This window comes from Cyrtonyx montezumae, unplaced genomic scaffold, assembly GCF_038088225.1.
Source record: "Cyrtonyx montezumae isolate F1298 unplaced genomic scaffold, pur_monq_1.0 scaffold_8, whole genome shotgun sequence".
NCBI classification, from domain to species: domain Eukaryota; kingdom Metazoa; phylum Chordata; class Aves; order Galliformes; family Odontophoridae; genus Cyrtonyx; species Cyrtonyx montezumae.
Window position 1 is genome coordinate 98,680,518 of NW_027072089.1, and position 144,179 is coordinate 98,824,696.

Below are 144,179 nucleotides of genomic sequence, written 5' to 3' on the forward strand. Positions count from 1 at the left end.
TCTAGAACTGAAAGATCAGTTCTTTTGGCAGCCTCGGTTGGGAGAAGCTTAAGATGAACATAACATTACTATATTAACTCGTAAAAAGCACTATATTAACTACATAGAATTATGATGAGTTAATGAGAGTAAATTGAAGAATAAAAATATATATGAAATTATACACAGTTGCTCTTACTGTAGGACTGGACTGCAGGGAAAAATAATTGCTTTGTACTTTTCTTTTGCAGCAAATATTAGGGATGTTTTAACTTAATTTTGACTGTGATTATGAGAGAATAAAAAAGCCCCAATTTGATTTTTCCCTGTAAGTTAAATACCTCCCAAGAATGGACAAGGTTTATATTCTGAGGTTCCAATGCCTTTCTGTAGCAGAGGATTTAGCTCTTGATGGATATCTGAGCCTTGGCCCAAGAGCTCTCTAATCAGCTCTGGAAGCCAACATCACATTGCTAAACTTCCTAGAATAAAATTTAAATATATATATATCAAAACAAAGGAAGAGCTATATCATGCTCTCTCATCCCCAGTCAGTGACCTGCATGCTGTAAAATTTAGAAATCCTATCTAAGTACTTCTGTAACTGTGTTCAATTACTAGGAAGGGCCCAGGGAATTTTTATCACCTCTGTTCTCAGGGTATTTTAATTTTTGTGATGGAAATTAAGATTAGCAACAGCACCATGGACTCCAACTAGCTGGTTTATCTACAGTGATGTACTCTGTGCATGGTGGGTTGCAAAAGGCAGATTTGGTGGAGAGACCAGGAAGGGGGAAGAGAAGAAGAAGGGGAAAACCATAAGAAGTAAAAAGAGGCTTTTATGTTAGCAGAGGGCAAACGGGCTTCTGAAACTGCCCAGTTTTCACTTTTGAGTTTCACTTTTGCAGACCCTTTGCTCCAAATGACAAATGGAAACACAAACAAAAAACTCTACGGTAAATAACTGTGTGCACTATCAGAGGGAGCCCACGTGCTGCAGACGTGGCTATTTTTCAGAGGATTCATGTGATCAGAGGAGCACAGTGACCAGGGCATGAGCAAAGTTGCAGAAAATTTGCATCACATTTTGGAGAGACTCATGGGGATTTTAAGTAATAATGTTCTCAGAATGTAATTCAGAGCTTGTTGCCTGCCTGCACTATGATTAAATAGGTTTATAAGCATGGGAGCATTAAAAGTACTCTGGAAAACTTGTTGAGACGTTTGAATATGTAGTACTCAGGCATTAGATTAAAGTGATCCCCATCATTTTTCAAGGTAATCAGAGTGTATCCAACTTCTATTAACGTCAGTAACTATACAAGCAAGACATGGCTTTTTGCAGGATAAGGCTATTCCCAGGACAAACTGAAAACCAATCTGCTTTTCATCACTTCCTTCTTCAATTTACGTGAGTGAGAGAGGGCTGAGTATCTCTATAAGGAGTAAGAAGGAGAAATAGTGCCAGCAACCACAGATCTCAGCAAAGGTCTGAAGAAGCAGCAGCAGTCAGAGAAAGCAGCCTGCACGGATGGAGCTGAAGCTGGGGTCCTGGTGGCTGGATGCTTGCTGTTCTGCAGCAGTGGCCATGCCAGCCACACTGCACCCCTGGGGTGGAGGGGTCATGCTGGCTCTGTGGGATAACGCTGGAGGAAAGGTGGCAGAAGATGTCCTTCTTCAGCCACAGGTGGTAATCGGTGTCACGGGTTGAACCACTTAAGTGAAGGAGAAATTTGGGAAAGTTTGTTTGCTTCTCCGCACCGTCATGACCGTGCCCACTGTTGGCAGCAAAAACAAACACTGGCCCCTTAAAAGTTGGCACGTTCTCATTACAAAAGCAAACAAAGACATTCCTGCCAATCTTTTCTGGATTGCAGCCAGGAGAGTGTTGGTTCTTAGAACACAGTTGAAGTAGCAGTTCTGGTCAGCCTGAGCCGTTTCCCTTTGCACAAATATCTCTTGGTCTTTGGGCATCTCTCCTGAGAGCATTCCTCTTCATCTCTATCACCCAGGCTCTGTTTCACGATTGGCTTCATGCAATCTCGGGTATCTTGGCTGCAAAAAAGGACTTTTTGCGTTCCCATACACACCATCTGTAGGGCTGCACCTTGTTATAACATAGTGGCACGGAAGCACAGGGATGCAGATATAAAATTATTGGTTCAGAACTACTAAAAATAGAACTGGGGCAAGTTTATGGATTTACTTCAAAACAACACAGAAGCGTGTAGCTTTGTATTGTTTCACACAGTGTGATTCATCTGTGAGGACAAGCCCCGTGTTTTTGTTTGTTCTTGTTGCATCAGACAGGTGGTTGCCCTTTCTCCACATTCCTTCAGCTGCTGAGCACCTCACTGGTGCCAGCCTGTGCCAGCAAGCTCAGAGAATGCCTTTCCCCAACGTTTTCAGTTGTCCACTTTTCTATCTTGCATTCTTTGCTCGTGTTCCCCTTGCTCACCCTCTCTGCCCCCACAACAAATGGACTGAGAGGACGGGTACAGAAGGAGCACACTTCTTTACCCTAGTCACCGCAATTCCTCCTGCCCCCTTGCTGTTCCTTGTTTGTGTCAGTTCCTCTTTAGTCTCACACCGGAGAAAGAAGATAACTATTTGTGTGATACTAAATGAGTTTCATTTCCTTCTGCTACAGTTTTATTGCTGATATCAATAGCTAGGCTGAAGTCCAGCTGAGGTGCATCCCTGGTCTTTTCATGCACAGCACAACACAACAGTGTTACAGATTATATTGCTTTCCTAGCTGGATACACAGTGCTGGCTGCCACAGGGCTCCGGTCCCAGCTCAGCATGTATTGTGCCACTGCTGTTTGACATGTATGAAGAATAACACTGAAAAGCAGCTGTGGTGGTGGCAAACACAAGGGGGGACAAAAAACTTTGTCTTGCAAAAAGCACCAAGGATTGTGTGTGCATCACAGACAACTGCTTGCACAGTAACACGGAGCAGGAGGCCTTGGTGCATTTGCAGGCTTTCAGATGGTTTGCAAAAAGACACAGGCAGGATTAAGCAGCCAAGCTTTTAGGAAATAGAGTAGCAGGAAAGGATAATAGGCAAGAAGGATTATACTGAAGATATGGGAAGGGATTTTTCAGCAGTAGGCCAAGTAGAAGCAAAATGATGAAATAGGTAGGTGTTTGCCTCTGGTTGTGTTGCATTATCCTCTACTGAATACACACTTAAGATTCCACTGCAAGTTCTTTTAGAGCTATCACTCTGAAGTAATACTCATTTCTCTGGGACAAGTTTTTGGTCTTAGAGATGAACTAGGGTGCACATGGGTTCAGCAGGAGCATTGCTACATCAGTTTGGAGATGCCCTGTTAGAGTCAAACAAGAATCCTAGGTAGTCACACTACAGAAGCCCCAGTGTGGATGCCTTTATGAAACCATGCTCACACTGAAAACTTTCACCCTCAATGCTGCAATACCTGCAGGAATCACTTATGACCAGTGTCCTTTCACTAACAGAAGTGCAGGTATGCCTGGAGATGCATGTGTTTCTAGGGATGGTGTCAAGGATGATGTGAGATAGGATACTCTGATGTGCAGAGCGATATGTGGAGCGATCTGTTTCTCACTTTCCCATCTGAAAGAAATGTTTCCCCTTGGAAACATTCCCGTACCAATGCTTCTACTCTGCATATGTGACAGAATTGGGTAGAAAGTCTTTATGCATCGTGATATGCTGCCTTGGTGGATGTTATGAGCACCTCCGCCCAGTACTCCTGTGCTGAAGCATCTGTATCATCCCACATGCCTGGTGGCTGCCCTGCCCTCTGGGCACGTAGATATGCAAAGCTGCCTCCCAGAATAGGTCCACGCTCTCCAGTTTCTATTCCTCACACACCTGCTCATCATCAGGAAATGCCATAATTTGCAGACTCAGACACTCATAGGCAATGTGTATGTGGCAGGGACACAGCCTTGGGACATCATCCGCACAGGAGGAAAACACCCCATGAGGAATATTTGCAAGCTGCCAAGTTTCATTTGAAGAAATCCAAGTTTCATTTTCTGTTTTGCGATGAGTTTGGCAAACAAATCAATGGCTAGCAGATAGATACAGATGAGGCTTACTCATAAGGTTACTTATGGGTGTTTGGGTCAGAGTCCCCTCTGCAGCAGAACCAGCAGGGTTCCCGAAGTGACGCATCCCATCATTGACATCCCGAGGGAACTTATGGTTCAGTGGAATGCCAGGTGCTCCAGTCCCAGTCAGCCAATCCTTCCTCCTGGCGTTTCTATCCCACTGACCCTGTTTAAGAACAAGTGCTTCTGCTGCATAAGAACTGATAAATCCCACCTGCAGACTTTGATTTAGGCCTGTTAGTAAACAAGTGCACGCAGGGGAGTGTGCAGTTCTCCCACCGGGTATCCATGCTGCTCCAAAACAGCCTTATAGGCTGTAGTGTTGAGCACTTCTTCCAACAGTGGCTTTTCCCATTATTTTGAGCATTCAGTGTGGAGCGCATGGAGACCAATGCCCATGCCAAGGTTGGCATTGCACCTGTTCCCTATCCACTGCATGGGCAGCTGACAGATGCTTGGTCAGAAATTAGTGTTCCAGCTGTGGCCCTTGGTGACATAGACCTGTGTAATTGTTGTAAGGAGAGTGAGTTATTGAGTCATCTTTGGTGAGGCTGCACCTTGAGCACTGCGTCCAGTTTTGGGCCCCTCACTGCTAAGAAGGGGTTGAGTCCCTGGAATGTGTTCAGAACACCAGATCTGATGGAGTGGAAAACAAGACCTGTGAGGGGCAACTGAGGGATCTGGGGCTGCTCAGTCTGGAGTAGAGGAGGCTCATCACGCTCTACCTGATGGGAGGTGGGTACCAATCTCTTTTCTAAGGTGACAATACAGGATGGGAGGCAACGGCCTCAAGCTGTGTCAGGGGATGTTTAGATTGGATACAGGAACGATTTCTTTACAGAATACGCTGCCCAGGGAGGTGGTGTGCCCCCATCCCTGGAGGTGGTTCAGAGACGGCTGGACGCGGGGTTTAGGGACGTGCTTTAGTGGCAGGCTTGGCAGTATTACGCGTTTTGGACGTGGTGATCTGGAAGTTATTTTCCGACCTTCGTGATCCTATGAAGCATTAATCACGTGTTTCTTGATTTCTTTGCCCACCTCGGGGCCGCCCCCGGGCACACCGCCAGCGGCCGCGGGGCTCGCGAAGCCCGCGAAGCCGGCAGCTCCCGGTTTCGATTCCCGCGGGCGGCCCCGGGTGACGCGCGGCGCGGGGAGGGGCGTGGGGCGGGACCGCGGCACCGCTGTGTTTTGGGGCGGCAGCGGGCGTGCGGCCGGAGGGCTTCGGCTCTCGGCGGCGGGCGGGTAAGTGCCCACGGTCCGCGCCTGCAGCGGCGGGGCGTCACCTGCCCCGCGCGGGGCTGCGGCGGTGGTCGAGGCGGGCGCTGCGCGGCCCTGCGTGTATTGTGCGGGCCCTACGCGGCCCTGCGCGCGTCTCGGGGGGAGAGGCGTCCTAGGAGGGGGCATCGCGCCGTGCCGGGGCCGCCTGAACTCGGCGTGAACCCGCTGGGGGGCGGCCGTAGTTCCCGGATGAGGGGCGGCCGTGCGGGGTGGAAGGCAGCCAGGCGGTGCGTGGGGCGGCCGGAGGGGAGGCAGGCGCGTTCCCGCTCCTCCTGCCCTGCAGCTGGATGTGCCTCCGGGCTTCCCGCAGCTGTCCTGGAGGAGGGAGAGGAGGGAGATGCCCGATCCACAGAAAATTAGCTTCAGGTTGATAACGCGGGTTTAGCGCGAGTGGGAACGGGCTTTACGTTGTCAAGAAAACGTGCAAAAGCGAGTGTTTCTTGCCAGAGCTTCTACGTACGTCCAATTAAACACGCCAGGTGTGAGCTGCAAACTGCACGGGCTTGAAGACCTTGCCGTTAGGGTCCTCCTGGTTTGTTTTTGTTTGCTTTCAGTTTTTATTCTGCGTTCCAGATGTCTTACCATCTTGAGCTGATCTAGAGCCCATTTGTTACCATTGCTTTCTTACTGTTTGATGACAGGAGCGTGGTCAGGCTGAGTAAACAAGGGCAGCAGTGTAAACACCTCCCTCTTGGATGGGGTTAGGTCTGGTGTGGCTGAGCTGGATGGCGGATTTCAGGGTTGTTTCAGACTATAGGAAGTGGGTTAACCGTTTCCATTGTTCCGTGAGTTTTTGTTGTTGTTGTAAAACAGTAATGCCACCTTCTAGATAGGGTATTGAATGTGTCTTCTGCGTGAATATAGAAAATGGGAGCAGCAAGTCCTTTATTAGTTTGTTAAATTAGTGCTTCTTTGTAAATATATCTATGCATACAGTGTTCTTCCGGAAGACACTACTCTGCCTTAGCCTCATTAACCACCTTTTCTCTGAGATATATTTTGTTCCTGATAGGTTACAGAGAGGTGAGGATCGTTTGAAACGGAAAGAAAAATTCTGTTTCCTTTTGCTTAGCAAAACAAGGTTTGCTGGGGAGCAAAGCCAAGCCTGTCGTCACCCCTGCCAAATTGCAAAGCAGCTTTCAAAGAAGGGTAGTCCCCATGTGCTTGGCGTGAGTTCAGGCTGCAAGGGAAAGAGGAAGAGTGCTAGGAGATAGCACCCTAGATGTGGGATTGGTGGGGAGTGGCTGTGTGCGAAGACCTTTGTTGCCAAATTGATCAGTACCCGCAAGCTGCGAGATGCAGTTCTTCATCTGTCAGTGGTGGTAGTTTTCCTTGTTTTTTTCCAGGGGCCTTCCCAAAATGAGACACAGTCTCAGTGACATGAAGATACCATATGGGATAAAGGATGGACCCAGGAAGTTTGGGACTATAGAGAGCCAGTCTGCCAGGACTGTGTAGTGCAGCTAATGGATGTAAAGCTCTGATTTTACAGGGAGCAGGTGCAGAAATGCTGTCCTGGTGTGTGGGTGCCTGTCTTGTATCCTGGGATGGGAATTGGAAAATGTCGTCTTGTTCTAGTAGCATGCTTTTGATTCCTGTTGCCTTGCCATGTTAAAATCATAGAATCCTTAGAGTTGGAAGGGACCTCTGAAGGCCATCTTTCCCGACTCCCCTGCAATGAACAGGGGCACTACAGCTAGATCGGATTGTCCAGGGCCTTATCAAGCCTTGTCTTGGAGGTCTTCAGGGGTGGGTCATCAACCACATCACTGGGCAGCCTGTTCCAGTGCCTCACCACCCTCACTGTAAAAGATTTTTTTTTTCTTTATGTCTAACCTAAATCTACCCTCTTTGAGCTTGACTATTGCTTCCTGATCTTTCCTTCATGTGAGTCAGCCACAAATCCAGCTTCAGCCTTATATTTAGTTTTTGCTTCGGTTGCTGCAAGGCAGCAGACTGACCCAGCACTTGGGATGGGCTTGGTGCTTTTTTTGTGGTTCTGCTGCAGGTTGTACTTCTGAAGAGAGCTGAGCTGTAAGCAGGGCTGGGTACATGCACTTGGTGTGTGAAGAGCAGGAGGTATCAGTCAGCTGGCTTAGTTATGAGTAATAATTGTTTTATAATAGTGTGCGTAAATAGAAACCAGTGCTCAACATTATCTGGAGAAGGAAGATTTCAGGAGGTTATTGGTTCCAGTCCTGCCCAGAGCAGGGCCCTGGAGCTGAGCGTGAGTCTGCCTGTGTTTGTCTTCCACTGGCTCCCCCATTTTACCCAGGCCTTGCACACATCTTCTGCTTATCTGCTTTGTACACAGCATTTGAGATAGTCATGGAACATCGAGACATCTGTGCTAATCGTATCCCAGTACGTGTGGTGTGTGTGCCACAGGTCAGTGAGGTTGTCTAGCTTCTCACGGTGTCTGTGCCCTGCAGTCAGCAGTTTGCTCCAGAACCAAGAGAAAGCTCAGTGCAGGCTGGACAGTGATCAGGAATATTTCATCTATCTCAGGCACCAGCAACTGCTTAATATCTTGGAAGCAAAGCCATAGAGGTGAAAAGTCTCCCAGCTGACTTTCCAGATGCAGGCATAGCGCTTGTGTGTGTGACATGGTGCTAAACGTGATACAAGCCTGCGGGTTTGGTGTGCTCATCAAATCACAGAATGGTTTGGTTTGGAAGGGACTTTAAAGCCGACTCGGTTCTAGCCCCATGCCATAGGCAGGGTTGCCACCCTCCAGACCAGGCTGTCCATCCAACCTGGCCCTGAGTGCCTGCAGGGATGGGGACAGCTTCTCTGGGCAGCCTGTGCTGGAACCTCACCACTCTTACAGTGAAGAATTTCCTCTAAGACTGCTGGGTTTGGCTGGATATTTGGTGCAAATCTAGAAAGGCAAGGGTTGGAAACAGCTTGTATAAGGTAATGCCAGAAAAACAGATTAAAATGTTTCGATATCCATAAATACCACTATGACCTTTTCCGGTCCTGAGAATGGCTGTGCCAAAATCTCAACTCTTCTTCCACGTGTGTTCACGTGTTCTCTTGATATGTCCACTTACGACATTGACATGGCAGCCCATCATCAGTGGCACCATTCTCTTGTGGCCAACCTGCTTTTGTTGGAGAGTGCTGATGTGAGGAAGACAAACTCCCTGAATGCTGGTGAAATGTGCATTATGGAAAGCAATTGTGCCTCGAGAATAAAAACATTGTTTTTACCTCAGGATAATGCTGTAGGATTGAGACTTGGAGGCTTGACCTCCAGTACCAACAGTAATTAAAAGCTTGGCTGTGTAGAAACTTCCACTTTTCCTCTGTGAACAAGCAGTTGCTGCACTCGGTATGGCTGGGATGGAGTTAATTGTAGCACTGTGCCAGCTGCTGTGTTTTAGGTCTGTGACCAAAGCAATGCTTATAGCACACCAGTGTTTTAGCTGTTGCTGAGCAGTGTTTGCATAGCATCAGGGCTTTCTCTAGTCCTCAGTTTGTCCTACAGTGAATAGATTTGGGGGTGCATCAGAGTTTGGGAGGGGACACAAACAGGCAGATGAACCCAAGGAGATACTTCAGGCCATGCCACGAGAGGAGAGGTTTAGGAGGTTTTATCTCTTCAAGCATGTAAACTGGGTGCTGGTGGAGCAAGTAAGATGCTCAGGTTCGCTTTCAGCTTCATGAAATTTTCAGAAAGCATAAGATGGCTTCTTGGGAGCAGTGGGTGGTGTAAGGACCACCACATTTTTCAAGGATGAAAACTGGGTTTTGTGGGCAGCCTGTTCAGGTTTTCAAGTTTATCTGCAAGAAACAATAGCAATTCTGCTTAGCGTTGTAAACCCAGAACAGTCCTGATTGTGAGGACAGTCTGATTGAAGCAGTTCAGTGGGACATGGAGTACTGGGAGTGCGGAGTAAGTGGGCATTTTGCCCACTGGCAGCATGCTGGGTTTAACCTGGCAGGCAGCTGAATGTCACACGGCTCACCCCTCCCTCAGGGGATTGGGGGAGAGAATTGAGAAGTGCAAGAACTTGTGGTCAGAGATAAGGATAGTTAATAAGCTGAAAAGAAAGAAAGGGGAAAAAAACAACAACACAAATGAAAACTGTAATGAAATATACAAAGGAAGTGATGCACAACACAGTGCTCACCACCCGCTGATCAATGCCCAGCCAGCAGCCCCATGGCCAGCTCCCCCAGTTTGATTGCTTAGCATAAGGACATAAGGCACAGAAGATGCCTTTTGGCTAGACTGGGTTATGTGTCCCAGTCCTGACCCCCAGCCCCTCACTGTCAGGACAATATGAAGAGCTGGAATGCCCTTGGCCTTGTGCAGCACTGCTCAGCAACAGCTGCAACATTGCTGTGTTATCAACATTGTTTTTCTTTTGCATCCAAATCACAGTATCATACCAGATGCTGTGAAGAAAATGAACCCTGTCCCAGCAAAAATCAAGACAGCACTAAAAGTTGGAGCTGAATGTTCCTGACTTAACTGCGTAATCTCGTGTTGTGGTTCTTCAAGTCTAAGTGGATATGGTTCATTTTGCTGCCACAGTCATTGTGGTGGTCTCAGGAGCCATAAGAATGGATCATCTTGTATAGCTCTTTTTTTTCCCCCTTTTCTTTGCTTGGAGGACGAGGGCTCAGCGTTTCCCTGACCACAAGTCTCTTGGACCTGAGAGTTTTCCCGAACAATGTTGTGGTTTATGGAAAAACCCTCACTTTTGGAAGGGAACCTGTCTCACCAAGACAAAGTCTTTTTATTGGTGTCATGGTTTTATGTTTTTTGTTATATTATTGATGTTCCACATCACAACATCATGTAGTGTTAAAGAGTTAATGCTCCAGCTCCATGGATCATTGATAGTTCCAGGTATACCTGTCTCAGAGGAGAAGAACTCCATTCCCCAGAGGACTTTGCGATGCTTTGTGTTTTTACGTGTTTCCGCCCAGAGGGAAAGATAAAAACTGTCTGCGGTCACGGGACTGTCCCTCTTCCCTTCGAGGTCGAGCTCAGCAGTGGGTGTTTGTTGCAGCCGTCCGCCTTCAGCGTTAGCGTAAGGCCTTCGGTTTATCGGACACTCTCTCTTGCTCATTTTATTTGATTCATTAGCTTTAATTCCAATTATATTGTATTATATTGTGTTATTTTGCTTTCTGATATCTTATTTAGTAAATTAGCTTTCCTCCTCAGATTGTTGCCGCTGTTTTGTTCCCAGGCCCATCTCCCTTTTCCCTTTCCCCCTTCCTCTTCTCTGGGGCGTGGGCCCCTGGGTCCCCTGCCTCAGTCGTCGCAGTGCCGGGTCAAACCGGCCTGCAGACTGCTGACATTTTTGATGCCCAGCGTGGGGCTCGAGGGGCTGTTAGCTGCCTTACTTAGCTGCCTTACTTTTGGAGTGAATCTCTCTGCTCTCAGAGACCTTCGTTAGGAAGCTTATCAGTACTGCAGGAGCTGTACTCAAAAACACGGCCTTGAAGTCCAGGCATACTGCCAGTTCTTCTGGGATATTTGTAAACTTTCTTGGGTGCTGCCAGCTTGTTTTAGTAGAGAGAAAAAAAAAATTCTTTCTGTTTCTGTTAAAACTGCCCTTATAGGGATTGTATTTCATCGCTTTTTCCCTTTTAATGCCCAAGTACTGGAACTTAATTAAGCTTGCCAGTCTGATCTATGGAGCCTGGTCCCTATATGATAAACTAAGAATAGTGATGGAGACGCCTGCCAGATACCTAGGCACCCTGGCTAATGTAACAAACAATATGATGTTACCAAATGATATGATGTTAACAAACCATACGATATTTGAATGGGTGTCCAGGTTCCTTTCTCAGTTCCTTATGAATTTTCAAGATTACAGCTTAGGGATTGTGTTAATGATTGGGATATTAGTCCTCGTGAATGTATCCCTTATAATAGCACTTTACATCATGTGGAGGAAGCTTTTCACAGAAACAGAGAATGTTGAATGGCAGGGAAAGTGGAGAGTTTTAGGGAGGAAATTAGAAGCATGGGGACCCCCGGTGCCATGGGATTTTACTCCTGAACTCTTGCAGGATCCTGAGGAGCTAGGCCTGTATCTGAGTAAGGGGTGTTGCGGCTCAAAAAGATCTGAGGTGGAACAGCTTGTTTGGGGCTTGGCTTATGCTTACCAAGGTTTATATACTGTTCTGGAGAGAAAGAGTGTCCAAACTGAGGCCCAAACCGAAAAGGAAAACCTCCTGGTCAAACCTGATCAGCCACAGGAAGCACCGATATAGATGTCGGTTGCTGTGAAAGAAGAGGAAGATACAGGAGAGGGGCCCTCCTCAACCCCACCGCCACTGAGAAAGGCAGCAAAGAAAAGTGAGAGACATGGAGGAGATAGTGATGATGAGGATGATGAGGGAGTCGCTGTTGCCGTGTTTCGTCAACCCGTGAGAATGGCTGAGATTCAAGGCTCAAGAAAGGAGTTTATTCGGCATCCAGATGAGAGTATTGTCACTTGGCTGCTTCGGTGTTGGGACAACGGGGCCAACAGCGTGTCCCTCGATTGTAACGAAGCTTGCCAACTAGGAAACATTGCCCGAGATCCAGCTGTCGACAGAGGGATCAGCAGGTATATGACTGGAATTGCCAGCCTCTGGCAACGAATGTTAGTAGCTGTGAGGGAAAGATATCCCTGCAAGAGTGACCTGGAACCTAAGGTGAAAAGGTGTAAAACTATTGAGGAAGGCATCCAGTATTTGAGAGAAACGGCTGTGGTGGAAATGCTGTATGATCCCACGTTTGATCCTGGTGATTGGTACCATGATCCAGAGAAATTAAGGAGCACACCTGAAATATGTCAGGAGCTTTCAAAAACAGCACCAGAAAGGTACGCCGGTACACTAGTGACAATGTTCAATAGATATGAGGACCAAGACAATTAGTTAGTTAGATTCAGATGCACTTGAGATCCAGGTGTTTCATCTTTCCTTGTGCCAGTGGAAGGCAGAGGAGTGGGTGACAGTTGTGTTTAATGCTAGGCATGCTCTTTATGCAGTAGGTGTCAGTCTACTGGTTTTTGAGTTAAAACTGCTTATGCTGCAGGAAGATGTTAAGCAATAGCAAGACCCGCTGTGCTAGTCAGTACAGTGATTCTTGTGGGTAATTTACTTGCATGTCAGATTTGCGTGCCTGTGCATCTCTTGGGTATATTTGCTAAAGCCTTCAGCAGGCATCCCAGTGATTTAAACGACCTATGGTTTGGGGTTTTGGCTGGCAAACTGCAGTGCTGGAAAAGCATGGGAATTTGTGTTCTGCTGGAGATCTGCTCTGACTGGGGGAGGGCTGAAACAGGGAGCTCAGTTCTGAAATTTCTCATCACATGGCTCATTTCAAAAAGCTTTTGAAATCTGTCTTGAAACTGGAGGGCTTTTGCTTTATTCTGGGGAAAGGAACCCTTCAAAATTCTTCTGGGTAACCTTCATTGTTATTCATTCACCACAGGTGAGTGTCTATTACTGCACAACGAAACCCTTTGTGGTTGAATTGTTTTGGTATCGTTCTTGGTGAAAATCACTTATTTAACCTTTTGATGGTTTAAAAAAATAGTTCCATTTCATATTTTTCTATTCTATCTTTCAACATTTGCTGTTTATTCTCCCCTTTAATTTCTCCCCTTTAAATAATGCTCATACCATGCAGTGTCCAAAAGACCCACGTAAGCTATGAGTACCCTTGGCTTTGTCTCATATGGAGTGTTTTGAAACTCAATACTGTATGCACATGGTTTGGTGAAGTGATGATTCAGTTTGCATAGCATAATTGTCATAATTACTTCTCCAGTACAGCCTTGTCATCATACCTCCCCAACCTTGCGTAGATGGAATCTCTTATTAGTCAGTTTATAGTCTGTTTAGTTTGTGTCCAGGAATTTTGTTAGTTCTTCCTGGGAAGTTTACATTGCAGGCATCATCGCGGAGCATTATTTGCTTAAATAAATAAGGCCTAACTTCTGAGTGACCTTTGTGCAGCCAACAGGAAGCAGCTTTGCTCTGAGCTTTGCAGTAGCACCTGGTTCCCCTGTTGATGCCTTTGCAGAGGCGTGCACTGCTTCTGCTGCTGGTTCACTGCCTTTCACCCTATGGAGCTTCTCCATGCAGACGAGGCACAGTGCCACTCCCAGCATGCCTCTTAATCCTCCGTGTTAACAGCACAGCAGTTTGGGGTTTGCCTTAAAAACCTACAGAGAAAATGTTGGTATTGTTTTGTGCTTTGTCTGTGGGCTCCTATGCTTAAAAATACCTCATTTGATCTGCCGTGAAGAGCTTTTGCATATTCTGTTAACAGGCGGCGATGTTGTGGGTTGTCGTTGGTTCTGTTCCATGCTGGTTTATACCAGGATAATAAGTAAACCCGTGGGTTCCTTCTGGGGTTATTGATCTTATTTGCTAATACTGAGATTTGTGAGGTTAATAGAGGCTTTCACAGGTAATGGAAATGGCTTTTAATCGTAAAATCCAGTTGTGAAGAATGATTCTGCTCAAGACTTCCTGACTGTCTCATCTGAGATCTTGATGTGCTGTTTCTCAATGTACGTGTGGCTATTTTTTCCCTCATAATTATTTACCTTATTTAAATTGTGATTATTTTTATGTAAGGAGATTTTTTTTTACAGTCTTAATTATGAAATGTTTTTTCAGCTGTTTGCAGTTGACACCTGTTTCAACCTTTGATTTCTCCAAGTGCCAGATATATTTATATTAATAATGCTTTTAAATTTGTTTTAAAGTCTTCATGCACTACTAATATATTTAATGTTGCAGCAGTTTTATAGGGGAAACTTGACTGTTGGTGACAGGTGAGCCTTTCCTAATTCAACAGGCATAAGCCATACTAAAATATACCATCCACCTTCATTATTTTGTGTGGGTGCTATTCTTTTCGGGTATTCACCCTACATGTTTCATGCAGTGATCAAGTTTCAAAGCAGTTTTGTGTGTATTGGATTATTAAATGTCTAGCTGGACAAAGGAAAAGTCATAAATAAAAATCAAATGAATGGGTTTTGTTTTTAACTAATTGAAATGTATACCTTCATGTACTTCTTAACTGTGTGGACTCTTGTCTCAGATTCATCTTCTCCTGCTTTTAGTGAGCGTGCATGCATGTAAATAATTTAGAATCTCAATTTTAGGAAAGAAAGTTCAAGACTTGAAGGAGAAAATGAGAAAAATGTGATTAAGAAATAGCTGGAAAGTTGAGGTATCAAAAGCAAAGGTGAGGTTAGTACCTGAGTGACATTTTACTATTCCATCTACGACATAACAAAGAGATGCACTGTTTTGTCCTACTTTTCAAAGATGCAAAACCTAAAATGAATGTTGAAGTGCATTTTGGGGAATGAAGTGTCTCATAAATCCTTTTTTTTTTCCTTCCTTTTTTTTTCCTCTCTCAATTAGCATGGATGCCATGGAGTATGCACAGTTTATGAAACAAGATGGGAATCAGGATTTTAAAAATGGAAATTACACGTTGGCCATCAGGAAGTACGATCAAGCTCTGTATATGCTCGTTCAGTTGAGGCAATGGGGCCTGTAAGTATTCTTTAGATACAAGATGTGAACTGTGGGACAGTTTGAAATTTGTGCAGTTCTATGGTTAACTCAGAACTGTATTTCTTACCCTGACACACGATTTTTCTTGTGTCTCATGTCACACTCTTTGGTGTATCTGTTTTATAATTAAGGAGAACTTGCTGTCTTGAATGTATTGTGTGGGGGATAAGTTAGCAACTTTGATCAGAATATTTTTCTATAAGCATTAATAATAACTGTAATTGAAGTCCAAATTAGTTTTCCCTGAATCATGTTGGTTTGTGTTAAATTACTTCTGCTTTGGAGCTGAGACGTTGTGGATTAATGTTGCTGTGGTTCTGCCAGGTACTGGTCATGTTGCTCTCTGTTGTTGCATGGATCATTGATTATTTTGAAAACAGGTCATGCAGGTTACTTTGTTCTTGGCATCTGAACTTTCCTAGCCTTCTAAAATCTGTTCAAAGCTAACTTCAGCCAAAGAGTTCTGTGGATACTTCTTTCCACAAGCCAAGTGCTTGTTGTCTTCAGTTAACACCGATGGCTAAAGTTGGGTATTATGTTAACTTTAAATATTCATTACTACCATGTATTCACAATGCTATCGACCTTATTTAACTCCAGCCATTAATTTAGTTTGACTGCTTGCCATTAGATGAAGGATGGTAAAATGCAGTGTGGAGCTCTGCTGGGAGCAGGACCAAGAAGGCACTTAAGACTCCAGCAGCCTGTTTCTGCCCTTTGCAGAGAGTGGGGCTTCCTCTTCCTACTGGTCTCTTCTCCTGAGCATTCCCTTTCCCCTTGCTGTAGGTTGCCTTGGCATGATTTGCTTGCAGGAGGGTGCTCTCAGCGTGTTCAGTGTAGTTGAAACAACTTTCCTGAGTGTAAATTACTCAGATAGGAATAAGATGGAAGATGCAGCAGCATGCTACAAGATATTTGTTTGAGCACAGACAAGACAGACTTCTCAGGTTCCCCACTACCCTGTGTAGTGCTGTAAGCTTTGGGAAGCTTTTTCCAGAAACTCTTAACATCCAGATGCATGCATTTCAGTATATTCTGTTCTCTGAAATATGTTTATTTTTTCAGCTGACATAAATGTAGGTGATTCTAATAATGTCATCAACTGATGATACAGTAAAAACACTTTCTGATTGTATTTTGGTGACTATAGTCTGTCTAGCATTTGTTGCACCTTTCCTGTGTCCATTCTCTCCCTGACTTTCTCTGAATATCTGGATGTCTCTATGTTTTCTGAACTCTCTAAAGTCGTATAGAAGCGTTGAATATACTGAACTGGGAGGGACCCACAGAGTATCATGGAGTCCAAAGTGTACTGCAGAACTGCAGTGGGTTGACCTTCTGCTTCAGAAGGGGACAGAGTATCACCAAGATATCATTGGGGATGTCACTTTTTATAGCTGATATTCAAATTGTATTCACTTTCTACAGCTCTGTTTTTCCCTGAGTTTGTTAGGTGGGTGATGCGTGCACTTTTTTCTTGTTGCTGTGGAGTAGCTTCCATACTTTTTTTTTAATTGAATAAGGAGTTATGGTGGTAATTTTTTTTTCAGGTGTTCTGGGGACATAGCTGTGTTATACTGCAACAGATCAACTTGCTTGTACAATCTTGGTAAATGGAGGGAAGCAATGATTTCAGCCTTTGAGAGCTTACGCTGGGATCCAGAGTATGTTAAGGTACTCACATGTTTAGGCTGGCAATTTTTTGCCTGCATTGCGTTTTAAACCAAGTGTCAATACCTGCTTTTTGTTGTAAGATGTACTATAGCATAAAAATTACAGACAGTATCTGGCTGTGCACATGAACAGCAAAGTTACTACTGTAATATTACCTCTAATAAAATTAAGCAACTCTCTTTTGCTTGCTGGTTCTTCCCGTTCCCAACAGGAACGGTGTTAATACTTTCAAGAAAATAACTGTTCTTTTAATACTGCAGACAAGGTGATAGCAAATAATAAAATCTTATGTGCTCTTCTGATGCTGGGGATTCAGGGTGATGCAAGATTGTCCAGGATATGTCTTGAACAAACAGTAATAAGACTCTGTGAGTCTGAGGTAGCAAAACCTAGTTTAGTGGTGAACATAAATGTGATCAGGTGCTACTGGCTAAAGAACAAAAGCATTGTTTTAAATACTGCAGAATGCTGCTGAATGGTGGTATAATGACGAAGATGTATATTCTGGACGTTGTGACAAGAAAAATTTCTGTCTAGGACAGGTGCTAGCAGTATGTCTTCTCATCATTTAGTTATTTTACAGTATATTTTCTACTGCTTTATCTATGTTTTTTGTTGTGTGTATTTATATCTATTTATTGCTCATTAATAGTATGCAGCATAATGATATCAGTAGCACAGCGTGAAGTACAAGGGGTTTTGGCTTTTTTTATGTGTGTGAGAAGCTTTGATAATAGCACTGTGTAGCACTATGTGCTTTTTTTTTTAACCATACTTAGTGAATTTGAGAGAAAAAGAGAAAATGATAACTTTTTGTTAACTTTTCTGGCAAAGGCTGCCCAGAGAGGTTGTGGAGTCTCCTTCTCTGGAGATATTCAGAACGTGCCTGGATGCCTACCTGTGCAACCTGCTGCATGGAGCTGCTTTAGCAGGCAGCTGGACTAGATGATCTCCAGAGATTCCTTCCAACCCCTGAGATTCTGTGATTTTCGTAGCTAAGATCTGAGTGTTTTCCCAACAATGATCTTTTTGTTTGTTCTTCTTTTTTCATAGGCTTATTACAGAGCTGGCCACTCGCTGATCATGTTATCAAACACTTACAATGCAATCTCTATGTTCCATAGAGGTTTGACTCTTTTAAATGCTTCTGTAGATCAAACTCAAGTTGCTGATTTTATAGCAGGAATCTTCACAAGTGTCAATGGTAAGCTCAAATTAAAAGCCTAATTATTTTAAGAACCCTTCAGCAGTGATGGACGTAACACAAGAGACTTTTGTAGGATGTCCTTCCCAGAAGCAGCACAGATTATTTAGCAGCACAGATCTGCTTGAGGATTATGAATGTGTTGAGTAGCCACATTAAAAGAATGGGCTGAACTTGGTATAGTTTGTATACAGCAGATACCAGTGAGCTGAAAACAATGTGCAGGGGAGTATGTTGTTTCACACGGAAGATAGCAGTTGTAGAGCAGTTGGAAAAGGTTGAAACTCAGACTGACAGCCATGGCTGGGGATTTGGAGCTCCACACATACATCTAAGGCTTTAGTGTCTTTCCTACAAACCACTCTGATATCCTTCTAACTAGGCAGATTTGAAAATGGTTAGAAGATACTAAGCTTAAACTTCTCAGTTCTTGTGGGGGGGCTGTCCCTCAACTAAAATTGGTCAGCAATGAAAAGATGGAATTTGGCCTTTTTGTGCCATTGTTCACTTGTTTTCCAAGTAACATATGCACTGTGTCTTCCTTCCTTCTTAAACTTCTCTCCTTGTCTGTTTTACCCTACTTTTTTTTTTTTTTTTTTTCTGGTTTGCAAGCATTATCTGATGGGGCCTGCAGGTGTGGCAAAAGTTTTTTGTGTTGTGCCTATTTGGTGTTCAGGTGAACTTATAGCCCCATGTCAAGGATGTGAATTATCTCAGCAGTATCTATTGGTTTACCAAGAAGTCACAAATACACCATAATGTTTTTGGGATTAGAGATGTTTCTTTAGGTCAGGGATTCATTTTTTGTTTTTTTTCCCATGATACCATTTCAGTTTGCTGACCATGGGTTGTAATGCTGAAGAAGTCAGATGTTTGCTCCCTGTTGGCATCCTCTTGACTATCAATATTAAAGCTGTCCCTCTGCAGTGAAGTAGTTTAGTTGGAGACCGCAACTTTAGAAGTGTTGCATATAGTGCATACTTTTCCTAACTGCTTTCTCTTGCAGATGAACGAGTCTTGCCAGCAACTTTCTACCCTGCTTATGATTATATTTTCAGTGCAAGGTTTGATGCTCTGATTTGGCAAGCAGTGATGGAAAAGTTGGCTCAGAAAGGGAAGTGGCAGGTAAGTCTGATCCTGTGAAGTGCAAACAAATGTTACATACTTGCTTCTTGCCCTTTTGGGTAAGATCAAGTGTAGTGTAATACTGATGCACCAACAGACAGTCAGTGGTACCTGTTATGGTAAACTTGCATTACCTCTGAGATAGAAACCAATTAATGTTTATTGTTCCTTGGTTCAGTGATCTTGACCTTCAGACTTGAAAAATATTCTTAGTTCAAAATAATTTCCAAAATTAATTTCTGAAGGGGATACAACAAACTGAAGGTCCCACTTGTCTCTTGCTGTCATCTCTGTTTTAGTTCCGTCTAGGGGCTCCGTTATTTATTTATAGTGTCTTTTTCTTTTGGATAAAAGATCCACTCAGTGGAAGTACACTGTTGTTCCATAAAGCCAGATTATTTTATAAAACTGGAAGGAGAATCACCTAAAGTTGTTTTAACCCTCTTTTCGAATAGTGACTGTATGAAAACTGGTTCATTGTCACAGTTACAGTGTGTTGGTGGCAAGGTGCTGGCAGGGGACTGCGGGACTGCTGTGTGTGGTGAGGCTGAGTCTGCCCCATGCTGGACACAGCATTTCCAACCAACTCCAACAGCCCCACTGCAGGGCATGGCTGGGCACAGCAGGAGCCTCAAGGAAACTTAGCTAGGAAAAGGCAAAATGCTGCATGGCAGATCAAGGGAAAAGTGCATTGTCTTTCATATGTTTTTTTAGTAACTCCCAGAATTATCTATTCCTTAATTTTATCAGGCACAAAAGTGGAACTTACAGGCCTGTAATTACATAGATCATTTTTCTTATCGTCCTTGAAAAAGGGTCACTACAAAAGGTGTACTGGAGAGAACTTTTTTTTACCTGACCACTTCCATGTGGTTTCTACTTCTGATGAGATTTTAATTGGTCGTGGCTTCCTGCAGTCCACTGTAAATACAGATACTCAATGATAAATGGACGTTCAGTGATGTATTACAATCTTTAAAAAAAATCTGAAATGTTGTTAGCCCTTGTTTTGCTCTTCTACAAAGTCTAGTAAAGCAGAAAGTTCCTAAGTGCACTTATCACAATGTTTTTTTTTTCCCTAGTCTTTTCTGTTGTTGTTGTCCAAGAAGAAAGAATTGCCCACCAATCTCAGAGTTAACCAGTTACCACTGAAAAATCTCTTTGAGGTAGAGTAACAAACTTCTTAAGTTTTGTGTCTATTTCTTTTCTTTCTGTTCTCTTCAGTGGGAGATATTCCATCATGTGGGCAAGATTAAAACAGATGAGAAAAAAATAAAAAGAAAAATAATATATGGTTATGTTAAACAATATTATATTAAATCATCTATTTTGACCCTTTTCATCTGATGATTAAAAAAATCCGTAGTTTATATAGTTGTTGTATGGAATTTAGCATTTCCTTTAATTGGTCATGAAAAGACATGTTCCTCACAAGTACAGCAAGCTATTCATGTCAGACCTGGAACCTGACACCAGTTTTAACGTAGAAAAACGTTTGACATCTGTTAAGTTGGATGTGTTTTCCAATCAGGGTAACTTGCAACGTTCCTGGGATAGGGTGGTATTATGTTCTGCTGGCCTGCTTCATGGTACTGGGTCTGATTATGAAAAATGGAGCTTAGTGCTGTGTTGGAATTTTTCTTTACTCAGTGCCCCACATTTTTGATACGATGCTTTAGACACAGGCTGCTAAACTGATTCCCTGAAGGCTTCCAGATAATGCAGAAGGTTTTGGCAGGTTGGATTCATATAGACCAAGTAACCACAATTCTAATGCCTCTCACTGAGATGGTGATATATGTGCCCACCTTGTGCATGTGAAGGAGCAGCTGGTGTCTGCAGTAGTATCATGCCAAGTTTCTGAAGGCGGTACACAGTGTATGTATCTGTTATTATGCAATGGATGCTCATCCTGTTTCAATAGCAGCTGATGTGAAGCATTTCTTGTGAACCATTAAAAAGCAGATGTGTTTGCACAAGCACGCTGTGGTTAGCTAGCATTGGACAAGTTTGCTGTGGTAATACCAGTCAAGATGATTAAATGGGACTTCATGCTACCCTCCATCATCATGCATTCAATCCACTTTTTGCAAGGAGAGAGGTGGCCCTGAAACAACAACAAGCACTGCTTCTCTTCTGCAAAAATTAGAGGAAAATGCTGCTTTCTGACAGCTGGAACTTCCCCTGCTGCCACCATATATTCCCTATAGTTTGTTGTATTTTATTTTTGTAACTGCACACAAACAGTAATACTTGCCAGTCAAAATTTGGCATGAGGTGTTAGGAAGGTTTATTTGTGGAAGGCTGTGCAAAGCCTGCTATTTAAAAAATGACTGGCACAAATGAAGAAATTGTCTAAGCTCTGTTTTTGAGCACTCCCTCATGATCAGATCCTCTTTGCATACTGTCTCAGTTTCCCTCTGAGCTTCCTCTGCTCACCTCCAGAGTTCCTGTGTCAATGTCCCTGTTGCTTATAGGCTGTGCTTGATGCTCATTAAGTCCCTGCTAAAACATCCTTTTTTGGTTCAGACTTTTTCTGCTCAGACTGTGCGCTTTCAGTCTTGGTGTGTAAAATCCATACTTAGAAGCTTTTCTTTGCGTGTACAGTTATATTATCATTGCTCTTAATAATGTCAGATGCTTCCTGGGCTGCATGAGAGAATGAGGTGTTGTCCTTCTTTCCATTGATGGGATTCCTGAGCTGTTTGAGGAGATGTTACCTCCTTCCCTCAGTCAGTGACTCCTGTTTTCCAATTTCAAACATTTCTTCAGTCTTTTCTTGCTTTAGGATAACTGCGTGCAGAAGCTGCCTCATCTGAGCTTAGAAATTACAATACCTAGTTACAGCAACATGTGAATTGGAATGCACTAACATTTAATAGACTTGCAAGGCAGAGTGTTGCCATTGGTTCCAGGGAAGGAATACATAAATATGCATTGCAAAGTAGGCTTCAAACTCAGTGCTTTTCAGAGCAGGGAAAGTCTTTCAAAATTCATGAACATCTCACTGGAGAAATGTATTTGCTTTGAACTCCTACTGGAACTGTTACCTGCATAGTAAATGTTTCATTTTACAGTGAATATGGCTTGGTTATTGCTGTTATGTTCCATCAATTCCTGTCATTAAAAGTGGAAAGGTGATTTTGAAAGAATGTCTTTGAACGTAAAATAATGTGTTGCAATTCTTTTCTTTGTTATCAGACTTATGAGTTGTATGGATGTGATGAGACAATGCAAAATGTAGCAGAATTAGTCAAATGGCTGATTTCCATTGGGGCAAAAGTTGAATCCATTGGAGTTTATCCCCTTCATGCTGTTATCAGATTGTGTATCAAAGCAAGTAAGTGACATCTACTGCTGAAATAAACCAAGTGTTGTCTTCTTCAGAGAAAAAATAAATATAATTAGGTCGGGTCATGTAGGCATGACTTCACATGTATCAGTAAAACAGGAAAGTTGTGGAGCTTTTGGAGAGGATTCAGAGAAGGTCCACAAAGATATTCAAGGGCTAGAGCACCTCTCCAATGAAGATTGGCTGAAAACTGGGCTTGTTCAGCCTGGAAAACAGAAGGCTGCAAGGAGACCTCATTGCAGTCTTCCAATATTTAAAAGGAGTTTATAAACATGAGGGAAATCATGCTTTTACAAGGGTAGATAATGATAGGATAAGGGGAATGGTTTTAAACTAAAGGAGAGGAGATTTAGATTAGATGTCAGAGGGAAGTTTTTTATAGAGTGGTGTGGTGCTGGCACAGGTTGCCCAGAGAGGCTGTGAATGCCCCATCCCTGGAGGTGTTTGAGGCCAGGCTGGATGGGGCCCCGGGCAATCTGATCTAGTATTTGATCTAGCAGTTGGCAGCCCTGCCTGTGGCAGGGGGGTTGGAATTTAATGATCCTGGAGGTCCTTTCCAACCCAAGCCATTGTATGATCCTGTGATTTTTAATATATTTTTTAAAACTTTTTCATTATCTGTGCTTGTTAGCAATAAAAGCCTAATATGGATATTTTCTTGGAGCTATCTATAGTTTTGGAGCTATAGTGTGATTGATATGGGTCTTTCATATCCTAGGTGTGCCAACTCTGACAAAAAATAAAATATTTCTTCCTGCCACTTCAGTGTGGAACAGCATTTTCTGTATGTGCTAAAGATTGATGAGTCAGCTAAATAATGCATGCTGAGTGAGGGTCAGTGAGACTGTAGTGTCATGTCTCTAGCAATGCAGCTGGCTCATGCCATCATTTCTCTTGCTTATTTTTTTTACTTCCCTTACTCCCCATGTGTGACCAAAGCTTTCATACAGTCTTTACATTCCATAGGGGGGACAAGCAGTATCAATTTCTACTGCATCTATTTACTATTTATGACAAGTGTTTTCTTTTATCATTTCAGAAAAGAACCATATTTTCAGATGGTTGCTGTCTCAGAGGCCAGACTTGAAGGATAGAATTAACCAGCAAGACAGAGATGGGTGCACTCTCCTGCACATTGTGGCATCTTCCAGTGACTATTCCCGGAAACGCAGTAAATGCAGTTCTTTTCTTTCATTCCTACTCGTGTGGTGTTTTGTTTTCATATGGAAAAATGAAAAATGGAAGAAAATTTCAGGCCTTGGTGTTTATTACTACATACAAGGAAGAAAACAAGAGAGCCCTGTTATCTGAGTATTTTAACTGATATTTAAGCATTTCAGTAATTCCCTTGTAAGTCTGTATACTTGATTTGGTGACAGTTTTTTTTTGCTTCTTGATTTGATTGGTTATGACTTTCCAGTAAGTACTGCAGTTTCTACTTACCTTTCAGATCTAAATGTGCTATGATCTATTCTGTTTCTCTGTTGTTTTGTTTGTTTGTTTTAATGAGGTGAAGCTTTAAAACCTAAGTAGCAATGTACCTTGTCAGAGTTGAAGAATGAAATGCTTTCCTTCAAGCTTTATGTGATGTTTCTTTTACATCAACTTATCCTGGATTTCTTCCTTGTATTAGGCTGCTCACTGGGCAGCCTCAGGAAAGAAGCACCAACATAACTCCATTCTTTGAGGTCATTGAATGCAGTGACATTCTGCTGACTCTCTTTATTAGTATGAATGAGGTGCTGGCACTCTATATCTAACTAATTTCATTTCCTGCAAAGAAGTCCCACTTCTTTTGCAGCATTTTTTACTGCAAACAAAGGACTCTTGTGTTTTCAGAATAATCATAAAAACTGTGGCAAGTCACTGTTGGATTTATTGTCTTTGTTCTGTAACTCTCTGTAGTGTTTAAAAACAAAGTGACTTCTCTTGAAAGCAGTGATGCTTACTATTTCTTCTCCTAAAAACAGGAGAATGGGATTGGGGCATAATAAAGGAGGGGCTTTTGGCATACTGCTTCTGACTGGTGGGATGCCCTTGAGGCAGGCCCTGTCACTTGGTGTTTCAGTGCTCCCGTTTCTCAACAATAACAAAGATGGAGTTGATAATGATTTTTTTTAACAGTTCTTTGAGTTTCTTTTGGAGGTAATATGTAACAGTTCTCAAGACACTGGAGAAAATTATATATATTTATATATATATAAAAATTATGCTATAAACTGTGAAATGTGAAAACAAGCAAACAAAACAACCCCTGAACAGTGAGAATTGTTCCCCCTCTAATACTTTTTCATGTGATGCTGTAGGTCAAACAGAAGATGTGCTCATGCTTCTGAATTCTGGGGTTGATCCTACCATTCTGGATGCACGGTCAAGGAACGTCATAGATATTTTGAAAAAGAACAAAAACTTCGATGCTGTCAAAGCAGTCAGCAGTCACATTGAGAAACACACTTCTTCCTCTGCAGAACTGGAAGGTGCTGTATAGAGTTCTGTGCTTTTTCTGTTTCTAAATTATATCCTTTAGATGCAAAATTACTTTATTTGTAATTGGCGGTAGTAGGTGGATTTTATGTAACTTTCTGTGCGAGTTGTCACCCTGGTGAGTCAGTGTTGAACATTCTGTCCTTGCCTGAAGGTGTCTGCTGTCCAGCTAATGTTCTTATTGTATCATGCAATAAGTAATTACAGATTGCTTCAAGGCTCCCCTCCCACCATAGAAACTGCATCTTTTTGATGCTTTTATCAGTTTTGATCATTTACCTTCACCTTAGTGTTTGGCAAATGAAACGTTTGGTAAAAACATCTGTGACATATTTAAAATGCTTGAAATAAAGAAAAAAATATTGACCAAAAATAAAAGCCCTGAGATGATGAATATATATGTGAAAAGATGCTGACCTATTTTGGAAACAAAATAATGTTCTAGTGAGGGATCCTCCGTGTTCAGAGAATTTTAGTTGTCCTTGATCCACGTGGATGTTGTGCAGCTGGAATTCCCATATTGCATGGAAACTTTAAATCTCTTCATGTGATAAGGGACAAGAGCAGCAGGGCACACTATTGTAGATCCTCTCATAACCAAAGTGGAGGACCTAAAATTGAGTTACACTCTTGGAGTAAGAGCAAACTGCAATTTGTTTTAAAAATTATTACTGTTATTTCTGGTCAGTTTGAGGAAGACCAGCTGCCTTACAGGAAGTTGTTGATCTGACATGGATTTTCATGAATTGAAATGTTAAACTGGTTTTCAGTCTACTCTTACAACTGCCCATCAGTTCTGGAAAGGATAAGCTCTATTCTTTTAACTTCCTGTCTGGAAACTGGTATGTGAAATGTGATTGCCCAAATATCAGGGAATTCTACTTTGACATCAGTAAATCAGAATGAGAAAGCATACGAACTGTACATTAAAACCTCAGGGTCAAACTGTCAATACTGACTAACCCTTACATAATTTCCTCTCTTACTTAACAAATGGGATAAGCCTGAGCTGCCCGTATTGCAGTGCAGTCAGAGCAATGCTGGTTAGGACAAGAAATGGGGAACTGTCTACCCACAGGACTGAAGGATATTTGCAGAGGATGCTATCTTTGCAGCATGGCAGCTTGGTTGATACTTGTTTTCTAGCTCTGAAGGAGACTGCAAGGGGGTCACAGACACTTCAGCAGAGAAACCTGTTGTAGGAGGCTGTTTGGATCTGAGAAGTCCTGCAGCTTCCCTTTCCCAAGTGATAGTACTACTGTTTAAAAGAAGGTTAATAAGCCCCAAACATGGGTTTTGCTCTTCTCAGTACCATTTCTTCAGTAGAGTCTAAGATGATTTGGTGCCTGATGATGTTTTCCTTGTCACTAGCTAGCCTAGGTAACATCTGTATTAGCTGTGTTACCATATTAGCTCAAAGCATACCCTTTGCAAACCATTACTTATTTGTGTTATGCAGATCTCAGGGCACAGATGGAGCAAAAGACTTACACGGGCAGATCAAACTTAGGAAAAAGAAGCAAAATTTATTGACTACCTTGATGGTTTCATGTGTATATTACATGAAAGTGTACTGGAAATCTTTGTATTTCATTGCAGTTGCATCTTTGGGCTCTTGGCAAGCAAATTCACGTAGTTCTTTCTTTACTGAAGAGATCTTCTGCTCTTTTCCTGGAGAGGGTCTTAGTGCAATGGTTCTCAGTTAAGTTTACACCACTGCCCTTACAGAGGTAACTGCTTTGGTATTTCAGGGAGCTTTGCTTGTCTTTTGGAGTCAATTTATCTTTTGCAATGTGCAGCCCCCAAGAGTTTTCTAGGCTTAATGCAAAGCACGAGGCTGGAGAACAAGGCAGTGCTTTACACCTGGGGTAAATCCTGATTGCTAAAATGGTGACTAACCTCGTCTGTTGCTTTGTCCTTTTGTGTGATCTTTGATATACTTAAATTCTCTGAAACTTTCATGAAATTCGTGCCAAGTCTTCTGGTTTTCATTTAAAAACAGTTAATAGGACACGATTTAAAATCAGCAGTTGTCTGTTACCCAAGTATCTTAAACCTGTGGGTGTCTGTAAACCTGCCTGTAAACCACTGATAGAAGCACAGTGTATTACAATCCTGCCCTGAAAACATGACTGGATTTTCAATTTCTATGATGTTTTGCAGATGAAGATAGAAGAAGAGCTACAGTTGATTCTTTCCTGGATGCCCTCAATCAGTTTATCAAGTTCTGCAGTTTTGAAAATGGGCTACATCATAAAAATGTATTGAAGGAAGATGTGTTTCAGAGATTTCTGAAACTGCTTTCTTCTGTGAAAGGTACAGTGAATTCCCATTTCTCCTCTTTGCTGTTGTGAAAAATGTTTTATACTAACATACAGTTTTTGCTCTTTTACTCATCCTTCATTTCCATGTCTATGCAATTTATATTACTGGGACAGTGCTTTTACTTCTTTTTACTGCTGCTTTTTGCAGTGAAAACCTGTCGCAATACACACAAAAATTCAACAGAATGAAAGTTTTCAAACTGCTTTGTCTGTCAGCATAAAGACAAAAGGATACAAATGTAGGATTTTGCTGTTCTGTGCTTTGAGTTTAACGAGCCCATTATTCTGAGATGTGTTTACATTGAGATGGATCTTACTGTCTGTTTCTGAGTTATTTTGTCCTGCTTGTCTTGCAGAAATTCCAGAAGGGGTGGTTTGCAATGTCTCCCAAGCCTGTGCTAACAGCATTGTAAAGCTGTTGTTGAAGAAGCAAATGTGGCATGAAGTTTTGCTGTTGCTGACAGGGAAGGCCAATGGGGAAAACTCATCAGATGGAGGACTCTTCAAAACCTGCAATCTTTCAGATGTTGACATTGGCAGTATTATCCAGCAGTGTGACAGATTGGATGAGCATATCCACCTCATAAGATGTTTGGTAGAAAGAGGAGGTAAAAAGTTAGAATGTTACTTCCTATAAAAGATGGGATACTTTATTTTGCATGTTTGGAGCACCACAGTTTCAGAAAGATGAAAGCACAGGTTTTTTTTGTGGTTCTTTATAAGTGCTGCAGCTTGTTGAGTTGCAGTACATTTGCTGTGCCTGCTACACTTGAAACCTGTTAGGGCTGTGTAGGATGGAAGATGTTTTTCAAATGAACTTTGTCTGTCAGAGTTGGATTAGGAGGTAAAAGACCAAAGATTCTTGTTCCTTTGCTTATAGTTTTCTTGGGCTTTAATTCCCCTGTCTTGAGCCACTGTTGTCCTGATAGAAAATATGATTCAGTCTTGGGATTCAGTCTCTTGTCATGTCACAAGTAATTGGCTACTTCAGTGAATTCAAGGACATGACTGAGTATCTTTCTTCTTTCAGTCACTGTGAGTGTGGTTGTTTTTCTTGTTTTGGATAAGCTTGATTCCTAGAATGGCTGTTGTTTTTCACTTCATCTTATAACTTGATGCTAGCTATAAATTAGGGACGTGTAGGCCTGTTGCAGCCTTGTGAGTGTCTGGGGTTGCAAGGAAGTTTCTTGTTTCATTCAGTGAATGACTTGAAGAAGATATGTCTTGGCCTGTCTGTCCTCGTTTTGCAACAGGAGGACTGGCTGCTTAGATTATTTGGAGATCAGAGGAAATTCTGAAGATTTTATTTCTCCAAAACTCTTTTTGCCTGCTCAGCAGTCAGTTTGTACGTTTCTCTGATGAGCATTTTCTGTAGTTTGCATATCTGATTTATCACATTTAACCCCATGTCACTAGCTCTGCCAGACGGGATTGGAGCCACATCTGAAGTACCACTGCAAATCTGTCTGAAAAAGAATTATTTTGAACTGGTGTATTTGCTGCTGACCAAAGGTGCAGATCCTCGAAATATCTCCATTGCACAAGGAGATACTCCTTTGCATGCTGCAGTCCACATCTGTTTGGATAAAAGAGGTAAGGTTTTTGTGTGCTTAAGTCTTGGGGACTCAAACATCTCTAGCAGGAAGGTGTCACTCATTTTCACAGCGACTGTTGAAAATATCTAAAGGACATAAAACTACTAGAAAGTCTCCAAAGGAGGACTACAAAGATGGTGAAGGACCTAGAGGGGAAGATGTATGAGGGGTGTCTGAAGTCCCTTGGTTTGTTCAGCCCAGAGAAGAAGAGACCGAGGGAAGACGTGATGGTGGTCTACAGCTTCCTCACAGGGGGAGTGGAGGGGCAGGTGTTCATCTGTGCTCTCTGGTGACAGTAACAGGACTCGTGGGAATGGCATGAAGATGTGTCAGGGAAAGTTCATATTGGAAAACATTCTTCACCAGAGGGTGATCAGGCCCTGGAATGTGCTCCTCAGGACTGTGGTCTTGATGCCAAACTTTCCAGAGTTCAAGAAATATCTGGACAGCGCTCTCAGATATACAGTTTGATTTTTGATTGGTCCTTTGCGGAGCCTAGAGTTGGACTTGTTAATTTTTATGAGTCTCTTCAGATTTGAGATATTCTGGGATACTATGATTCATGATCTCATTTCTTACCTGTCCATCTCACTACCACTTTCTCTGTTGTCTTTTTCATGTGATAGCAGAGGCAGCAGAGCAGGATGTTTGATCGTATCTCAGTCCCCAGATTTTGTAGGCCAGAGGATGTGGACAAACCTTTATTAAGCTAATATTTTCTGCTTTTAATTTGCAGTGCCTGGGGCTGTGAAGAGAGTTAATGGTTGGTCAAGTGATTGATGAGATAGAGGCAGCTGTAACATCTCCATCACTTTCTATTTTTTTGTGACTGTTATTGTTTAATCAAGCTGATTTAAAGAGCAAAGCTCCTCTCTGAAAACCCATAACATTTGTACTAGATAGAAATGATATAAATATGAAGTATCTTAAGAAGAAACAAAGACAAAGGCGGGGCAATAACAGCAGATATTGCAGGAAAGGCAGAGGATTTTGAAGGGCTTCAGGGCCGTTGGTTGAGGGAGCAGCATCACAACTGATATTTACTTCTATCCCTTCTGGGGCAGCGAGGGACACAGAGCAAGCTAGGAAAACCCAGGTAATGATTAAGTGGCTGATAGGCTGGTGTCACAACAGGAGCTTTGGGTTTTTCAACCACGGAGCGATTTACTTGGCAACTGCTCTAATGGCTGCAGATGGGGGTGTCACTTGACTCAAAGAGGGAAATGGATCCTAGCCCAGCAGCTAGCAGGGCTCATGAGAGTGCTTTAAACTAGGTAGGAAGGGGATGCAATGAGGCTTGCTAGGACAGAGCGAGTAGTCCAGGGTTTTATACTAGATCCAGTGGGGGGAAGAGAGTTGAGTGCGTTGTGACAGAGGAAGGCTTAGGCTTACTGTCACACCAGGAGATTGCAAGGAAAAACCCTCCAAACTGTCCTGTAGGATCTCCTGGGTGCTCCTCAGAGGAGATAATGTTTCAAATGAGGGGTTGGCAACCTTCTTGTGTCCCTCTAGGAAGCAGTGAGGGGAAACTTCAGATTTCTTTTAGAGGTTTGAGGAAGGGCCCCTCTGGAAGGGTGGTGTGACAGGAAGCCCAGTTGAAGTGCCTTTGTGCTAATGCATGCAGCATGGGAAATAAACAGGGAGAGCTTGGAAAATTATGATCTGCTTGCTATCACAGAAACGTGGTGAGATGAATCTCATGACTTGCATACTATGATTTGAGGGCTGCAGGCTGTTCAGAAAGGGATAGACAGGGTAGGAAAGGAGGGGGAGTTGCCCTCTATGTTTGGAAGAGGATGGATTGCAGAGAGCTGTGTCTGAGTAACAGCCATGACCAGGTTGAGAGCTTATGGGTTAAAATCAGGGATTGGTCTAGTAATGGACATCTAATGGTTGGGATCAACTACAGGCTGCCTGATATGGGGGAGCCTGTTGACAAGGCCTTCTTTCTTCAACTGCAGAAGGTATTGTGCTTGCAGGCTCTTGTCCTTATGAGGGATTTCAAGCACCCAGATATCTGCTGGGATATCGATATGGCAGGTGGAAGACAATTCAGGAGATTACTGGAGTCTGTTGAGGATAACTTCCTGATCTAGGTACTTGATGGACTGACTTGAGGTCTGCCTTACTGGACCTCGTGCCCATCAAAACAGAGGAGAGCATTAGAGAGGTTTAAGACTGGAGGCAGCCTGGGCTGTAGTGGAGTTTGTAATGTGGAGGAATGCAGAATGCAGGCCTGGCAATAAGTAGAGTCAGGACCCTGATCTTCAGGAGAGCAAACTTCAGGCTGCTCCAGAAACTTCTGGGTGTGGTCTCCTGGAAAACTGTCCTTAAGGGCACAGGAGCAGAACAGAGTTGGCAGCTCTTTAAGGACACCTTTCTGCAAGCACAAAAGCTCTGCGTCTCCCAGCAGAAGAAAATGAGCAGAGGAGGTGTGTGACTGGCCTGGCTGAGCAAGGACCTGCAGCTTAAACTGAGGGAAAAAGAGAGAGATACAGGAAGTGGAAGCAGGGTGATATAGCTTGGGAAGAATACAGGGATGTTGTTTGTGTGAGTAGAGATAAGATCAGGAAAGGCAAGGCACAAGTGGAACTGCACTTAGCAAGGGATGAGAAAAATAAGAAGGGTATGTAGGCAGGAGGAGACAGACCAAGGAGAGCATTCCCCCTCTGATAAATGAGGACGGATAACTGGCTTCCTCAGACATGGAAAAAGCTGAGGTGTTCAATAAATGCTTTGCCTTGGTTTTCACTGGCTCCTCATGTCTGCCAGGACCCTGAACCTCTAGGTGTGGGGGAGAGGAGCAGATTCCATCCCCCTGAAACAGTGGAACAAGTCTGAGACCTCCTGAAACTGATTGTATGCAAGTCCATGGGTCCGGATGATTTGCATCCCAGGGTTCTGAGAGAGATGTCTGAAGTGGTCGCTGAGACATTGTTCATCATACTTGAAAAATCATGGCTGTCAGGTGAAATCCCTGGTGACTGGAAGAAGGGAAACATGACTCCCATTTTTAAGAAAGGGAAAAAGGATGACTCGGGGAACTACAGGCCAGTGAGCCTCACCTCTGTGCCTGGGAAGGTCATGGAGCAGATCCTCCTGGTTACCATGCACATATGAAATGAAGAGGTGATCCGAGACAGCCAGCGTGGCTTCACCAAGGGCAGATCTTGTCTGACCAATCTGGTGGCCTTCCATGGTGGAGTGATGTCAGGGGAAGGGTGATGGATGTCATCTGCCTGGACTTCTGCACAGCCTTTGACATAGTCCCTTGCCACATCCTTCTCTCTAAATTGGAGAGGTATGGATTTGAAGGATGGACTGTTTGGTGGATTAAGAACTGGTTGGCTGGTCCAACTGTGATCAACAGTTCTATGTCAGGGTGGAGGCCAGTCACAAGTGATGTCCCTCAAGAGTCAGTCTTGGGACCGGAGCTCTTTAACATCTTCATCAGTGACACAGTTGATGGAATCAAGTGCACCCTCAGCAAGTTTGTGGATGACACCAAGCTGAGCAGTGCAGTCAATACACTGGAGGGAAGCCATCCAGAGGGACCTGGACAGACTGGAGAAGTGGGCCCATGTGAACCTAATGAGGTTCAACAAGGCCAAGTGCAAGATATTGCTCTTGGGCTGGGGCAATCCCAAAACTAGCTGCTGCAGATTTCTTCTGGATGGTGTAATAAAGTGAGCCCGATGACCCTACCAGAGCTGCTGCTTTTCTGGATGACTAGAGTCACCATCATCTATTTGGTAGCTGTCAGGGCTGATAGTGGAAGATGACTTGGAGGCTAAAAAAGGAGGGAAATAGGCTGATACTCCATAAGCAGTTGCAGAACTAGAGATTTTTAAAGCTTTGCTGCCATCGTATTATTTCTTCTGAGTATGAGGAAAAGCTGTTTTGAGCTATTTCAAACAAGCTTGTTTTAAAAACATGAAATGTAAAAAATAATCTTTTGAAAGGAAATCGATTTTGCAGGAAAAAAGTATTTAAAACCTGTTGGCCTACCATGCATCATTATAAGCAGCTAATTTCTTTTCTTTTTCTTCTTGCTTTCAGATGGCACTGGCATAAACATCCTGAATTATCTGCTTGATCTCTTTGCTTCAAGACATTCTGACTTTCCGTATCTTAATCCAAACATACAAGATGATAATGGAAATACAGTGATGCATGTTATTTTTCAGAGAGGATTTTCGAAGCAGGCAAAGAGAATAATGGATTCATTGGCCAAATTTGATGTTAACTTTAATATAAAGAACAAATTAGGAAGAGATGTGAGGCACAGAATTAAGAAAAATGACCCACTGCTAGTTGCCTGGAATACTGCTGTGTCAGAGAAGAAGAAGTACCGTCAGGATATAGCAGGGCAGTTGGTTAAAACACCTAAGCCTACTCCAGCTTCTGACGTGTCACAGACAAAGAATGCAGGACGCTCTTCTTCTGGGTCCTTATTGAAAGTACCATCTGGCAACACAGCACGTAATGATGTAAAAACCCTGTCTTCTGTAAAGACAAAAAATGATCAGTTAGCAAAGCAGGAAATGGAAAAGACAAACAACCCCTTAACTCTGCAGGAAAGCCTAGTGCAGGAAATTGCAACTCTAATTCAGCAATTGAAATGGGGTGACACCCTGAGGAAGGATAATTCTGTGGTACCAAAACAATCTTCAGGCCAGACAAATTTGGAAGAGGGAAAAAGTGCATCTTTACAGCTTTGTGGAAGCATAGTTTATCCTGAAGGAAAAGGAGATGACAGGGAGAAAAAGAAGGGAGTGCAGGAATTTACTGTCGGCATGTCTAATGGAGAGAAGGAAGAACCAGAGGAAGAGAAGATTCTGGATATGGAGGCATATGTGCAGGAATTTGATAGCATGACTTGGGAAATAGAGTGCACTCCTGAAGCGCTGAAGACTTTGGGCAGCAAAGATGTACCTCATTATCTGAAAACCAAAACTATAATGACAATTAAGCAGCTTGGTAATGGGGAATGGACTAGGGGTCTTCAAAAGCCACTGAAACATTTAAAAGCCGATATACAACTTTACGAAGCCAAGCTGGGCAAAGGTGCAAGAATGCTATGGGAACTTGCAATTGACTTTTCTCCTCGTTGCAGTGAGAGTGCGGAAAAGATTATGGAAACTGAACAGACAAAAAGTCTTCCAGAAAAATCTGGAAGAGTTTACACAGAAATAATCAGAATTTGGGCCATTGTTCTTGATCACTGCAAGCTGAACCGTGTTTTAGACAATATATGCCTGTCCTACAATCGTGGCTTATCTTGCATCTTAAGGAAAAAGCTCAAAGGCATAAATGAAGGACATCAGAACTACAGCGTGACAGCACATAAGCGTGTTCCGCGTTGTTATGTTGAAGACCTGGAGAAAGAAAAATCAAAAGAACATACTATCCCTGAGTATTTCCCTCCAGCCAGTGCAGCAGAAATGGAATACAATATAATGAAATTTCACAGCTTCAGTACTAACATGGCACTCAACATTATAAATGATGTGCATTCTGCAGTGGAGTACCCTTTCCGAGTTGGAGAATTAGAGTATGCAGTAATTGACCTCAATCCAAAGCCCATGGAACCAATCATTTTAATTGGGCGAAGTGGGACAGGGAAGACAACTTGCTGCTTGTATAGGCTGTGGAAGAAATTTTATTCATACTGGGAGAAGTCCACCATGGCAAATGGTCCTCTGCTGGAGAGACAAACTTGGCGACAGAGACAGTACAGTGATGTTGAAAAAGATGGATTAGAGAATGAAGAATGTGAAGAAAAACAGGACAGTGATGATTCAAGCGAGGAGCAGGCAAGTGAGGAGCAAGACCAGGACAGCGAGGATGAAGAGGTTGCTACGAGCACAACTGATACAGAAACAAATCCGTGTGATGACCATGAAGAAGACCAAATAGGTAATTTAGAAGAACCAAACAGGTTGGAGCATCTGCACCAGATCTTTGTAACAAAAAATCCTGTTTTGTGCCAAGAAGTTCAGAAGAATTTCATTGAACTTAGCAAGTCTTCCAAGGTAACCAGTCATTTCAAGCCTCTGGAGCCAAATGTTCACAGGCTACAAGATGTTAAAGATGAAAATTTCCCTCTGTTCATCACCTCCAAGCAGTTGTTGCTGTTACTGGATGCATCCATGCCCGACCCATTTTTTCCGAGGAATGAAGATGGGAGCCTTAAGAGAACCATTGTGGGTTGGAGTCCCCAGGAGGAGTTGGTGATACCAAATTGGCAAGATGAGGATGAAGAAGGCAATGCTGAAGCAGAAGATGGTGATGAAGAAAGAACTGCTGATGTATACTCTAGGGAGAGTGACCCTCGGATTTTTGTGACTTACGATTTATTTGCAAATGAAATTTGGCCAAAAATGATAAAGGGTAAAAGCTTATACAATCCTGCGCTTGTTTGGAAAGAAATAAAGTCTTTTCTGAAAGGCTCTTTTGAGGCACTGAGTTGCTTTGGGGGTAAACTTACTGAGGAGCAGTACAAAAAACTAGGCCGGAAGAGGTCGCCAAACTTCACGGAAGACAGAAGTGAAATCTATCACCTCTTTTGTCTGTATCAACAGATAAGGTCTCAGAGAGGCTACTTTGATGAAGAAGACTTGCTATATAACTTATCTCAGAGACTCTCAAAACTTGGAGAGCTGCCATGGTCCATCCATGAGTTTTATGGCGATGAGATTCAGGATTTCACCCAGGCTGAACTAGCGCTGCTAATGAAATGCATCAATGACCCTAACTCCATGTTTCTAACCGGTGACACTGCCCAGAGCATAATGAAAGGAGTTGCTTTTCGTTTTAGTGATCTGAGGTCGCTGTTTCATTATGCAAGCAAAAACACCGTGGACAAGAAGCAGCGTGTTAGGAAACCGAAAAGAATATATCAGCTGTACCAAAACTACAGGTCCCATTCAGGTAGAGTATGAAATCTATTATCTGTTTGTGCTCATCAGATGTCACTAACAGTTGAGGTTTGCTATTGGCCAATTCAAAGCACCTTCAGCTAGCTGTTGGGTTGTTGTTTTTTTTTTTTTTTTTTTTTTGGAGAGATAAAGTGATCAGCTTTTTCTGTGTTTTGATATGATGACTGGAAAAACACAAATGAACCTCACTGAAATTGTAATTTTTTGAACAGTCACGCTTAATGTATATTTTATCTGTTTGATATGAAGGCAACTTCTCAAAAAGTAATTCAATGAACTCATACGCACCTTCTTTCCTCAAATTGCAAGATTTTGCAGGACTGATGCACTACTTCTACTTTTCATATTAGTTTTGTGTTTGACCTTCATTTTATGAGGAGGGCGCTGCTAAGTCTTTGTAGCACACTTTCAGATCTTTATAGGCCCAAGAATGGCATCCACTCAAACGTCAGAAACAGGAAGTAGGCCTTACAGCTTCTTTCTTCTGTTTGTTTTTGTATTGTTACTTCTTGAGGTCAAAATTTTAATAAAAACTTTTAAAAGTGTTTTTGCAAGAGTGGATGAGACAGTCTGATGGAACTTTAAAGTCTATATTCTGCTTATTGTAGGTATTCTCAGTCTTGCATCTGGAGTGGTTGATTTGCTTCAGTACTATTTCCCAGAATCTTTTGATCGGCTTCCGAAGGACTGTGGTCTCTTTGATGGACCCAAACCTACAGTCTTGGAGTCCTGCAGTTTTAGTGACCTCGCAATTCTGCTGAGGGGCAACAAAAGGAAAACACAGCCTATTGAATTTGGAGCACATCAGGTTTGCTTTTCTTAGGTATACGGCTTTTTGCAGATTGTTCCAGCTGTGCTACTAAATAATTGCTTTATACGGACTGCCCACAGCTTTTTTTTTTTTTTTTAACTCCTTGCATTTTACTGACAAATTATGCCTTTGGAAATCTGAAACAGTTGTTTGGTTTCTGTTTCTTTCTTCTTCATGTGTTTCTGGCTCTTTCTGCTCTTCATTGAATCAGATGATTCTTGTCCCATTCTTTTCTAACTCCAAATTTTCTCACACCAGATCTGCAACTGTCCCCTCATACCACACATTTGACAGTCTTCTATGGGCAGCTTTATGTAGTGTGCTGGAATGCCTCTGTTAAGTGCTGTTTGGTTTTGGGAAACCTCTTGCATCATCTCCACGCATTTGTATGTCTTCTGTCTGTGACTTCTTAACGTGTTATAAAAAACTTTTTTATTAATATGCTTTGTTATAGGTAGTATTAGTTGCAAATGAAACAGCAAAGGAGAAGATACCTGAGGAACTCAGTTTAGCACTTGTACTAACAGTTTATGAAGCAAAGGGCTTGGAATTTGATGATGTACTCCTTTACAACTTTTTCACAGACTCAGAGGTACTTTTTATCTCTTTTTCTGCCTTTTTTCTTAATGTATTCATATTACACGTGATCTCCTTGGCTTTCCAGCTGGGGAAGGATTCACACTTTCCTCTGAAGATGGGTGGTTTCTTCACAGTAGAAAATAGACTCAGAGTTTTATGAAGTGAGCTTGTGTTCCCCTAGTTCTGCATTTTTCTTCATTGCATTTTTCTCTCCAGGAAGCTCAGAACCTGTCCAGGTTTTCTCCAGTGGCTCCAGGCCTAGTGGAGGTCACAGAATCATAGAATATCCTGAGGTGGAAGGGACCCATAAGGATCAAGTCCAACTCCTGACTCCACATAGCACCACCAAAAGTCAAACCATGTGTCTGAGAAAGTTGTCATTCAGGGGGATGCAACTTTAGGAGCACCCCATAGAGAGTTGTTGACCACAGAAGCCTCACTTGGTGCTGAAGCATCACTGAACCTCTGTGGCCAGGCAGTAGCCAATATCTTTACTGAGGGTGCCTGCAAGCTTGTAATCACCCATGACTGAGTTACCATGCAATTAAATATTCTGTGTAAATGTCTCTCTTGCAGATGCCCTCTGGGCTTGACCCCTCAAAACAGTGTTTCAGACATGACTTACAGCAACTGAAAACCACAGATTTATAAAGTAAAACAGAGGGCAGCTTGCTGGTGGTTTTTCATGAATTAAGCACTATGTGGTGAGGGTGAAAAGTGGGAACTTGAGGTAAACGTCTTGAATATGGCTTACTGAGATTCAGGGACACTGTAATACTACTGGCTGTATTTCTCAAATTTGATATGTTTTGAGTGATGTGGGACGAATTTAGAACAAGAACTAATAGCAGAACCCAGAGTTTTAAGTGTTGGGCATTTTAATTTAGTTAGACTAATCTGTGTCAGATGAGGAAAACTATTTTCATATAAATATTCAGTTTTCCTGCGAGCCATGAGTATTTGGGGTTGATTTGAGTAGTTAAACAAGCAGGGAAGAAATGTTCATACTGAGGTTTCCTGGTTTGCAAAGGTGAATCTCTGAACTGTTGTGAAGGCAGCAAACGTGGCTGTGTGCAGTTTGTCATTCATAATATTGGTTTTTATGGGATTTGAAAGTGAGATTTAGAATGAGTGCTGTTTCGAGATGCTGATTTAAATGAAGAATGTAAAAGTAAAAAGCTGCTAAACCTTTAAAACCCAAATTTTATACCATTATTTGGCTGTCATTTTATAATCTGTAGCAGGCTTAGGAATGGTTTGATTGGTGATATATCATAACCAGAATTTCAAAACGGGTTTAGCAAGTGTTCTGCTTTTTTGCCAGGTTGTTTAGGGCTCTGGGCTGCTAAAGACAAAGCTGTTTTAGCCATATAAGAGTATTTTTAAGTTTGTGGCACAAATGTAGGGTTTTGTGGTCAGTTTTCCTTTAAACACCAAAAAAGGATAAAATTAACATGACATTTTAGAATATGTTTTTCTGTTTTGTGGGGGGTCTGCTGCAGTGTTGGGGTTTGTAGAAGAGTCTGTGGCCGTAGGGACCAGAGCTTGAGACCTGTCCACGGTGAAGGTGAGCTGATGTTTTTGATGAGCCACCCATTGTAGGGGTGTATCTGCAGCTTTAGCTGCAAACTCATAGTATGTCCAGGGAGGATTTAATGTTTAATATCAGATGACGATGATTGATGTATGTGGTGCTATGTGTGATTTGAATTCAGAAGACTGTTTCAGTGGTATACTGAAATCACAAGAGAAGCGTAGTACAGCAGTGACAGTACAGAGAAGTCACAATATGGGCACGATTCCTATGTGTTCCCAAACAGTTCCTGTATGCTGTGCTGTCACAGCCTTGACATGCTCAATTGCTGGAAAGGAGAACGTGGTTTGAAGCCATTTCAAGCCAATTACTGTCTTTCAGGTTTGCTTTGTTGCTCTGTTTCTTTATTCCGTGTTCAGCTGAGTTGCTTACCTCCCCTGCGTTGGGATGACAAGCTCAGGGAGACATTGCTTTGTACTAGCTATTTCAGAGAAGCTGTACTTTCAGCCTGATGATGATCTGATACAGACGTATCTCAGAGGTTACTCTCTAATCTCCCACGCGTTGAGATGAAGTTCCACTTTCTTGGTTGTCTTTAGGTTTTTCCTTGAGATTTTTTTGGTCTGATCCCCATGAAGTTGTTTTCAGTTGTGGGAGTGTGTTGATTGATCACAACATATGACCTTATCTTTTGCATATTTGGGCAGTAGTAATTGCTGTATACGTGTAACTTCATTTTTCTGTTGGCTTTTTTTGACGTTTTAGGCTAGCAAAGAATGGAAGATCATTTCTTCTTACACTCCTGATTCAGATATGCAAGTAGGGAGCAAATTGTTAATCGAAATGCCTTTAGAGGATGCTGCTGCTATGCAAAAGCGACCTACTGCTTTTAATGTAGAAATGTACAAGGTGAGTTTTTCATAACATTGGGAATAGCAAGGTTACATTAAGCTCTTAAATCTTAAGAGTAGGGAGATATCTTCAAGAATAACATCAATCTTTTAGTTACATGTTTATTGAGGTTATTTTATCTTTTTTTTTTAGTTCCTACTTGTATAAGATAAACATGATTTTGCAAGTTTTTTTAATGCAGTTTAAGAACCAAAAAATAGACTTTTATACATACATGTATATATGCATGCAGTGGTTAAAACAAATAGCAAAACATCTTGCCAATGTTTATTATTACTTTAATACGGTTTCAGATCATTGTTATTACTTCAAAATTAAGAAAATGTTACTTAAACTCAGTCAAGTCAGATATTTTCAGAATTGAAGTGGGGAAGAAAAAGACAAGTAGTTGCATGTGCAAGTGATTAGAAACAAGATGGACTGTCACACCTGCAGCTACTAGATTTGTTGTACTATTAGTTGCTTATGTATTAGTTGAAGAGTTGCTTACGTAGATAAAAAATTATGTATTTCATACTTAGATTTGCTTGGTTAGAGGTTCTTTTTTTGTCATTCGCTGTACCTAGTCCTTGTTTTCTTAAAACTGCAGTGTGTCACTTAGTAACAAATCAGATAATCTAGTATTTGTTGCATTATTACTTTTTCTTGTGTTGTTGTTCTGCTTCAGATGCTGAACGGAGAACTGAAGCAGTTGTATACTGCCATTACAAGAGCCAGGGTCAATCTTTGGATCTTTGATGAAAACAGTGATAAACGAGCACCAGCTTTTAAGTATTTCATCAAAAGAGGATTCGTTCAAGTTGTCAAAACAGATGAGAATAAAAGTAAAGTTAAATTAAAGCTTCCTTAAAAGACTGAAACAAGACAGCCTACTGAGTGCTTTCTTGCTTTCAGGCTGTGTTATAGAGAATGTTAATTTCTTTGGTCCCTCTAATAGTTTGCACTGATTTTGCCCTTGCAAAGCTTAACTGATTTCAGTAGGTCTTACTTGTATGGGCTCTAATGATCACTTCTATGTGTTAATAGATAATATAATAGTTAGCTATAGCTATAGTAGCTAATAATAGCTAAATTATACCTATAATAGGTATAATTTATTCCTACATGGTAATGAACGTGGTTCGTGGAATACCATGCTGGCTGAAAGAGATTTATCAAATCAGAGAATTTGGTTTCTATAAAGGCAGTGGATTTATTTAGTGTGGTCCAAGAAAAAGCGTATATATATATTTTTTTTTAGTCTGACCTTACCTGTTTATTTCCTGGGCTGATTGGGAGAGGTTAAATTTATCTAACTCACAGTTGCCATTACTGATGTGAGCACAAAACACAGAGTTTGGAACATTACAAAGTGTTCATGCTTAGCTTTTGTACGTGACAAATGATTTCTGCTATTCATCTCTTCTAACAACATTATTTCCCATCATGTTCTAGATTTGGATGATAGCATGTTTGCTAAAACTTCATCCCCAGAAGAATGGATTGCACAGGGAGACTACTATGCTAAACATCAGTTCTGGGAGGTAGGAGCATGTGATAGCATGTGCTGAAGTAAGGATGCTTGCCTGTTCTGAAACCTTATTTTCTTTACATCTGTAGAATTATCTGTAGGCCTTTAGTGGCTCTGTAGCAGTGCTTTTCTTATTTGTTGGTTTTTAATTCTGTAGATGTCTACATATGACTATAGAGAGCAGCCTGTTGGCAGTGAATTACAGACAGAAATGTGCAGGTCGGAGAGGGGTTAAGGGTTTTAATATGCACAAATCAAAGGTGATTGGGAATAATAGTTGTTAGCAGCAACATGAAATAACTGGAACTTGTGCATCTAAACCACGTGGTTGGCACTGTCATTACACGTTAATTCCTGTAGGCATTTATTTGAAGTACGTTGATTTGGGTGATGACCTCAATGCTCTTTGATGGTGTTGTTGTTTTTGTTTTTAATAGTAATTAGGGATGGATGCAAAAGAATATTAAGGAGCAGCGTGTAAGAACTAAGGGAATTTGCTCTACCAAGAAGTCTGGAAAAAGTGCAGCAAAACTATGGTTTCATTGCTTTAGTATTTAGAGAATATGGAGATTTTACACATTTATTTGCTGAATTATTGGTTTACCCAGTTCAGATGTGGCATGACAGCTAATGGAGTGGAGGTAAATGTGGTTTTGGATTAGGAAAGCAGTAGGAAAGCATCCACTTTTTGATGATAGCAGCATAGTTTTTTCAATGGAAAAGAGATACTTGTAAGGCAAAAATTAAAATAATAAGCTGCCTCTATACAGATGGCATTCCTCTCCCTTTGAGAGGAAAAATGGCCGTTTTCTACACAGACAGAAAGCTGTTCAAATAAAAACAAACAGAAACCACAGTTGAAAGAAATTAATTTGGAAATCTGAAATATCCATATTATCTGCTGTTCTGTTTTCCTCATAACCCTGATCTTTGTCTGTCGCTGCTACATAGAAGGAAAGTATCTGGGCAATTCTGTTGCTAAGAGTGGCATGCGGTGTGAAATTCCCAAACAGAATTAAACACAAAATTAATGGTTGGAATAAAGTACGATGTGAGAAGATGAGAAAGGTGATAGAAAAGCCAACCTCATTAGGTGCAGAGTTATCTCTTGATGATGGCTTTTAACTTAGCACACAAGGGCACTAGTGAGGTAAAAACACGAGTAAACTTCCCACACTCTCTGATTGAACTTTGCACAAATTGTTTTCCTTATCTTTTATAAGTATAATTAATGTGGCAGATGCCTAATGATTTACCAATTAATGATTTTGGATCATCATTCAAAATCACGTGTGTCATTTTTGCCATCAGCTTCTCAGGAATTTTGATTTTATTGCTTCCATGTAAATTTTGTAAAATGCTTTAATTAAAATTCTAATTGTGATACAGTCAAATGTAGACTGATTTTAGAGCTTTTCTTTTTGTCCTGTGAATATTCTGCTATCTTTCACCTTTTCCTTTTTCCATGCACCTGGGTGGGGTCTTTTTGTTTTCCATTACAGCTACTGTAAAATTAAGAGTTGCTGTTATGTGATGAGCCACGAGTTGGATGTACGTGGGTAAACACTGTGTGTGATCTCACCCCAGGTGGCAGCCAAATGTTACCAAAAGGGAGGAGCAGCTGAGAAGTCAAAGCTGGCTCTGGCACACGATGCTGTTCTCAAAGTGCACTTGAAGAAAAGCAGCCCCAGGTAAATACAACATGAGTAGGCATCATTCTGGGGTGCCAGACTTTGTGAGTATGTGCTGGGGAGGATGCCCACCACAGCTGTGAGACCAAACTGGAGACATGGAGTAGGCACGTAGGTGAGGTGTCTGTTACAACTTTTTGGGTGGTGAAAGAAATTGAAGAAACTGGAAAGTTCAGTGCAGCTGCTGAATTGCCATCTCTTTTGTGAAGCAGTGAAGGCAGTTGTAAACTGTAGGCTGTCTAAACCAAATGTGACCGTTGCAGAGTTCCATGAGAGAAAGCAGCAGAATTTGCATTACCTGAAGGGACTTTTTTCTCAGATATAGATAGGAAAGTGTATTATGTCAGCAGTTCACTTTCAATTAATCCTGCTACTTTCCCAAGAAGAAGGGACAGTGTTTTACATCTGGGGAGGAAAGCTGCTAACAAAGAGTGAGCATTGAAGAAAACTCAGTGCTTGATCCAGTCTAAATTTAAACAACTTGAACTAGATCTGAACCAGAGAGCAGTTTATAAAGGGCACAGATTTGGAGATGAATCATTTATTTATGCTGTCAGCTGTGCAGAATTGCTCCAGGGCTGGACTGGGGAGAAAGTTTGCAGGCCTCTGAAGTCAAAAGCTGAAAAACCGTGTGAGATCTGACATGTGCACGACAGGGAAGAAAATGAGTAGTGATAGCAGAATGTGACTGGAGCAGAGGGAGGCAGCACTGAAGGGAGAAGAAGGAAAGTCTGGAAAAATGTTATGACTGGATTTAATTAAGGATTACCTTTTTTAAAAGGCTCGTTTTATATTTTATATTAATAGCATTAACAGGGAGTACAAGCATAGTCATAAAATGTTGTGATCACATGGAATTTGTTGAGGAGACTGAAATTTTTAGTTGGCTGTAAGCTGGACTGCTTGTCACGTGGGTAGCATTTGAGAAGTTAGGATTACTTGTAAATTAAATAGACCTAGGATAGGATAACATACAAGATGATACAAGGAAAGTTGATGTAGAACAAAGTGTGTTTACAAAACATAAATAATAATGAAGTGGCTTTTTAAAATTAAAAATATTAATGCTCTTGGACACAGCACAGTAAGATTCCTGTGTGCTCTATTCTTTGTGCAGTTCTGATTCTCTTGGCTCAAGAATGGTGAATTCAAACTAGTTCTGGGAAGAAGATAGCACAGCCTTCCTTCTTGGTGTCCCTGGCTTAGTCATACAAAACAAAGACTGAGAACAGATTTGATTATTGTCTTTAATGACATAGGGGCTAAATAACCTGTTCTTTCCCCCTTCCTGATAAGCTCAAGATGACTAATCAAAACTATACTGGCCTTTAGTATACTTGGCTGTGTTATATCAGTGTTGGTTGGATTCAGTTACAGATCTTGTGACTTTAAACTTCATTTAATTTGAGTAATTTTCTTACTTTCTACAGGGAAAAACAGATGGAATATATGACATTGGCTAAAACTTACTTGGAGTGTGGAGAACCAAAACTATCATTAAAATGTCTGTTTCAGTCAAAGGAGTTCCGGCTTTGTGCAGAACTGTGTAAGAAGTTAGGAAAGGTATTCATTACATCCTTACCCTATACTCGCCTCTTTCATTTCCCTACAGCTTTTTTTCCCCTCTGATTTGGTTCTTGTGTGTCTTTATGGAATTTTTAAAGGTGATCTCTTTCAGAACTCACAAGGTAATGGTATTTTTCTGTGACATGGTAGTAGCTGAACTAAAACAGCCCCTTATGCTAGGCCATTCAAGAGGAGAACATTCACAAGGAAGCATTTGTCACAGAATCGCTTTAAGAGAAATGAGGAGGACAGTGCATTTATAGAGTCTAGATTTATTCTTTTAGCTTTCCCCAAATGTTAACATCAGTCATTTCTGCTTTGCAGTTGAAAGATAATTATTGACTGATTTCATTAAATTTAAGCTGTTCTTTTTCTCTTATTTTACTGCAATGATACTGCAGCTTCACTGATTACAGGTATCAAAATGGAACTCTGAAATCTGCATGGGTTAAGAAATGTACTGAGAATAATTTTCTAGGCTTGTGAAGGTTTTTCTTTTTTTTAATCTGCAGTACATTTCGACCAAAATATCTTGAAGTGATTGTTCCCAAATGTTTAAAGTTTAGGATGCAAGATTGAGGTTCTTATTCTGAGCTAGGACTGTTCTAATTTAATTTAGCCCTGTTGATTTTGTGAAGTGTGGAAGTCAACAAAAGTATATGTGGTGTTTTTTTTAATAACAGGCAGAGAATGGCAAGTACTTGGTAAATCCTTCAATTTTACATGCTAATTTTTCCAATGCAAGTATTTTGAATGTTTTTTAATTTAAAAAGATGTTCAGTTTTATTGATGACTACTTAGTAAGCACTTGATTACATTAAAAAACTGATTGCATTTTATTAGAGTGTGCTTGTGTGTGAAACACCTACGTGATAGAGTTACTGATTTTATTCTATTCATGTAGTTTTGTCTGTTTAGAGCACTTTGATTTCATTATTGTCTTCTGCATTGCAGATGAAAGATGCTGCAGTGTACTATCAGAAAAACCAGTGCTACAAAGAAGCATCTGAATGTTACGAACAAATTGAGGAGTTTGATCTAGCAATTAAGATGTATTGTCAAGAGGAGCTCTATGAAGAAGCAGCAAAGGCAGTTGAAAGGTATCTTTCAGTGTTGTGTTGGGAAATATTTCTCTTTTCCATCTCCAACCTCAGCATAATACAGCTGGCTCTCCATACAGTTTTAATGAGAATTTTGGCTGGTGACTTTGTTTTATATGAAGTTAAATTTGTCAGAATTCTCACCGGGATCATGATAATGTGCAAAGCATTCTACTGCATTCACAGCTTGACCAGCAACTAGTTTGACTTTCCTAGGATTCTTTCCCAGTCCTGTATTATTAGTCATGTAAATTCTTCTTTGACCAGTCCTCTGAACTATATATCTATGGTAAATATAACAAATACGTCTAATAATAGTAATAAATACTTCCCTTCTGAAGATGAATAGTCAGGGATTTAGCCACTTCGACGCTGACTTCTGTAGGAGTGCAGCCATTAGATGTGTGGTATGTAATGCAGAAGTCATTGTGGCAGTTTTGTCTCTCAAAATCATTTAACTTGGAGTGGAGAACAGTAAATAACTAACTTACATTGCTTCTTGGACAGAGTCCCAGTTCCAGTCTCTGGGATGATCTGCACCACACCATCTCCCACGTGGTGTCTCAGGGCAATTAAGAACCATCTTACACTGTTCTGGATAAACTAATTTTGTTAGTATCTTTTTGACTGAGCTTTGCATCTTGCACTATCCTTGTGACTTCATTAGATCACTCTTGTGAAAACAGATTATTTATTGGCCACACTCTTCATTACACCTAGCTTGATGACTTTTCAAGAATATGCACATCAGTTAGACTTCCAGCAAGGCCTACAACACACGCCTGCTCTGAAATCCTTCATGATGTACCTTTGGTAATTCTTATGCCATTATAGCTGTTTTTTAAAGGACTAAAGCTGGTTTAATATGTAGAGAGAGTTTGTTCCAGAACTTCAGGCTTTAAAGTCACCTTACTAACTAATGATTTTTTTTTTAAACTAGCCTCCCCAAATCATTCATTTAAATTCATTAGGAAAAGTACAGAAATCTGCACTCCCATATTTATCACACGCACACAGGAAAGTAACACAGTAATGAAAAGCTAATGACAGTTTACTCATTGTAAGAGACTTGTGCAGAACATTCTTGTCTCAAAGTTTGTTCAGCGTCACCCATCCGAGATATATTCTACCTTTGTGTTCAACAGCTACTGGTACGGTTGAGCAACCAGAAAGAACCATTTTTGGCTACTGTCTACTGAGTTCTCAGGGCAGGTCAGGCTGACTTAAAGGGGGCATCTTGGAAAAGACAGCCACCACGCAGTCAGTGTGCATACCAACAACCTGCTGTGGCAGGCATGTGATAGCTGCGTGATGCAACATGAAAAGCAGGTAGTGCAACTAGAGTGAAACACTGACTGGTCAGGATGTTACTCGTTCTCAGCTTGTGACTGAGAATCCTTTTGCAAGACTGGCTTATAGAGTACCTTAATAAATTGACATCAGCCACAAGAAATTAATAACTGAGTGTTTTAAAGTATGTGTTTTGACAGATGCAGCCAGGTACTCTGCTCAGGTGCTCAGTCAGCAGCAAAGACCATGTATGGCAGAGTTGAAGCAGTTCTTTAAACTGACGGTTTTGCAGAATGCTATCTATATTGACCTAATGGAGAACTGATTTATTTTCTAATTTCGTGGAATCATTGGAAAAGACCTCCAAGATCATCATCTCCAACTGTCAACCCATCCCCACCATGCCCACTAACCATGTCCCTCAGTGCTGTATCTTCACGTTTCTTGAACGCTTCCAGGGACGGTGACTCCACCGCTTCCCTGGGCAGCCTGTGCCAGTGCCTTACCACTCTGAAAAGTGTGTTTCTAATATCCAACCTGAACTTCCCTTGGCAAAACTTGAGGCCATTACCTCTCATCTTATTGCTAGTTACCTCAGAGATGAGGCTGACTTCCACCTTGCCACAACTTCCTTTCAGGGAGTTGTAGAGAGCAGTAAGTCTCCCCTGAGCTTCTTCTCCTCCAGACTAACCAAACCCTGATCTGTCTGATCTGTCAGCTGTTCTTCATAGGACAGTTTCCACTCTGCTCCCTGTTCGTGTAAATAACCACTCTGCATTGAGGCTTGCTCTAACAAACAGAAGAATATCACTGGTAAAATGTGATTGAAGTAATTTGACAGCATGAGAAAGATTAATTAATGCTGTAAACCTTGTGATCTTGTTCTTACCAGAAGTTCTAATGTTCTTGTTTCAGACAACCTTCTGTTGTTTATAACTAAATTCCTTTTGTAGATCTTTTGGGATTACATGGTTGTTTTTTGGATTATAAACAATAACTGTAGTTGAAATAGTTGTCCTTTTTCATGGAAGATCTTCTTGGGATAGAAGAATGTTTCTATTCGTTTCTTGCTGGGGGAATTCCTAAAAAAATGCAGTGATTTTGTGTCTAGGTTGATCATCCATAGTAGCAAATTGCCATGTTTTATTTCAGATATGAAGAGATGCTAAATGCAAGAGGACAAATGGTATCCAAACTCTCATGTACAGCAAACCAGTTGTACTTGGAAGCAGCTGCAAAGTACCTAAGTGTGAACAGAATTGAGGAAATGATGCAGGTCCTCTCAAAACTTGACATAGAGGATCAGCTTGAGTTTCTGAAGTCTCGTGGATGCTTGCACCAAACTGCAGACTTATTGAAAAGAGAAGGTCGACAAGAAGAAGCTGCAAAGCTAATGAAACAGCATGGGTTTGCTCTGGAAGCAGCCAATCTCACAGCAGTAAAGGAGTTTCGTGCATCTTGTTTGCTTGCAGCAGTTCGTGCTGGTACAACTCATTGTTCAGAGTTGGACCTGATGGACAGAGAGATCATGCTAAGAGAAGCCCTGGAGCTTTGTGAACAAACTAATCACAATTCTGGCATTGCTGAGGCTTTGTTTTTGCAGGGAGCTCTGAAGGGAGACTTTGCAAAGCTGAGCGACGCATACTGTCAGTTTCTTTCTTTGAATCATTCTGCTGGTGCCGTTGAAGTTCTCTTTCTGCTGTCTCACTGCAGCACACCAAGCCCGGACATCCTCTGTAAGGCAACGCGTGGCTTAATGGCTCTTCTGAGTCTGGTTAAAAGTTTGAAGAAAGCAACCACCAATGTAGAGAAAGATATGGTGAAGTCATGCTTTGCCTATTTTGGGATTGTCCCAACGGGTGACAGTTGTTGCCAGGTATCTCAAAATGAAGCTGAACCCATCCTCAAGTTTTTGTTAGACAAGGCAAGTCTAAGAGAGAGGAAAACAAGAGGTAATTTCTCAGTAAGCACAGAGGAGGTAAAATCAGCTTTGAAGCAGCACTTGCTGAGCAGGTTGTGCTCTATCACCCATGAGTTACTGAGCAAGCATTACCCTGGTATTTGTACAAAGTTCATTGTTGGCTTGAACTGTGAGGGTAAAAACTGTGAGGACTTCCATAGGCCCTTGATGCGTCATGAAGCAAAGATGGTATTCCAGTGTAAAACGCATCTAGCAGCAATAAATGGACTGCTCTTAGAAGCCACACGAACTTTCCCTAAAGAGCTACTGAGTCAGTGCAAAAGCTTTGATAGTCTTTTGACTTCTGATAAATATATGTCATGTAAAGCCCTTGTAGAAATGTTTTTTCCTAGTCATTTCCATCTGAGAATACTGTCAGAGAACCCGAAGGCATGCAAAGAAATACTGGGATTTAGTAACATTACTTCCAAACCCTGTCGGTCAATGTTGAATGAGTACATCTCATTTAAGTTTAAAAAAGAAGATGCTAGGGCCAGAAGAGAATCGAGTGACCTGTGGCTAAGTGCCATGAAAGTTTTTCTTTTATCTTCTGGATATCCTGAAGAATTTGAGAAACTTCTTTTTAAGGAAGAGGACGATTATAACAGAGAGCTAAACCTTGCTTTGGCAAAGGTAAAAAACTCCCCAAGGAGCAAAAGCCAAGGAGGAAAGATCAAAGGTATAGATGGCAGGCATGGCATGTTGCAGCCTGACAAAAACACTGAAAATGCAGGAAGAACGCACTTGTGCTTCATTCGACTCCTCGAAAGTTCATTTGAGCAATTCTATGTTCATAAGAACCCTGAAAGCTGTAAAAGGCTGTTTTTCCGTTTTATGAACGTCCTGGTCAAGAAATGCACAAGGTACCTGATTCCAAGCATAGGAAATACAGTGATGTTGTTGGAATTCCAGTATATTATCTGTTGTGCTGTCCTGATGCGACTCAACAAGAACGTGACTCTGTGCCTTCCGAAGAGTTACATTGCTCTCGTTCATTATTGGGATTTTTTGTTCAGGAGCAAAGGCTATAGCAAAGAATTTACAGAGACGTTTTCCATTATACAGGAGTACAGGCCGAAGGATGTGCATGTAGCCGAACAGAAGTTCAGATTTCATCTCTGTTACCTGGCAAAAATTTTGTGCGGTGTTCATGAGAACTTCAGCGTCCTACTGGATGCTTTTGAGGATCCTGATTGTATAACTTCAGGAGAGGCTGAGCGAACTGTCGTGCTGAGCTTAGTGATGATACTGAATGCTGACCAGGTGCAGAATTCTGTGTGCAAATATCTCCTAAGCCAGCTTTTTCACGAAATAAAGGCGATGCTGAAATCACTGAGAAAAGACTCTCCCTCAAAAGTGCCGGTAAGATTACTGAAGGTAGCAGAGCAAGTGGCTGATGCTTCAAGTGTAAGAGAAGTCGCTGTGAGCCTGCAAGAGCTCCTGATAGAGCGAGATGAGGAGTACTTATTTGACTGCCGATGGAGGTGGGACCCTGTGTATACTCAAGGCTATGCACCCATACGGGGTATCCTGTATGAAAATGTCAATTTTGACAGGTTTGTAACCTCTCTGGATAAGACAGAATATGCTGACGAGATAGAGAAGGAACTTGAAAGCGATCAGTGCTTAGAGGACCAGAAGGATCCCCTGGAAGTGATTGCACTCAACAAGCAACAGAAGCAGGAGCAGAAAGCATCTGCTCTACGCCAGCTGTATCGCATCTTCCATCTCGTTTCTGTGTGCATGAAGTGGAGAAGGAAGGCCTGCTGCAAAGTGGAGCCTGTAGCAGTGAAGGGAGAGGAATTTTTATCAGATATCTTCAAAAAAGCTGACATTGACCAGACCCAGTGTGACCTCTGTGGAGTCAGATTTATCCAGGGCTCTGAGAACTATTTCAGCCAGACAGAAAGCGTGGAGGCGGACGCCTCCGAAGCTGTTACGCCAACAGAAGAAAAGATGCAAATGGAAGGAAATGCGATTATTGCGTCCAGTGAGGCTTACATTGGGCACAGAAACACAGAGGAACACAGGAATAATAGTGTCGCCTACAAAAACTATGCTGACTTTTTCAGAAGAAAGGTAGATCCAAAAATACGTGACGGACTGGATGTAGTGGAGGCCATTACAGAGAAGACTTACACTCCAGACCATTTAGCCTATAAAGAGGGTTCCAACTTGTGCCAGAGAAAAATCAAAGAGAATATTAAGAAGATTTCAGATGCAGTAGAGGAAATCTATGAGCGAAAAGCCTGGGCTGAGGGTAAGACTTCTTGTTTTTCTTTTAAACAATGTAAATATGTCGTTTGTGGCCTAACTTCTTGACACGACAAAGCTCCATTTGAAAATCTTATCGAGGTCAAAAGAAATTAAAAAATACTATGTATTTCATTATAGAGGTTGATAATGATACGTAGGAGATGTGTTTTGATGTAGGATTTCTTTCTCGTTGCTTAAAGCATAATTCTGTGATGATTTTTGCAAGCAAAATCAAATCACTGAATGAGTAGCCTAGCAGCAAAATTGTTTGGGGGTACTTGCTGTGGGGAAATTGACATTTTACATCAAAATATTGTTACTGGCTTTAGTGTAGAAATCCAGCAACCCTGTCAGATTGTCACTGTGATGGCTGACAGTAATGAAAAACTGTAGTGTTGTATGTGTTCATCAGCTCTCACCAGTACAATACGTTAATTTGTAACTAAATGTTAGGTTATGGTCTTCACTTTACTGTGCCAGCTGTATCTGCACTCCTAACTGAAACCTTTTCAATATGGATAAAATGTCTAAATCTTGGTTGTCAGTTAGGTCTCTGCTCAGTGAACCATGACAGTGGGTCCTTGTTTGTTTGACATGTAGAATATCAGAGGGATAACGAAAGCCAGAAATTTTAGTCCCCCAAAATAGGTAAAGCTGAGTGCATTCAAGAGTTTCAAGTACACCTTCAAATGGATGCACAGGGATGGAGAGGTGGTCTTCTCCTCTCATCGTGCTAGCAGTGTTGGTTGGCTTGGGGTGTGAAATACATACAACTTCATCCCCAGTAGTGAATTCAGTCTGTATGTGAAGTCACTGGTGACAAAGGTTTTGCATCGTTGCCATACACATTCACTCAGCTGGTGTTCTTACAGAATGCTAATTGTGCTCTGTTTCAGCCGAAGAAATAATAACTGAGCACGCCAACAAACTGTTTGCTGTCACTGATGAGGCGCATAAGTGGCTGAAGAAAATGGATTTACAGAGGATAAAGGAAGAAGGTATGTTTTGAAATGACACGGATTTCTCTGCCCCCTCGTGGTCACCGTTTGGTAATGGTCTCTTTGTTACTCACTTCACACTCTGCATCAGCAGCGCTATGTTAGGCATCGAGAAACAGACACCTCCACAGAAGGCTTGGGGTAGTGCGAGTTATTCGGCTTTCCCTCACAGCTGGCTGCAGGGTGACTCAGATAGAGCAAGGCCCCTCTCCAGGCACTCAGTGGGGTCCCAGCCTGCATGGAGCATGTGTGTACGCACACAGGCAGTACTTCTTAAACATGACAACATGTGTACGACGATATTTTGCTAACATATAAAGTCCTAGAGGCAGATCTTGTCATGCTATTAAGAGAAAAAAAGATGTTGTCTTTCCATTTTTCATTAATTTCTTGTCTTTTTTTTTTATACAGACTCTGTTCATGATATAGACTTAGAAAATGAAGTGGAAGATGAAAGCATGGCTTTTGAAGAACTTGCCTATAAAAAACCATCAAGAAAGAAAGGAAGATGTGGGAAATGGTAATTAGAAAAAATATGTAGCTATTCCATCCTCTGGTAATCTAATTTTAGGATAAAATATTCACAGAATCACAGAATTGTAGAGGTTGGAAGGGACTTCTAAAGATCATCTAATCCGACCCCCCAGTATTAACATTATTAAAAAGAAGAATAGTGTGTTGGGGTCAGAAATTGGAAGAATATAAAGAAAAAGCAACTTAGGCTATTGTTAATGCTTCTGTCAGAATAATGATTTGTGATGATGACATAATTGATAAAACCTGTGGCAGGGCGAATTTCCTTCCAGACCTATGTTGTTTCTTGAAAGCGACCAAAAGCCAAAGAAACCAGCAAGTAGGAAGAAGCAGTCGTGTTTTGGCTCTATCTCAGGGGTGTTTTTCTATCAAGTCTTCATTTTCTTCTTCCTTGTTAATTGACATAATCATTCTTCTGAGCTGGAATACTCAGAAAAAAGATAGCTTCTCTGATTTTAAGAGGTTTTAATTTCTGGTTTTAGATTACCGTTGTAAACTTACTGTCTCTTGAGTCTTATGTTTGGAAATGTTGAAGTCTTCAGGTGAGGTACTGGGGTATCTCTTTTCTATTTTTATAGACAAGAATAATCATTCCTTAGCTCGTTTGTCTTTTTTTGACAATGTACATATACTTCTAATTAGAAAAGTAAGAAAATTATGAATTTCCTTCTGTTTCATAAGGCTTTGATAAACTGCAACCTGTACGTATCGAAATATAATCTCTCTTTAAAGAGTATTACACAGTTGTTTGTTTTTATAAATTTCAAAGAACGCCTTTTTGTAATGTTCAGTAACATTTTATAAAGTTTTTAAGATGGTTAAAACCGTGTCTCTTTGTCTCATTTTTGAATGCTTTGGGGAAGCCACAGGTGTGGGAGCAACTGTGTGAGTAGGGCCCACAGAGTATCAGTTCACCATGACACTGTTTCACTTCTGGCACTTCAGCGTCTCCAACGTGCTCTAATCTCGTCTTAGATGGATGCATTTGTGTGTTAAATATGTATAGCAGTGTTATTTAGTTGAAATAATTTATCGTGAAAACTGAGCTGCTTTGTGTACATAACAAATTGTTTTAATAATTGCCATTTGCCAAAAGCTTAGGAACTTGCTGTTGTGCCCAGTGTTTTCCAAGTGGGACAATTTCCATGGATAAAAATGAAATGCTACTGTAGAATGGAGCAGCGTGAGCAGCAGTGATGGTTTTCTACTGTATTGTAATTGCTGTTGTCTGCCAGAAGACTCTTTACTAGGTGCTGCTTATTAAAGAAGCCTTTTGCTGAAGCACCTAGAAAGCAGTTTAAAAATACTCATGAATGAAATGTAGTGCAACTCACTTGCACTACAGAAATCAAGGTTTTGGAAAGCTAGGGCATTAAGGTAATGTCACTGGCTTTATTTTCTATATTTGTGTGAATTTTGCTTTCAAAATTACTGCTAGAAATTTTGCTGATTAGTTTCTCGACTTGAGTATTTGAGTACTTACACGTTTGTGGCAGTAAATGTTACCTAAACTTTTTAAGGTAGTTACAATTTAAAACTCCTCAGTGTTCATTTCAAAGATCCAGCAATCGTATTTTTTCTTTCCCTTTATGGGAAAAGTGAAGCATTAAGAATACCACTGTAAAACACCAAGCAAAAAGAGAACACAGAAGGAGAAGTAAGAACAGAACGCTGTTGGCAATAACTTCGTTTGGGATACATTTCTTTAGTGCAAAGACCTGTGATCCTTGGTCACTGATAGCCAAAATTACAGGCCATTTAAACTTCAAACTCACAGTTTTAGAGCAAGATTGGAGCAATATTCCAGCTGATGTGGGAAATCTAGTTGGATTTCCAGTCCAGTGGTGGTGCTTACAGTATTTTTTTCTCCTGTGGCATTGCATTAGAATAAACACAAACCTCTCTTTTCCACGTCAGTCTACTACAATGGTATATTGCCTGTGTGCATTAATCCTATTTGAGTGTTTAATTTGCAAAAAGGGATATACCCTCAACTTTTCACTCATTTAAAAATCCTTCTTGCCCCTAGTGGAAGCCACAGTGTTCTAGCACCACCTAACAGCTTTGACTCAGAGAGGCTTAAGAGCTGTGACAGATGCTTTGGTACATGCAAGATGCACGTTGCACTGAAACCCTTGGAGCTGAGTAGTGGATGCAGGCTGTCAAGCTGATCCACCCACTTCTGCCTGTCTAAAACCTTACTGAACTGAAAAGAATTCAGAGAAAGCTTTGGAAGTGCAGGAACTGGTGGCTTAAAGGCTCTCTCCCTGGCGATACAAAAGCTACATGGAAAAAGAAGGAAGAGCCACTGACAGTAGTTGGAAGGTGGCTTTGGGTCTGCAATGTGGCAATTCTTGAAGTTCCCAATTCCTCAAGAAGAAAAAGATCTCATTTATTTGAACCTCATATTAATACAGAGCTGTGTGTGTTAAGTGATGGGCACTTTCCACCTTTGTCCTGTACACCTTCGTAAAAGCACTGTAGTGTAACAGTGCATGTAATTTTATCTTCAAAATGCTCCCCTAGTAATTATCTGTTGCAAACTCCAACTCAGCAAGGCATTTAAACACTTGTCATGTTTTCAGTATTTGCTTTCATTCTCAAGGGAAACCTATTGCCTTTATGCTCAGAGAAATCTTTGGGAAGGAGGAAATGGTCTTATAGTGTAAATAAAATAAGAACTTTTCCTGCCAGCAAACCCTGTGAAGTTATTTGCTCCAAATTGATTGTGAATCCCCCTTTCTTACAGTATTGGTTATCTGCATGGAAAGAAGTAAAAAACAAAACAAAAAAACAACCCACAATCTTTTATAAGAGAGGTGAGGTAGTGATGTGGGAATTTCTCGTGGTTTGCTTGGGTCATGGGAGAGTTTAAATGTTTTATCTTTTCGTTTTGATGTTTGTGTTTTAAGGTTTCTGAATGCACAAATACTGAAAGTCAGTGTGAAACAGAATCGGATGCTGAAAAGTCAAACGCCAGCCAAAGCAGCTGGGTTTTCAGCTTAGCAGCCATCACAAACAAGTACTGTGCATCTGTGAAAATGAGACCCCTTATTTCAGTTCTTGTCCTGTGGATTTCTGATGCTGGTTTTAGTCCACCCTCTGGAACGTGTTCTGTATATTTAAGTAATATCAATTTTCCAGACGTTCACAAATTACTTTGTATAGTTTTCTTTAAATCTTGTAGCAGTTAGAGCCTGCAATTCACTTTTGCAAAGGGATGAGCTCAACTTCACTGAAGCTGTCACTCGAATTTAGTGCTATGTGCCTCACTGCAAGTTGTCAGCTGTAACATTTGCTTGTCCTGTGCTAGAAATGCATTATGAAATCACGGGATGAAGGGTTTGGTTTGGTTGGTCAAAGTCACTGTCTATATAGTTTGGGGAACTTTGCAGGCTCTATATAGCCTTTCTCTCAGGAAGTTTTACATTTCTGGTTGTCTTAGGCAGGGTCCCTAAAAAGGGAGGAGCCCTTGAACATAGAGTTCCCTAAAAATGGGCATAGAAGTAGAAGTAGGTGAGGTCCCTTTTTCCCGTTGAGAAAGTTGAGTACCTCAGTACAAGATAGAGAGCAGAACGGCACTAAGATGAGAGCTGCTGGCAATCCGAGATGGTGCGTGCCTGAAAAAGACATGTAGAAAGGAAGATACTGAGTAGGGTGAGTTTCAGGCCCCCTCCCTATCTTTGGAACTTAGAATGGGGCAGTTGGGGTGCCTGTAGTGCGCAGCCTAGAAGCTTGCGTTAGCCTTTCCTTCAAAAGGACAGATCATAGTTAATTAATTTCATTTGGAGGCAGCCAAATGAGGGTTAGAGGAAGAAATGATGATGAGTGCTTCTCTAGGTTTCTCAGTCAGGTTTTAAACTGGCCTCTCCCAGGAGGATGCTGAGCTGTGTGCTCATAAGTCTACAGGAGCACTCACTACAGCTACTGCTGAAGATGAGTTAACGTGGGTTATTTTTGGCCAAAGGGAAAGTGAGGAGGGACCTGTTTAGTGAAGAAGGATGTCCATTCTAGTTGCAGGTGTCAACACTAGTAGTCCTACATTTAAAACAAACAACAAACTGGACCTTGAAAGGAGCTCTGCAGCTCCTGTGTCAGTAGTTTGTGTTTTTGAGGGCAAGGTTGAGCCCCTGTTCAAGGGGCATCAGTTCTTGGAACTGAGGTGGTTTAGGACAACTGATACTTTGCAATCTTTTATTTTTTCCTTTAGAAGTGGTGCAGTAGCTTATCAGTGCTGTTGTATTCATCTGAACCACAACTGTCAGGCAGGTAAAAAGCAATTAAATCTTTGTTCGAACGAATCATGCAGAACTGTTTTCCACAGCTCATAGATATAACCATGCTCAGGTTTCCTTAAAGATGCACTTTGTGCAGTTATCGGGGAGGTATCGGGTAGTATCGGGGAGCTGTTGACTGGAGACCTGCATAGAGAGCAGAGGAATCAAGCTGAAGTGAATGAGGAAGCAATGAAAAAGCTGTAAGCTTCCAGTAGCTCAGCTTGTCTTGGTAAATAATGTGCCTGGGCAGCTCCCACTGCTTCTTGACCCTGTCACTTCGAATGTGTTTGCTATTCAGTCTAATGCCGTTCAAATGAGATTAAACACCAGCTAATAGGAAGGACTTTCCCAATATGTTACGTTCACAGTTTCTCACCACTCTATTTTGGCTAGAGGAGTTACTGATGCTTAAAAAATGAATATATGTGTAGTACGGTGCACTGTACCTGTGAGCCAGGGTATTCCTAGCTCTGCAGCAGTCTAGTTTGCAGTGGGGAGGAGGCTTTGTAGTGCTGAGTATTTTTGTGATGGGACTTCAGACTTGCTCTCTATTTCAGTGCTGAGAACATGGGTGAAGAGAAAGAAGAATACCACCTCTTCCCACTTCTTGGTTGTTTTTTTTTTTCAGTTCTTAATTCTTTCTTGTCACCTATTTTTGCTGGGGCACATTTGTGGCTTCTGAATTGTCAAGGTAATGAATGCTGAAACTTCACTTTGGGTGACCTGGGCCAGGAGAAGCTGTGACTTCAGCAGTGGTCAGAAATGACTCAAGCTTGTCCAAAGCTGGGATCACCAGTCCTTTGAAATAAAGGAAAAATGCCACTTCTCGTCTGACATTTATCTTCCAGCTGTCTCTGTTTTGTACTCATTCTGCTAAGGCTACTATAAAATGAAGAAAATATGGGATAAGATCTGTCTAGATTGATAGACCATTATATGTGCTTAAGAAGGATCACTCATTTGGCTAATCACTCTCATAAAAGTCCCAAATTGTACTTGAGCACTGCTTTCTTTCAAAGAAAGAGGAAACATTTAATTCCAGGAGACGGTTATTAAAGAGGAGTACCAGTACGTCGTGAGACTGGGGGTTAAAGCTCAACATTGGAAATAGCGAGGCGTATGACTGAAATGGACTGTGACAGGGAAAAGAGAAAGTAAAATAATCTTAATTGTCGGATATCCTCTGCTCCTTTCTGTTCCCAAGAGGTAGGGTGGAGATAATCAGCGAACAGCACGTGGGATGTTAAAGCGACTTTTTAGTCAGCACCTAATAGAACGTCTCTAGAAGTCTCTTCCACTGGGTGTTAGCAAGGAAGCAATGTCATACTTCAAAACGGAGCACTTGAGCAGTGGGTGTGCGTGGAGGAGAGAGTGAGATCATGCTGTAGAAAGTGCTCACATTTTTAGCCAGACAGTACTCCTGCAGCAAATAAAATCTCTCTCTCCGGCAGATGGAGGAGAGGTGAGTGGGAGGGAAGTTTGGAAGCGCACTTTGTCATTTCTGTTCACTCATCACTTTGGCTGCAGGGGAGGGTGCAGGAAATACCAGGCGATAAAAGGGTGGATTAAAAAGTGCAACGGCATCGAGGAGATATGTAATTATGGAGCAGATTTCACCTGGGGCTGTCAAAATGCTTTGCGAACATTAGGCAGCTGAGCCTGATGGTATCCCAGTAGGCATGTATTGATCATTCCCATTTAGAAATGGAGAAACTTGGGAACAGTGAGTATGTGATGAACTGTAGGTGCACAAGGACATTGATTGCAGGGCTGTACCTCACCTGATTGGCTCGTTCAGCTCTCTGCTCTCAGTACAGGACCTCGCTCTTGATACACACCGTTCAGACTCAGACAAGCTGCCTGGCATTAACACAGGCAATTCCATGTGTGCCTGACCCAGCCTTCCCCTAGAATGTGCTGTCACTTATTTTCACTGATCAAGCTTAATTTACCTGTCACTTTCATTAGACCTGGTGACTTTAAAGCTTTCCTAGAAAATGAGTTTTCTTCTCTGAGAATGGCAGAGAAAAAAATCACTATGTGAGAATATCTGTGCTGTTACCACCTGCAAAATCTTATCTTTCCTCCTCAGCATTTATTTAAATGGGAGGATGAGGGAAAGGGTGGAAGAAGTATCTCTGATAACTTGTTGTGATATAAATCCATCAGATTTCCACAGATAGAGCATTAGGAAATAGTTGTCAGGGCAGTAGTCACAGCCTCAAGTGCCGGAGTTCAAAAGGCATCTGGACAGTGCTCTCATATACAGGGTTTGAATTTTGGATGGCCTTGTGCGGAGCCAGGAGTTGGACTTGATGATCCTCGTGGGTCCCCACCAACTTGGGTTGCTGTTCCAAAGATGAAAGGTCAATACCCACGATTATGTGGAGATGCATTTGGGTGAAATGTTTAAATGTGGGTTCAGAAGGATCTACGAGTTCTGTTGCTCATGTGTGCTTCTGAGAAAGCAGAGTAAATCCGATAGATGAATTTCACCAGTACAAAAGGAAAGCAAGCAAAAGCTGGGTCAGATTCTCCAGGGGTTCATGCAGGGCAGTCAGGTCCCAGTGTTCAAACTGAGATGGACTTTCTGAACTGCTCTAATTTACTCATTCAGTCAGCAATGGAAAAGAGATGTTCTCTTGGCATTTTGACTGACGATGATAGTACAGAACTGCTGGTGAAGGCCGTAGGGCAAGGAACCTCTGGCTTTCTCAGTGAGCTTCTAGAAGGCGTTGATCACTGTGATTTGGAGAATGGGTCTCTCTATACAGTAATTTCTTAAGCTGAGTTCCCAAAACATGAGATTTGTATGTTTTTCTATGGGAGGTGTTTACTTCTGTCTCACGAGGGCTTGGTGTTCTGATTGTTTGATCAGATATCCAAAGTGGAAACAGCTCCTGGGTTGGTGCTTTCTAATGCTTATCTCCAAAACATCAGTCCTCTTTGTTCCAGCTTTGCTCAACTGGGCTACCAAAATACATTCTCCAAGTGTCTGGCATTCATCATCTCACTATTTTTATAATGGCAAACTATTTGCGTCTCAAATGCTGACTCATAAAGCGAGGTATTTCGCTGAAGCTGAAAGGGAAACGACCCTGCATCCTCTCCAACTTGTTTGTCATTTCATTTTTTTCATCCCTCTTCGGGGATCTCTGCCCTACTTTCTGTCACGCATATTAGTGTCAGCTGATTGATATGAAGAGATACAGAGCCTTGAGCCAAAACAGTTTTACAAACATAGATTTTTGCTTCATTTATAAGAAAAAAAGATGAAGAAGTATTAACTGACTCATGTCCAGGCTGACCTGGGAGTAGATTAACAAAGGAACTAAAATTTAAGTTCAATGGTTTATTTTTCTGCTTCAGTGAGAAAAGGTAGACTGAAAAATAGGTGGCTGCAAAAAGACGTGCAATGAATGTTTTCTACTACAATATGTTTACAGCCTATGACATACAACAAAGCTTAGAAAATGAGTGGTTAACCTCCTCTGCTTCTGGGTATCTTGAAGGGCACATGGTCAGAAAGAATACCTAATTCAAATAGTATTAACTTCACAATATCATCCAATCAATATTTTGTATTCGTAATATCTCATGTAATTATAGTTAGGTGATTAAAGCATATTGAGCTTTTGCCTTTTATGTGATTGGAATTTCCACCCAAATTACCTTAAATAACGAATAAAAAGCAATCCCCTTAGAAATGAGAAGCATTATGTACTTTTTTTTCTAACAGAAATTGAGATACCTAATTATACATTCTTCTAGTTATCAAAGAAGATGTACCAGATTTAGTAAAAACAGCTCTCTTACTTTCACAAAAGCATGTCTTAATAATTACTAAAAATGAGAGTCGATCTTCAGAAAAAATAAGTATAACAAATATGAGCTAAGAATAAAGCCACATTTTTAATCAGGATATGTTCTTTGCCGAACTAAATAATGTTAAAATTAGCTTCTGCAGCCTTACCCATATGTTACCTTTCTATTTGAGCTCCTGTAGGCTTTGTGTGGATTTGATGATAGCTGCATTGTTGAATTTAATTTTTTTAGGTTTCCTCTCTGATATCAGTTGAGTAATGAAGAATTAACAGCTGGTCTCAAATGATGTGGTGACCTAAAACCTGCTGCTTTCTGTTTTCCATGTAATGAAAGCACACTACAGATAATGTTTCTAGCAAATGTGTCAGGCACTTAAATGCTAAGTGCGTGGCTCTGCAGCGGAATCTATAATCCTCAGTTCAGAAATGCATGCAATTCCAATATGGTGTAAGATGCTTACGGATGTGATCCAGTGCAGCATGGAGAACAACATGGAAATGGCAGGAATATTTGGACAGAAAATGGGAGTACAGTCAAACTCTTCCTTGCCCAATATATTCAAAACAACATCTTCCATCACCGTGACAGAGAGCCAAGATGAAAGCAAGGTTCCCACTTGGCTCTTTCATACAAAGAGTCACTAAAAGATTTACTAGGAGAGCAAGGGAGGGGACACATGGAGCAGGACTAGCACTGAGGTTGCTTCATGACAACGTCTGCACACACTTCTTGATGATTCTGAATCATACACTAAATGGCTACTGGACAGAAAGCAGGTGCTGAGAGTATTTACACGTGGCTAAGGGGATGAGCTGATGCTCAAGAACATAATTTTGGTCTGGTGAATTAAGCCTTACCTCTGCACCTTCCAGTTCTTGCTTATATCTAGCTCTTGGTCACTCCTCTGAGAGCCTGGGAGTAAAGGAACCAGCACAGGTTTGTTTCTCAGGAGATGGCTGCTAATTGTTTCCCTTCGGAGTTAGGCCATAATTATTTGAAAAAGTACTCAGTAAACACAGCTTTAAGTCATGTGCAAACTTCCCTATCCTACAGCAGTTGCTAACAGTACCCACTTGTTAATTCTGTAACAGAGAGGTTCAGCTTTCCAATAGACTCTCACCTCAGCAAGTGGCTGCAGGAAAACCCAGCCTCAGACAGACTTTATTCTGAAAGAATTCTGATTGAAAACCTTCAGCATTTACCACTGTGTTATTATCTCTAAATGGACTTCCACTGGAGTACTCACCGAATATCCCAAGCTGCCCAGGGGGGAATGTTGTCTCCAGATATCTCCTATGCTCTCACAGTGTAGGTGCAATTAATACTGTAATGTTGGAATTTAAATGAAACATTATTTTTTTTAATATCTAAAACGAATGAATACCCATTCTTGCTTTTAAAACAATGTTGAAAATGTAAACCAAGAATTTGTTCACATGGTGATGTTCTTTGCCTCATTAGTGCTCTGGAGAGGCAGTTTTTTCTTAGAGGCTTGACTTTCAAATGCAGTTCATACTCATCGTGATAAATGGAACACCAAGTAAAGTGAAATAATGGCTGTAGCCTCCTTAAATCTTCCCATGAAAGGGCAGAGGAACAGCTTGCCTAGACTGTATTCAGAACATAATGCTAAAGGCAGTTCTGCCTAGACTTCATTTATTTCCTCAGCACTGACTCTTGGGAACTTGTCACACACTGTATGGTATTGGCATATGGCCAAAGTGTGCATTCTTACATGTACAGCCTATGCACTTTATACAGACAGAATTTAAAAATACCTGAGACTCCAGATAGTCTTCATCGTGTACTTGAAGTGGGAAGAATGTGTACAGGGAATGCTCATTTTCTTTTTGGGGAGCAGCATCTCTAGGTTTGTCCCTATAAAGAGCAAAGTTATCCATAAGTTATCCATACAGGCATCTCATTCAGATTCAACAAGCAGACTAGGAGTTTTCATGTCCGTACTTGCTCTTTTGTTCATCTCTAATGGTGAGCTCAAACAGATCATTATAATTGCACCCTTATGCAAAGATCGTGTTTTGAATTAAACCTTCAGTTTCACTAGAAGGTGTAAGGTTTGCCACATTTCAGCACTGGCTTCATGTAAGGGAACTGCATCCTTTCATAGCCTCATGATGATCTTCAGCACAGACATGAGAGGATAAAGCACTGTCTAACCACTCTGCTCATGTTTTCATTCTAAACTTCTCTACTTTCTGCATAAAAGCCATCAAACAGACACTGCATTCGTATTTTGTTAAATATGTCATATGTTAAATAAAAGACAGCTGGTGAGATGCAGGATTTTTCATTCAAATCAGTTTGCAGATTCTGTCCTTCGGGCTTTACTGATGATGTGAATAAGTTGCCTGGGTAGCAAAATCCAGTCCCCAGGCTCCCAGGGAATGAGCAAATACTCCACTGCGGGCCCATTCTTAACAAGTGTAGAGGGATTAGAAACCAGTTGCTTACTTTGACCTGTTTCTCTTCTGCTTCCTTATTTGAGCGAGATTTGCCAACTGTTTAAGGGAAGGAAAAATGTTATTTGTTGCAGACCAAAATTTTGAAGTGAATTCAAGTTTTTGATTGGCCTAGCATGTTTTCCAAGCAAACTACAGCTTGATAAGAGGAAGGGACACAAGCTCCACTGCTTTGTGGTGATGGTGTGAGAAGTGAGGCACTGCATGTGGTCTCTGAAGTGGTCTGCAACGGATTTACACTGGCTTTGAAGACAGTTGCTTTCTCAGAGGGAATAAAACTGCCACCTGTTTTTCCTTCTTCACCTTCTCGCCATTGAAATGTCAAGTCTGGTTTTCCATGGCATAGATGGAGACTGTGAGGAATGCTGGCAAATGAGAAAAGTATAAATAAAAGGTTGTAGCCATCTGTAGCTGTAACAATAAATAGCGTAGTCTGTAGACTTAGTACTTCCTCCATGTCTTCTGTCTGAGGAGACTGAAAAAAGCATTCACATCAATGCACCGTTCCTCATTATTCACCATATAAATAAAAATTGCATCCCTTTCAGGAGGAGCAAACTTAGTTTAATCTTAGTGCTCTTCATTCAAAGTAGTGTAAAAGCTTATTCTTGGCATTTAGCAATGCAATTTATGTGCATTTATCCCTGTAACAGATCATCTCTGCAATGATGCTCCTATGGTAACCATTTGAGTTACAGTCTCAGGTGAAAGCAGGACCTGACAAGTAGCATAGGGTTGAGAACTCAAAAAGAGGCTGTAAACACAAATTCATGCCCAGGAATGAGTGACAGGAAACTTCTTAACCAGAGCATAAGACAACAACTCTGAAATAGGGTTAGCTCTGGTCTGACTGAGATGGGAAGGGGAAAAGAGGTTTGTACATCTGGAACATCTGTGGGTAGGAGCAGGGAAATGAGATAATTTCCCTTTCCCCCCATGGGTTCTATTAGTGTATTTGAAAGACACACAGCACAGGAAAAGCTGTACTAGGTATAGTCTTCTTTTCTGGATGGCCTTGGTTTAGAAGACCCCTCAACCTTTTTTTTCCTCCACTTTCTTTCACTGTACTACAGGGACAAGGGCAAAAAATCAGAGAAAAATTGGCATGCTGCCGTGTGGCTGTGCTCTGAAACACCACCTCCCTCAAGATTCAAGTAAAACACGTAACAGCCTGTTCTGGCCTCTCAAGTCTTTCCTATGCTTGGCTCCAGATAACTTTGCCAGCTGTAGAGAAGCACATGCAGTACTTCAGCTCTGCCCTCTGGGATTGAGCAAAGTTCAGTAGGGCCAGTGGAAAACCTCATACTTTCTCATGATATTTCACCTCATCGACATGCATTTCTTGCACTTTTGTTTTCCAAGGCTAAATCAGGAAGGCGAATAAAATGACTGCATGAAGGGCTCGAAAGCTTGTAAATAATGTAACACTGAATACTGACACAGGAAGCAAAGGGAAGTGCTACCCATAAAGGTGGCATGGCTTCTAAAGTGCTTCTCTGTGGTGTCGAAGTTAATGCCATGTGCATTGTACTGTGTTTGGTCTTCTAAAATAGGAAGAGGATCTGGGCTGTGGGGCGGCCCCTATATTAGAACCAGTGAGCAAGCTTTGATTTGAACAGTCAGCAGTTTCCCTATGAATTGTTCTTTGCCTCCAGTTAAGCTTTGCTTCGATTTGAGTAATGCCAGTCTCTACTGTGAGCTGTTAATGCAGCAGCTGTTGGTGCCAGCCCTAAAAAACAGGGACAGTGCTTCTGTAAAGCTACCCAGGAGTTATATGTGCTCACCCAGCAATCGGTTGGCAGCCATAAGTGAGGAGCAGCTACATCCTGGCTACTTTTCCCTCATGAGAGTAAGTAATTTGGTTTATTGTGTACTATCCTGCTTTCTGTTTTCACAAAATAGTTACATTCCAAATGTCTCCCTTCTTGTTAAATTTTGGTTAGAAGAGGGAAAATTCAAAATAAGTCAGGTGGAGAAAATCACAGCCAGGGATGTCTTTCTTCCTTGGGAAGTCAGGCTTGGAACCGTTAATGCCTGTATTGTATATCTGTCTACTCATTCTTCGATCTCCAGGATTCTTATTTTAGAGGTACACTTATTCATATAACCATAGCTGAGGCTTCAAAAAATCATTGTTATAGTCTGAGATTCGTTTTCAAAAAAGTGCTGCCAGAAGAGGTTCTCCTGATTAGAAAAACTTGTGATGATTTGATGTCTTGCCCATTAGAGTCCAGAATAAATAGCTGTTTTTAACTAGAGCTTCCAAAGGATACGGAATGGTACCAGTCGTCCTAAGCATGTAGAAAAGCAACAGCTGGTGACTGATTTTAGACATCTTCCCCTAAATACTGAAGGGTGCTTTGTAATGTAATATTTTGATCTATAATTGGGTAATGCCAAGAAGTCCTAGCTGAAAGTGGAGTTTGAAGATATATTTTTTCTGTATCTATGTGCCGTGGGAGATAATCCTTTCCCCAGTTCCCCTCTATCCCTTTCCCCTGAAATATCATAATTGCTAATTAGGCAAAGAGTGGAAGAGGAAAGACAGGCGCCAAAGCGGATCAGTGTCTGAGCTGAGAATAGAGCTCAGTCTCCTGCACCTCCATCAGATTCTCTTCTGTGGACTCCTGTGCCACCCAACAAGGTCCCCAGAAAATGCTGCGTTTTGAATATGGTTTTACAAAACTGAGAAGTTTAGGAAACGTAAATACTTAAAAGGCTGCGTGAAATGCTTGAAATACACTGTGTCCTATCATACGGCTCTGCGGCACTCGTTATCTCCTGTGCAGAGTTGTTATAATCTTTGTTAAGGGAAGAGAAAAAGAAAGGAAAAAGAAAAAAGATATAAGTTGACTTCAAGGGTTCAGCTAGCTCTCATGCTTTTCAAGCATGTCATGCTGCTGTGACATTTCCTGAGAATAGTAGTCCTGTTAAGTTCATACATTAGCATAAATGCATGAACACTCCATGCACTCGCCATGCGCAGGCTTGTCTTGTCTCTTGGCCTTGTCAAAGGGATACAATTGCTTTCCCATCACACTGTTTTCTTAATAAGCTTTCCTTTCTTGTAGCACTTTTCTTTCTTTGTTATTGACTTGCATTGCAAATGATCTTTATTTCTCTATTCTTCTGAACTAAATAGCTAAATGCAAGTTCCTATGGATATGAAAGAAGTTATGAGTCATAAAAACAAATATCTTAACTTCTCCTTGTGTAGGCTGTAATCCATTAAAAACATTCTTACTCCACGTAGTTTAACCTTGTACTTCTTTCCTATCTGAACTGATGAACTATAATGAACTGAAGTGTAATTTTGGTCCAGCTTATCACACTATTAGATCTGTATGTCTCAATGCATTCGTAATTTGATGTACAAAGATATTCCAGTTTACATCACCACCTCTCAGTATTGTACTATGATGATAAAGAATGGAATAATTAGGATTGCAGGGCAATCTTTTGGGGGTAATAGGGTAGTGCAAGTAAAGGAAAGTTTCATGCTCTGAACTCTCCTCCCCACTGGTTGCCAAAGAACAGACTGCCACTTGTTGCAGGGACTTTCTATTCCTGCGTGGAGTTCTGGCCTTTTTAAGCTCTAATGAGGATATAGTAAGAGCAGGCTGGTCTTAAACTGTCTTCCTTCATGGTTTGTCCAGCCTGGAGTGTTTGCTGAGGGGTCTTCCTAAGGTCTGTGCCTGAGACATCACCACCTGTGTAGGCTTATCCCATGAAATCTCCTTGGGAAGAGGTGGCAAAGTGCTGAATCAGTTTGCTTGCCTCAGCTCCTTCTGTCAGTTCTGCTTCTTTTGCAGAGGTTGAGAAGGCCACCAAGAACTCCCCCATGGAGTTGCAAAAGCATGAGGAAGCAACAGTTCCTGTCCTGGAGAAGAAATATGAAAGGCATGTCTCAAACGAGCAGAAACAAATGGTGACGGTGCCTCACTTGCTGTCTGAATTTTAGGTGTGGTGGCTGTATTCAAGAGTGAGGAGGAAAATATGGATTGCTTATCCATCTTTCCTAAGAATCATAAGCATTATCTGTTAGACCGGACCTTACTCAAAAGATACTTAAGGCACGGGAAATAACGTGTTTCTTATGATGATGCAGAAGCTCATATTTCTTCCCTTATTTCATATTATTTGGAAAAAATTTTTTCAGATCAGATCTGGAGTTTTCAAATTCTTGCTTTTCCCACCAAACATGAGTCACGACAAGTCCTTGTTTTAAAAGGTGAGTGTTAATTTGAGCAAGAATTACTTCAGGACGAGCCTACAGCTGTGTTACACAGAAGACAAACTGCAGCATCCTGGTGCATGCCTTTCTTATACGTTTAGGAAGATGACAGGCAGTGGCCACATTTCTAAGATGCAACAGAGGCTAGGTGGTTTGAGTCCAATCCACCTGATACCGAAAACAGAAGTATTTTTTGTTCCAGCCTTTTCATTTTATAAGGAAGTAAGGAGTTGAATTTCCCATCAAGAAGAGCATATACCGCCCATCAAGGTTCCTGAAGAAGTGCCCAGAAAATCAGTGATGCCTCTCATGCTCTGTAAGTAGCAGCTGTTTAGCTTTGGCAGTGCTCAGAAGTCAGACATCCTCATCAGTACTGATCCATGCGAGATTAAATGACCTTGAGGTGAAACACTGTGTCATGCCAGCACTTATAGTTTACTGATCTGTTTTTCCCATCTCCCATTTTCCTCACAGTATTCAATTTCTACAGTAAGAATATAAACATGATTAAAAACTACACACTAGCTGCTTCCAAAAGCTATAAATGGTGTGATTTACGAATGTATCAGTGCAAACACTACCTCACGCTGTCTGCAGTTAAATTCTCTGTTGCCTGAGCCATTAGTGGCAATGAAAATCAATATCTCCTATAAGCTAAGGTTCCTCTTCGATTAACATGAGGGCATGAGATAAACAGATATGTAGCAAGTAGAGATATTCATAGCAGGAAGAATGTTCACAACTTCTGAGCAAGGAAGGGAGAATATTTTTAAAGCTATGTTGTCAACCAGGGAATTTGGCTTTTTAAGAATTCACAAGGAGATATATGTGTATGTAGGTGTCTAAGTACCTTTGAGAATCTAGGGTGCTTTCAAAAAAGGAATCCAATATCAAATATCTGTAACAACAATGATAAATACTGAGGCACAGAAAGTCAGGCAGTCTGAGTTCTCTATCTGCATGTGACTTGCGATGTGACCCCCATCAGGTCTCCTTGTGCCTCAGGCTTCTCTCTCCTAACTTTCATTCAAAATTAAAAAAAGGCCTAAAGAAAGTTCATTAATCTTAACTGCTTTGCTCTGCCTCCAAATTATGAAGATCCTATATGTATTACATCATTGTGTGAGATTTCAGTGTTGATAAGCTTCAAGAGCTTTGAGTGAAATACATTTATTAAGTATACAGAATGTCTCCTGTAAGAAGTGCCTTAATGAGGACTGTGCCACCCTGCAAGTCTTTCTAGAGGGCAGGACATAATCAAGCATCTCTTCATTTAGCACAGGAATTGCACAAATTCAGAGTGCCAGGGAACATCAGTCAGTCACAGTATCTACTAATTTGATACCGTTGAGTCTGTCTTACAATAACATATTAAATGTTTTTGAAAGCGATCTACTGAGAACTATCCCACCTCACTATTGCCTAAATGGCACCTGTTATCAACACTCCTGTCCACTGCAGCTTCTAATTACCTGCACTTGATGCTGATATTAACAATGACTAAGTCAATGTTAGATAACACAGCTTACTTTGTGAAACTACAATGCCTAATATGTGCTTTAAACAAAAAGTGAATTCTCAAAAGAAGTACAGTGTTATGTAAGTTGTGGTTATACCTGGTTATGCTGTAGTAAGTTGCTAAAGTTGGGGTTTTGCTTTGAGTCTGGTCTACTGTCTGTGAACAAAGGAGTTTTGGATATCTTGATCTTGTGATTTTTTTTCAGTGCTCTTGTGCAAGACTGCAATGTCACCGTTTTGGCAAAACGATGCATTTTTTTTCTTCTGTTCAGGTATGAGGACTCAGTTTCTATTGGGAGATATTTTCTTCATTACATTTGGCATACGTCTAAGGAATAGCACGGTAGTAAACTCTTAGGTTTGGGTTTTTTTTTTTGTAATTTTTGAGGATGGAGGGTAAAATCCATCTCGTTCCATACAGTTAGGCATGAGTTTATTGCACTTTAGATAATGCCTTCCAGTTTCACTTTTTTACTGATATTTTATTATTTCTTCTTGTGAATGTCAGAAAATGTTGCCTCGCAAGTTCTAACAGAATCCGACTTTCATTTGCCACTGTCACCTTTATCCATGTTAATTCCTTCCTCTATTGCCCCTTGTATTTCATATATTAAAGCCATAAAACAGGAGATAGAAACATGGTTCAGAGAGAAGTCAGATAAGATATATTTTATTTTTAATAAGATATATCTTATTTTTAGCCTTCTCTGAAGGTCAAGTTTTTTGCCTTTATTTTTATATTAAATGCATTGGGTTCTTTTTTTAAAGACAGACATGCTCACTGCTGCCTTATTTAAAAGACAGACATTTTGCAAATATGAAATCATCTCTGTAGTTCTGCCAATAGCAGCTGTGTCGGGATGCCTGTCACAGATGCCTGCATTTCAAGTTCTGTGTTGGCTGGAGCCATATGATGGGACAAAACTTAAAATGCCCAAGGCACACTGGCTCTTGAGTGTTTGCAATACCTCTGTGCTACAGTGCTGAGATTCATCTGCAAAGGATACACAAACTTTTCTTTATAGACTAAGGGCAGCTTACGTTATAGCACTGGGTCTCAAGATGTTGAGCTTAATTTGCCTCTTCAAGGACTGTTAGCAAGCTGGAAAGCCATTGTGTGCAAATGACTTTCTCACACAAATGATAAGCTAACATTTTTATTACTGAAAATGTATGATGAAACTGCTACTTTACTGCTGATTCATTCAATATTCTAGATCAGATGTCCAGACATTAGGAAAACAGCTCCCATCAGACACTGAAGAATGAAGAAATAAAGCTTAAAAGTAGTTTTGTGTGGATGTTTTTCTTTTTTCTTTTCTTTTTTTTTGGCTCTGGCAATTGTAATGTTTTAAAATTTACATAGAAAATAGAGGCAAATAAATATACATAGTCCATTTGTCCCTCAGCTCTTGCTATTTTCTCCACACTTGATATGTGTAGGGGTGAACTAACATTCTCAAAATTGTATGTTGTGATATCAGAAAGAATTGTCATATCTAAGGTACAAATTAGCAGACCCATTATGAAAAAGATGTGGGTTTTAATTTAATTAAATTCTCCTAAGAACATGATGAGAAACACGCAAATGCAATGCCAGAGCATGAACGTTTAGAGAGAATAATTCCTCAACAGGATCAGCAGGATCTTTTCCTTTAGAGATCTCCTTTAATTTAAATACAATCCTTGAAACAGAACAGGTGCCAGCAACAGACTGGGTCTCAAGGGACAGGAAGGGGACAGGGAAAGAACAGGTGATTTCTAAGACAGAAGGAAGTCACTGAATTTAAGACAAGGTCAAAACAAACCAGATTTCTTACTAAAAGGGCTTGACCGTGTTTTTTGGTTTTTTTTTTTTTTTTTGAGGTTACATCCTATTTATTTTATTCTGAATCTTGCATTGTAAGTCATAGGCATGCATAGGTACTGTGTATGACCTGGGCCTGCAACACACAGAGACATATATTTGACAACTTTTTGGGAATGGGGCCATCAGCCTGTAACTTCGTTTTATGAACAAAGGCATTAAGTGTTTTCAAAAATTAAAAGACTCAGCAAGAAACAAATCTTGTGGTCTCATTTTTGCTTAAGTTGAAGATGATTCAGTAGAGGAATGGGATAGCTGAGATACTGGCTAGTTGAAAAGCAAATTAAAGAAAACTGGCTTCATTGTCACAGAATCACAGAATTGTGGGGGTTGGAAGGGACCTCCAGAGATCATGGAGTCCAACCCCCTGCCAAAGCAGCTCCCTAGCCCAGGTTGCACAGGTAGGCGTCCAGGTGGGTCTTGAATGTCTCCAGAGAAGACTCCATAACTTCTCTGGGCAGCTGCTCTGTGCCAGTGCTCCGTCACTGCACTGTGAAGAAGTTACCACACACATTTGTGCATAACTTCCTATGCTTCAGTTTGTGGCCATTTCCCCTCGTCCTATCACCACACGCTGCTGAGAAGAGTCCAGCCTTGTCCCTTTGCCTCCTGCTCCTTAGATATTTATAGACGTGGTCAGATCCCCTCTGAGTCTTCTTTTTCAAGGTTGAACACACCCAGGTCTTTCAGCCTTTCCTCATAAGGGAGGTGTTCCAGGCAAACTGAACGGAGATGAACAGAAGATGAACTGAACAGAGGTGTAACAATTTTCCAGAAGCTTGTAGGAATGTGATGTCTTCATTCTTTCTTTACCTCTTTTTATTCTGCCATAAGAAATGTGCATGTTGTTGAAGAACACTGACTTCTGAGTGCAGCGATGTTACATTCTTAGTTTGGAAACCAGCTGTAGGGAGTAAAACCAGATAATTAGGATTGATACGTAGATCTACTAAGGATTTTGCATCTACAGCAAATCTCTTAACTGCTGTAATTATCAACATTTTACAGGTGGAAAAGGTCACTTACAAATCTGGAGTAACTTGATGGTAGCGTTTAGAAAGCCAGGAATAGATCACAGTCCCTGAATTCACAAGACAGTGATGTATTCCTGCTCTCTACTTTTTTGGACATAGGCATGCTCTTAATAAAGCACATGAAAGTTGAGAAAGACGGATTATCTCATTTAGAATTTATATACATTTGTATTTTGTCTGCATTTGGTTTACAGAGTTGGAAGGATGGGATATTTTATTTTACCACTAAGGAAATACTTCTGCTACTGTGACCATTATTAAAATATAATGGTGACAGAAATATGCCCTGATTTCCAACAGCGTCACATTCGTTTCATCCAGAAGGCACTGAGATGCCAAGAACTGCAGAAATTGCTTAAAGAACCAAAAGAAAGATGAGGAATATAAGAAGACAACTTCCACTGACTTTATTGGAGTCCAGACTCTGACAGGCTGTTCTAATCCTGAAGGCCTATTACTTAAATATACCTTTGATACTCGAGGCAAAGAAAAGATGACTGTAGGATTAACAAGCTCTAGGCATTGGGGTAAGGGAAATATATATTTAAAAAGTATAGAATTAGAAATTACTTGAAATACAGGTTTTAAATACTAGTGTAAATATGCTAAACTTTTAGTTAGCAACTTGCTTGGTATTATGATGCAGGTTTGGGGAGGACAGTCCACTTTTTCACTAGCTTATGTGATAGATTTTGTCTGAGCTTTTGCTTTGCATGGTTTCTTTTACCAGACTGTCTATCAAAATGTAAACACTTTTTCAAAGTGCTGGAGCAAGTATTTGAGCTTTCTGTCCAGGGCTCCCCGGTCAATTCTTTAAAAGTACAGTAAGCTACATTTCAGGATAGATATTGATGAAAACTAAAACAGATGTGTGTGTCAGGTTGTACTGATGAAGTACTTGGGAAGTAAAATCATAGGAGACAAATCAGTTAAAATGGATAGCAGGACAAATCTTCCAGAAAATAAGAGTATAAGGGCTATGTTTCGCAAGCTCTGCTTTGTCCTGCTTACATAATTTGAGGCCAGGATGATGGAGTATTAAGTTTTCTAATCTGGCCTACTGTATATCCACTAAATTTTATCCAGTTATCCCTGTGGTAAGTCTGATTACCTCTACTGGCATCAAGTATATTTTCCAGAGACATTTTGTTTTATTTGAAGAATTTAGAAGCGGAAGAAAACACGTCTTCCTTCTGTAATTTGTGCCAATGATTATTCACTCTCATTGATAAAATTTGTAATTTGAATTTGAGTGACTTCAGCTTCCGGACATTGACTCTCTTTATTCTTTTCCTCTACAAGATTAAAAGGCCTTTTAGCTCATGGTATTTTCCCCTACAAAGGGGATGTACACACAATTATAAAATTGCATCTCCTTCATCTCAAGAAGATAAGCACCCTGACTTATTTTTATGCAATCTTTAAATTAGCTAGTGTGTTACTTCACTCTCACCAATTTTTCAAGCTTGCTACATGTGCCAGATTCTCAGTCAGTGTCTCAGGGCCAGGCAGGATGCTGGTGGGATTAAAATTAGCCCCCTGCTCCTCCTTGTTGTCTTCCCCTATACTCCAAGACCCCTTGCAACATTGGAGGGCTGCCTGAGGAGCTCTGAGCTTGCCTTTCTCCATCATGCTCTATGCTCTTCTACAGAGGCGTATCCAAGAAGCAAGGAATCATTCAAGGGCATCATAGAATCATTAAGGTTAGAAAAGATTACTGAGGTCACCAAGTCCAACAATTGACCCATGACCAGCGTGCCCAGTAAACCATGTTCTTCAGTACCACATCTACACTTACCTTGAACACATCCAGGGATGGTGACTCCACTACTCCTCCCCAAGCAACCTATTCCAATGACCTGCTTACCACTTTAAAAGAATAAATCTTTCCTAATATCCAACCTGAACTTTCCCTTGCACAACTTGAGGCTGTTCCCTCTCATCCTACCACTGTTACGTGGGAGAAGAGGCTGGCCCCAACCACAACCTCCTTTCAGGGAGTTGTAGAAAGCGATAAAGTCATCCCTGAGCCTCTTCTTCTCCAGACTAAACAATCCCAGCTCCTTCAGCTGCCCCTCATGAGACTTGTGCTCCAGACCCCTCACCAGGTTTGTTACCCTTCTCTGGACACACTCCATGGTCTCAGGGTCTTTCTTGTAGTGAGGAGCCCACAGTTGGGCACATCCCCGTTCTTGAGTGCATCCCCTTCCATATGTCATGTACTAATTACACACATGCTTTCTTGGTTTGTAAATATTTGTGAATGCTAATATTTAAATGATGTGGCTAATAGAATGTCATATATCCGTGAAAAAACCTCACATTCAGTTTAAAGTGCATGGTTCCCAATTCAGTGGAAGAAAATCAGAGTACTTATTCCCAGTGTTTCATTCTTTCTGTGGGCCAGATCACCCAAAGCAAAGAACTAGACCAAATGCATCTAGTACAGTATAATTGGTATTGAAGCTAATAAATCAAATAAAATGAGCAAGAGAGTGTCCAATAAACCGAAGGCCTTATGCTAAACGCTGAAGGCGAGATGGCAGCAAGCACCCACTGCTGAGTCGATCCCAAAGGAAAAAGAGAGGGTCCCACGACTGCAGACAGTTTTCATCTTTCCCTCTGAGCGGAAACAAGTAAAAATGCAAAGCATTGCACAGTCCTCTGGGGAATGTAGTTCTTCTCTTGAGACAGGTATACCCAGATCTATCAATGATCCACAGAGCTGGAGCATTAACTCTCTAACTCTTAATGCATTACATGATGTTATGATGTGGAATACCAATACCAAAATCATAAAAACATGACACAGCCACAGAAGGCTATGAGGACAGAGGAGTGCTGGCTCACAGACCTTTGCAGGGCCCCATCTCCTCGCTGAAGGACAATCACATCCTTCTACTGGCCACTGGTCATCTCACGATGACATTAAATTTGCTCCTAAATAACAGATAAAGAACGTCTTCATGAGTTTACTGAATGCTTTGCTTCTCCGGCTTGATGTTAAGCAACTGGTAGATCGCGCGTTCAATACACGCTTTGTTTACACAGTTGAGTGCTCCCCTTCTTAATCCAACCCAACTTAAGCCTAGGTGGCATTTAAGCGGCTTTTACAAAAGCCCCCTAGTTCTGCTGCTCGAGGAGGAACACTGGTGAAGCCACGCAGGACACCACAGCATCCTCTCCGGTGCCTTGTGACTGCCTGGAGGCTGCGGGGACACCCTGGTGGCACGGCAGGAGGGCAGCCTCAGGAGACGGCGGAGGGAAACTTGGGTGTCAGGGGACGAGGAGGGGCGGCAAAAGGGAGCGACCGAGGGGGTCCGAGGAGGGCGGGAGGCCGCGGCAGGGCACCGCGAGCCGCCTCGGGGAGGCGGAGGGGTGTGACCGCCGGTGTGACCGCTGCAAGGCACCGCCTCCCTCCGCCTCCCCTCCCATTCCCTGCCCTCGCAGGCGTCAGGCACGGTTTGGCACGGTGAGACCGCGATCCGAAGCTCCGCGCCATGCCGGCCGCCGCGCCGCCCCCGCTGCACCCCGCGGCGGGATGCTGCTGCTCCTACGGCCACTGCGCGGGTGAGTGCCCTTCCCGCCTCGCCTCAGCCCACGAAGGTCGTGTGGGGAGGCGGGGGGGCGCCGCAGCCGGGCTGCAGGGTGGTGGCGGTGGGGCTTGGAGGTCTCCCTTGTGGGCTCCGTGTGGGCTCGCAGGGTGTGGAGGGTTGGGGCGATGCGGCGTGAGGCAGCCCAACCGCCTCGGGAGAACGGACGCCGGCTGCGTCCCCTCGCGTAGCGGGATCGGTTGCGTTCTCTCCTCTTTAATAACGGTGCTTACAGGAAAGCTGCCCCTCAACTTTCCGCAGCCTTAATTTCTGCCTTTCTCGGGGGACGTGCGGTAAGCGTCGTCCTCGAGTCCGTCCGGGCTGCTGGTTTGTGCCGGTTTTCCTGTCGTGAGATGCTGAGCTTGGAATCACCCCATAGATAGAAACTTCTGCGCTGTGTACTGAAAAGTTGATTAAAAGACAAAAGCCGGAGACAGAAGACAAACCTGACAGTAGCGTAACCAAACTCTAGCTTCTTCCTCTGAGCGTTTTAGAGTTTATTTTGTGAGGGAGCAATCGAAGACTTCATCGCCGAATCTGGTAGTACATCTTGCACGCTTTTGCTTTATGTGGAAACAAAAGCACATGCATGTGCACAGTTGCGTGCAGGTTTTTATTTTATTTTATTTTTTTGTTTGCACTTCCTATTTATTTATTTATTTATTTATTTATTTATTTATATTCAGCTCCCCTTTTCCCTCTCGACGTTTTTTTTCTTTTATATATATATACTTGAGATGAAGTTTGACTCTGAAACGTTGAGAACCAGCAGAGAGCCACAGAACAGCAAGTGCAACGAAGCTTTACAGAACGTGTTAGAGCTGCTTTATGTGGTGCAAGTGTAGTTATTACAGCAACTTTGTCACGGTCTTCTGAAGAGGCAGCTGTATTTTACAGCTAAGGAAGCTATCCTGCAGCTCTTCGGGTAGAGCTCATCCCACAGAGTTTCCTTCTTGCAGTGCAGTGGGTGTGGATCTACTGAAATGGCACAATACTTGCCATGAAGATGTTTGTAGGGTGCTAGGACATCTTCACCGAGAGCTAGCTTCTGGTAAATCTCCATCTGTGGTTCATTAACCTGAATTGGTTAATTGGGCTTAAACTGTCAGTGAAGATAACTGGGTTTGAATTCAACGTATTGACAACTGTTCAAGACACTGAATTTGAGCTTTGCAGAAGTTACTTTGTATTGTTGTTAGTTGTATTTCAAGTTAATTTTCTTAGGCATGGTAAACTACGTTTTGAATATATCTTTAGCAGTGACCCTATTTGTAATGTCTGCGTTGCTGCTTTTTCTAGTCATGTTTTTCAGAGCTTCACTTTTTTGGCATCTGTGGGGCTTTCAGCACGTGGTGACTAAGGGAAGTTGTGTGGGATTTATTTCCCCATTTCTCAGATCACTGAGTTCGGTGTATTTTCTACAGAAACACATACAGTTCTGTAAGAATCAAGGAAGCTGGTGGTCCTTCCTTCTTTCCCAGCAGTTCCAGTATTAATTGACTTGGTTTCTGTTGCTGCTTTTGCCCTTTTGCTTTGACTTGATTCCTAAACGTTTAAAAACATTTCAAGTTGGTGTATAGATTTTCTTGTACACGCAATTAGCATGAGAACATTATGGTGACTAGCAGTCTCACTTAGCTCTGTTCCTGCTCTTGCTGAAGATAATGTGGATCTTTTAATTAGCTGCAGTGTAACTTGGATCAGAGCTGAGAACGTGGCAGTTGAAAGAGGTGAATGTGACGTTTCTCATAAAGGCACACTGTTTTTCTAGGCTTTTCTTGTTCTCAGAGTATGTGCCCTATCCTTCTTGAGAATGTCCACCAGAGATACTGGAAATGCTAACCAGATGACAGGAGAGCTTCTGCCTCAATTGGTTCTAATGTCAATTTGAGGCTTTGGTAATATTTGCAAATGGTTTGTCTTATCTGGCAGCAATTTCCCATCATTGCAAATGAACATCAGGTGTATTTACCAGCTTTCCTCTGTTACTAGTGCAATTTACTTGTCTAATTGTTTTAAGGAGTGCAAAACAATTGCCAGTGTCATATATTCTTAGAAGAAGCTCTCAATAATCATTCTGAAAGTGCTATCTCCTATTCTATCAGTATTATTAGCTTTCACATAAACTCAGATTTTTTTTTCTTAAAGTTTTCTTGTCACCTCAAATGATATCGTAAATAGAAATGCTGAGAAATACCCAGTGACGTGAAAATCCTGATCTTTCTGCTTGTCATCATGTTTGTAAGTATAATTAATGCAGGCCTGAGAGTTTTGCCTGAGAAACCCATTTTCTTCTAGAAGTATTGCAAAACCATTTGTTTTGCAATATTTACTTCAGTATATGACTTTCCTCTGAAAACGTGGTTCTATAATAATGAGGTAGGGAATTCTACATTTATATGTGAGTTAACTTCTCCTAAATGTGCTGAATTTTCAAGGAAAATAATTGGGTAAATCACCCTTTTGTAAACCAGATGGAGAATCAGACTCTGGCAGGTCTTTCCTTTAGTTATGCAACAAAGTTATGGGTAACAAAGGATCTAGAAGCCTAATTAAACCCTCAGTGACATCTCTGCAAGCTCTTTTTTTCCACTGGGTTTGCTCAGTTGCAACTGATTAGTCATCAAGCTGAGATTTAGGGAAGCAATGGAAGTAAAATCCTACACTAAAAGAAACAGATTCCTGCTCCTTCGACTGAGGCAGTGTTGGCTAACAGGATTAAAAAAGCAATGAAAGCTTACCTGTGATGAAACAGCAGCAATTAGTTAGAAATACGAGTGCTGCTCTGAAAGTAATGCTTCCCATTTTATTATGTTGGCCTGTAGAGTCACAGGTGGATGTCGGTGGTCTGGCAGTAGGGGTTGAACCTTCCTATTACATTTTGTATTCTATTCCTATCCTATTACATTTTGTTGTGATCTGAAAGATGGCAGCAGGGGAGCAGTCTGACCAAGGGTTGTTTGACTTGGAAGCACGTAAGAAGCAAAGGTGTGTCACTGAATTCCTCCATGTGGAAAAGTATGGCACCCGCTGACATTCACTGCCATTTGCTGAATGCTTATGGAGACCAAACAGTGGATGTAAGCACAGTGAAGGAGGCAGTGGGTGGTGTGTTTTACAGGTGATGACAACAACAGTGGGTCATCTCTGCTGGTGCAGACGTTGAAAAGCACGGCACGCAGGCTCTCGTTCATTGCTGGTGAAAATGCATAGCTGTTGGTGGTGACGGTGTTGAAAAGTGGTGTTTTGTAGCTGAGAATTTGCTTTATCAAGTCGTGTTGTTGTGCTCTTTGTGTCTGTTGTAGTTTCCGTGGAAATAAATAAGAGGCATTACTTTCGGAGCAGCCTAGATATATGGCAATTAGAGGTCAAGAGCATCAGCATGGAAGTGAAACTGCCTGTGCATTGAGCCTTCAGAAACAGATGGAAAATTTTGCCAGATGGATCGTGGCAAACCTTGCAGTTGTGTAAGATGCTTTTGTTTCCCTCCATCAGTTCTGTCCTCTAGTGCTAAAAGGTCCCAGACTGCAGAGCTTGCTTCCCTGGTTACTGGGGCAGACCACCCCAAACCTGTCAAACTCCAGAAAGCAGGCAAGACTGTTCCCAGTAAAATATACTGCCTGTCATCTTCGGAGAAAAAAAAAAAAGAAAAAAAAAATTAACAGTTTCATAATATTCTTTTTTTGGTATAATGCGGGGTTATAAGTTAAAGTGAGCTTCATGTATCTGAAAGCATTGATTCATTTCACATGTAGTGCACTTAGTCTTTACAGATTATGCATTTGTGTACTTCTTTAAAGGACTTTCTTTATGCTCACTTTTTTAATTTTCTACCCTTAAAATGTCAGGAGGAATAGATAATGAAAGTGGAGTTCTACTCTAAAAAAAACCCCATAAAAATGATGGCACTTGTGACTCATTACCAGACTACATGTAATCTTTACCTTCATCTGCTGATCTGGGTGATTCAGCTCAGTTTAACACTAACATGGCAATAGCCATCTGTGTTTGCTGTAAATATTTTATTTTTTTTTTAAATTACAAATGGCTCGGTTTAGAAAATCTCGAGCAGTGTGATGGGGTTGCTGTGGGCCTGCAGGGGGAGCAGATGAGCGGCCAGGAGGGTAACTTTTGCCCGAGCATAGTAGGCAGATGGGGAAAGGGAGTGTAAAACCATCAGGGCGGATCTGGCTGCCCCGCAGCGGTCTGTCTCTGGGAGGGAGCCAGAAGGGAGAGGAGCAGGGCGGGCTACGAATTGACTCTGGACATTTAGCAGAAGTGCGGGGAAAATAAAAAGAGGGAAGGAAAACTCTCGAGTTGATCTTCTTTGAGGAGGGAGAAGGAAGGATGGCTGTTAAATGTCATTTATCCCTCATGATTCCCAAATACGGTAAATACGGTCACATGCTTCTGCATGCTGAGCCTCCTACATGTGTTCCACTGCAGGTTGGCACCCACGCTGGGCTGTGGGTGACACAGAGGCAGCATCAGTCCTCAGAGTGGAAGAATCCAGTGCTCACGTAGCTACAGCGAAAGATCCAGGGTGGGTATCCCTCAGGCTTCCTCCCTTGGCTGTAGCACAACTGGCTGCAAGATTCTTCATCCAGGATGTCCCCACAGACAATCCTTCCCATGTTATGGGTGCCCTCACTACATATGCCTGCCTTTTGGGTGCTGTGGTACAATGTCTGAAAACTGATAGTGGAAAGAGAGAGGGAGCAGAGTAAATGTGAAAGAATGGAAATGGACATTTTGGGAGCAGAATGATTTGGAGATCTCAAGCTTCTGTTTTGCATGGCATAATGTTTATTCCATTCTTAAAACTGAAACCTTGCTTGGTGCCTGCTTAGGGCTTATGCGATCAGGGTGTGGGCACAAAGGTGTTTGTCTCTCACTCTTTTGTACTCCAGGATCAGTACTAAGGATGCTTTCTTTCCTCACAGCTGACACTTTAGCAATCACTTAATGGGACCAGACATAATTTGCCCAGGAGAAACTTTAGTTCCGTTGGTGATGTGTGGAGAAGGAGGAGCCCAATGTGATGCACAGCTGAGTTTGCAGGGCTGACAGTTAAAGAAAATATAATACTGCATGCAAAGTTAAGCATGCTTGATGTGAACTCATGAAATATGATGAACTTGGAAGCCCATCATACTAATTTTATGGGATCTTTTAGGGCTAAAACTGTATATTTATGAGACAGATATATTATTCTGGGTTGTTTGTCCTTTTTGTAGATAAGCTCAGATTTGTTTTTCTTCAGTGAACTCAGATTGCTGCCTGAGCTGCTGTGGAATTTTAGTTTTCTCCAGATTGGGTTAGACTGGGTCAGCAGTTATCTCTGTTATGCTACTACAAACTGAACACGAATGTGCTGGTTTGAGTATGATTGGAAATGCCCACTAGGATAGTAGAGGTGATGTTATAGAAATTAAACCAAATTCCTTTTTAGATAGTGGTAGTATTACAACTGTTCCTGAAGGTGTCCAGCTGGTAAAGGAGTATTTGGAAGATTGAATGTGTTTTTGTTTTCCTGCTGCACTGATAGCTAATGCGGGTTGGAATACATGCAAACAGCGTGATGGATTAATTTCTGTTGTCATCTGATCAAATTTTGTCTAAAATACTTTCAGTACTTGCAGGGAGCATATATAAACAGGAGGGGGAATGACTGTTTACACAGGTTGATAGTGACAGAACAAGGGGGAATGGTTTTAAAGTAAGACAAGAGATTTAGGTTAGATGTTAGGAAGTTTTTCACTCAGAGGGTGGTGATGCACTGGAACAGGTCGCCCAGAGAGGTTGTGGATGCCCCATCCCTGGAGGCATTCAAGGCAAGGCTGGATGTGGCTCTGGGAAGCCTGGTCTAGAGGTTGGCGGCTGCCCATGGCATGGGGGTTGGAACTAGATGATCTTTGAGGTCCTTTTTGATCCAGACTGTTCTATGATTCTATGAAAAATATTTAGATTGTGCTTATTTTATTTGTTTTTGTAGATCATGTTTATTATCCAGTATGGTTTACAGTCATGTTTTATCACAGAGTATGTTTTAGAATTGTCCTGCCATCAAAGATGTTCCAAATACGTATTGTTGCTCAATATACTTCTACCAGGCCAGGTACTTAGAATCTAACATTATTCAGGTTACAAAGCCAAGCCTTTATGACTATTGATGAGTGGGGCTGCCACCTACTCCTGTTCCTGTGCATTACGATATAACCATTAATTATATTATCAGATGCTGCTTTTTTCCCCAGGGTCTCTTCATCTATCAGTGTATAGGATGGACAAAGCTTAAATAATGAGCATCTGCTTGCAGTTTACCCTGGCTGTTCATGCCTTTCACTGCATGCTTTTTGAACCCTACTCTTAGAACTGGCTTATTAACTTGTAACATTTTCTGTTATGGTTTTTGTTACAGCAGCAAATGTGGGTTAATGTCTCGGTGAAAACTCTTAAAGGGAGGACATTCACTGTATTTTGTTCAGTGGGAGTCAAGATTCAAAAATATGAAGCGAAAAATTCTTTAACATGGGCAGAAATGTCCTTTGAGTTGCCCAGACACATACAGCTTTCAGCAAATTCCCTTACTATGGGCACTGAGCAGTTCTGCAGATCAGATCTCAGGATGTTGTTTTAGTCACTGGAATGTAAACCACTCTGAAAAATCTAGATTAAGTTCTTTGCTTTGAAACTCTGTGGAATTGCTTGAGGTACTGCCCTGCTCTCCGGGCCTCTGCTCCCTTAGGCAGCATAACTCTTCTTCCTATATTCTTCACTTCTTTTCAACTCTTCACGTTGCAGAGTTTGTTTCTATAGAGAATTCTTTTTGACCGTGCGGTCTTGATTCCAGGTGCACTATATATGAGTGAAATGACAACAGAATGAGGTAGATATCCAGAACTGCAGAGAAACTGGCCAGGGGGTTGACAGTGGTTCTGTTACAGCTCCCCATCCTGTCCTTTTGCTGAAATTGAGCACCCAGCCTGACTTCCCAGCCTGCTCATATCCTCGCTCTCACGTTTTATTGCATTTTAATTACAATCTCCATCTGCTTTCACTGAGTCAGCAAAGTTCCCAGAAATTGCTGTTAGCCTGTATCTAACTATGGGCCTATTAGCCACCTTCTCTGCAGCTTATCCCAGTCCTCACATGTGACTTCTTGGTTTTTTCTTTTCCTTTATCCTCTCATCCCAAATCTCCGCTAGGTTTCCTTTTTCAGCTACGCGCAGACTGGCTTTTGAATGGTGATATCAGAAGAGCAAGGCCCCATTCAGGTCCTTTTCCTATTCCCAGTCTTCTTGTTCCCTCCCTACAAGCTCTGTGTCCCATTGCCTTTTATTTTCTTTTTTCTGCATTTCTCCCCAGTCAACTTCCATTTTTAACCCAGTCTCTATCCCATGTTTCACGTGCAATTCCTGCTCCTGCTAGGGCTGAAGCATACTTCAGTCCTAAAGGCCCTCCATAGCTCTGAGCCATAGATTAAAGCTTACTTAGGAGCCAGCTGGGATTGTCCTGCAATCTTTAACACTATCTTCGTCCACACCTTGTGAATTTTGACTTCCTTTTTCTGCATAGGATGTTATTTGGTCAAAATTTGATGCAGAGTGACCGCCTTTCATTGTTGCTGACTCAAACAAAATCTCTTCCTCAAAATGCTGTGAAGCCTGACAGAGAGGCACTGTGATCAGGAGGGCAGAATAGACAGGGCTATGCCTATTTAGAGAAATACAAAAACAAAACACCAATGTTTCCAATTGTAGGGCTGTAAATAATGCCCATGTAAAATTTACTTGCTGTAAAAGGATGCCTGTGATCATATTTTGTTTCCATGTAACTAATTTAGTACCTTGAGACTCCTCATACTACTACTTCAGTCTTGGACACTAATGGACTATCCCTGAAAGTTGCAACATTTAATAATTTACAGCAAGAAGAGGAGCTCAAGGAAGCACACTTCCAGAGCATCTGGCTGCTGATGCACACTGGTAACCTGTGTGCACTATGAACTTGGCTGCTCCGAGTTAAAGGTCAGAGAGATTCTTCACTCCCAACTACTTTGAAATGCTGCTTAGATTGTTCCCCCACCCTGGTGTCTTTGTTTTGTATATCCTTATTGGGAATTTCTGGGGCATAAGGATAAGACAGTGCTATTCTTTCACTTCACCTTTGAAACAGCACCTCATGTATGCTGTTCTGAAACCAATGCATCAAAACCACTCCCAGTACACAATTTCTATCATGTGCAGCTTTACTTGGGTGAGTAATCCTCATTATTTTTGGGGGAACTTTCACAAGCAAAGACTCTCGTGTTGATCCAAAGCCCTCAAAATAAATTACAGGGCTTAAGTAGCAACATTTTACTCGCAGAAAGTGATGCCATAACTCAATCCTTCCTCAGTGTTTCTTTCTGTTTTGAATTGTGTTGTAATACTCCTTGTAAAAATTTAATTGCCCAGCAGCCTGTGTCATGATAGCAGAATTAGCTACTGGGTAAACGATTCCATTGATTACTGAAACTGTGATCTCCAACTAGAGAGCCAACAAGGAATGTAAGAGGAGTGGAAATACTTTAATTAATGAGCAAAACTTAGACTAGTCAAGGGAAGGGATAACTTTTGAAGGGCAAATAGCAGCAATAAATGTTTAATTGCCATGACTGGTGACCTTTGGCAAACTCTGCTACGCATGTTATTCAGAGCTTAAGTGAGCCAAACTCCTACAAGGATGAGTCTTCTTGAGGAAGTTTTGTGCTCTTCCATCCTATACTTCACTCCCTCATTCCAGTCCCCTTAGTATCAGCTGACTTTTACAAATGGATTTTGAATGGACTTTTCTAAGTGAACCCAAAAGCTGTGCTCCATGCAGCAACCAATGTTTTCTCTAGGAAGCACTTATGCTGTGGTCACCAGATGGCTGAACTCTGTGCAACGTACTTGGGTCCTCAAATCCTTCTGTCTCATTCTCCCTGCTCCTCTAAGGGCTTGATGTGATCAGTTTACCCCACAAGACAAGACCATCATGTCACCCTCATCTGGAATGTTGTATTGCTTTAAGCCCTAGGTTTCTTTTCCCAGTGCCAGCAAGGATGGCTTAGGTGGGACACACAGTGCTTCTGCCCTTCCAGCAGCTGCCTCAGCCCTGCTGCTCCCCTAGCTCTCTGCCTTTGGCTTCTCTATCACCCTATTTTTTTTAATACTTAGTGGTACACAAGTGTATATAGTTAAAAATAAATAATCACCACCACATATGTAAGCATTTGTGCATATAAAATATACATATTTCTTATAAATTTTAATAACCATTAGCTCTCACAAGGACAGTGAAAGGGAAATTGTTTTATTCTCTGATGTATCAGTTGCCAGCGCTCAGACTCATGGAAGTGTGTTTCTAATCCCACCTTCTTCCTTTCTCTCCCACTTCTGTATAAATATAGAAATGAGGTTTCAAAGCAATATGATTTGAAGCTTTAGGATTCATGTAAGATATCCAAAGGCTTTCTAGAAATGCTTATTGTTGCTTTGTGTTGTTTTTCCCTGAAAGATTGGGGCTTGCTTCATATCAGTTAAATTAAAATCTGCTTAACTAGAAAATGAATAAAATGCATAGCTGTAACAGGCAATTGAAATTATATTTTAGTTTATGTAATATATAGATTAGTCATTGCAACCACTCTGACAAAGTTTGGCACTTCCCACTTTCCTCAGGAAACAGTAGGAGATAACTTTGTATTTATTTAGGCATTCATGTAACTTCTTTTTTTTCCGTTAGAAAAAGATGCAATATCATTCTTACTCCTTAAATGGTTATATATTTATTTTAGCTTATGACTTGTGTCATGCTGTTTTGGCTAGGAATGAAGGCAGTTTAAAAAGCACAAAACCACTTTCCTGGATTGTTCATTTTAATTGAATAAAACTGTTCCTATTCTGTTAGTTATAGAATAGAGAATAAACATGGTTTCCATTTAAAGCTTAGCTGACTTAGTGAAGAAAGGGAACATTATTGATGTAATTGAAACAATCAACAGTGTAGCCAGGCATTTAAAATAAATGGTTTGCAAAAGGTGTGGTAATGCTAGGAACACAATCTGTGGGAAAAGTCATTATCAGTGTAGCATTGTTTCTGTGTTGTAGTAAGATTATAAACTGTAAAAATGTCACGTGCTGTTCCTGTAAGCAAGGTAATACTTTGACAGTGCGTATTGAAGAATCTGAAAATGCAGATTACATTCAGAGTTTCAGCAGTTCCTGGTAACCAACATGGTTTGGAATTGATTTAGATTTCAGAGAACTGTTATTACATCTGACTGACTTCTCTCTCTCCACACCATTCACAATTGGCTTTATTCTGGGTACGATGTAAATACCTGCTGAAAAATTACTAGCACGTGTTGTCATCTTTCAGTAACAAGATCATCCTTAAAAACTAGAATGAAGACAGAAATAACTTGTGCCACCACCAAGCATTAGTCATGTAGCTCTTATATAATGCTTACATCTTCAATCAGCATACTGGCAGCCGGGTGTCTTTGTAATATTTATCTGGAGAAGAAATATCTATCTTGTTTGGCAGAGGAAGGAATTGAAGCCAAGAACTAAAGGACATGCTGAGGAGCACACAGTATTTAGGGGTGAAAGCATTACAGCGAAAGAATGCCTGGCATCGTAGCACCAAACAGTGGGCAGTGGAGATCTGCAGCAGTGTCTCTTGGTGTAGTTTCCCTTTTGTTGTTCTAGGTGAGGGGTATAATTCGTTTTCACTCCATTTTGCCTTGAAGAAACTAAAAATACAGCGCTTGAAATACTGAAAGTGGCATTTCAGCAGTTGAAAACCAAATCATGATAGACTTCAGCTTGCCAGAGCTCTTGAATGTGTTTCTTACCTCTATCCCCAAGAGGAGCTGTCAAATGCACGAGTTTTCCTTTGCAGACTGCAACCCTGTCATGTGGCTACATACTTATAATAATGTATTAAAAATGGGTAGAGTTTGCTGGGAGCTAAGCAATTTGTGTATGGGAATTTCTTGGTTGAAGTTCAATAATTGTTGTGATTGTTGAGTTGTTGTGTTATGGTGAACCTTTGGGTTTATACTGTTATTTCAAATGCATTAAATGTGTGTTCCCTACTGAATTATAAGACTGTTAAATGGAGTTAGAAGCGTTCTATGGTCCCATCATAAAAGTTTGTTTCCTGAGACTGAAAAGAGCTATCAAGTTTTATAAGAGATCTGAATACTTTATGGTGATATCGTTCCTAGCTTATTCTTCAGTTTATAAACTGAATAATGTGGTGACTTGGCCACAACCATGTTTTCAGTTCTTTCTTTTCAAAAATCCATGTGAAGAATGATGTTGCTTTCTTTGATTGGTGTTCAAAGGTGGAATATTGGAGGAAGAATTGTCCTTGAAAGTTATTCAAGACTTTGTGATTTTACTTATGTTTTTAGTATAAAACATCAAACCAAAGTATCAAACAGAATTGAGATTGCCTTTCTTTACGAAAAAAATACAATAAAAGTACTAAAGGAAAAGGTTGTATAAAAATAGCTATGAAATAATCTTATTTAATTGTCTTAAAAATCTAGAAACTAAACGAATGGTACAGGGAACATGAAGGGGAGGTATTTATAAAGAATATAAGGTTGCACATACATACTCATCTGGTAGCAATTTTAAATCAAAACTAGAATCTCTCACTTCATGCAGTACACTTGTGGATCTTGCTGAGGGATTTAGAGGTGAAAATGATAATAGAGTTCAGAAAGGAAACAAGTAAGCTCATGGAAGGGAATATATGAAAGGATGTTAAACAAGGAAGCCTCTTTTGGGGGAAGGAATTTTTAGCAGATGAAGGCATTTAGGCACCATATTTTTTCCTAAATAGAATCACTTTGTTGCAAACCCTATATTTGTTTTCTCACAAACATAAGTGTTTCCTCATAAACAGTGTCTGTAGCCGCATGCATGTGAAGTTACTCTCTAATGGCTTTGTTGCACTTGCACTGAATGCAAGTATCGTTTGAGTTTGCAAACTCAGTAGTTACATAGAAAACTATTACTCATAAAGCTCTACTGATTGAAAATGAATAATATACCCACTGTTTCTTTGCTTTAGGACATCGAAGCGTGTTTGACCATATGTCACAAAGTGCAAGCTCGAAGGTAACAGAGAGGAAACTGCGTGGGACTTGTCCTCCTGTTGGTCGTGAAAACTGTGGAAAACAATGTGTGAATGCACGTAGTTGTAGGTCTTCATGTTTTAATCCCAGAAATGGTTTTCACACAATACATTCAGAGCACAGCCCTGTGAAGCCAAGGATTATTACAGTGGTGAGACCCTGTGGGCATACACTCAGGAAGATAACCTTGCTTCTGAACAGGAGATCGGTGCAGACCTTTGAGCAGCTAATGGCTGACATTTCAGAAGCTCTGGGATTTCCACGCTGGAAGAATGATCGTGTGAGAAAGCTTTACAGTCTAAGAGGCAGAGAAATCCAAAGTGTTTCTGACTTCTTCAGAGAAGGTGATGCGTTCATAGCTCTGGGCAGGGAGCCCCTTACGTTGAAGAACCTGGAAGTGGCAATACAAGAACTTTGTCCTGAAAATCCATATGCTGCCGCTGCAATTCAACAGAATGAGGAGCAGTCCCAAAAACTGAAGAGCAGGATGTGTGACAAAGCTTCGAAAGCGGATGGTGGCTTTGATGAGGCAGAAATTGCCAAGAACTGCAGTGATGTTGTGTCTCCCAAAATGGTAGCTGGAAAAAGTCAATCCAAGACAAGGCAAGAAGAAAAAATGAGAACCAAAAAGAAGTGGACTAGAGGGAGTTGGAATGGTGAACAAGGAGTGAGACCTTCTAGAAAAGCTCGAGAAGATGAGAGATACCTTACCCAAGATAGAAGTCCTGAGAAAGGGTTGGAAGAGAGTTCAGTGGAGGTATTGAGGTGTGAGAAGTGTGAACAGGAAAGGCAGGCCAGACAAAAGTTGCGAAAAGAAAGGCAGGCTGAGTCTTCATTTGAGAACGCAGACCGGAATGCAGGTGTGTGTCAGAGGTACCACGTAGAAAGAAATATGAAAATCAGGAATTGCCGAAAATCTTCAGAAACTCCTCTGGAGGATGAAGATGTAGGCTGGAAAGATAATGGCTGTAGAAGGTCTTGGAAGCCTCTGCATAGAAATGTTAATGAAGGATTGGAAAAACAAAAAAGGAGCATTGAGAGGGAGAGGGATTTGGAAAAGCATGAAAACCGTGAGAAGGAAGTAGTAAAAATAAAGAAGAATGCTGTAGAAGGGCTGCAGATAGCTCATGAAATGAAGGAAGAAAATGGAAGTAGCTGTGTAGCTAACCAAAATGGTTGGCTAATGAAAGACACTCCTAGGGATGCTGAGAAACCACCTAAAACACATAGGGATGGTAGAGAGGGGCAGAGGGCGAAAGAGGAGGGTGTGAGGAGAGAGGGAAATACTGTACATAGGGAGAGTGACATGACACGAAGAGAAAAAACAGGAGAGCGCAGATTGAATAAAGAAGAAAACAAGACTCAGGGACTGGAAAGCACAAGCAGAAGGCATGCCATAAAAAGCAGAACTGATGTAGAAAACCACTACGAGATTGGCAGGACTATTGGGGATGGGAATTTTGCAGTGGTGAAGGAATGTCGCCACTGTGACTCGAATCAGATCTACGCCATGAAAATTGTTGATAAATCCAAGCTGAAGGGGAAGGAGGACATGATGGAAAGTGAAATCCTGATCATTAGGAGTCTTTCTCATCCCAATATAGTAAGCTTAATTGAAGTATATGAGACAGAGGCCGAGATCTATCTAATCCTGGAGTACGTCCCAGGAGGAGACTTATTTGATGCAATCATAGAAAGTGTGAAGTTCACGGAGCATGATGCTGCTGTCATGATTACTGACCTGTGTGAAGCCCTGGTGTATATTCACAGCAAGAACATCGTCCACAGAGACCTCAAACCAGAGAACCTTTTGGTAAGTACTGGCAAACGTGCAGGAGTTGGATTTATTTTCCTTTTTATTATGCATCTTTGAATAGTTTTATGCAAAGAATATGCAGAGGGAATATACTGTTGCAGTTCTGTTTTGAAAAGTGGCTACAACCTTGAAATAAAATTAGCTTTTTAGGTCACTTTGCATACATCTACTGTATGTTGCAGATGATGTTGCCTGCAAGTAGAAATTTAAATGAAACTGACCTGGCTTTCAGGGCTAGTAAGCATTTGTATTTTTCTGAAATTCCAGCATGCTATTTATCATCTGAATTTAGGTACCCAAGCTTGAATATTTTGCATTTACAAATCATGTACTGAATCATAAGTTGTTTTCTTTGCAGATCAAAACTAATAACTGATGTTAGCAATTTTAATACATTTGGTGTTCTTTGCCCACTGCAGTCACCCATCCTGAAGAGCACTGTGATAGTCCTCTATTGTACTGATTTCTATATTTTCTGGCAATTTTATCTTCTTAGGAGCAGTGTGTTTGTTTGAAGTAATATGGCAGTAAATGCAAGTGTTCCACTGAGCACTAAAGTCAACTCGACTACTCACTTCATGCTAAAGAGAGAAGTCTTTTTCCAGCACATTCTTTGAATATGCTGCTGAAGTTAGTAGATTTACTCTCATGTAAATATGCATAGAAATGTTTGCAATATTGACTCTTGGTATGACACCTATTATAGGAGTGTGAAAATAAACAACTGTGCCTTGCCAATCATTTGTTATGCACTTCTCCTAGGGTTCCAAATTTCATAGCAGGCAGTTACCAAATATTTGCCTTTCTCTAACAGAGCTAATTTGATCTGCTGATGGAAGATTGTAGTTAGCCAAAAAAGGATAGCAGACAATTTAGTCCTATATGCCAGTCAGCTCTTCAAGGGAATTAATGTTAGTGAGTGTGGATTTCTGGAGAAAGGCAGCAGTGTAGGCTGTGCGGAATAGGAACAACATTGTTAACCAATGGTGTCTGTATTTGCTTCTGGTATGCATCTTGAGTAGCCTGATGAAAATCCTTTTTATGTGGGGTGTTTGTGAAAATAAAAGATAGGAAGTGGCTGGTTTGCAGAAAGCAGCGTAGTTCTGGACCCTACCATCTTCCCTTGTTTTTCCGTTAGAGCAAAGTTTTATTCAGAACTGATGGTATTTCTTCCAGAATCTGATTTTCCATTATTAGCCAGCTTCTCCTCCTTCCTCTTTACTGAAATTAAACCGGTGTGTGTGAAACACCTGGGATCAGATGCTACACATCTGTTTATAATATTTAACCTTCACAGTACTATGGGTAAGTGAAAAGAGTGACATGGTTTTGGGGTTTGGGTCTCATCTGATGCTTTTTACTTGTAGTTCACAGCACTGCAATACAGAGATTCATGGGCAGTGGCAGAGCTTTGTAGCACAGAAGTAATTGTGTTGCTTGCTCTGGCTGAAAGCACAGAAAATGTGTTTGCAAGGATGGACTTGCCACCACTGTGTAGGTATTTTGTCATGTAAGAACTGCATTACCTAAACTGAACAAGAAAGAAAATGTTACCTCTTCTGGTTTCACCTTGCTTGTGAATTGGATGAATAGCTGTTTTAGAAACAACTTTTTTTTTTAATTTAGTGTATTTTTTTTTAAGTTAGTGTATTCAGCAAGTCAAATGAGTCTGTGAATTGTTGATAATATTGGCTAGCTCATCAGCTATCTAATAAGTATCCCTAAAAATACAAACCATTTGAGCAAGTTTCTGGCTTTCTGAAGAGTAGCACAGGAAGGACAGCTCCTGTTAAGCTTAGTGACGGTCGTAGCTGAGCACTAACAACCAGTAGTAAAGCAAATATTATGGTTTTATCTGCTGCTCTTGGGTGCAGCTGGAAGCTGTCTTCTGGAAGTGCTGACATCTTCCAGTGTCTCCTTTTTGTCCTTGGTTGTGGGATACCTTTACTTCACATTTCTATACCACAGATTTTTGTCTGAGTTGGTCTCCCTTGGCTCTCCTTGTGCACAGAGGACAGAAATAGGTCCTTACTTTTTGAAAGAATCATTTAGGTTGGAAATGATCTTCAAGATCATTGAGTCCAACCACCACCTAACACTAAGAATTACACCTCTGAACCATGTCCCTTAATGCCATGTTCACATTGCTCTTAATTACCTACAGGAATGGCAATTCCACCATCTCTCTGGGCAGCCAGTTTCAATGCCTCATCACCTCATCATCTGTGAAGAAGTTCTTCCTAATATCCAATCTAATCTAGTCATTTTCTGTGTGTATATTGAGTAATTTGACCTACTCTGGAGTTGTCTTTTAGTCAGATGAATCTTCCTCTTTCTTGTCAGCTATTTTTTTCCCATATTTCCTAAAACTTCCAGCAATGGGAAGGGTTCTTTAGCCTGTTTTTGTAAGAGAATGTGTTTGTCTACTGTAAATATGTTTGCTGTGGGAACTTAACCCTGTTTCTAATGACTTCTAAACCTACTGGATAATTTCCATTGGAGTTGATAGAAAAGCAGCCAACTGGGGAAGAACACTTCCAGAAGTTGGGGAAAGAAGGGAAACAGTATTTTCCTCCCTACATAGGAAAACGTGCAAATACACTTTGATGTCTATTGAATTATAAAATTATTCACACAGGAACTAGAAACCTGGCTTAATTACTTTGCTATGCTATTCGTGTTGCTCCAGTTAAAGACTTCTGTAACAGTCCACCGTTACCCTTTTTGGCTTTCTCCCTCTTTTTCATTGCTGTGTCTGTCCACAGCTTTCAAACTCCTTGCGGTATAAGTGTGAGGTGGTGACTTGTGCTACCAAAACAAAATCTGTGCGACAGCTGGTGTGAGGACACCTGCTTTGAAACCCTCCCTCTGCACTAACAGAATCACCTGGTGTAGAATTAGATGTTCAGCAAGAAAGCCTTTGCTACCAAGCCTCTGCAGTGTGGTGTATTTGGTCTCACAAATCAAGGTGGTCATTTCTTTAAAGCTAACTGGAAAAGCATAGGAGTGGAATTTGCTAGCAAGATTTTTAGCTATAGAGCTGCAGTTTAATTCCACAGGTGGTGACTTATGGGTCAGAAATTTAAACTGTAAAGAATTTTTTTTCCAGGTTACAACTGTAGATGTAAAGCCATATCCCTGTTCCCTTTTTTGATGGTGGGTGTATGTATTTCTGACTGTAAACTTGTACCAGTCCCAAACACACTAATAGTTTATAGCTTTTTATGAGCTTTAGTTTTTTGCTCCTCTTCTTGCTCTTACTTTTTTCCTCTTGTTTTCATGTGTATGACACTGTGAACTGTAACCTTTTTATTGAGTAACTTTGGTTTTGTGATGCTATTTACAAGTATACTGTCAGAAGTTTCCAAATGTGTTTGATTTAAAATCCTGTTTAACCACAGAATCATAAAATGGCTTGGGTTGGAATGGGCCTTAAAGCCCACCTAGTTCCAAACCCTTAGCTGTGACCTGATTTGCTGACCACTGGCTCAGGATGCCCAGGAACCCATCCAACCTCGGCCGTAAACCAGTTCATGGATGGGGCATCCCCTGGGCAAACTGTTCCAGTGCCTCACCACACTGCATATAAAAATGCTCTCCTAATATCTAATCTAAATCTCCCTTTGAAGTTTAAAGCCATTCCCTCTTGCCCTATCACTATCAGATTGTGTAAAAAGTCAATCTCCCTGCTGCTTATAAGCTCCCATTAAGTACTGGAAGACTGCAGGGATGTTTCCACAGAGCCTTCCCTTCTCTAAGCTGAACAAGCCCAGCTCCCTCAGCCTTTCTTTGTAGGAGAGGTTCTCCAGCACTCTAATCATCTTCACAGCTCTCTTGTGGATCTGTTCCAAGAGCTCCAACCCTGGACACAAGTACCCCACATGAGGCCTCACAAGGACAGAGCCGGAGGGAGGCAGTCACCTCCCTCACCCTACTGGCCACTCCTTCTCTGATGCAGTTCAGGATACAGTAGGCTGCAGATGCACACTTCTCATATCAAGATTTTCATCCATCAGGACCCCCAAGTCTGCAGGGCTGCTTTCAATGAGTTCTTCTCCCAGTCTGTAAGTGTATCTGGGATTGCCTCGACCTTGCACTTCACACTGTTGAATCTCATTAGGTTCCCACCAGCCTACTTTTCAAACCTGTCCAGGTCCCTCTGGGTGGCATCTCTTCCTTCTGTTGTGTCAGCTGCACCACTCAGCTTAGTGTCGTCAGCAAACTTGCTGAGGGTACACTCAATACACCTGTCTAAGTAATTGATAAAAACAAACAAAAAAAAACAGTCACCTTCTGGGAGCTTTCAGTATGATTAACCAAGGCAGCTTATTTTCTGTGATGTTTCTATATGAGAGAGAGAGAGATTCTTCTATCAGCCAGCAAGGGATGACTGAAAGCTCAAATGCATAAGCAGTGCTTTTTCTTTAGTTCCCATGGGTCAGCTTGATTTCATTATGCTGATACGAGGAATCTGGACTAGCAAACATAGATGCATAAAGAGGAATATTAATGTTATAAACCATCTTTTAAACACCCTGATGGATTTCCCAATATAGATGTGAAAACAAACAAGAACTTGAGAGTTATCAGCAAATGGGGAAAGAAAGGAAAAGACCACATTTATCCCTTTCTTTAGGTGAACTTTGTTTTGTATTAGTGTATTATAATCTTCTAGGTGTATGGCTAGAAATCCACAGACAATATTTGAATATCCTATGTTCAAGAGAGTAGCAAGCAATGCAGTTGGATGGCACAAATACTTGTGTGGCTTAAATTGGCCATCTGTTGACAAAGTGTATTTGAATGCTGCTCTTCCTCATCTCAATTAGCTCTTCAGGCAGGTAAGACGAGGCAGCTCTTTTGAATGAACTTTTGCAACCATTTTTTGTAGTCTTAAGTACAGATACAATAACAGGTATCATGAACAAGGTAGTATGATCCTGTAACATTACAGTTTTTGCTTTGGACCATTTCAGAGAACATTTGGCAGATGTCAGAGGCTAGATGCCTTTTGAGAAGACTGTAGATTTGTGTTACTTCTGTGAGTAAACACTCAAGAAAGAATATCCTGAGGAGCTTTTCTTTGTAAAAGCATGTTTGTTTCAGTTTCTTTTGGGCTGCCAGGCGGTGGAAAGGTGAACTGAAGAACACAAAGTTTGGGATGAAGTGTACACTCAGCTGATCTGTGCTGACCTTGAGTAATTTTGAGCGAGGATGTTGAGGAGTTCTCCGCTGAGTTTTCCAGACATGCTGACAGATTTCATGCTGTCTTTGAAATTATATCGTAGAGCTGTGAGAATACATCCATGTTGTGTGGTGTTGCTAGCTGTTCGGTGAAGGAAAAGGAAAGTTCAGTTTTGTCCTCAGGAACACATGGTGCAGTATTGCCACCTTGTGCTCTGATGTGAGAGTAGGGCTACAGCTTATTTGAAATACTCATATACTTTTTACATCAAGCAGAATTACCAGCTTTTTTCTACTGGCTTTTGTGGATTGGACTTCAGACCCATATATTCTCCCCTTGCTGGTTTCTTTAAAAGAAACAAACCAAGAAACCCAATTGTATAAACCTCTCAGCGTTGTTTGTCCTGGTGCAATGCAGGATATTAGCTGAAATTCCATGTATGACACCATTTCCTTATATAATAATACAGTCAAAAAGTGTATTTGTGTTCATATAGTATTTCAATTATGATATATATATTTTTGTAAATTTCTACCACTGTTAACCACATTATTAAAATATAACTCTTGTGGATGCTGCTCTAGAAAATAACTGTTACCCTTGTTATTTATTTTTCATGTGTGTCAGCTGTTGACACTACAGCGTGTGATGACAAAAAATCTTCATGAGGTTAACTAATTCAATAAAAGAGAAGGTAGCATTTTATCTTTCTCCTGCAGAAGCTTTCTCTGCACAGCTCTTGGCAACTTTTTCACACTACTAAACACTTTTTCTTTAAACGGAGGAAAAAAAACCTCAAAAGGTTTTGCTAAACTACAACTGGAAGAGTGCTTATAGCTTCTGTAAACAAGATAAATGGGAATTAATTGGTTGTAACATAGAAGAGTAAATTTAGTCCTATCTGTACCCTTAGTTATAAGAGACCATCTTGAATTTTTGGCTGCCTCAAGCACTGCCTGATGGTGAAGTATGAGGTGTTAAAGCCTGAAGTATGCCTGTCACATCTTATTCCAGTTTGTCTTTTCAAAACCTGAAAACAGATTATCTTGGCTTTCCTGTAGTCACGTTAGGTCCTTTTTCACCATACTTAGAGACAGATAATTTCTCATTAAAAAGTTTTGTTTTTTTATTACTATTTGTTTTTACATAAAGAATATGAGAGTTTCAGTAACCAGTATTAAAAATACTGATGTGTTTAATTATCCTCCTACCTTATTCATGACTTGACCTTTCAGTAGTTTTTCTTAAAATAATGTTTCATTAGCTGCATTACAAATTAATGCTAAACCCTTATGCACACATGATTGGAATGGGAAGGAGTGTTCTGATTACTTTCTGTGAGGATGCAGGACGTGGGAACTGCTGGAAAGACACATTTATGAGAGCATTCTGTTGGATCAGTTTTTCCAGCTCTTACTGTGTGGTTACTGTGACTTTCATTTTGAGGGCAGTAGGTAAAGTAGCAGAGTAATTTGGAAAGAAAGTTTAATGCTTCCTTCCACCACACCTCTCCATTAGACCTGTAATACAGGTGGGCTTTTCAAATGACTCTGTAAAGTCTGAGGTATATTTGGAAATACCACTTTTATTAAATCACAGAATCATCTAGGTTGAAAAAGATCTTCAAGATCATTAAGTCCAACCACTGGCCTAATTTAGCACATCCCATCACGAAACCATGTCCTTTAGTGCTACTTACATGCATCTCTTAAACATCCCCAGGAATGGGGACTCCACCATTTCCCCGAGCAGTTCGTTCCAATGGCTGACCATTCCTTTTGTGGGGAAATTCTTTCTAATGCCCAAACTAATCCTGTCTTGGCGCATCTTGAGGCCTGCACTTTCCCTTTTCCCTTTCTTAAGGGGAAAGATAAACCTTTGGTTCACTCTTCTTCATTTTTGGTCTTCTTCCTTTCCATTTCATGGAAATGTGTGCCAGAACTTGTATAGCAAAGTTTTCCTTTCCTATTAGTGCTTCTCCTTGTGCCATCTGTGGGAAGAGAAAACTTTCTGAATTCTGTTTGTCGTAATGTGGTTTCCATGTAATTTTGTTTTACTTGAAGGTACTGTTATTAGAGCCTCTTACTCTTTACTATTATCCACTTCCTTTATTTTTTACAATCTTAAAATGCATGCAAACTAAATATATATTTTTTTCATTGAGTATAGGTTCAGCACAATGCAGATAAATCTACTACACTGAAACTAGCAGATTTTGGCCTTGCAAAGCTGGTTACAAAACCCATATTTACTGTGTGTGGAACACCAACGTATGTTGCCCCCGAGATACTTGCTGAAAAGGGTGAGTGTATAAATCTGATTTGTAGCATAAAACTACATTTAACTTTCGAATCATGGATATATTCCAGTATGTTTCAACCTACTGGGTTAGATTGGCTGGCAGCAAAATCTATGAAAGGGAAGAAAACTTCTTAGCTCTTGACAAACACAAACATGGAATCAGTCATGTTTTCTTTATTAATGTCTATGTGATATATAGCTGTGATTTTGAAGCAGACAAAGCATTAATCAAAGCATCATGGATAACAATTGCTGAAATGGAGAAATAAGAAAAAATTTATCTTGGAGCATTAGGATAGTCACCCCTATTTTGTGACCGTAACTCAAAACGATTTTTCAAGGCACTGTAATATTGCAAAAGGATGGTGAACGTGTATGTGAAATTTATTTAACAAGCCAAAGCCTGGTCCACCTCAGAGAGAATTTCTATTATTTGTATCCAAAATGATTCAGACCTGGAAAGGAGTCAATTCTTGTTAATTACTTAAGAAAAGCTATTTCTGTACCATGTTCAATGGAGCTGGGCTGCGTATCTCCTGTTACATTACATTCAGTGGAAACTTGGCACTCTCTTAATGCTGCTGTTTTTGTTTCTTTTCTTTAAAGATTATGAGAGGGCTATTTTAGAAATATATCCTGCATTTTCTCAATTAGTCTCCAATTGGCACTGGCCTTGATAAACAAGACAGTGTTTGTGTAACATGTTGAAGAAGAGAGGCATTGTGTGAGAACTGTGATTATTAACAGAGAGGATCAGCTTGCAAGTGTGGTGTACCAGCCACTTATTCTTCTGCTGACCTCGTCTTTTCTGGAAACTGGGCAAAGCTTGTCTGTTTCTTGGAGAGTGGAATGAAAAAAGAAATAGTTCCTTACCAGTTATGAGAAGTAGTGGGTTTTGTTGTTTTTTGTCTTCCTTCCTCTTCCACACCCTCCCTTAAAGAAAAAAAAAAAAAAAAAAAGCAAAGTAAACCAATCAAAAAAACAACCAACCGAAACAAAAGCAACAACAACAAAAAAACCCACCCTGACAAAACACTAAAACTTCCAGTAAAAGATCATTTGCCATGGTTTGTCTTTTCTTCCTTAGGCTATGGGCTCGAAGTAGATATGTGGGCAGCTGGTGTGATCCTTTATATTCTGCTCTGCGGTTTTCCCCCTTTTCGCAGTCAGGACCGTGACCAAGAAGAGCTGTTTCAAATCATACAGCTGGGTCACTACGAGTTCCTTTCCCCATACTGGGACAGTATTTCTGCAGGTAAGATTCAGCATGTGTACCAGTTCTGAAAACTGGTAAAACTCTTTCCTAGAGTAGCTTGAACACATTAAACTCCCCTTTTCTTCAGAACAGTGACTTTGGTGAACTTTGGAGTATATTACAGGTTTGTTTTACGTGATTATTTGCTTTATATGTGAATTCAGTCCTCTCGTAGTATCATTTGCTGTGAATAAGAATATCAGGACCCCAAAACCCACCTCTCCTTATATGATCTTTAAAGACCATTCTCAACAGCGTTCTATGACTTTTATGCTCTTTGAGGGACAAGATACCCAATGTTAATTCCTGTGAGTCAGAACACCTCACCACATGTCTTTAGAATGCCTTGCAGATTAAATTCCAGTCCCTTTCTTCTGTCATTCTGCAGGGGAGAATGCTATCAGTAAAGAACATGCTGGAGATACATCTCCTGTCAGTAGTTCTACAGTATCTCCTGGGGATAGCCACTAAAAAAATCATTATGGCAAAACTAATAAGAAAAATGAAGTTTGTAAGATACAACTGTCAGAATCATAACATTGCTTTTCTTCTTCGCTCTTTCTTTCATAACAGCAGCAAAAGACCTCATAACCAGGCTGTTGATAGTGGATCCCCAGAAGCGCTACACGGCACGACAAGTACTTCAGCATCCTTGGATCAGAACAGCAGGAAAAACTAACAGCAGAAATTTGCAAAGGGAAGTAACAATAAATATTGAGCGTCATTTCCGGACCCAGCGCCGGAAGGAAGCTGTGGATAAAGACACATGAAATCTCTTTAAGTTCAACTAGCCTTCTTTTTTATTGATTAACAAATTATTTATGTTTTCTAAGTGGATTTGGCCTTTAGTTATGGATTTTTCTGGCCATTGCTATGCTTTTTTTCTTTTGATGTTGTTGTTGTTCTTGTTGATTCTGAGATTCTAAAGGACAGAGGTTGAATTTGCATCCACCTCCCTGTAGTTCCACTTGCAAGTGTCTCTGTTGACAGCAGTGGGTACTAAATATTTCCCTGAAGGCATCTATTATTTTTCTTTAAAGAATGATTTAAACTTTTACATTACATAACGTATATCTCTTTTAGATGACAAATGTTTGTTTTTTGTGTCTAACTTCAGTGATGACTGTGAAATGCTTTAACTTGTCCCTTTTTGAATGGAATCTTTCATGAGTTTTACTTTTTGCTTTTAAGTTGTTTAGTGTTTATAACATTGTCAAAATGTCTGTCTGCTCACAGGTTCTGCACTAATTCTCTAAATTTATTTCTCACCAGTTCCTGCTAGCAATTTAGGTGAGAGAATTAAAAATAAATGAATAAATATTTAGCTGTAGGATATGTTAAATAAAAGATAATATACTATTTATTAAGTTGTGAGGAAACTTAGAATTGTTGTAGGTGAAATTAGCTATTCTGTGATATCTCCCTTGGCAACATCTTTTCATGGGATGTTCTCAGGTTCTGTTAAACTATTGTAGTTTGTAGTATGATAGTTTCAGTTCTTTACAATAAGAGGTGGGGAGTTACCATGGCTGATACAGCTTCGAGACTATAATAATAACTTTCACAGTGCTTTTCTTTCTGCCCTGGGAAGTGGGAAGTTAATAGTTCTGAGGGAGCGTTAGTTCTTTTCCCAAAGGTATATTTATAGAATTTTAACCCAAGCTTTTTCCCCATACTGAATTCTTCAGTGGGAGCCTGTGTGTCTGTTCTGTGGCATTTTCAAATGGATGGAGAATAGAGAGCTGGGAAGCTACTTCTGTGACTTGAGTTACCCCTTACCTTCATGGGTCCCCTTTCATCAACATGATTCACAGCTGAATTGCTTCTATATGCTTTTCAGCGTAGTTTAGAAAACTTTTTTTTTTTCTAAGTTATCTTCTCTGGGGTCAATTTCTCCTCAGTTCCATGAGAATGGGCAATGGCATGAAATTATATTAAAATTCTACTCAGGAAAAACAATGTCTTGTTAGTCTGTGGGAAGGTTTCCCTAGGGTGTGTGTCATTGCTTATGTTACTTGTAATTGGAGTTTTAAAGAAATCCTATGGGGAAGAATGCAGTCCAGGGAAGGACCATGACCTAGAAGACCTTTTGAATCTCAGAACTTTTGGTTAACTAATCAAATTCAGAAAGCACTTTAGTTGTCTGATAATTCTTTGTCCACAGGTTTTGTGTGCTAGCAAATAATATCAACAATTAAAACTACCAGGTTTACTAGCATCGAGTTCATAATGTGTAGAATTGAATGAGGGTATTTCATGATAAGAGATATGAGGCATTTCAGAATCAGCTGAACACTTTCAGAACTATAAGAAAAAAATATTTTTGCTGAATGCTAAAATTATGTGAACTTGCTGAGTTACTGAAATTTGTGTGGCACTGTTGTCATGTTTCTGTTTCAAGCTTTGACAGTTTTGCCTCAAGAGTGAAAGAAGAGAGTAGAGAGACAACTTGGTTTGTACAACAGGACTGCATTTTCAGTCGAGCTGGCTTAATTTTTATACATGTTGGACTAAGACTTGCTGGGGAATTCAGTGTGTAAAACAAACAACTCAAAACTTTACTGTGTGCCCAGGTGGTATTTATATGATCTGTTATACCTCTTCTTTGAAAGCCCTGAGTTAGGAAGACTTTTCTAGAGAAGAATGAATTTGAGAGCTTTCCTACGTGCAACCTCATATTCTAGATGTGTTATGTGTTCTTTGATTGCTAGTAATAACATCTCCTCTGCTAATTTGTCTGTCTGGGGTATGAAACTATGGAAAAAAAATAGCTTATGATTTGCAATATTATATTTTGTAATTATTTTTAATATAGTAGTTTAGGAATAAAGTTTGAAGTGGAAAAAAGAAGTATTAACAATGAATCTAAGGGCTTTGATATTGTGTTACAGATTTCTTTGTCACCTTTAAGAAGCTCTACAGCTCTAATCGTGGTGCTAAAGGTAGAGGATTTGCATGTGGTAAATATAAAAGTCATATTTTTTCAAAGGTCTTTTTCTCTCATCTTCTATAGGTCCCAGTCTGACCAAGTACAGACAGCACGGTGTGCAGTCCAGTGTCTGTAAGCACCAGTGCTGCTGTGGCAGTTGTGAGGGACCGGTTTAGTTCTCCTAAACATGTGGCATTAAGCCCTCCTTCAGGTTAGAGGCTGAAAAAGCTTCCAGGTGCTTCTCAGGGCTTTTGCCACCTCCTTTTTCTTTCCTACTGAAGAAAAATGCATCTTTTCTTCCATTGCTTTCAGTGTTCCTGAACTTTTAATTAAGAAACAAACATCCACATATATACTTTATAGAACTGGATTGTGTGTATTTCATTTCCTAGCAATGCATGTACCTCAGCCAGTGTTCCTGCTTTCTTTTTGCTACACCAACATTTGTGACTGCTGTAGACAAAAGCTTTGATTCCAAAAGTCCTACAATCACAGAATATCCCAAGTTGGAAGGGACACATGAGGATCTTAAGTCCTACCCCTGCCTCTGCACAGGAACACCCAAAATTCAAACACTATGGCTGAGAGTGTTGTCCAGACGCTTCTCCAACTCCGGCACTTGGGGCCGTGCCCACTGCCCTGTGCAGCCCGTTCCATGCCCATCACCTTCTGGTGCAGACCCTGTCCCTAACCCCCAGCTGCCCCTCCCGACACAGCTCCATGCCGTTCCCTCGGGCCCTGTGGCTGTCACACAGAGCAGAGCTCAGCGCTGCCCCTCCGCTCCCTGTGAGAGCTGCAGCCGCCATCAGGCCTCCCCTCAGCTCCTCTGCTCTGCACTGTGCACACCCAGCCACTCCTGAGTGTTGCCCTCCAGACCTTTCACCCACCATCTCTGTAGCTCTCCTTTGGAAACGCTTTAATGGTTCTGTGTCCAAAACTTCACATAGCACTGAAGATGAGGCTGCACCAATGCAGTATAGGTTAAGACAATCACTTCCCTTTACTGGCTTGGCAATACTATCCTTGATGCATCCCAGGAATACAGCTGGCCTTCCCGGCTGCCTGGGCACACTGCTGACTCATGTTCAGCTTGCTGTCAACCAAGAACCCCAAATCTCTTTCAGCAGGGTTGCTCTCCAGTGTCTCATCCCCCAGTTTATACACATAGCCAGAGTTGCTCCTTCCCAGGTGCAGGATCTGGCAATTGTTTTTGTTAATTTTCATGTGGTTCAGTGGTGCTCGCTCTCTATTTTGTCTATATCTCTTTGTAAGCCTTCTCCACCTGAGATGGAGAAGAACCTTTCCTCCCAGTTTAGTATAATCTGCAAACTTACTCTAGTCTTCTTGTCTTGTATCCAAGTCAATTATGAAAACATTAAAGAGAACTGGTCCTAAAATGTTGTCCCTGCAGAGTAGCTGGGATCTGTTTAAGAGAATATTTACTACCAGAGATCATCCCAAGAATCCTGTGAAGCATTTTGAACAGCCTTGAATGCCAGTGTAACTAGATTTGTGTCACAATCTTTCCTTGATGCTGTTATGTGTCCGTGAACATTAAATCCAGTTTGTTTTTGTGATTGCCTTTGACTGACAAAGTGGCAGCACTCTCCAGTGGTATAGTTTCCACTGTGTGAAGGTAAAGTGGCCTGCAGATGTCTCCTTCTATTTGTCAAATGACATCAATATAATTTTCTTTGTGCTCATAACTCCTGAAAAGAATTTAGAATTGGAAAATAGGAATTGGGCCCATATAGGAAATGAGCAGGATTTTTTGAAAGCGTTCAAGAATCTGAACATGTGGAAACAATGATCGCATTTCACACTGCATAGTTCTTAACTGCTTTAAAACAAACAACGTGAATTTGGTCCCTGCCTGTATTTTTGACAGCTAGTATTTAAAAATCTGTACCTGACAGGCTTGTGGTTGGAACTTAGCAGTGCACCAGTGGCTGTTCCCTCTAGGTTCCTTTGTTCGGGACATCTCTTCTTCATTTGAGATATGTTTCATTGTTTTAGCTTGTTTATAATGTGCAGCTCAAAGACCTGCAGCATTAGAATGGTTGATTTTAAGTGTATGCAGAGGTACACACCATGTGTAATTAAACTGTCAACCTTTCACAAGATGCACAATTCAAACAGATAAGGTAAGTGAAGGATAGCATTTCACTGTCCTTATATCCCACTGCCAAAATTACAGTAACAGAGCCAAAGGAGACACACCTATGATGCCAATTAGAACATTATACAGAGATGCAGATTTAATGGCTTTCTGATGTCAGCTGTTTTGCAAAACTGAATTTTGTCATAATTTTTTTTGTCAGATACAAATTTATTTAAGAATAGATTTTGTTTGGGGAAACAGGCATAATATTTAAAATTGAGTTGATTTTAGCGTCTGATTCAAAGGAGAGAATTTCTTGGCAGCTTGTGTATAACTTCTGTTAAAACAGCTATTTTCCTGCAGGCCTGTAACCTTGATTGAAACTGTAGAAATAAAAAAACGTATTTAATGTATCAGTGATGTTTTAGTAGAACCTCCCTTTTCTCTGAATGTGAGCATATGTGGGTTGAGGTGTAAGAACCAGGACACACTCTCATTTATTACGTACTAGACATTAAAGAGCTCGCAGCCACCTCACTACTCTTAGAATGACTGCAGGCTGTTAAGAATGACTGACTTTAATGATAATCACACAAAATTATTACTCTGCATTTTAAATGTTATATCTATAGGGGGCTAATTAAAACTGATTCAGTGCTTTGTTATTAGGAGTGTTTCCCATGTTGCTAATAGCCGAAGTCAGAGTCCAGCAATATTTTATTGAAATGAGTCATTAGCATTGTCACTGCTACGTGCTGTTTGTTCAGAAGAGATGAGCCCTTGTGTCATCAAGTCTGCTGCTTCGCTCTGTGCCTTGCATTATAGAACCATGTATTCCTGCAGAATTCTGCCTTTGGAGGTGAGAGCTGTTTTGATAGCTTTAGCAATTAGAAAAATGGAAAAGTAAACTTAATAACCCTAAACTGTTACTGCAAGTAAGTTTTGTTTTCTGAACGTGGAAAGTGAAACAACTAGAAATGTAGAGAGATGCAAAAATTATGCCTGTAAGTGTGTTAGCAGTCCAAGCAATGCAAGCATTTATTTGCCTGCTGGAAACACACAACCATGCAGTGCATTGCTAGGGAGGAGTACAACAATCAACTTTCAGAAATGCTTGGAGAATGCTGTACTGAATGAGGAGTGTAGGACTGAATAAGCTCCTTCTAATCACTGGAAGAATGGAGCACATTGTATACAAAAGGTTATTTCTGTATTGTTAATGCTGTGTTGGTAATTCTTCCTAGATTTCAGCGACTGATGTCATATTGTAAGCCTGCCTTTCTAACAGAGAAGAAAATGACCTTAAAATATTATCAAAAATGTTTAGTGACAAAAGTTTCAGCGATGCCAATTTTTCTAGAGAGTGGAAGTGTGTAATTATTAACTGCTCTGGTGAGTTATTAAGCAAATCCTATTACCAACTCCTCAAAAAGTGCCATTCCATCATCCTGGACACTCACAACTGCACATCTTGTGTCAACTGTTCTGATGATATTATGATGCCTCAACTTATAAGCTTCCCCACAGGGTAAGGATGGAACTAAATGGCTCAGATACACTGTATGCATTTCAGCATTGCAGGAAGCTTACTTACAAACACAGTGTTCAAGTGGTGACTGAAAATAATTTTTGACCAGCATTTACAATTGGAGTGAAGTGTAAATGGGAGTAAATGGCGTGTAAAGTTCCCGTGATGGTTCCCCAAAGATCTCAGCGTGCCCAGGGGATAGCTGATTCCAAGCAGATGCTATAGCAACTGCTCACACCCTCCACCTGCATCATAGCTCCCTAACAGTGGGACTGGAGGAGAGTCCCTTAAAAGAAATAAAACCAAAACTGCTCCACCATGTAAATAGTGGAGCAATTATTTAGGCGCAGAAGGGTTTTATGGCAGTTGATGCTTAAATGCTTTCATAACTCACACAGTTAATGTGCAAGGCACAAACAGAGCTGGGTGCCAGAATGCAGCAGTTATAAACTCCTCCTGACAGATAAATCCTCGCATAAATTTGGCAAATGTCTGGTAAGGTTGTAAAATGGGAGTATTTCAGCAACTGTGTTTAGATACACAGTTCACCTGCAGAAGGGATTCAGAAAACACAAGGAAGACTTGATAACGCAGATAAAGCCCGTAACGTCCAGGAAAACTGATCCATTTTCTGATTGTCAAACAGGTTGTTGAATGTGGCTGCAAATGAGCCCGTATTTCTTTTATAGTGAAATTCTGAAGGTAAGAAGTTAAAAACTGCCATCAAGGGGTTCAGCTGATCACTTTCTGTGATAATAATGGTGAGATTCTGCTGACGATAAGCTTTCTGCTTCTGCAATAAATTATTGTTGAAATTCTCACCCTTCGTTTAAAGCTGGCTAACCTTTTTTACAAGATTTTAAGACAGGACCTAAGTTTAGTGCCATAGAAATCTGTGTAGTTTGCCATCACCAAAGATTCCGTCACAAAAGTCTTCAAAACTACATGCTTGGAAATTAAAAGATATTTTAGTGTTTCTGAGGATGTTTCTGGTGTTTCACTGAGTCGGAACTGATGTACACCATTGGAAACTTCTGAGCCTTAGCTGTATGTGACTATTTCTTGTTGTTTTTTTTGTGTGGTGCCAAGTATTCCCCTGAGGCTTCATGAGTCAGCAGCTTCTCTGGCAAGTGCAAGTTTGTGTTCATGATATGAATGCTGTGATCTGTGACTGTTCTTCTGTAGTATTCATGGAGCTGCTGCTGGAGTCACAGTTTGCTGCTGTTACTGTTACTGCTCCATGTAGCAGAAAGAAGAATGCCTTACTCAAAATGAGCTAACAAACACAGCATCATTAGATCATTGTTTTCATGAACCGTTGAGGATAAAAGATATGCCAGGTGAACTCTTGGACAGATCCCACGTGAGGGATTCTGGGAAGAGAAAGAATTAAGCAGCTTCATTCCAATAAGTTAAATAATCAAGAATCTGGATTTGCTGCCTTTCAATTTGTTTCCAGCGTCAGATGAATTGGTAGAGGAAGGGCTAGCTTGGGGGAGCTTTGTTTTCAAGCAGAAGACACCTTGCTGGCAGGCCAGAGTGATTTTGAGTCTAGGAATTTATTCATTTATTTATTTTATGTCAGTCCAAACTAGATTTTGTGAGTCCAGGACTAAAATCTTCCCAATTCACATGTGGCCTCCAGGTGGTTCAGATTCCCATCCCGTGCTGGCTCGGGTGCAGGAAGAAGGGCTGATGTGGAGGTCTGGGGGAGAGGTCAGGAGCTGTTCCCATCCTGCGGAGTCGCAAGGAAAACATGACCACAAAAGAACAGAGACTTAGAGCAAAGTCTGATGTCAGTTTGTCCTCTCACTCCTGCATCTGGTCTGTAGCAGCACTGCCACAGGGTCACCACTGCTTGAAATCCCTCCACCTCATCTTTGCTATGTCCAACTTTGAAGCCTCAGCTACTAGGAATGGTAAGAGGAGCACTTGGTGTTGGTACAGCACTTTGTTCTTTAGAAGACTTTCACAAACGTTAATTAATTTTCACCAAGTCCTTATGAGGTAGCTATTTATTCCAGCTGAGTGTTTGCATTTCTAATCAAAAGTATGCTAGACACAGTCCCTCTGACTATCATCCTAATTGACTTAAATCTCTAATTGGATAGATTTCCCCAAGCAAGTTCAGTTTCTAAAGAGAGACGTTGAAGTGGGGCTCAGCACAAGAAGTTTGTGGAAAGGAAGCTTCGCAGCTTTTGGTCAGAGATGTCTGAGGCAAAGGGATGGTCAAATGGAAGCCTCCACAAAGCAGTGACTGCTTCAAGACTGTGTAGCAGCTCTGCAGCCCTCACTAAGCTTATGCTGCTCTACTTTTTGTGGAGTTTCCATAGGACCATGAGGGAAGCAGGGAGGGAGAGATGCAAAGGATACAGGGAGGCTGCTCTGTCCTCAAGGAAAGCCAGAGATTTCCTCCTGTGAATTCTTGCTCTGCTTGAGAATGTCAGCTTCCCTTCATGTTTTGTGAGATGCTTGAGGTTGACTTGCACCAAGGTAAACTTTTCTTACTGCAGTGCTAAATGGCAGTTGATGCCTGAAGTATGAGTAGATGATACTTAAGTTTAAACATCTTCTGCCTGGATGTCTGGGACATGTGAGTTTAAGGGCAGTTGGAGACTTACTGACAAATGACATGTTTTAGTTATAATCACATAAATGTATTAAGATAAATTATAAGCATTATTTATATATGATTCACTCTTCCTGCACAGCCAAGGGTACTGCAGCGAACTCGTGTCAGAAGAATGCTGAGCAGATCCACCTGGCTTTGTGCATCCAGTGTGGATCTCCTGAACTCAGCTCCCACCTTGCACTTCCCACAGCCTACACCCCAGTGCGTGAGGCCATGTGCCAAAGCTCTAGGGGTGTGGAGAAGGGCAGAAAAGTCACAAAGGGCTCACCTGAGCTGGCAAAGGTTGCCAGGATGAAATCTTGGGCTCGAAGATGTACCTTACAGCTTGCAGTCTGTCACTGCCTACCCTAGGCTTTTCTGTGACTCTCCAGAAGACTGGAAGGCATTTCAGGAGGTCACTGCTCCATCCTGTTCTAAGGTAAAGATGTCTGTGCCATCCCTGACAAACACTGGAGAGCTTTTTGCTGAAAAAGATCACAAATGATTTTCAGGAAATCAAAAATCGAGTTTTGCCCTCCTTACTGATGGAAAGTTTTCTAATTTTCTAAAGTGGGACTCCTGACAAAATCTTAGCTCATTGCTCCTGCATGCAGAATGGGTTTGGAGAGCAGGTTATTTATTCCCTTTCTCTCTGCAGCAGCCTTTCTGCACCTGGTGTTTGTTCCTTCACAGTCACTTCCTGGGAGATGTGACAGGTCTGGCTTGAGCTGATCAAAACTCCCACAACCATTACTATATAAAACATCCACTGTGGAGCAGCTTCCAGAGACCCTCCTGGGTGTGACTCTTTCCTAAGGGGCATACAAAAGGGGTGTGAACTGCAGGTCACAAACTAACAAAAACAAAAATCCATTAGCTTTCCTCAAAATCTAGCTGCTGAAAAGTGATCTTTGTGGAAATTCATAGAGAAAGTGAGCAGCAAACAATATTTCCGCAGTGAAACCATTTTCTTGTCTGTATCACTGCTAAGAACCTGCAAACCTGGCTTAAAAAAAATAGATGTGGCTGTAGGCTGCTGCAGCATGGAATGCATTTCAGAGGGAAAGAAATCACACTATGAAAAATTACGTTTAAGAGAGGGCATACCTTAGATATTAATACTGTTGAAAATGTTGCATTACTGTTGAAAACATTGCATTACAAATGTTCTTGATATCTCAATAAGTGTCGAAGTAAAATGCAATGCTACTATGTTTTAAAAGCAAATGTTGCTTCAGTGATTACTCATTTCTTACCAAGTTAGTGCTGTAGAACAAAAAATATCTGAATAGATTTGCACATAGCTTAAAGAATTAAATATAATTTGGAGTTCTTTCCTTCTTTCTCTCTCCTTTGTTCTCTCTCTGTTTTGGTGACATTTCTAACATAGGGTTAATCAGCTGCTAACACCTGGAAAAATCACATACTCAGATAAGTTCTCCAGATTTTGAATTAGCATGCGCTCATCTTTTCAGTAGTTCTCTATTAAGTTGACCCTTGCAATTTTAGGAAATTAATTATACTTTGTTATGCATGTGTGTTGACTTTCATGCTTATATGTGCTTGTAAATATTTCATTTTTTCCCCATTGATTCTGAAGAAGCTTTGCTACTCATAATTTAAAGCATTCCAGAAGATTTTTCCATTAACTGAAATGACAGGTGTTCACAGTGCTGCGCTGTCTAGAAGTGCCTCTTTGAAGTTAAGGGCCTTCAAGGTAATTCTAGCTTTTCTAAAACACTCTCTTGATGTGGCTGCATTTAGGTGAAATGAACCCCACAAGATAAACGAGGTAGGCTCACACTGAGCGTGGATCACCCTTCTCTAGTGTTTATCACAGGAAAGACTGCTTAGCCAGCAGCTAGATTTTGAGGAAAGCTGGCTGCTCCCCAAGAGGGAACTCTTAGAGACACGGGAATAGATGTCCCCATGTACCAAAAGATGAGACAGCGGGGAAGAAAACTGGTCTGGCTGAACAAAGAGCTTTTGCTGAGACCCTGGGGGAAAAAAAAAATGGGCTCACCTCCTGTGGAAAAAGGGGCAGGAAAAACGGGAATAGTACAAGGATATTGCTAGGATACGCAGGGAGAAAATCAGTAAGGCAAAAGCCCAGCTACTTCAGATTAACTTAATCTGGACATCATTATAAAAGATAGCAAAAAATGTTTTTACAAATACATTAACAGTGAAAGGAGGGCCAAGGAAATTCTCCATCTTTTATTGGCCGCAGCAGGGGACAATACCAGCAAAGGTGAAGAAAAGGTTGAGGTACTCATTGCCTTCTTTACTTCTGTCAGTAATAGTCAGATCAGCTATCTTCAGGATACTCAGCCCTCTGAGCTTGAAGATAGGGATGGGGAACAGAATAAACCCCCCACAATTCAGGAGAAATTAGTCAACAGTCCTGGTCAACTGGGAAGGTCCTAGACAACTAGAGACTTGCTAATGTGATCTCATCTAGAAGAAGGGTTGGAAGGAGCATATGGAGAACTACAGGCCTGTCAGCCTGAATTCATTATCAAGGAAGGTTATGGAAATCATCATCTTGAATGTGATCATTCAGCATATGCAGGACAGCCAGGGGATCAGACTTGGCCAGCATGGATTCGTGAAAAGGCAGGTCCTACTTGGCCAACCTGATTTCCTTCTGGGACACAGTGATCCACCTAGTGGATCACGGAAAGACTGTGGAGGTAGTCTCCCCAACCCATGAGTATCCAACCTTTTAGCTTGCCTGGGCAAAACTGAATGAAGAGTAGTGGCAGTGACACAGTGATGTCCTGTGTGTCCCGATGGAGGTGGATCCACTTCCATCAGGTCATCCTCTGAAGGTGGATCCACCTCCATGAGCTCCACATCGCTGCCGGTGGGTCCACCTCCGTGGGCTCAATGTCATCACCCATTTCCATCAGCTGTCTCTTCTTTAAAGGTGGCTGCTCCATCCTGCCCTCAGATGTCACCAGAAATAACAAGAATGTAGAGTATTTCATTTGAGATGCTACAGTCTGCCTCTGACTTGGTCAGCACAAGAACTGCCACCAGGGGCTGCTCAGTGGCCATGGCAACAGGATCCGAGTGCCACATGCTTGCCCAAACGTGGTGGCTGGCAGCTGGGGCCTGCGGCCATTTCTGGGAGGCAGTGGCAGGAATGCAGGCAGAGGGTCGGGGCAGGGGGTTCTCATGCACCTGCAGCTGCCTGGGGTGGAGCCGTCCTGGTGCCCACAGCAGCAGAGGAGGAGCAAAGTGTACTGACACCCCTTGGGCAGCCGAGGGATATGCAGTCATTAAAACCCATTGAGTTCCAGGGACTGTATTAGCTGTTGATTAGGAGTTGCTGCCCTCAGCCTGTTCTCTCGTGGGGCACAAAATGAGTGGCTGAAGGTGAAGCCAGGCCCTCGGTGGCAGTGCATGAATGACAGCTGGCTATCAGTCACACCTCCTGAGAAATAGTTTGGGCACACTGGATCTCTGTAGTTTCTAGTATAGCGCTCTCGAAAAAAGACCTTGGAGGCAGTGGCACAGGTGTGCAGGTTGTATCAGTTGACAGCAGTGTGAAAAGCATTCACGTCCCATCATCAAGTGGAGAGAAAAGTGAGGTGTTCGTTTCCTGTGCTCAGCAGAATAGAGCTGCCACCATGTGGCACAGGGCTGGGGGCAGGCCACAGACGATCTTCGCCATCATTTCCAACCTTAATGATCATCTGTGATTTCTGTGTGTTCTTAGTTCACGCAGCTTTTGGATACACATAGAAATCCCACTGCCTTGACATGAATAGCTACTGATGCTATTCTTCCTGATTTTAAACTCCCAGTATTTAACCTCAAGAACTCCAAAACTTCAGAGAAATATACTATAAGCCTGCAAAACACCCTCTATAGAAACGAGTTTTCTGTGGTCTTATATGGGATTTCATGCACTGCTCTTTGACTGGTTGGGTTTCATACAAGCTAGGGCTCTTACCTAACGCTTCATACAACCCTAAGCTGGTTTCCCTTCCTCTTCCTGTCTTGCAGTTTCATTAGTTTCTAGGGGAAGGAGCGATGGCCAGGGCAGGCCACCTGGCGGTGCTCTCGGTACAAGAATGGGAATAGTTGATACTACGGAGTGCTGCTCCTGCACGGGAATTGGCTTTGTAGAAAGGTTTTGCTTTGGCTGCAGCATTAATTGGTAAACGAACTGTAACATGAGCAGCTGTTGCTTTTGTGTTTTTCCTTCCCTTTCCCTTTCCCTTTCCCTTTCCCTTTCCCTTTCCCTTTCCCTTTCCCTTCCTTTCCACAGGTTACCCCCAAATTCCCTGAGTTTGACACCAGCCCAGAGAAGAAATAGAATACAGACGTTCTTCCAGCATCTCCAGTGGGGGGAAAAATGACCAGTTTTAAAATTGAAATCTTCTTGATACTTCCTTTGTACATCTGTGGAAGCAAGGCCAACATTGCAGATGTGATCACAAAGGCAGCCTCCTCACCTCTTCCTTCTGGTTTCTCTCAAGGTGTCCCCAGCTGAGGGAACTAGCCCTGCTCCTAGTTTTTTACCATTTTTTATTTGCTTGGAAGAGAAGAACCAGCATTTGTGCCTTTTGTCAAGAAAAGCAGATGAGCTGTCAGTGAGATGCCATCCAGTGCCATTAGCTACCAGGGAGGAAAGGAAGAGAATGGTCTTATAAGCCATGTCTCAGAGTCATAAACAGATTGAGGGTGGTCAGAGATGCTAGAGGTAAAATGTGATATTTCATTCTTCATCTTACTGAACTCTCTGGGCTGTTCCCTTTCCTCTGAGTCAGAGCAGAGGAACTTTGTCCCTGCACCATTCTGAGGCTGACCCAGCTCTGTTGGAGCCTGAATGCTGAGGAGCTGACTTTTCTTAGCTGGAATGGGCAGAATGCAGCTGAAAGAAAGGATTGTTATCTCAAAATGAGGCAACTCCAGCCAGATGTGGGTGTCCCCATGCCCCCAGCTTGCTTTTCTTTTCAGTGTCATCCATTTAGGAGCAAACACTTGGTTTTATTGCACTCTTCAAGTTCATGCATTTCCCCCAGAAGACTCCAGCATCAGCATGAGATAGTGAGATGCATGGTAGAGAAAGGCCTTTGAGGTGATGTTGAGCACTCCTCTGCTCACCACAGGAGGTGGGAGCCATGATGTAGTCAGTAGCATTTCAGGCACGGTGCAAGCATTGTGACAGTGGTAGCCTTTCCAAATTACATACAGTATGTATCCCAATAGAGAGAACAAGGGTGACCAGCACCATTGTCATAGTGGGTTATTTTAAAAATGAACAGAAACCAGAAGGGAACACTGGAGTGTCTGTGTCTGTAATTGCTTACCACTGCTCTCATATGGCATCGCAGGGAATTTCTTTCTTTCTTGCAGGCTGCACTTGGGGAGCCTCGGTTATTCATATTTCACCTTGTAGTGGCTAGTAAAATAATTGCAGCCACCTCTGGCTCCCAGAGGCAGAAATTCTTTGGGCCATGCCAGCTATTCTAAGGGATGCCCAAGTTTTAAGACTTGGGCTCTCTCCAGTCCAGGATTTAAGCCATCCCACTGCTGCAGCTCAGCTGCCATCCAGGTAATGCAATCAGAAACCAGAGTTTGAAGCTGAGGAAGAAAGGACCACCACTGAGCTTGGTGGAGTGTGTTTGCTTTGCATGGCTCAGTAATTTAGCTTGCACTGTGTAAAAAGCTTTCAGTGATGACAAAGAAGCTGTTCTTAGAGTTGGGTTAGGGTTTGCGAGTTGTTGGAGCACTAATACACTGATAGCACACCCTATTTACCAAAAGTGTAAGTTTTCAGATCCCTCATGAGAACTAGATTTACTGTGCTGACCACTTTTGCTGTCAGTATACAATGTACACACCTCTGTTAGCTGAGCCCAAGCTTTATATGATATAGAAGGGCTTTTCATGTTAGAGGAATTGAGTTCATATGCTTTTTTTTTTCCTTTTTAGTATCTATTTCCTCTCTCTTGTTTGTTTGTTTGTTTGTTTTTTACATTGTTCTTTCTTTAAGAACCAACAAACAATTAGAACAGATGTTTGTAAGCATTTTAAAAATATTTATGGATCTGATTTCACGTCTGTTGATATAAATATAAATTTTTACAATGGATGAATGTTTATTCTCCTTCCTGATTTAAAGTGACTATCAGACTCTCTTTCTGATCAGGCAGGACGGAGATAAGCAGGTCCTCTGAGGTTGTTTCTCTCATATATAAGAGCACAAAATTGTAGAAGCTGTTGTGGTATCTACGCTTGCAGTGCATTGTTCTTTCACAAGAGGTCTCTCCATCTACTTCCAAAACTCCAGTGAGCTGAACCTGGCAACGCGTAGCTCAGCTTTGTGGGAGCCCCTCCAAAGATCTGGAGAGTTGAAATGGTGCCAGAGTAATATGAGATATATTTTGTGCATCCCTCTAATCTTTCTTCATAGACTATCACCTTGTAGCAACATACATTGGTAAAATTTTTAGATTTTAAGCTCAGATGGACGTAAAATGATTTGGCTTTGATGGCAAATAGGTTATGTAATCTAATAGGTCCTCTATGTCTTCTATCAAATCAAGGCTTTTCAGCACCATCTTCATCTTCCATTATCTCATCTGATTTCTTAGCTTTGATGGTTGAGTCTTGACAAAATGCACAAGACTGAGGCCTTGGGGTTTATAAATTCTGTGATGGGCACTAAAACTTCCTGAGAAGTCCTACAGTAGGAACTAAAGGCTGGCTCTGAAGAAAGGAGCCTGTGTATGCATGAGTGGGGCCTACATTAGCATGGTAGTGGAATAAGTAAAAAGATATTTGGGGATTGACAACAGTCGTAATTGCACTGATTTGGGAGCCTGGAAATTAAGAGGATGACCTAACTTGTCAGTAAGTAATTTGCTTTAAAAGAAATTTCCTGTCTACAGCACATTTTTAATGAGAAGTTACTGCTGATGCTTTTGAAAGAGGTATAGGAGGCTCTTTACATATGCAACTTAGGAAAGAAAAAAGCCACCTATGAAATGTAATTTGCTTTGCAAGCCTAGGGGAAAAATATTTGAAATCACTGGGAAAATATCTGTTTTTGTGCTATAGCCATTTGCTATCTGATGCAAATGTTTAGGACAAGAAAATTTTGAGAGTGAGCTTCCTGGATATGCCATGGAGATGTTATTTAAAAGTAGGTTAGAGCATGTCACAGATTCATTATTAGCTGCAAGAAGTTAGAAGTATCCCTGTGACAGGACAGAGGTTATGGGAACAAGGTACAGGTTCTTAATTTTGTATTAAAAAGTGAAACTTGCTGAGCATCTTTGTGCCTATTGTATCTGTGAGCATCTGCTTCTTCTGTAGACTGCTGAAAGATGGGTTTAATAGCCTATTTTGCAGAGGACTGAGCTGCTTTCAGGGTATACATTGTTGTGGAACAGTTTTTTCACCCAAGTGCATCCAGGACTGAGATGCTTTAGAGATCTTATAGTTTTCCTTAGTATAATAAAGAATCTTGGGAATAAGCACTTTTTTTTATTATTATTATTCCTTTACATGCTTGGAGAACCCAGAGGAACTTAAGAAGAGAAAACAGAGGCTCATCTCCTTCCTTCATGTCTCAGCCTGTACCTGTGCATCAGGCTCTGTCTTTGAGCAGGGTTTGAGCTGCAGTTCATTCCCTGGTCCTTTAATCAGAATTTACAAAACTACTGTGGGAAAATAAGGCTGCCAAGTAATCGCTATTAGAAAATATCTGATTGTACAAGCTCAGAAAATGCCTGGCTTATAGCAGACTTTATTATCTAGTCATATTTGAATTTGGGTCTCTATCTGTCTTGCCTTGAATGGAGTGCAAATGGCAATATGGTTCTGCTTGAAGCTACAGAAGCCCCTAAGGTTTATGTAGGCTTTAGAAGTTGAGCTCTGAGTTTGTTCCTATTTGAAAAGGCATCCGAGTTTAAATACTCAATCTGACTTCTTTCAGCTCTTAAAAAAAAGATAAAAAAAATTGAAAGGGAATCAGATATAACATTAGAAATAAAGTCCTCTGGATGTTTTTTGTTTGTTTGTTTGTTTGTTTTTCTCTGCCTGACTTGCAAGATAAAAACTTAAGTTCTGGTGGGTTGATTTATAAGATAAAGTTGCAATGTGTTATCCTGCAGATATCTCTGATTACCTTTCACTACATGGAATGTCATACCTGCCAAAGAGTTAAACATAAAATGTTCTTTTGTGGCATTTTTTATCTCATAGCATTCTGTGAAGCACTGAACTTCCAGATGATGAGCATCTTTACTGCTGGACAAGTCTTGATTTCAGGGATGAGTGAAGGATTTGGAATTTGGATCTACAAGCCTGATCCTCCTCTTGTGCAGTCCCGTGTAGTCAGGAAAACTTCTGATGTGTTGCAGGGAAAATCTACTCGACTCACATGGTTTAAATCATAAAAAGGATTAAAGCATTTCCTTGATTCATTATGGGCACCTAATAAACTGTCTGACTGTGAACTATATGTTCAGCGTCAGTATTAGTGATACAAAAGATAAACCCTGTTACTAGATGTAAATTAATGCCTATAAATGTCTAAACTCCCTCGTATAACTAAGCTCCCCTTATGCTGACTCCTTTCCTGAAGTCTCTTAGGGATCTCCCCTCTTCTGTTTGATCTATCTGATTGTCTTAAGCCAACTTTGCTGCTGTTTATTTCCTTGTGGCAAGATGAATTTCTGGGACAGTCATTCTCTCAGCACAGGAGCCTTTATTCACAAGCAGTGTTAACTTTTGAATCCCTTTCACATCATCCCTTGTTACTCAGGCCCATTACCAAGAGGGCTGTGCAGGAACCTCTGTACTGAGGTAATTTCTGTTTCTCCCCAGAACTGAAAGTCTTGGCCTTTGTCCTAGCACAGATCAGCTGGGTTATCATTCCTTGCATTGATTCTGAGGCAGGCACAGCTGTGATGGTTAGATGGCTCCCTCAGAGCTGCATACTCAGGCATGCAGGCATTACTGAATCCTGTTCAACTGGTGTGATGATGTGCTGTCACCAGAGAGCAGAGCTCTGCACTGCCCTGCTGCTCCCTGTGGGGAGCATCAGCTGCCATGAGGCCTGCCCTCATCTCCTCTGTTCTGTGCTGAGCAAACCAAGAGACCTCATCTGCTCCTCATACATCTTGCCCTCTACATTCTTCACCCTCCTTTGCATACTCTCTAACAGTTTTATGTTCAATGAGCCAACCCACTACTTTGTGCATTACATAGGATAAACTCTCTGGAATTTTGTACACCAAAGTACAGAAATCATAGTACTGAACCTGAAGCAAACCCTAAACTCTACCTACAAATCAGTGTAAAGGCAAAGCATCTGGGACACTGTTCTAAAAACATTTCTTGTTATTCTTGTAGTACTCTGGAGAGTTTGACACTTTTATTCATATTTTCAAATTTTCCCTAGTTGCAGTCTCATGGAAATTAGGCTCTACTTGCCTTAATGGTATTTTATTTCTTAGAGATATGTGAATGGTATCATGAGAATTCAAATAAGCTCTTCTTTTGAATTTGTCTGGTACAGGACTTTCATTTTCATCGAAGTCAGTCAGAAGCTGGTGTTACTGCCAGCCCATTGTTGCCTTGACATATTGAAGCATAGATATCATCTTGTTCCTGTTCTTGGTCAAGCTTACTTGCAGGCAGGCAGACATAAGCACCAATAAGCATCAGGATGCTCTTAGGAGAGAGTATATTTTTGGTATAAATATGCATCAAACTCTAATTCCTATGGCCACGAGTTGGTCTTTCTGAGTTATCAATTTTCCATACAGCTACTTAGATTTTTGTGTGTGCTCTAGTAAATCTTTCATGGAACTCAATGCTGGAGATGATGATAAGCTTCCTTAGTATCTTTCTACGATACCTAACTACAACTGTCCAGCCTCTGTAATCTAGGGAGTTTTATGGCAAAATGTATTTATCCTGTAGTTAATGGTTCTGGCAGTACTCAGGGCCGATGTAAGTGTGACAGGACACTTCCTAATGATGATTTCTCATGTTTGTTGAGAGCTCCAAGGGAAACTGCATGGACTAAGGAACATCCTCCATTTCATCATCTCATTATACTGCCTTGGACGTGCAGCCTCTGCCACAGTGGGAGCTCCTGGTGCTTTGTCCTCCACCAGTTTCTTCCACTGCAGATGGAAAAGCACAGCTTCACTTCTTGGGCATGACGGCTGAGATACTTGTGAATGGCAAAGGAACTGTTTCCTTCATCCTTTGCACTGTAGCTATGCAAAACATTACCCCCTTTGTTTTCTGTCTTCTCCTCTTCCCCCGTGTCTTCCTCTCCTTCTGTGTTCACATTCTTGAACAGTCTCCTGGGGCACGTTTATTCACTTTGCTGCAGGCAAGGATGCTATGTACTATGAATGATGCTGCTTGGGAAACATCAGTAGCTTGCTGATTCTCGTTTCTAGAAAAATCTTATAAAGAGTGTAAATACTTTTTTTTTTTTTGTCTATTTTTTGGATGTGATGACAGTATGTTTGAGATAAAGAAAAAAGTAAATAAGAAAGCAGACAATCTGTTTCCTTTAGGTTAAGTAGGTGAGAACCTGTATGTCTACCTCAGACCTGAACTGACCCTTAGCACAGTGCTTGTCAGAGTGACTGAGCAGTTCTGGTACCCACCAGCAGAAAAGGGAGCTCATTTGGTGCTAAGCTACTTTCCTAAGTTAATAGTAATTAAGTGCCTAATCTAAAAGCCAATGAAAATCAATGAATATTTTCTGTGACTAACAGAGAGATCCTTCCAGGAAACGGTATCTACTTTTTCACTCCTGAGATGGAGTATGTGTTTGCATGGATTGCTGAATGGGGACCTTACTCTAGGGTGCCTTGCATCTTCCCTGATCATAACTAGAACCCATCTCTCCCCATCTTTCTAATTAGTTAGCGACTTTGACTTCGTTCCTTTAATACAGACTGGGTCAGTTTTGAAGAGCAGTGATAATGTGTTCTCCCTGCAGCTGAGGTCAGGATGTGCTGTAGATCCTGGTTCAGTGCATATCTCTCAGAGACCCTCACAGGGTTCAAGGCTAACCTGCCTAAGAAGGAACTATATCTGTGCTATAAGGTGAAAATTGTGTGTGAGAGCAGGGTGAAGAACATTCTTTACTGGCTGCAGTTCACATTCAAAGTATGCATGCTGTGAGTGGGAAGAACCAGACGTGGGATCAAGTTACTCCTGGATCTGGTGAGATTCAGTCACTTCAACAACTTTCCCCCCTGCTAGAGATGTTTTGCGGGTGTGTGAAGGCAGTCTGATCCCCTTTTCTCACAAAGACAGAGGTAAGCAGAACCTGAAGTCCTCAGTGAAGACAACAGCAGAGATCGAGCTAAAACCCCAGAGTCAGGTGGGCAAGACCAGAGCAGCATCCCTGCTGTGGGAGACTTCCTTGTATCTGCTCCATCTCTGCCCCCATCCATCACTAATGCATTGAGAGCACTTGTCTGCAGGGAGGCACTGTGCTGACCATTGACAGAGCAATTTAACTATTAGGAAAACCTGTGTTTGATAGAAAGCCTATTTAATCTGTTAAAATGAGTGCTTGCAGCACTTAAAATGACTTAAATTTTGACTTTGCTATAAATTTCAATTTATTATGAAATGAAGCATGCTATAGAATATATCAGCTACCCAGAGTCAGCTGGGAGTGTTCCTTCACATTATCTTCTCCTGGAATACAGAGATTTTCAACATATTCTTTTCTTTGCAGTCACTACCCTATTAAGGTGATGACAGACTTTAGTGACCATAATTTAGCACTGACTCTGAAGTGAGGCAACCATTATGCTTACCTAATGATGTAATCAATAGCTGCAGAAATGTGCAAGGGCAGATCTATGTTTTTCTGTTTGCTGCTGTCAAGAAATGCAGTGATGTAGTTGGTTAAATTATGTAAACTGCCTACTGTATGATTTGAGAGTCATTAAAAATTAAAAAAAAAAAAAATCACATCTCATTTGGGGGAAGCTTCCAAAGTGTTTTGGAGGGCAAAGCAATGTTGCTAGTCAGTTGTCATAGGCAAAATACCACGTGCGTTTCTTTCTGTAGTCTTGTAGCATGTATTGTTTTTTTTTCCCTATCACATCTGTGGTCAGTGAGACCTGTTGGAAACTCCTGGCTGGGATTTTCAGTGCTGAAACTTTTCTCAGCAGCAACTAAACCAGCACATTGCACTTCAGGGATGTTCCTGTTCACTTGAAAGCATTAACATTCTTCACTAGGAACTACAGAAAATATATTGAAAGCCTTTCAATTCCTTTCTCTGCTAAATCAGCAGGAACAGATTATGCTTCCTCACTGCACATACCAGTCCTATACACGTCATCATTTGGTAAGGCCTTGCTCACTTCAGTTCCAGGTGTTAGTGAAGATCTGGAGACCCATCATTTTATTTGCCATTTTATCAAATCAGTTTTACCAGTTGATTAGTGCCTCGTCTACGCCTAGGTCAGTGGACATGTACTTCCCACGGCATACTGCAGTGACTGCAGTCACTCTGACCTTTGCTGAGTCAGTCAGGTATTACCAGATGAAGTCAATGGAGAGGCAGGTGAGCTTTGGAGGATGCCAGAAAATTCTCAGGTCTTTGGCACTGTCTTTTCCTGACCTCCTATTTATAACGCAACACTTCCTATCTTAATCTGCCTGAGAAGGAGGTGAGGTATCAGCACCTTTCGTGGAGAAGCTGGATCATATGTCTCAAAGACCATTCTTACCACTTCCTATCACACATTTCTGTGTTTTTCCAGCAGGATCTGATGTCCTTCAAGGCCAAGATGTTCTGCAAAGCTTGTGATGTATTCAGGCATCGTTTAACAACAGCACTGACATCTAGTCCAAAATTGATGAGACTTAAGCATGTTCTAACTTTAATTGTATATTTATGACTCTTTATTTAACAAGCACATGTTCCTGAATGGTGCCATTTTCTACTATCTTAATAGGCTATGATAATTTCAGGGGTATTGGATAGGAGAAAGGAAACATTTTTCATCTGAAAAATTCTTGCTGTCTGCAGAGGGAGCAACCAGAGCATTTTTTTCCACTTATTTGAGCAGATTTGTCACTGTTCAACCCAGGCAGAATACAGTAATCATATTGTTTTGCATTGCTGTTCTTTCAATTAGATGCTAAAATTTGGGACAATTCTGTGAAGATGCATCAGATCAAGTACTAAAAACTCTGAGGGGCAAAAACACCCAACAAATTAAAATCCAAGTAGGTATGATGAAAACAAATAGGTGAGTCTTCTGGACTTTAAGTCTAGCTGCCTCAGTGCAGATTTGGAATAAAGTAGGCTGAGAACTATTGTCTACTGCCACAAATCTGTACTGCAGAGAGTTTGATTTTCATTCATTTGTGTAGAACAGCAGAGTCCTGTACCGTGTAAGGTCTGGCCAGGAGATGCAGCCTCTATGTTTTTGGGAATTGCACTGTTCTCAGTTCAAGTGTAGTTTGAACTTTCACTTCATAATTCACTTCCATAATTACGTTGTTCCATCATGTTCAGTACTTAGTTCTATTTATTGATCATAGATGAGTTTAGAAATTTTACATCAAGCATGACTATCTTCTACTTTTTTTTTTTCTGAATTTTGTGCAACTGCATTGTTTTTCTTTTTGTTTTTCTTTTTTCTTTTTCACCAAGACATCAGTATAGCATTGTGGCAGGGCCTCTGTTGAATGGAGGTGGAGAACTATGACAGACGTATATCCTAGGCCAGACCTCTACTGAGATGTGTGATCTACTCTTTAAATACATGGTGGCACAAACAGGAGGTTGCTACATCTCAGGACATTCTGATGCAAAGATAGCATGGTCTCATAAACGTGGAGAGGTGACAGATGCTTAACTCAGTTTCCATGTCCCTGTGGCTGTGGAGAGGTGAAGGAGTACTGAGTCCTTTCCATTGAACCATGTCCACACATAGCAGGACATGGTTGATGTCTGGTTTTACTGCATCCATCGCCTGATGACGGCTCCTGAAGCAATGAGTGTAAGGCCAGCAGGTTGTACCACTCTTGCACCTAATCCACATTTTCTGTTCTAGAACCACCCTAATATTTTGGAACAAAACAGAAGTGTGCTGGTGAAAAAATACTCTTCACTGTCTTCTCCAGGGCTATTACAAGAGCCTACTAAACTTTCTGCAAACGCAAGTTACAATTATCTCCATACAGAGTGGAAAGTTGACTGCAGCATTTGTCATGCTGACAAGGCTGTTCTAAAGTTAATAGGTATGTCACCTGCTGATTTTTCTGAGGTAAGGACCACCAAATTAGACTCTCTTGAGCTGAAAACTGTCAGCAAGGAAAGAATAATCCCAAAGATACATAAGTGTACATAACTACATCTTATTTACACTTATGTAGAAGGAGCATTGTTTTACTATCAGACCTGCACAAAAGATGCATCCAAAGTACTTGAAAAGATTTCCTGCTCTATTCCTTCCAGACTAATCAGGGAGCCTTCACAATGCATGCAGCAAAACACATGTCTAGGGGCAAGAAGTCACTTGCAGATTCTTCTGTACCTCTTCCTGGGCTCCTTTGTGTCTACAGGTTAGTTATTGTCCTGGTCTCCTCTCCTGTCTGGCTTGACTTGGTTGAGCCTGCAGCTATTTTTGCAGTACTCCCTTGAGTTATACAATTGGAAGCTGCCTGTTTGCCTTGCATTAATGGAAGTCAGGTTCAATTAGATGTGTGTGGAGTTGTTTCCTTTTACTCATTATGAATCCTGACTTTTCCCAGGGTCAGCTTGTCCGTTTATTCAATGACACACTACCCATCACACTAAGGAGAGAAATGGAAAAATCCCTAAACCTAACCAAGAACTGTAATATCTCTTCTGTTTAAGTAGTTGAAGATAAAACATGTATTAAGCAACTGTCCAAGTGGATGGGCCTGATCCTTTGGCAGGAGGAGTAATTTAGCTGCAGAATTTGTTGCGAAAGAGAGCTTCCACACAGCCTGGAAAAGCAGCACCAGAAATGGTGTGAAGTTGTGTTTTTGTTTTGGTTGCAATGGTTTTCTTCCATAGGGACCAGTCACTGAGAGGAGCTCATCCTTGTGGGGAACATGTCTGGGTGCCAGATCTCCTAGGACCAGAGAAGGATGGTTGTGGGTAGGGTTGTCCATTTGCCTTCATGCCTGGGGGCTATGGAGCCAGTAGGGAAACTGAATTCCTGCACAATGATTTGCAAGAGAATTGTAATGGTAAGCTCAAAATTGTACTCTTGGGTAGGAAACAAGTGTATAAATCACATAGGCTTGTTTGAAATTTTTACCCTTTAGCCTTTGGCCATGGTAGCTTTAAGCTCTGTTTTTCTCTCATTGTTTAATCCCTCTGTGTGTGTGTGTGTGTGAAGATGAGGCAGCTGCCAGCTGCTAAATTACTGGAACAAAGGCAAAATTTCTAAAGCATTTTATATAACACTTGTTCCCTTTCATTTGATGAATGATTCATTAATGTCTCTGTTTGAGATAATTATTGCAAAGGCTATAACCTTTTTCATTATTCGAATGAACACAAAACATCACAAAGAGAAACTTTGGAAGGACAGAATTCCCACCCAGCAAAAGAGATGCTGTTCTCAGCAAGTTGTCTATGCATACGTTAAACAGTAAAATCTTATTTGCCTTCTGAACTGCAGATCAGCAAAGTCTTCCTAAAGGTAAGTTTAAGAAGCTAATGCATGTTTGTTACTGTTTAGAAAACATATCCAGCCGTTTCTTCCTTGCCAGTGCTTGTCTGGATTTTCCTTGGCTACCCTAACTCCACTAGGCATACATCTGAATGGACCACAACAGAAAAACCACAGGGTCATATCCAATATATGGCCACTTTAGTTCTCAAAGTTTCTCCCTAACTTGCTTTCCAGTCCTGTAAGTGAAGGTTTGCCCTGTGGCAGGCAGTGATGGGGTCTGTCTCACCCCAAGAAATGTGAGTGTGAAGGGGCTGGCAGCCCTGCAGTCTGTGTAGGGGTGTGACCAGGGACAATGGAGGAAAGAAGGAGGAAAAATGGGTCAAGCAAGAAGAAAAAAGTGGTGATAATGAATACAGTGATGTCACCAGAGAAGAGGGTGCAGGAAGACCTGAAACAGGAATCTTATCTCTCTTCACAGTGTTTATTGAGCCCTCATTCCTCTCACAAGTGTGATAACTATAGACTATCCCATGAGAATAGTGCTCTCCACAGGAGCTGTGGATTTACCCTTATTTTGCTTCTGTCTTCTTTTACCACCCTCCCTGTCTACTCAATCACCTGGGTAGCATGATGCATCCAAGGGTTTTGAGGTGCCAGGCTGGTCCAGTGAAGACACCTGGGGTCGTCCAGAGAGAGTGGTTTGGTCTAATTGAAATATCTGAGTGAAGCAAGAAAATCTCTGCTCTGTTAAACCTGAGCTGGGCCTCTTTATTTGTCTGTTTGTTTCTGTGTCTCCACAAGAATCACGAGAGAGCACTGCCACTTACTTCAAACACGATGTCCCTTCCTGTCAGTTCAGGTTTCATTTTACTGTGTATGTTAACAGTTAGAAATGTTTTGAAACATTAGCATCCTAGTTGGTTGGAAAAATGAGAGATGACAGCATAACCATTCAAAACCTTAATTAAGAATAGTGTTTTCTAATCTGCTGCACAATTTCATTTACTTAAAATATTTCCTCTTGCTTTTCAATGAGTTTCTTGTTTTATATCTGTTCTGAGTCACTGACTAGGAGGCCAGAAGGACCATTCAAACAGCTATTCTGAGGCCAATTGCAGTTGAAATACTCCTTAAAAACATTCTTTCTGAGTTCTGAAACCTCAGATAATGACATCATTTTCCTGAAAACAGAAAAACTTTATCAACATTTCTAAACTTCTATTGATAATTCTGCACAACTGAACTTACCAGAAATCATCCAGATGAAGCAAGCATCCAGTCATCACTTCATAGAGAGTCCTTGATATGGAGTGGTTGTAAGTGATAACTTAGTGTTTGCCAGTTTTCACAAAATTTGATCACTCCATAGATTGCTTGTACACTTGCCTTACAACTGTGTAGTACAGCAGATAGATATGCTACTGCTATAACATCAGTTAGAAGGTCTGTTAGTGGTTTTAGCAATTAATAAATGGTAATTTAATATTAAATGTAATGTTGCCACATTCTGTGTCATGAAAACTACAGAGAACCATATTGTCTCATTTTAATGGATGCTTTCTGCACCAAGAGTAAACAGCATTGCTGCAGGTGACTGGGCTCTGGGTATTAGGACTCTGGAGTGTAATAGCAGAATAACCAATGATCTATCATGCAAATGCTGAACACGGTGATTGCACTCTTGCATCGGTGATGACTAAGGTTCATGGTGTGCAGCTATTCCTTAAATTGCAAGCACAGTGCAGCTGAAACAAACTCTGTGGTCCCTGTGACTGAAGGCACTGGACTATGCAGAGGGCAGAGTGTAGTGTCTTTGATTGTACAGATGCAGTAAGAGGGTCAGATGGACCCCTGTTGAAATTTTGCAGGTAGGATTTCTGTTCCTAGGGATCAGCCATGGGTGCACAATGTGCAACACATGGCGTCACCAGTTCAAACTGTGTTGAAGGTTTTATTTGTTCACTTGCTACATCTTTTTCCTTTCCCTTCTTTCCCTCCTTTCCTTTCTTTCCCTCCTTTCCTTTCTTTCCCTCCTTTCCTTTCTTTCCCTCCTTCCCTTTCTTTCCCTCCTTCCCTTTCTTTCCCTCCTTTCCTTTCCCTCCCTCCCTTTCTTTCCCCCTTCTGTTTGTCTGTAGAGAGTACCAGGAGAGAACAAGTCCTGAGATGGGGTGGGAGTGTAATCCATTTGATGATACGAACATTTAAAGGATTTATTTCTAAAGAAAATTCATCCTTAGTTTATCTATAAAAACAGCTCTCAAGGTTGTGTGAGTTTTTTGAAGGGTATGTGTCCCTTGAGCATCTGTCCTATTTAATTAGTCATACTGTTGACTGTTAAGTTCAACAATAGACAGAGACAATTAGTGACAGGTCCCAGCAGGGTGGGAAGTGAAGTCATGCATGAAAGCATAAATGTATCTCTGGTCATAAGTAGTGTACCTGAAGTTATGATAGAAATAATAGCTTTCCTACTATTCTGCAGTAATGCCAGAGATATCAGAGCTGTGAGAGTTTCAAGACAAATGAAGTATCATTTCTTAGAGCTGTCTGGAGAAATGCATATAATACAGTGTATTTGCTATATTTGCTATTATTATTATTTCTTTTTTTGTGATAGTTATTGAGTTTGTTATCTCATCGCGGTACTATGGGTGGAGTTTTATATGAAGTTTCTAGTGGAGAACCACCTCTAAGCTTTTTGGGAAAATTCTTCAATATGCTTGACTGGGACATAAAAGTACACATCAAGACCTTTGTGTGTGCTGAAAGGGGAATAGGATATCAGGGAAAACATGACTATCAATACCTTCCAGCTTGATTCAGTATTCTTTATTGAAAGCTCCAGAAATCTCTACAGAAGTAAAATGATCCCCATCTACTTGTAAAAATGGGAAATTCAGAAGCATCTTAGTGCTTTTACAATTTGTATTTATTTATTTATTTTTTATCTGACAGAACTGGCTTGTATCAGAAATAGTGTAGCCAGCAGGAGCAGGGAGGTGATCATCCCCCTAAACTCAGCTCTGGTGCATCTGCACCTTGAGTACTGTATTCAGTTTTGGGGTTCTCACTACAAGAAAGGCACTGAGGCCCTGGAGCACGTCCATAGAAGGGCAGCAAAGCTGGAGGGGTCTGGAGCACAAGACTTATGAGGAGAGACTGAGGGAACTGGAGGAGGCTTAGAGGAGACCTTATATCTTTCTACAACCATGTGGAAGGAGGTCATGGTGAGGTGGGGGTCAACCTCTTCTCCTGCATATCTAGTGACAGGATGAGAGGTAATGGCCTCAAATTTTGCCAGGGGAGCTTCAGGTTGGATATTAGGAAAAATTTCTTCTCTGTTCGAGTGGTCAGGCACTGTAACAGAATGCCTAGGAATGTGGGGCAGTCACTGTTCCTGGAGGTGTTCAAGAAAAGGGTAGATGGTACTAAGAAATGTGGTTTAGTGGGGAAATATTAGTGTTAGGTGGATGATCAGACTAGATGATCTTGGAAGTGTTTTCCAACCTTGGTAATTCTGTGATTCTGTGATGTTTTAACCCTGCATAAAAACAAAAGATGTAAAGTTCCAGATGTTACTTTGATTTTTGCCTTCCTCTGGTAGAAAGCAAGCAAGTTCTGCTACTGTTCATCCACAAAGCAGGGTTAGAAATGGATGAACCACTTTGCCTATGCTGAAGAACAGTGTATCTGAGAGTTCTGAACTTGAGTTCTAAAGTTTTAAAAAAGCTTTAAAATTCTTTATGTTAGGAAGAGGAATTCTTTCCACTTTAAACCTTTTTTTTTTTCCTCTCCCTTGCCTTTTTTTTTCTGCTTGTGTGATGTGGAGATGGACAGCAGCAAAATTAGGGAAATATGATGCAACATCTTAGGCCTACAGTTTCTTGTTTCCACTGCTGTCAGAACATGGTTGTGCCAGAGAAAGTAGAACTATTTTTCTGATGATAGATGATTTCTGTCCTTTCTTAGTCTTGTTGAGTGAGATAGGAAGGAACAAATTAAACTTTCAGTGTACTCTGTATGTCCAATGGAAGACTTGTTTTAATCTGTGGTAGTTGATGTGAGAATATGATTCAACATCATAGTCCAGTTCAGAAATATTTGCATGTGGCCCAAGGATGGTACTGAGAATTGGAACAGCCCACATTTGCTCTTCACTCATTCAGAAATTGAAATGAGGAAAACTCATCTCACATCTTCATGCTTCTGCAAAATGGGAAAACATTTATTATTTAGGATAAACAAAGCTAACTTACTGACATCTCAAAAGCAGTTGTAGTCTCTAGGCACGATGTACTGTATAAACTATAAGAAATGTAGAAGAGAGACACTATGATAATTCAGACGCATCTTTCTTTTCCCCTATCAACAACCTTGATTTGCTCTGAAATGTCATTAGGATGGATAGTATTGCGAGAGTATCTTTAGCCTGGGCTGGAGTAGAGTGGCTGGTAAGGGACAGAGACATGTGGTGTAGCTTAATGAGTGGCTGGGGGTCTGGGAAAGGGCAAGGAAAGTTTGCTAGAAGAGTGAAAAGTTTTCTGGCTTATTTATTATTAGCTGGAAAAAATTGAAGTGGCACACTAGAGACAGGACTAATACAGAGCTTCCCAGCACGCTGTCAACCACGAGCACTTCTGCTTCCTAACATTAGCACTTGTCAGTTTTCATAGACTCTGCTAAGTACATATTTACTGAATGTTCCTGAGAAGCAAGTTGGAAAAGAATAAAAGCTGTATATCTCCCAATTGCTGGCTGCATACACTGAAAGAGCTCTGTGCCTTGCAGAAGAACGACAGACACGGATTCCCGTAATGGCTCTTGTTGGTCCTGCACTGACAATTGTAAGGTACATCCGTTGATATTCTGCCAGCAGCTTGCTAAATCATCTGTGAGAGCACCATCCTGGGGCTCTGAACTGGGTCACTGCTACCGGAGGAAGCAAGCTAAATCAGCACACAGACAGTGCCCCGATTGCAGATGTTTCCTCTGTGTAGGCCAAGGACACCTCTGCCTCTGGGAGGGGCTGGTCTCTCTTCTGTCAACTGGCTCTAGTCTGTAAAAGTTCCAGTCCTTAGTAACTCCTGTTCAGCTCCTGGCACATTCATGGCCCAAGGACCCAACAAATCATGTGCCATTTTTCTTCATGTCTTGAGCAAAGACAGGATGTCCTTTCACCTTCAGCTCAAACTAATTCTACATTTGTACATTTTCTTTCAAGTTGTCTGACTTCTCAGATAGACCTGCCTTGAAGCTAACAGGATTCAGCTTACTGTTTTCCTTCAGCCATGGAAAAAAATACCTTAGTGTTCTTGGTTGTGTCTTACATTGGAAGTACAAGAATGGGAAGCCTAAATCTACACAGTTATGGTTTCAATGGCAGGTGAAGTGGCAGAACCACTCAAGGCAAAGGTTTTACAAAGAAGGAGATGTTCTTCATGGCACAGATCTGCTTCTCCACAGTTGCTTGTGGCTCATGTGATGTGCAATTATTTTTTTCCATTGGAAGCTGAGATTCACTTTAAATTACTCATTTTTTTCTTCATTCCTTCTGCATGGTGAACTCATCTCAGATGCTGACACAAGGTGAACATCTTTGATGCCTCGGAGTCTACATTTATCCCAAACCAAGTTTACCGCAGAATCGTATTTTTTAACATTTTCCATCAGAGCTGGTTTTCCATTTTCACTCTGCTGGTTATGCTGAGAGTGTGAAGACTGTGAAACTGTCTTGTACTTTTGTATATGTGTAGTGTGTTTAAACCCTGCTTTGTGTCATGATGTGGAGATGGATAAAATCCTATTCCATAAACAAAGAGTTTTAGAAATAACTGTGTTCTATTTAACCTTATCTGAATGTTCAGGCACTCCAAGAGCTGGTGTAGGCTGCCTGTACAGTCAATAAACCATACTGTTGATGAATCAGATGTACAGGAATTCTGCTTTGATTATAACTTCACTGATTTGACTCTGGTGACTCAAAGGATATCTGGAGAGCTAAAGTTGTATGGAGGATAAAGTTGGTGCTGGACAAATCAGAGAAATATCGAACTGTGTCTTGTTTTTTGACAAGTCTCCATGACTATCTCCTGGGGGCACTGTTAGATTCAGGATATTATGTTAGCTAGGCTTTTGGTCTGACCCACTATCTCTGTTCTTAACGCTTTTAATAGCTTCAGCATAGCTGTTTGCACTTCTTGTTTGAAGATAGCTGCTTGAGTGTGAGCAGTATCAAACAAAATGTGTCTGTCGCTCAAGTCCAGAGTTGTGGGTTTTTTGTGTTAAATCACCTCAAATACTATGGATGTACTTTTTGTTCTTCCTTAAAGGTAAAAGAGAGGCACCTTTGAAGAGTACTTTGGGGGTAAATATCTAAAACAGGTGAGATGAACTGCTGTAAAGAGATGACTGAATCAGCTTTGGAGAAGGTCCAAACCACTGCATTAAAATAGGTGCCTGAATTTTATATCATCGAAGTAAGGAGAGATTATACCTTTTCATAGTGTCATTTACCAGCTGCTCTGCCTTGATGACTGGAGTAGAACTAGCATCAATCCAAGACCTAATCTTTATCAATGCCTTAGCTTACAAGAAGCCCTATTCAAATCATAGTTATCCTGGACAGAGCTGAAAGATTTTCCTGGTAGGTTCTTCCATCATGTCAAGTATTTTTCCTGTTCCAAGGTTGAAATTTGCTGAACCAAACTAGCATGCCATTGGGAGCATCTCATCAGCAGTGCCCCCCAGCAAACATCGGTGAGAGGTCAATGTTTATTTATTACACTCTGGAAAATTGCTTGTGTTAATTTATGTGGGGAGCTCTGCTAGATGAGTAAGCGTGGCAATCCTATTGCTCTCAATGCAGCAGGGGAGGATTAACAGACAGCTACATCTGCCATGACAAAACTTCTCTCTGACTTCTAGGCCATTAAAGGAAATGGCAGGTTTTACTGCACTGTCCATCTCTTGGAGGGACATTGACAATTTGCTGCTTAAAACCCAAGTCACAGCAGAGCATTTAGCTGACAGCTGAGACCTTGGCATCAACAGCCAATATTGATAGTACACAGCACGAATGCCACATGAAGGGTGGAAAACATCACTCAGACATGCCTTGTTGGAGTAGATCAACAAATAGTGCTTCCTTGTGTATTGCTCCAGGGATAGACCCCTGTTGCTTAGTGCAAGGTAAAGACAGAAGGTTCCATCTTTGATTCTGTTTTTATTTATCCCTGACAAATTTGATTTATGAATTAGAAAACTTCTTTCATTACAGAGAGGATGTATCTGCTTGATTCCCTGACACAATGATTTCCTTCTAAGCCTTTCTGTCTGTGCATTTCCTAGCCACATTTGTATACTGTCTTGTCAGTTCCATAAATCTTAACAGATAAGTAAATCCTTCTCTTAACCTTTTGGAGTGATAGCATTGGTAATAATTTCTGAACATATTATTCCTGAGCTTTCTGGTAGAAAAGACAGGTTGCTCTGTTGTGGAGCACAATGAGAACAAATGCCTCTTTGTTTCCCTTTTTCAAAATTGGTAGAGTTTTTAACCCTTAGCACTGCTTGCACACAAACTCCTGTAACTGAGAAGTGATCCATCAGTCTTTGAAACTACATTTGAAATGTATGTGTGAATCGTTTCTTCATGTTATCACTGAGTACAGTTATTGAATATTGCACAAAGCATCTTAGCAATTTCACCAATTGTAAAAAAAAAGTCTGCTTTTGTACAGTCTTTGAATTCTTCTCTCTGCTAGCAAAGTCATTTGCTGTATAGTATCTTAATCCTTTTGCAGTATTCAAGAAGATCTACCGGTCTGCAATGTGATTCAATTAATTTGACTTACAAAAAGAAGACAAAGCCTGGAGCTCAAGGGAGGTTTTCAGAAAAAAATAAAGGGAGGAAGGCAAAAATCAAGAAAAACATGTCAGATTGTCTAAATATCCTTTTAATTATTTTCTAAACCAAATGATATTTTCAAGTTTGAAAGGATTTTTTTCTTATGAGGTGTTTGACTGCCCAAACAATATCGTGAGAGACGGGTTCTAATTCCCTAGCTCACTGAAAGGTATTTTTTCCTCTATCCAGAAAGGAGATAACATGTTTTAATTTTATTCCCATGACTGTTAAGCAAAGATGCAAGAGAAATATCTCTTTCTCACTTTTTGTAATGATATCTTGCCAACCCCCCCTTCAAAGTTTCATTTCTCCTTTGATATCTGTGAGTAGCTAGCTAATCAAGCTGTCTGTGACATGAATTTATTCATAAGGATGAAAACAAGTCAAGAATACAGATGTTCCTTCAAGCATTAGTTCCTTAGCAGAAACCAAGTCACAATTATATCCCTGACAGTAACATAATGGAAATCCACAGGTATTTTGATTATTTCTTCTTTCCTTCTTCTTTATTTTTCAGTTTTGGAACTTTCTAGGCTCAGGTAGGTCATGTATCACCCATGCAGAGATGTACTGCTGCAGTGTTTTCCATTACAGGAGTAAATGCTTTCTAGTGGAAATTTTTGGGGGCAGGATGGCTGCACAGCCAACGAAGGGCCAGATTCTGCTTTGCTTTGAAGAGGCAGGAACAGCACTGAGTGATTTAAGTCATTATTTCACCCGATTGCTCCAGTAGCAAGGTAACAGTCACTGTGAGCAGAGGTCACCCCTAACAAGAGCAGTTGCTATAATTAACTGTCATTATTCTGAAATAGCAAGCACTAAAAAAGTTTTCCAATTTCTCTAGGTTTTTTCTTTTTTTTTTTTTCTCTCCCTTTTTCAGTCTCAGTCTTCCAGAATGAATAGATCCTGCCTGAAATTTGTCAAAGGACTGTCAAGCTATGTTTCACAAGGTAATACAGAAGGTCTCTGACTGTGCTGGACTATGTTCTCTTTTGTAGCAGTGAATCTTTCAACTTAGTGCATCTTTTAAGATTGTGACATAGCACCTTGCCTTTTTTCTTCCAAGATGCTCCATCCATATTTAATGTCCCCTGGAGCTTTATCTGTATCCAATTTCCTCTGCCTGTCTAGGTCTAAATAGTTGTTATGTAGCTGCTGCTCACAGAAGCTTTATTCTATCTCCCAGATCTTCCAGTGTTGGGTGTGGTGATTCCTGCATCTAGGAGCAACGCTTACTCATCAGTGTTCTCCACTGAGATTACAGGGAAGATAACTAATATATCCCTTGCTCTATTAATCTAATTGGATAGGGATGGAGAATGAAGGTAAAATAAATATGGTTGTATTTTAGAGAGAATTTGAAATGAAGGATGGCTGTTGCCCCATTGCATAGATGTCAGCCTATTGGGCTCTGGGACATGAAGACCAGTAGCACATGAAAGCCATAAGGTTGTAATGATGCTACTGTCTTCTTGTTTGCCTACAGGGAGAAACTAAATGTTGGGTATCCGCAATGTGTGAAAAATGTTAGCCTTGAATTTGATGCCATGTCTCTTGATTGTTAGGTGATGTCCAACTGGAACAACAGAGATGTTTGACTCTGTGACCCGTATGTAAGAGTAATAAGTATGAATTTAATTTTCTAGTGGTAAATGAGATGAACCTCCCCTGAAAAACAAAGGTATTTGCTAATCTTTATGAAATTGCAGCAGATAGTGTTCTGACCACAGTGAAAAAGTGAAAAATTAATCTTTCAAGGATAGTAGCCCATTCTACCTTTAACCGTGGCAAGTTATTGCTTGTATTTTTCCCTTTGAACAGGAAAGATCTGAGCATGTTCCAATCCATGAAGCTGTCTGTGTGGAAGTAATTGTGATGCATTATATTGAAAAACACCCAAAACACAGTAAAGCAGAATTTAATTTGGAGAAGCATTAACTAATACTGTTCTCTGAAGTTTATTTCATACTATTTTTGTTGCCCAAGGACCCATAAGAAATTGAGATCTATTCTTTTGCACTACATAAAAGGGTCAAAAATGCACATTTGCAGTTGTGCCAGTTGCAGTCCTGGTGATCAGTCACCAGTGATGTTAGTGGGGTCTGCTAGCAAAGCTGAAGGAGATTAGGAAATGAGACCTGGATTCCCCTTCATAGCTAAAAGGACAAGGCAGGAAAGGACCAGCTATCATGGCTGCCTTCCTAGTGGAAAGCATGTGCAGCTGACACCTGCCATGTCTGGGAATGTGGACCAGTTAACTGTCTACCAGTCTCTATCCATATCCATCTCTGGACATAAGGGGATAAGAGCCTGATTTACACTGGTAAACGCTTCAGTAGGAGTATTAGCCTGACTGGAGAGTCTGATACTGGTGCCAAGAAAAGTAAAGTTTTAAATAACCACCATTTAACTTCCACAGTTCTCTTTTTTTTTTTAATCTGGTATATTATTTTCATGATTATGTCCTAGATATCAGTTAAAAAAGCAGGATAGATTGCTCTCCAGGAGTACCAGATACCAAACTACCATCTTGTCTGAACTGTATCACTAGTAGCACTCTTATTACCAACATTACAGCACCTGTCATATGGCAGTTCATACATGTACTGAAACAACTATTATAATGCCTGCCACTGCAAATCTAGGTATGATGTGCTTATATCTGAACTTGTTAATAAGGTTACAGAATATGCGAGTCATTTGGAGCAGACATTTTGTACTGACTGCAGAGGAATTTCTAATGAACTGTTTCCTGATGAGACTCGAAGGCTTCTAACAAACAGAACATGACACTCTGACAAGATTCTAAAACTCTCCGCTTTCCTTACTAAATCTCTCTCTTCTGTCACCCAGACCATGGCCAACCCCTCTGTGATAATGTTTATATTCTTTATTCTCCTCCTAAGTGAATCTGCTAGTACTTGACTCATCTTATTCCAGCCCTTCACTTGTTTTAATATGTGAATAGAGTGGTTCAGAAATTCCCTGGACACTGATCTGTGACCAAGCACGTACTCTGACAATTCCTGGCACCATCAGTGATAATGTGAACTGCCCATGCTTTCTCACCAGTCCATCCCAATTCACTGCTTGAATCACTCAAACTCCTGCTCTGCCCTCCGTCAGTAGGCCTCCATTTATTACTGGCTGATTTTATTCATATTTTCTTGGTAAGTCTGAAGTTTTATCAGACTCCTTTTTGTTTTGTAGTGATAGCTAAAAATACTTGAATGTTGTAGAAATCAAAAGTGTAAGAAATATATGTGACAAGTTGATGGTTGTCCCTCCAATAATGCCAGACCTGCAACTTCATCCTTCCAGCCCTTCTGCATGGGCTTACATAGCATTTCTGCTTCATGTTCCTACCAGTGACCCCAAATCAGACATATTTTCTCTTTCAAAGCTTTGGAAAGCCTTGGAATACCAATTTAGGGGACTGTTCTGGACTTTGAATGAGGAATATTTTAGAGCCAGCCAGTGGAAGTATTAGATTGATGTGTCCACAGAACCAGAGTTCCAGCAAAGGTGGGAAAGAAAGGGTGAAAGATTAATAACTAGGCTAAGTGTAGGTTACTGGACCTAACTTAATACCGTTCTACTTTTTGTTACTAAATGCTGGATTATGACAGAAGAAACATCAATGTAGATGCAGAAAAAACACTGATTTCCTTCCGTTGCAATGATTGAATACTCAAGATTATTTAAGATCAAGTTGTACACCTGGTGTAGGGAACCTGCTTTGGCAGGGGGGTTGGACTCAATGATCTCTAGAGGTCCCTTCCAACCCCTACGATTCTGTGATTCTGTGATTGTTTCTACACAAGACTTATTATTTGCTTCAATACTGAAGCAAATATAACTACGTAAGTGTTGTCCTGTGCTTGGATGAAATAGTCTGGTCAATATTAGCTCAGGATTGTATTGGTTTAATTGAGAGCATAGATTTACTAAACCCAGGAGGAAGTCAGGAGGTTCTCTCCACACTGCTTCATAGCAACATGGGCTCCCACATTTAGGCTGTAAACTTCTTCCCTGCTCCTTCTCAGCTAAAGCTTTGCCTTGCTTTATGCAAGGAGAGGCATTGTCATTAATATAGCTGCCTACTGATGCTGATGACATTCAGTAGATAGTATTCAAACTGGCACTGAGGTCTGGTTTACTGTCAACATTCCATCCATCAGCTAATAAACAATTCTCTGACATTTGCTAAATTTAGAGTTGTAGATATTTTTCTTAGACAGCTTTTTTTGTTTTGGTGGCTTGCAGAAAACATGCTCTCCTTCCTGTGAGGAAAACAACCGTTCAGTTTTTGTTTACTACTTCTACTTCTTGGTCGAGGGAGAAAAGGCAGGGCAGGATTACAATTTTAGGTAGAACTACTGAGTCAACATGACACAGATTAAAACCTGCTTTGTGAATCTTGTAGGTGTTAGGTGGTCTTAAGGTCATGGAGTTATGAGATGCCATTTTTAGAATGTGCATACATTTATCTCTGGCTGACCTGATTTTAAGATAGATGAAGTTTTAAAAACTGCAAAATGGAAATACTGGGTACCAGGATGTATACCTTGAGGTAGACCACTAGTTTGGTGAGCAAGGCAGAAGGTGATCAGAGCATGAGAGTCTTTCCTGTGACTTGGCAGGGAGTTGAGCTGCATCCTTTGTGTGAGGACACCCAAGTTATTCAGAGTGCTTTGCACTAGGGATGTTCTTTCCCTGCCAATCTATTCCTTTCTTCATATGCTATCCTTTCTGCAGTCACAAGATGATCAGCGCTGGCTTCTCACACATTATTCAGCACGAAGTACCAGGCAAGCAAAACCCATGCAAAGTGCAAGGTGGCAGATATGTGTAAGCCTTCTGTGCCCCTTGGAGTAGGTGGCAGTACCAGCTGCTCAGTTGCCCTGTGACAGACCATTTCACTGTTCACACCAATCCTGCCTGCTGCTTGGTGGTCTTGCAGCTGTGCTGTGCCACTCACGCTCTCACGGATAGTCCCCCAGCAGATGTTCCTGTTCCAGTTTGTTACCTAGGGTTGAGAAAGGTCACTCGTGCTGCAAAGGAGGAGGGAGAGAAGTGGTCATCTCTTATCAGTCTACACCACCCCTTTTCTCAGTGCATCTGCCCACCCATCACAATAGAGAGAATTGCACATAGGGGACCAAGTGGTGAATCTACTTGGCTGTTTCTAGATTGTGAGTTGAACATTGAGTTGATGTAGGTCTGGAAGGCAAAGTTGCTGTTGCTGCAGGCACTTGCCAAAGCAAATGGATGAATCATTACTTATTCTGCCTTCTTAGCAATTTTTTTCTGTCCTGTTATTACATGTAAGTTCTTCAAGTGGTTCATCTGCACCTTCTTTGGGTGCATAGCCTGAAATGAGGCTGTGTGGCTACACTCTTCAGGTACATGTGTCTTCTAATCTATAGACTTCTGAATGCCTGTCACAACTGAGAGAGAGGTGTCTGACTAAAAGGCTGAAATTCCTATGAGACTTATGAATGTAAATTTGAGTGGAGGAGAGTACTACATTCTCAGAGAAGAAGCAGTAAGCTGATGCTATTCAGGCAACATTACTAATGGAATTATTTTTAGAGGGGAATCATCTCTGTTGAGGCAAGATAGGGAACTTCCTAATGGCATGCTTATTTTCTTGTGCCTTTATTTATAATATTGATTATCGTAGTTGCTTTTGGTTTGTTTTGGTATTGTGAAGATGAAAGCACACATTTTCAGTGCTATTCAAAGCCAAACACTAAAAGCAAACCAAGCATGGTTTAGAGTAATGCAGTCCTTGTGTAGCTCCCTAAAAAGGCTTTTTTTTTTAACTTAACTTTCAGGTTTTGATTGGCGCCTTTTATTTAAACACAAATAGTGTTCAAAAAAATCCACAGAATGAGATGTCTGTACCATTGGGATCATCCTGAATGCTTATTGATAGCCTCTTGCTGCCTACACCAAATATAACCCATAGGACCTCCCAGATAGTTTTATTTTTTCTGCAAAACATAGGTGATTCACAACACGGTGGGCTGGCATCTCTTAAACCATTGAGGTCGTCAAGGTTATTAGAGATCACCACCATTGTCTTTGGATTTTATAAATGAACCAGTGTGTTTGTGAGGCTAATGACGGCTGGCACTGCAGAGCAGTCCTGTATTAAAATAAGAGATTAATATGGGTTCCCATAATCTGGTTCAACACATAAGAATGTAAATCTGGCTTTCTCTCTGAATGTTTTGCACATTATGAGCTGTCATTTGTTTCTCCATCTGCCTGAACTGTCCTCATGGGATCTGCAGCTCCATGTCCCTCCTCCCTGCGCTACTCTGCTCTCTGGCCAAGTGCTCTTTCTTGTGCTGTGCTTTGCACAACTGTGACCATCAAAAACTGCATGCATTCAAGCCCAGCACCAGGGCATGAAGGTGGAGAGCGAGGATAAGAGCAGAGAGGAAGGCTGCATGCCACCCTGGTACCTGAAGCAGCCTTGCGGTGCCTCTGATGCCACAGTTCCTCCTCCATACAGCCGCAGGCAAAACCTATGCCTTTTTTTTTTACCAATGGCAAAACAAACAGAGAAACAAACCGACGCAGAATATTTCCCTGTTTCCCAGTTCAACCCAAGTTCCACTTCCCAGTGAAGTAATATTTAGTTCCTAAAGTTTTCAGCCAGTCCTACCTACTTCTGGCTGCCATTTCCAGTTTCCTAACCATGATGTGAGGAGCATGACTATTGCACCCTAAAGGTGTGCTTTCATCAATTCCTTAATGTAGGTGAGGACATCTCGCTGGAAATTACCCAGGCTTTTTGCAATTTATCTTTTGGAAATGATTTGTAATCTTTTCTGTGTGGCCTCAGCTGCAGAAACCCTCTTAAATCTTTGTCAAATAGGTAATAATGAAGAGAATACGTTTTTATGCAGTACGGACCTTCTGCCTACAGCACGCTGTAATCTCTTACTCTCTGATGTTCTTGCAGTGCATTGAAGTATCAATCATTAAAAGACCTGAAGAGCAGAAAAGAGGAAATGGAGAAGCTGAAGAAAATTCTCATATCGAAGTCGAAGTAGATACGTTAGCTAACAGAATTCTAATAATGTTTCATATCCTAATAAAGATCACTTCAAAATGCCCTTAATGGAAAGCAAAATTAGCAGCTTAGTTTGGATCTGGTAAAACTGACATTTATTCAGAAAATTCAATTCAGCCTTGAAAAATTAACTTGCAACAGCTTATCTATTTCAAGCAGTCTGTGGAGGTGCATCCACGCACCAGTACTTGTACCCATAGCATGAAATTTGTGCCACTTAGTGTCCCCTTAGCCATTGTGCTGCTGAGATAAAGCCTTGATAACAACAAGTGTGCACGTGCTGTACATATTTTCATGGGACTCAGTGCACAAAAACTGTGCAGCAACCTTTCCTTTACCTGAAGATATTGCAGGTGGAAGAGACACCAGAGAGGGAGAGCAGAAGGGTAACAGTGGTGAAAGTATTTGTTAGTACTGACTTGCTGGGGGCTACTGAGCTACTGAAATTAGTTCCATTTTGGTAGATGTCAGCAGCTGTGTTTCTGTGATGATGAGCTGACCACAGAGAGCTGTGGATCCCACCTTGTGATCAATACAGCATTTCCTGAGTGTCTGCAGGAACTAAAGAAACTCTGCATCCCATGTATATGTTGTATATTGAAAGAAAGTATTCACTGTCAATAAAATCAGCCTCTTGGCAAGGTAGCCTGATGCTAGAGACCAGTTTTGAGTCATATTGGTGTACCTAGTTAGCAAAAAGGAAGACCAGAAGCTTCAGTCTCCAGCTCTGACAGTAATGTATAGTGGTGAAACTTTTTTTTTCTTTTCGAAGTGTCATATAAAATGTTTCTCACTTGCATGCAGTATTTAATACACAACTTATTGCTTATTGTTGTTTATTCATATTTCAGTAGCCATTTAGATTCCCCAAACTGAAATATATCTTTCTTTTTTTTTCCCCTGAAAATATGCAATACTGTCAGTACCTTATTTTTGTATTACAAACCTTCTCTGAAGGCTTAGGGCTGTGGAAAATCTGATTTCTCTGTTAAAATAAGAAATCGCTGAAGCAAGTGACATGAAACAGCACGTTATTACATGGAAATGAAAACAGGGAAGGAAAATATTAGCTCATATTGTGGGTCTTGTTGCACTTTTTGCCTGTGGTTTCTTTCTCTTTTCTTGTGCACCTGACTCATCTGTAAGTACAAAGTTAATTACTGCCTTTATATGGACAAGACTCAGATCAATCTCTCTGTTCCAGATCCATCTGCTTGTGTCCAAATGAAATCTCAGCCTGTCTTGCATTTCCTCTTGATGTGTCATCCTGAGCTCCAGTTCAAGGAAGAAAAAACTCAGCTGTTCATCCTTCATCACAACTCTTAGCTGTTAATCAACAGTCTCTCCCTCTTTTGGAGCAGCTCTGTTGTTCTGTAAGTTGATTATTTCTCATATTTTTTGGAACACTTTAGGGCTTCTGCTTGTCCTTTGCCTTCACATTTAGGAGATATTCCTTAAGCAGCTGAAAGAGTGATCTCAAATTTCTTGTTGAATCCTCCAATAACAACTTCATTTGCTGCAGAGCAAGAAAAAAATCCCCTCAAAAAATAAAAAATAGCAACCACTTCATGAATTCCTAAAATATCAAGACTTTTTTATGTGTTTGCTTTCCTAAGCTGAGATTTTTCTGAAATTTGGTTGTACTGCTATTTGAGCAAGGAGCTGGCACTTGAAAAAGCAGTGTGATCTAGGAAAGAGAACAGCCCGCCGATTTTCACTATTAATCCACCTACTGTTAGAACAGTAATAGATGGAATTCTTCCTCCAAGGGACTCCCATGGCAAGAGTCTAACAACAACAGAAGTGAACTGAAACTGGACAAAACACTAGTCTTTGATCTGAAATCCGTCCTTGATCTGACCCCTGAATCTGTCTGTGATTTGGCAACCTTCTCTGGCAGGGCAAGGGAGCTGTATTAGGTTTATGTCACCTGTCTCTGAATTTGTATGATTCTGCCTTGTATGGGGTTTTGTGGCTACAGTTACAATTTGCAAAGATCACTGTTTTCTAATTCATTAATTTGCTTGTAGCTGTTACCATGGTGCTTGTATTTGGCAGACACAGAGCACTCCTAACAAGTGCACTGAAGTCAAGCTGGAATTAATTCCCTCTATCTTGCTGCCTTTTCCTTTCCCGTTTGGTAGAGTGGTATGGAAGGAGCCAGAGATGAGTATTTCTTGCACTGTATTCCTCGCTCAGCCATCAGTCACAGCTGAACCCCTGCTGCCTTAATGGGGCACGAGAGCACAGAAATAGCTCTTTTCCAGTCAGTGTGCCCTGGACTTTCTGAGCAGAGAACTGAGCACAGCCTTCTCCACAGCTCTACCTCCCATCTCTTGCTTCTGGGGCCATCAAGGGGTTTTTCCCAGCTTTGCTACATTGCTGTATTACCAGGAATCACTGTTGTCCTCTCTAACCAAGTGACTTTTACCAGTGTTTTTGTTTGTTTGTTTGTTTTTCAACTAATACTGGAAAAGGGATATACCTGAAGGCCTGCTCTCATCAAGACATCCCAGCTCTGGTCCCACAGTACATCCTGGGGCAAGGAGGATGAACCTTCCCTCTCTGACCCAACCCTGACTATCTGTGTTAATGGAGAGGAAAGGCATTGCTGAGATGTCAGCAAGGAGTGACAGGGAGGAGAGGAAGGTGTGAGACTGAACTGGAAATCAAAGAGGAGCCCACTGAGTCCTGAACCAGGTTGGGAGGTGGATACGAGTCAGTGCCACTGAGGTGTGGCTGTGCAGCTTCTGCTTCTGAACTGGCTCATAAGGAATCAGCTCAGGCATCTCTCCAACTATGGAAAGTTGATGAGGCAGTCTGACTGTTTCCCTGCTTCAGTGCCACTCACAACATCAGAAAATTTTGCCTTTTTGGAAGGTTAATTTACTAAAGCATATACTAAAATAATTTAATTAATGTTAAGATTAACTTTTCCAGCTAATTATGGAATTGAGGTTATACTGTCATATTGGAAGAGATAAAATGACCTCCAGTTAGCATGCTGCAACAGGTCTTAAACCTGCATCAGATGTGTGTGAATGTTGCATACTATATGCAAGACTTCTAAAGGATATAACTGCTGTTGTTTCTTAGGTTTCTGCCTACTCTGAGCTACCACAGAGCAAATGTGGGAGAATTAGATCTCCAGAACTGCGTCTGGTTGCATGTGTTTGAGGTACGTATGTGGTTTTAATATGTGGTCACAGTGGACTGCTCTGTTTCCCCACCAGCAGATAGGTATCTGAGTTGGTTTCAGTGTCAGATCTAAACTGTGTTAGATATTTTTACCCTTCCTTCTACATCAGTAATTACTATCTAATTGCAAGCAATCTCCTAAACTCCTTTGGTATCTCAACACCATATCCAAGCTCCTAAAACCTCATATTCAGGCAGAATCTGACCATATACTTCATCTTTTGGCTTTGTATTGCAGCTTGCTGTTGTTACCCTGCATTCATTGTTGACTGACTGAGATTTGGTTAACATGGCAGTGTTCACATCTAAAGAAATTGGAATTAATTTTGGCAGTATGATTTTGTGACAGGGTACTAGAGGCTTTACAAAACTGTAGTGTATCATACTTTCTCTCTTGCCCTTATCTGTAACGTAATGTCTGTAACATTTTTCTTGGTATTCCCTTATCTTGACACTTCTTGGTGTCTCATCTTGAGTTTTCCTTCCTTTCCATCTTTCCTGGAAACCTGCCTTGTGGTAATTGTAACAGTAGGACACCTACTCCTTTGTTCTAATACAGTGGAATAATAACAATTCTTATACATCTAGATGTATTGATTTGGTTAATAAAGATGTTAATCAAAATTATTGAGTACACAGAGCATGTCACTAAGTTAGCCCCACATCTTGTAACACAACTCTTAATTATGTAAACAATCCGCACAGAAATAGTCCCATTGGGCTTAACAGGGATGCATGAGCAAGCGAGGATTTCTTATTAGGTATTCCAAATTGGACCCAATGCACAATTTAATGAGCCTATATTATGGCAACAATAACTAGCAAGGTAAAAATAGGAAAATTAGATGGTAGAGGAAGGAAAAAATGATGAAAACTTATGCTATTAACATTTTGAAGCAGTTTGAGTCTTAAAATCAGGTCATGTAGAGACAGAATTTCATGGTAATTTGCTTGCTTGTCTTAAGAAACTTCTTTTTCCTTGGGGTGATCAGCTTCAGGGTTTTTTGGTCATTAATTCAAATAGCAGCAATGTATCAGCTTCTATTATGGATAATGTCACATGAATATTTACTTTATAGGGTTCTATTTTCAGTTCAGTTCAGTTCCTATAATCAGATCATTATTCCAATTCCACAAATGTATTGCTATTAAAAAAAATAGTATAGGTAACAAAAGTCTCCCACTGAGAAGCTAACATTATAGCCTTTACTCCTGTAAATTTGATTATATTGATAGCAATCTCAATTCTGTTGCCCCCTTCTTGGGTCACATCCTTCTGGGAGTTGGGGATGGACTACACAATTGCAAATCTGAAGGAAGTTTTCAATTTAATGCCCCATTGAAATGGGGATTATGAAGTTATGTGAGCCTCATTGCCTTGTTTTATAGAACAGGGAAGGTCTACTCTCTTCTGGCTTCTGCCTTCCATTCCTGCAGGTCTTCTTCCCTTCCAGCGAGCCAAGTGGCTGTGGCAGAAGATAACTAAGTCCCAGACAGAACAAGTTTCCTTTTCTTATTGGCCTTGCTTGACTTTTCCAGTGTCAAAATCCAGCAGATGCAAGTCCCATTGAAGTGAGAAACGATACAGATCAGTGGTTTAGATCCAATAATCACAGTGACTGGGAAGAGTCAGTCTGAAAGCTTTACCAGAATTTCATCTGAGCTGGAGAACATGGAATTCAAAGGGAGAACAGTTATTCAATTACAGTAAGAATTATTAGAAGAGAAAGAAGAGAATTTCTGCTAGACCAAGGACTGCTTTTAATCAAATTGGTTTTGAATAAGAGGGTTGAAAAATATATCATAAAGCAAAAGATGTGAATGTGATTGTTGTGTAAGTACCACAAATAACCTTCAGACATTGGAAGCTGCCAAGTTTCCTTAAGATTCAAGTATTTACAGCTTATGGGAAGGAAATAAGGTTTTCTATTTATTTTTTATCCCTTGCACTGTAAGCCAGATTTTCTTCTCATTTATGCAGGTGGAGGTCAACTACAGTCACAGAAACTGTATTTCATTTAGAAGTTTGTAATAAAATAGTCATTTTAAATACACTTGATATTAAATGAAATCTTTTTCCATACCCAGTCCTCTTGCATTAGATCACACTCTCTTTGCGCTGAAATAATTTCTTGACAGCACAGATGCATTGTAAATATCTAATATATTCTGTACTAATTTATTTGGCCAGTGATTTCATCTATTTCCCAAAACACTTTAAGGGATGCAAGTTGTCCTACAGTTTCATTGTGATCGAGTGACTTAAAGTGATCACATTCAAAATGGCTGAATGTTTGTGCAAAGAGCATGCAGCCTGTCAGCAAAACTGGTTCTTCCCAGAGATCTTGCATGTCAAAATCAATCATAGAGCAAATACTTGTGCATCTTTCATCACTTTAAACCACTGGGAATTTACGTTCTCCAAAGGAGAGGCAGACAATAGTTTAAGAAATTGAGTTTGGCTCCCTGCGAGGTTCTGGGCATCTGGAGACCTGGGTACTTCATAGTGCATGGTTGGCTTTGCATGTTTTGTGTGTCTTGGTCATTTGAGATGATGCTTTATCTCTTTTAATGAGAGATTTTATCCTCTTTTAATTTCCTTTGGTTTCCCTTTCTTTCTCTTCCATAAACACAAAGGAAAAGAGTCACATAGGACCACAGATCAGATATTCCATGTGGAAAGTTGAATTAATGAGAGAAATGAAAGAGGTGTATGCCTTGTTCATCAACTTCATAAAGAGCTGAAAATTAAGTCACACATATTCTTTTTTTTCAATAGCCAAACCTGAAATGATAGATTTTCATCATGCCTGACGTGTTTACTGGTGCACAGCCCACAAGGTATGGAGGTCATGTTGCAAATAGACTTTGCTTTGAAACAGATGCTTATCGCATACTTACTGCCTCTTTACAGTGGAGAGATGGAAAAACAGCTCCTGAATTGAAGAATGCCTTGTATTTCATGTAAACCTACCCTGCAGAGAGGCTCTTTTCTGTATTTCAACAGGCTCCAGGTCTGATTATAATTACTGAGGTCCGTCAGGACTGTGAAGTGTTTGTGAATATGCTTGTTGAACTGAAAAAAGAGGGCTGTGCTCATCTTCCATTATTTCCATCCCCATGATTGGGCTCACCATGACAGGTATGTGACTGCAATATCTAGAAGATCAAAGCGAGAGGATGTTAGCAACAGGTGACT

At 41.1% G+C, this 144,179-nt stretch overlaps 2 protein-coding genes across 3 annotated transcripts; both read left to right on the forward strand.

Annotated features, from left to right (window-relative positions):
* Window positions 1–5,260: 5,260 nt before the first annotated feature.
* TRANK1 (tetratricopeptide repeat and ankyrin repeat containing 1) lies at window positions 5,261–52,475 on the forward strand. The gene is made up of 24 exons (XM_065753176.1): window positions 5,261–5,328; window positions 14,776–14,910; window positions 16,482–16,605; window positions 17,659–17,809; window positions 18,816–18,934; window positions 20,017–20,100; window positions 22,136–22,274; window positions 23,326–23,457; window positions 24,593–24,763; window positions 26,934–27,086; window positions 27,451–27,702; window positions 28,511–28,687; window positions 32,749–35,622; window positions 36,239–36,438; window positions 36,896–37,033; window positions 39,320–39,463; window positions 40,134–40,290; window positions 40,901–40,989; window positions 42,564–42,667; window positions 44,098–44,230; window positions 45,188–45,333; window positions 47,776–50,843; window positions 51,736–51,837; window positions 52,249–52,475. Exons 2-24 carry the CDS (start codon window positions 14,777–14,779, stop codon window positions 52,359–52,361), a joined length of 8,904 nt encoding a protein of 2,967 aa, XP_065609248.1. The 5' UTR covers window positions 5,261–5,328; window position 14,776; the 3' UTR covers window positions 52,362–52,475.
* A 22,596-nt stretch (window positions 52,476–75,071) lies between these two features.
* DCLK3 (doublecortin like kinase 3) lies at window positions 75,072–98,912 on the forward strand. 2 transcript variants are annotated; one of them, XM_065752128.1, is made up of 5 exons: window positions 75,072–75,176; window positions 87,317–89,193; window positions 96,551–96,683; window positions 97,770–97,937; window positions 98,514–98,912. In XM_065752128.1, the coding sequence occupies exons 1-5, from the start codon at window positions 75,107–75,109 to the stop codon at window positions 98,705–98,707; spliced, it is 2,442 nt and encodes an 813-aa protein (XP_065608200.1). In that variant the 5' UTR covers window positions 75,072–75,106; the 3' UTR covers window positions 98,708–98,912. The 2 variants fall into 2 exon arrangements, with proteins under 2 accessions (XP_065608200.1, XP_065608199.1); XM_065752127.1 differs by having other exon boundaries at window positions 98,511–98,911.
* The last annotated feature ends 45,267 nt before the right edge of the window (window positions 98,913–144,179 follow it).

Excerpts from the sequence above, each read along its gene's own strand:
- DCLK3 (XM_065752127.1), top strand. The coding sequence starts at position 75,107 with ATGCCGGCCGCCGCGCCGCCCCCGCTGCACCCCGCGGCGGGATGCTGC. Across the intron at positions 75,177-87,316 it reads CTCCTACGGCCACTGCGCGG|GACATCGAAGCGTGTTTGAC; the intron begins GTGAGTGCCCTT and ends TCTTTGCTTTAG. Across the intron at positions 96,684-97,769 it reads CGAGATACTTGCTGAAAAGG|GCTATGGGCTCGAAGTAGAT; the intron begins GTGAGTGTATAA and ends TTTCTTCCTTAG.
- TRANK1 (XM_065753176.1), top strand. The coding sequence starts at position 14,777 with ATGGATGCCATGGAGTATGCACAGTTTATGAAACAAGATGGGAATCAG. Across the intron at positions 23,458-24,592 it reads TGACTATTCCCGGAAACGCA|GTCAAACAGAAGATGTGCTC; the intron begins GTAAATGCAGTT and ends GTGATGCTGTAG. Across the intron at positions 51,838-52,248 it reads ACAGAGGATAAAGGAAGAAG|ACTCTGTTCATGATATAGAC; the intron begins GTATGTTTTGAA and ends TTTTTTATACAG.